At 34.9% G+C, this 119,955-nt stretch overlaps 11 protein-coding genes, 1 long non-coding RNA gene, 1 other non-coding gene and 1 pseudogene across 18 annotated transcripts; 8 read left to right on the forward strand and 6 right to left on the reverse strand.

Annotated features, from left to right (window-relative positions):
• Positions 1-7,533: 7,533 nt before the first annotated feature.
• On the forward strand, positions 7,534-17,174 carry LOC18050818 (zinc finger protein BRUTUS). Of its 2 annotated transcripts, none has more exons than XM_006448372.2 (13): positions 7,534-8,103; positions 9,690-9,899; positions 10,799-11,319; positions 11,787-12,012; positions 12,199-12,367; positions 12,488-13,735; positions 13,894-14,065; positions 14,165-14,386; positions 14,464-14,601; positions 15,138-15,372; positions 15,487-15,546; positions 16,667-16,738; positions 16,818-17,174. In XM_006448372.2, the coding sequence occupies exons 1-13, from the start codon at positions 7,801-7,803 to the stop codon at positions 16,959-16,961; spliced, it is 3,720 nt and encodes a 1,239-aa protein (XP_006448435.1). In that variant the 5' UTR covers positions 7,534-7,800; the 3' UTR covers positions 16,962-17,174. The 2 variants fall into 2 exon arrangements, with proteins under 2 accessions (XP_006448435.1, XP_024046802.1); XM_024191034.1 differs by having other exon boundaries at positions 16,636-16,738; positions 16,818-16,908.
• A 567-nt stretch (positions 17,175-17,741) lies between these two features.
• On the reverse strand, positions 17,742-20,588 carry LOC18050819 (LEAF RUST 10 DISEASE-RESISTANCE LOCUS RECEPTOR-LIKE PROTEIN KINASE-like 2.1). The gene is made up of 3 exons (XM_024191035.1): positions 19,599-20,588; positions 19,115-19,146; positions 17,742-18,971 (listed from the first exon to the last, which is right to left on the reverse strand). Exons 1-3 carry the CDS (start codon positions 20,411-20,413, stop codon positions 17,806-17,808), a joined length of 2,013 nt encoding a protein of 670 aa, XP_024046803.1. The 5' UTR covers positions 20,414-20,588; the 3' UTR covers positions 17,742-17,805.
• Positions 20,589-21,173: 585 nt separating this feature from the next.
• LOC18050820 (chaperone protein dnaJ 15) lies at positions 21,174-28,297 on the forward strand. The gene is made up of 12 exons (XM_006448374.2): positions 21,174-21,399; positions 21,640-21,881; positions 23,021-23,144; positions 24,294-24,376; positions 24,453-24,564; positions 24,642-24,746; positions 24,884-24,934; positions 26,264-26,353; positions 26,474-26,582; positions 26,678-26,826; positions 26,915-26,968; positions 27,669-28,297. Exons 2-12 carry the CDS (start codon positions 21,754-21,756, stop codon positions 27,906-27,908), a joined length of 1,245 nt encoding a protein of 414 aa, XP_006448437.1. The 5' UTR covers positions 21,174-21,399; positions 21,640-21,753; the 3' UTR covers positions 27,909-28,297.
• A 6,840-nt stretch (positions 28,298-35,137) lies between these two features.
• Positions 35,138-36,169, forward strand: LOC18050821 (zinc finger protein GIS3). The gene has a single exon (XM_006448375.2). The coding sequence runs from the start codon at positions 35,286-35,288 to the stop codon at positions 36,024-36,026; it is 741 nt and encodes a 246-aa protein (XP_006448438.1). The 5' UTR covers positions 35,138-35,285; the 3' UTR covers positions 36,027-36,169.
• A 7,383-nt stretch (positions 36,170-43,552) lies between these two features.
• Positions 43,553-48,794, reverse strand: LOC18050822 (cysteine--tRNA ligase 2, cytoplasmic). Of its 2 annotated transcripts, XM_006448376.2 has the most exons (10): positions 48,515-48,794; positions 47,896-48,133; positions 47,029-47,092; positions 46,376-46,537; positions 45,805-45,975; positions 45,443-45,724; positions 45,222-45,347; positions 44,521-44,727; positions 44,282-44,398; positions 43,553-44,189 (listed from the first exon to the last, which is right to left on the reverse strand). In XM_006448376.2, exons 2-10 carry the CDS (start codon positions 48,099-48,101, stop codon positions 43,911-43,913), a joined length of 1,614 nt encoding a protein of 537 aa, XP_006448439.1. In that variant the 5' UTR covers positions 48,102-48,133; positions 48,515-48,794; the 3' UTR covers positions 43,553-43,910. The 2 variants fall into 2 exon arrangements, with proteins under 2 accessions (XP_006448439.1, XP_024047022.1); XM_024191254.1 differs by lacking the exon at positions 48,515-48,794 and having other exon boundaries at positions 47,896-48,310.
• Positions 48,795-51,219: 2,425 nt separating this feature from the next.
• LOC18050823 lies at positions 51,220-53,223 on the forward strand. Of its 2 annotated transcripts, none has more exons than XR_002907188.1 (3): positions 51,220-51,480; positions 52,076-52,476; positions 52,720-53,223. It is a non-coding gene; the product is annotated as an uncharacterized LOC18050823 (long non-coding RNA). The 2 variants fall into 2 exon arrangements; XR_002907189.1 differs by having other exon boundaries at positions 52,076-52,329; positions 52,425-53,223.
• A 1,550-nt stretch (positions 53,224-54,773) lies between these two features.
• LOC18050824 lies at positions 54,774-55,566 on the reverse strand. The gene has a single exon (XM_006448379.2). It carries the CDS (start codon positions 55,321-55,323, stop codon positions 54,808-54,810), a length of 516 nt encoding a protein of 171 aa, XP_006448442.1. The 5' UTR covers positions 55,324-55,566; the 3' UTR covers positions 54,774-54,807.
• A 10,567-nt stretch (positions 55,567-66,133) lies between these two features.
• On the forward strand, positions 66,134-68,250 carry LOC18050825. The gene is made up of 3 exons (XM_006448380.2): positions 66,134-67,017; positions 67,130-67,207; positions 67,507-68,250. The coding sequence occupies exons 1-3, from the start codon at positions 66,322-66,324 to the stop codon at positions 67,510-67,512; spliced, it is 780 nt and encodes a 259-aa protein (XP_006448443.1). The 5' UTR covers positions 66,134-66,321; the 3' UTR covers positions 67,513-68,250.
• Positions 68,251-69,894: 1,644 nt separating this feature from the next.
• Positions 69,895-69,980, reverse strand: TRNAY-GUA. Its single transcript is given in 2 exon segments — positions 69,895-69,930; positions 69,944-69,980. It is a non-coding gene; the product is annotated as a tRNA-Tyr (tRNA).
• Positions 69,981-76,159: 6,179 nt separating this feature from the next.
• LOC112101050 lies at positions 76,160-77,293 on the forward strand. The gene is made up of 2 exons (XM_024190945.1): positions 76,160-76,466; positions 76,869-77,293. The coding sequence occupies exons 1-2, from the start codon at positions 76,160-76,162 to the stop codon at positions 77,291-77,293; spliced, it is 732 nt and encodes a 243-aa protein (XP_024046713.1).
• Positions 77,294-84,345: 7,052 nt separating this feature from the next.
• Positions 84,346-85,128, reverse strand: LOC18050826. The gene has a single exon (XM_006448381.1). The coding sequence runs from the start codon at positions 85,126-85,128 to the stop codon at positions 84,346-84,348; it is 783 nt and encodes a 260-aa protein (XP_006448444.1).
• Positions 85,129-89,389: 4,261 nt separating this feature from the next.
• Positions 89,390-92,629, forward strand: LOC18050827 (annotated as a pseudogene).
• Positions 92,630-97,343: 4,714 nt separating this feature from the next.
• LOC18050828 (glutamine--tRNA ligase) lies at positions 97,344-105,646 on the forward strand. Of its 3 annotated transcripts, none has more exons than XM_006448383.2 (23): positions 97,344-97,656; positions 97,790-97,840; positions 98,066-98,137; positions 98,294-98,393; positions 98,645-98,740; positions 99,384-99,445; positions 99,562-99,678; positions 99,782-99,871; positions 100,356-100,511; positions 100,633-100,688; positions 102,013-102,103; positions 102,189-102,275; positions 102,543-102,740; positions 102,827-102,925; positions 103,327-103,458; positions 103,560-103,696; positions 103,796-103,892; positions 103,968-104,063; positions 104,439-104,539; positions 104,626-104,731; positions 104,868-104,957; positions 105,054-105,183; positions 105,366-105,646. In XM_006448383.2, the coding sequence occupies exons 1-23, from the start codon at positions 97,522-97,524 to the stop codon at positions 105,458-105,460; spliced, it is 2,394 nt and encodes a 797-aa protein (XP_006448446.1). In that variant the 5' UTR covers positions 97,344-97,521; the 3' UTR covers positions 105,461-105,646. The 3 variants fall into 3 exon arrangements, with proteins under 3 accessions (XP_006448446.1, XP_006448447.1, XP_024046795.1); XM_006448384.2 differs by having other exon boundaries at positions 100,359-100,511; XM_024191027.1 differs by having other exon boundaries at positions 97,565-97,656; positions 98,066-98,162.
• Positions 105,647-111,171: 5,525 nt separating this feature from the next.
• Positions 111,172-112,684, reverse strand: LOC18050908 (transcription factor MYB62). Its single transcript, XM_006448387.2, has 3 exons — positions 112,333-112,684; positions 112,116-112,245; positions 111,172-112,003 (listed from the first exon to the last, which is right to left on the reverse strand). The coding sequence occupies exons 1-3, from the start codon at positions 112,505-112,507 to the stop codon at positions 111,358-111,360; spliced, it is 951 nt and encodes a 316-aa protein (XP_006448450.1). The 5' UTR covers positions 112,508-112,684; the 3' UTR covers positions 111,172-111,357.
• Positions 112,685-119,955: the final 7,271 nt, after the last annotated feature.

The following is a 119,955-nucleotide window of genomic DNA, read 5'->3' on the forward strand; positions in this document are numbered from 1 at the left end:
GTAGAAAAATGAAAAAAAATGTAACTTTAGGAGGATTCCAGCCAAAAAATGAAGGAATTGTGTATTTTTAAAAATGATGTAAAAAACGGGTGGACGGTGGATATTTTCCCTTTAATTAAAGCATTCCGAATCTAAAGAAATCTGCGTGCTTAATATGCTCCACAACTTATCAACTATACGCACCATACCTTATTGATGGATTCGAATTACCTAGTAGTAATATATTACATGGGTAAAGTGACCAATGATTCTTAAGTTTCGATGGTGGTCCAAAATATGACGTATTTGTTAAGACTGAACAAGATATCTAACCAATATGTATTTAGATCCAAAGTTTTATATCGTGAGAGAAACTTACATAATTTGGATCGGCTAATCAAAATTTGTCATCAGTCCTTAACTGTATTTCTTTTCTCCAATCATATGATTTGTTAATTTCATATATCACACATATATTTATCAAAATTTTAATATACAAACCTATATTATCATCCATATATTGTATTACTGTATTTTTTCTCTAATCATATGATTTGTTAATTTTATATATCACACATATATTTATCAAAATTTTAATATACATACCTATATTATCATCCGTATATTGTATTACTGTATTTCTTTTCTTCAATCATATGATTTGTTAATTTCATATATCACACGTATATTTATTAAAATTTTAATGTACAGACCTATATTATCATCTGTATATTGTATGCAGTATGCGTACCTACCTGTATAAACATTATCAATAAATTTCTTCGATGGTTTGGTTTGGTTTATAATGCCATTAAATTTGTTAATTATATAAACATGAACTAACATTAAACTTTTACAAATATGGAAACCTTTCGAGTTGATCAAGTGTATGGTATTAATTACGATACGATAATGTTTTAGTTCAACGCAATCGTGGAAATGAAGAAGGTGCAGGGTGCACCCAAAGAACCTAAAAGCTAGCCATGAAAATGACACGAGCTAATGTAAAGTTAGTGCTAATAACTTTCACCAATGTGGTGGATTATCCATAAAGAGACGGATTAAATGAGTTTTTAAATTGGATGATGCGTGCCAAACATACGGATAACACACTTACCTAATTTATTTAATGCCAAAACATACTCTCTCTCCCACTTACAAAGTGTCCCTTTTGATGGTAGTGGTGATTACTAATTAATTTAGTCCATGTTTCCGATGTGTATTCAAGCAAATAGTTGCACGAAAGTTTTTTTAAACTCCTTCTCTTCTTGGTGGGCAAGTTTAAAAACGATTTACAGATTCTTCTTCACCATTAATTAAGAGAGAAGTTATCCTCGACTCAAATCAGGTACACACACAGCCAGACCATAAAAAATATATATATAAGAAAAGAAGATACTTTGTTTTCTTTTATGCCAAGCGCATGCATGTTAAGTCACTAATAATAATTTAATTAGTATCCATTAAGATGAAGATTTTACTTTTACGAAAGGATTAAGGATCAGATAACGGATCACACCGCAAACGAAAAAGAATGCTCGTTTGGTTTCTTACAGTGAAATGAATATCCATGACGCAAATGAAGACGTATGATTCCTTAATAATTCCCAGTACCATGGCTGTTCATTCAATTCACTCACCGAACGTCATTGAATATTCGTCGTGTCAAATGACCTTTTGCTACGGGCGCGATGCGTGTGTGACGTGTAGTTTTGTTTTCAATGGAAAATTAATAACAGTCAGTCGAATATGAAGCAATTAATTTTAAAACTTTTTTCACGTATACAGTGGTATGGCCAGGATAAATTTAATTTTTTTAAGAAATTGATTTTCCTCAAGTGTTAATATATAATTTTAGATTTTACATACTCACTTAAAGTGCTTTAACGATCATAATTTAATTTTTTAAGTCTATATTTTTGTATACTATTCAAAATTGATGGGAACAAATTAAAAATTTTATTGGGAGTAAATAAAACTTTTAGTTGGGTTTCTGCAAAAAAATTAACCTCAAGTTTCCATGTGGCTACGCTACTACAGGTATATATGGCTTGATCCAATGCATGGATTACCATCGACATAAATTATTACAAAATAAATTAATTAGATTCTTAAAACATTTGTCAAATACTTAGAACTTTTAAATATCCTAAACATTATTAAAAAAAAAATTTAAGTCGTTAATCAACATAGACGGCCCACCGTCTTGTTTCCGAACAACCCGCACTTTTGTTAATATAAACTATTTTTCTGTAATTAAAATATTGAAAATAAAGAAGAAGAAAAAGAGTAGTTGATGAAGAATTAATTCGAAGAGCAGAAGTATTTCAAACATGATGAATGTTCCACGGTTTAAAAACGAAACGAGAAAATTGTCGCACCCTTTACTAGGTCATCAATGACGCATGAGTAATACCGTGATCTGTCCGTGGGACCCCCTTGCCTAATACTCATCGTTTTACATTGATTAGAAAAGTTGCATGTGTTACGGTGCAATAATTAAAGCGGATGGATACCTAGAATTGAACCACCCGTCGAGATCACGAGAACTCAAAGAGTTCAATGGTCCCCCCGCCCATGAATGTAAATGTCAATGTTGATTTCCAAAAGCTGTGGGAAATAATGAATTTGATGACTTGCGAATTATGAACTTGTGATGCCGCGGGTCTGTCGCGTGCCAACCGACGACTGGCACACACTCGACCTTCCTCTCCTGCGCTCTCTCCGTGCCCTTTTGCAATTTCCTCTTGCGTTGATTTTTATGGGGGCTTACCGCGTACGCTAATTATATAACGACTACTTTAAGTTTTTTGCTTTTTATTTATTATTATTTATATATATATATATATTTTTTAGGTGGAGGTAGTCTCAAGCTTTTTATCAAATTCACTTTTCAACTTTTTACTTTTTACCGATTTACCAGGTAGATTGCTAATAGGATCAAAGACTTGTTTCCTAAGATCGTTAGCCGGGGCAACTTTAGAGTTGATGCTACCATTATATTTGAAACTAAATAATGATCTTTCAATTCTGCCTTCATAGTCTTTGCAAATTCACCCTATTCAATCCTCTTAGGAGGTGTTTGGTTTTAAGAAAAGGGAGGAGATGAAAGAAGAAAAAAGGAGATGAGTGGAGAGGTGATGAGAGAAGAAAAGTGTTAAAATTAATTATTATTATTTGGTTTCACATTAAATTTGAAAGAAAAAAATTACATGTTTTTTATTTGAACAAATATACCCACTATCTTTAATGTTAATATTGTTAATAAATAGAAAAAAATTAAACTATGAATTAATTTAATCTAGAAATTACCTAGTTAAATAGAGAATTTTATTTTTTAAAATTACAGCATCGGGTCATGAATGTTGACCGCCGTTGACCAACGTTGTTGGCCACCATTTTTCATTGCGTTAAATGCATAATAATGATTAGAAATGGACTATTTACTCATTGGAAATGTTAATTTTGCAGAAAACACACTATATAGTCAGAAATATGAGAGTTAAAATTTTTCCAAGCATTTAAACAAGACTTGAGGTAAATAACAACGTATATTAGCATTTCTAACACCATAGAGTTGTAGATCGGCTCATAAGGATTTCATTGGTACCGATTTTGATGGTAAAGTGCGTCTCCGATAACTGTCCGGCGATTCACTTTACTGCTTTTTCTTTTTTCAAATAAGTTTATCCTATTAATTTAAGAAAATAAATATAAATTATTTGCACTTTAATTTATTTAAAATTAATTTTATTTAGAGGATAATATTGGAGTTTTTGTGTTCTAATATATAAGGAATTTGAAATCCTTAACCATTGATAAGGAATACAAATTCTTCAATTTGATGGAAATTGAATTTCAATGAAAATTTAATTCCATTAAATTTGGTTTTACCAAACAGTGAAAAGTAAAAAGAAATCAAATACTTTTCCTCTCCCTACTTTTCTACCCCCAAGCAAACATGGCCTTAGTGAAAATTAGAACAATTTCTTTCTTTTTTTAAGTTTCACTGCATCCCACCCTTTCCCACTCCAAATTGTGGGAGTGGAACTCTCATTTAAAAAAAATGGGATTATATCAATTATCAATAAATCATAAGTTTATACGAAGACGGGGTGATTAATTCAAGAGTTTGGAGGTGAAGACATCAATCATTAAAAAATAATTTCCAACCCTAAATTTGGAGTATCACGTTCATAATTTAGTTTTTTAACTAAAGAGCATTAATGTTAATCTTCACCATATAATATTAACAACTTTTTTTTTCTTGGACTTTCAGTCAAAATTACCATAAACCATAAATTAAATTGGATAATCAATTTTATTTACACTAAGGAAAAGCAGCAACAAAGCCAGTTTCTTGCAACACATGGATCACAGATATAATGTAATATTGTACTATCATATTTAAATAAGGGTTAGTTTGGTATTGCTGTAACTAATAAAATGCACTATTGATTAACAAAACAACTTGATGTTTGGTAAATTGTGTTATTGCAATTGTTGTTTCTTCAAAAAGTAGAGTACATGTATTTAGTAAATTTTAATTATTACGAAAGTGCTGTTTTATAATATATATTGACTAAAATATACGTACGTTTAAATTGTCTTTTATTTTTTTTGGATCAAGTATTATAAACTTATGTAGACATGCCATTTTCTTTTGTTTAAAATACGTAAAATTTATGAGGTAAAAATTTTTAATCAAATGAAATCTAGTGAACTTTATAATATGTTCCATACAATATGATGAAAATTCATAGTATTACGTACATTCAAATAAAATAAAAAGTAATATGTATTACATTCATATTAAGCTTATTGTAATGATATTCCTTAAATTGTTTGTTTCTTGTGATCCAAAGGTATTAGTATTGTGAAAACACTTTTTGAATGTCATTATTTTTTTCTATTTCTTCATCAAAAATTGAACTAGGATGTTGTCAAAATGGAGACCATGTTGTGCATGGCTCTGTGTATATTGTGCAATGCTATGGTTGCATTAAAAATTTATATACAATCATAGCAACTCTTGTTGATTCTTATGCTATAAACTAAACATAAAGTATAGAAAATATAAATTTACTGGATCAAAACTTTGATACTATAAAAAATGTATAGTACCTGTGCCAGTAATATAACATATAATAATTTATATATTAGAGTTTAGTAAAAAAAAGGCATAATTATCTTTTTGTTAAAATAATAAGATTATTAAAAAGTGTGGTGACTTATTTAATAAGTTGTTTATAAAAAACAATCTCATACCTACTTATAAAACTATTATTAACATGAAGAAAATAATTAAATAAATAATTTTTAAAAAACTTACCAAACATTCTTTTCATTAAAAATTATAACATAATTACTTTATAAAATTTCAACCGGAGCTTAAATCAAAATTGACGGATTTAGAACAATGAATTTAAAAGTACTATGAAACTTATTTTTAATGAACTCGTCCTTAAAGGGAAGTTTGGCAAATAAATATGAGACTGGTGACGCTTGTCATAATTAGTAATCTTAGGTGGCGTTTGTTTTTTAACTTAATGACTTAAAGTGACTTAACTTAATTAATTAAGTTAATTAGAGGTGGTTGTTTTTATAACTTAGAGCATCTCCAAAAGCCTCTATAAATTTTACTTTTCAAATACCTATTTACTTATCTATGTGGTAAATAGAAGGGTGAAAAAATATGATATTCTCCAAAAAACTCTTCAAATAGAAATAAGTTAATATTATTTTAATCATATAATTAGTTTTTTAAAGGAAAAGTCAATAGCAATTAAATCACATCTCTCTCTTTCTTCAATGAAAAGTAATAAAATATAAATTGAAGAGGGGGAAATTAATTCTCCAAATTTGAAGAGAGAAAATCAATTCTTATTTGAATAATCTTAATTGGAGTGTCTTTTGAAGTTTTAAATATTGACGTGGCTCTTCAAATAAGTAATAAAATCTTATTTGAAGAGTCTTTTGGTGATGCTCTTAATGAGACTTTTTAGATAATTTTGACTTAATAAAATAAGCAAATTTTTTTAGCTTTTTACTTAATGGAGAAATTTGAATTAAGTTAATTACTTACTAATGTAAAAAGTATCCATGTTTTATAATTTATTTTTCATATCTATCCCAAAACTCACCTATAGACATTTACCCCACACAAAAATATCCATAGTTTTTCTTTCTTATATTATATATGACAAAATTTGAAATTTATGGTATTTTATATATTAAAATTCTAAAATAATTATGTATTTACTTGAATATAGTTTTACTTATAAATGTTAAAATATTGTGGTATTTAATATATTATTTATTTGACATTCAAATTTAATAAGGATACAAATATAAAAGTACATATTTTCAGCTTTTTCAGTTGAAAAAATCAAACAACTTAATACTTATTTTTTGAGATTCATACAAAAAAATAAATATATTATTCAAATTTAGACATTTAAATCTATTTAAAATTCAGATTAATTTATGTCTATTTAAATTTCATATAAAAAAACAAACGACACCTTACAAAAGAAACATTATCTTGCCGGTGGAAATGGGATACTACTATATTGTTCCGTCATTTTGGAAAGGTTTGACTACTTTGAATGACCAACGCCAATTATATAAACTTTTCATGTATATCCAAATGCTACTTCTTTGAATTTTGTATCATCTGGAAATCACTTTCTGCTACTCGTCTTATTGACTACCGGACTAGAATTACTAACATGCCCTTTTCAGTACTTGTAGCTGTCGCTTTGCTTTGTTTGCTTTGCCTTTGTAGGTACACGTCACCACCCTGAATCTATAAAAATCTATCCATTATCGGTGGAAGCTGACGTGGCACGCGACACGTGTAGTGGAACAGCCAGATGCTCCTGTCCAAGCTTGTCCGAGGCCAAGCCTTAACTCTCACGTGTCAGCCACACATGTCACATATTTTTGAAGACTCTCCGCCATCGTTCCGCTTTACCTGGCACTCCAGCTCTTTCTCTCATTTTACCTCCGAATTTGTGCAAAGTGGAAATTGATTTACATTAATATTAATAGCATAATATTTGAGCAAGCTGCAACATTACGATACTGTAATCTGTAAATAACATGCTTAAATTACATTATTTCTTTTCGCATTCCAAACTTGTAAATCAAATCAAATTGCTCGTATAGTTTCACTCTTATTACTAAAAAAAAAAAAAAACCATTGGATGAGCTAATTTGCACCGACAAAAAATTATTAATAATTAAAATTATTGTTTAAGTATACATTCACCTGATATTGAAATTTTTAATTAAAATATTAAAAACGGAAAATTCTTATGAAATCAGTTAGAAACAAAAATTGAATTGTATTTTCATGATGGTTAATTAAATTAATATTTATTGCATACATTTTCTCATGTGATAGAACTATAAGGATGAGCCAAATTTCGATGAATTCGAAAAATGTTGACAATAATTTGTTTTTTTTTTTTTTAAAAAAAAAAGAGCGTTTGGGAACCCTGTGTGCAATGGCTGCCACGTGGACCACCTATAAAACTGAATCCTTTCATTGTTTATCTATTCTACCGTATTCAGTGAGTCTTCTTTGTACTTTTTGGTTGCTCTACCTCCTCGTTTCTCCTTTACTAACCGAGGACGAGAAAGACAAATAGAAGAGAGGATTTTCACACACGTACGTACATCCAAATTAGTTGAAATTAAATTGAAACTAAATTTCACGTTATTCAGATAATGGAAATGAAATAAACTATTTATTTCAATCTAAGACCTAAACCTCTGAATCACAATCAACAGATCTTCACTATTTATCTCATAAAAATGGCGGCGCCATTTGCGGAGGGAGGCGGAGGCGGAGGCGGTGTGGCGGTAATGCCAGGTCCGGTGAATCCAATCGATGCTTCTACGCAATCGAAAACTTGTTTGAAACACTCGGCGTTGAAATCGCCTATTCTCATCTTCTTGTTCTTCCACAAAGCGATTAAGTCGGAGCTCGATGGCCTTCATCGCGCTGCCGTGGCATTTGCGACGAATTTAGGCGGCGGCGGCGATATTAATAAGTTGCTGGAGCGGTATCACTTCTTTCGCGCTATTTATAAGCACCACTGCAATGCTGAGGACGAGGTAAGTCGTTTAATTTGAATTTGTGGGTCAACAGTTTAGGAATTAATTAAGATTTTTCTTTTTATTTTTTTATTTGTAGGTTTCCTTTGTGTTGAATAATTTCCATTTTTCATTTCTTTCGTTTTCGTCTTGCTAACTTGGGAGGAATTTTTTCATCATTTAAAACATTGATTTATGAATTGCAAGCTGCTTGTTGATTGCATGAAATGAGACTATATAATGTTCATCACTGGGGCTGGTGTGTAAAGTTTCTTGGTCGAGTTTGCTCAATAAAAAGTAGGAAATTGGAAACTACCAGTTAGAATTAGAAGCTAAGGATATACTTGGGATTGAGGTGCTGCAGATTTTAATCAAGAGCTGTTGTGGATTGGAATCACAAGCTGTTAATGGGTTGCTGGTTGGCAAATAATATCCCTCAAGTTAAAATGGGTTTTTACCAAACACATTAGCTGATACGCTTTCATAATTTTGCAGTGGCACAGACTGACCAATTTCATTTGTACGGATTTGTGTTGATGGGATTGGTTATAACTTAATAATTCGGTAGCATCCATTTGTTATACTCTAGAAGTAGAAGCAGGTAGAATATTCATATATGGTATAACGGCTTCCTTACGGTTTACTTTACAACATTGAACCTTCACATAACGCTTTTGTAAGTTTTGCATTTGCTGCCAACTTGAGAGAGCATGAACTAACACTAGCCAAGCACCACAGACAATATGATTCATCCTAAAGTGCTTGTTTTTTGAGATGTCATTTAGGACTTCCAGATATAATCTGACCAGTGTGGCAAATATAATCTCACCACAATTTTACAAATTTATGGTTTTCTGGGCTTACTTTGTATATTTATCTTGGCTGAAAATCTTGCCGAACCTGTTTCTTGTTATCAGCTACAAGATACTTCTGATTAAATAAAACTGAAGGAATTTTAATAGAGAAAATTGAACAAAGAAAGAAAAAATTGTAACTAATATACGTGGTTTTTTCCTTTAAATTTCTACAATATGTTATCTTTGTACTTTCAAAACCTAAATCAGGAAATTAATGCTTTAAGTTTCTCCTAGTTATATTCATTTAATTCTCAAAATCTAGTTGATCTCGCCTTAAATGATCTCATTCTTATTCATAATTTATTTAGAATCTCTTTCCGTAAACGTTTGCCATAAAGAGATTCTACAGGTGGTGGTTCTTGCTACATGATTCAACTAATTACACCAAGATCAAATTTCCGCAATGTTGTAAATATGCCATATATGTTTTTTATTCATTTTTCCTTATAATCTCGTGTCCTTGTTTGATTTGAGCTCACCTCCTTATTTTCATGCGCTATAAAGATAATAGTGGCTGAATGTAATGTGCAAAACATTAACTCTGTCTTAAGCATATTCCTCAAGGTATTTGGCAAAAGACCTGGGTCTTTACCACTATCAGTATCAGATCAGATCATTTGAAGCAAATGATTGTTATGATGTTCCAATCCCGAAATTAGATAACAGAAGATGTATTATTTTCACTTGTTTATTTCAAAATTAATATGCAAATGATAGAATCAGTCACAATGTGTTATTGAAAAATTGCAGGTGATCTTTCCAGCTCTTGACATACGTGTGAAGAACATTGCACGGACTTATTCCCTTGAACATGAGGGAGAGAGTGTTCTTTTTGATCAATTGTTTGAGTTGCTGAATTCCAGCATGCGAAATGAAGAAAGTTATCGGAGGGAGTTAGCCTCTTGTACAGGGGCCCTTCAGACATCAATCAGCCAACATATGTCCAAGGAAGAAGAACAGGTACTTATTTAAGTTTTCCACGTGGTGGTAGCTTAGAATCTGCTGAATATAAACGTAATTACAAGGTTGAGGAACTTGCATGGCAGTGGTAATGTTGGTGCATAGCTAATAACCTATCCTGAGGTTATGGATACGAATTCCACAGTATAATCCATCTCGATGCTACTATTTCCACTTTAGTCTTCTCTTTTTTGGATGAATTGCTAATAAAATGATATCTTTTGTTGAGTTGAAAGAAGCTCCCTTTACTACGCTCCACTACCATGGGATAGCAAGGTAGCAATATTTGAGGCTAGGCATCCTCTGTAACGAATGATTTTTGGATAAAGTCATACCTGTGATCTGTTTGGCCAATTTTTTTACCTGATTTCTGGAGTATCTGGATATACTTCATATCTTCAAGATGAAAACCTGCTTGCTTTTAGAAAATTTAAATTAAATAGTATATTCTGACCGACATAGCTCTAAATTAAATAGCAAGGGAGGATAATTTTTTTTTTTTGATGAGTAATACCATGAGTTGAAGCATTAGGAGTAGTCCATAAAAGTGTGAAAGCTAAAATCTTTACTTTATAAATTGTACATGACTCTGACATTATTTACAAGTTGTTTGGTAGGTTAGTCTTTCAAGGTATTGCTCTGTGACACCACGGTGCAAATAGAGAACCTTAGATTTACTTACTCACGTGTGTGTGTGTATTAAATATTCTTTTTGGTGAGAAATGATACTACTCAGTGGAGTCAGCAATCGATGATATGCTATCTGCCATTAGTGGACAATATTTTTCTTTGTTATTTCAGTTTCTTGAATTTTCCTGACTCATGTTGTATATTCAGTTCTATAAAGCTTAGTTGAGAATGTATTTGAGTCTCACCAGCTTTTTGATTGGATTTTGCAGGTATTTCCCTTGTTGATTGAGAAGTTTTCATTTGAAGAGCAGGCATCATTGGTGTGGCAGTTTCTTTGCAGCATTCCTGTTAACATGATGGCAGAGTTTCTTCCATGGCTTTCCTCCTCTATATCATCCGATGAACATCAGGACATGCGCAAGTGCTTGTGCAAGATAATTCCAAAAGAGAAACTTCTGCAGCAGGTTATCTTTGCCTGGATGGAAGGAGTCAAAGTGTCTGATAAAAGTTGTGAAGATAATCTGGAGCACAGATGTCAGAGATGGTTCTCCTGTGCTTGTGAATCTTCCAGAAGTAGTAAAAGAAAATATGTGGAGCTAAGTTATGATCTTACCGATTCTTCTATGTCTTGTCCTATAGATGAAATTATGCTTTGGCATAATGCCATAAAAAGAGAGTTGAATGATATAGCTGAGGCAGCTAGAAAGATACAACTTTCTGGAGATTTTTCTGACTTGTCGGCATTCAACAAGAGGCTGCAGTTCATTGCGGAAGTCTGTATATTTCATAGGTATGTGTGTTTCCTTCTTGATTCTTGTATTTTGATCTTCACGTTCACAAGTTGCTGCAAGTTCTATGCTTCAAAGCAGTGTATGAAACTAATTTTCCTGTAATCAAGGACAATTGGTTGTAGAATAATTCTATATCTAACTTAGCTAGGAATGAGAAGAGTGCCTATCAACTCTGCAAAGTATATAAAGCTTTGCGTAAAAATCCTTTTGGTTACTAAATCCTTCTATATCTCATTGGATCTTCATCTTCTCTTGTTTTCCCCCTCCTTTTATTAAAAGGTTTTATTTATTTATTTATTTATTATTATTATTATTATTATTTGTGTGTGTGTGTGTTTGTAAATATAAATATATTGTGATGAGGAAGGATAATAAGTGGTAGAAGAGAAGCGTATGATAATTATACTTCTAACCTATGACTGCTTACGTATTATGAAGTAAATTTCTTCTTTTTCTCTGATTGCAGTATTGCTGAGGACAAAGTTATATTCCCTGCTGTAGATGTAGAACTCTCTTTTGCTCAGGAACATGCAGAAGAAGAAATTCAATTTGACAAGCTGAGATGCTTAATCGAAAGTATTCAAAGTGCCGGAGCCAACTCATCTACTGCTGAATTCTATACAAAATTGTGTTCACAGGCTGATCTAATAATGGCCAGCATACAGAAGCACTTTCGCAATGAGGAAGTTCAGGTGAGCATTTTGCTCTATAACTAGTACCTCAGCCTTCCTATAAGTGGTGGTGCTTGATAAAATTTTTCTTAATTTCTTAAGTTATATGAATGGAATGCCTCTGTAATGTCTCCTACACTTTGATCACATATATTACTTTTAAAATTACAATTTAAGCAGTCTAATTAGTTTACTGTGTTTTGGCAGGTTCTTCCACTTGCTCGAAGGCATTTTAGCCCCAAAAGACAGAGAGAACTTCTGTACCAAAGTCTATGTGTTATGCCTTTGAAATTGATTGAGTGTGTCTTACCATGGTTGGTAGGATCCCTTAGTGAAGAAGAAGCAAGGTCTTTTCTTCAAAATATTTATATGGCAGGTTCTGTTCTGATTGTTTCTCTTGATTTTCTATTACTTTTTTTATCTCAAATTCCTTTTTGCTGGGTTCTTCTTGTTTCATATTGTGTCAGTTTCTAACTTCCAGAGTTATTTGATGCAGCTCCAGCATCAGATTCTGCCTTGATTACACTTTTTACTGGTTGGGCATGCAAAGGTCATTCTAGGAATGTCTGTTTGTCTTCAAGTGCTATTGGATGTTGTCCTGCAAAAACCCTGGCCGCAAGCAAAGAACTGAAAGAAGATATTAAACAACCATTCTGTGCTTGCACTTGCAAGTCCTCTGCTGATGAAAAGCTTATGCTGGTTCAAGAAGATGAAGCAGATGATGAGAGAAGGCCAGTCAAACGTGGAAACTCAATGCTATTGGAAGATTGTGATGCTTGTTCTGGTGCAAAATCGGTAAATACTCCTAGTTTATCTCGCAGCAATCAATCTTGCTGTGTCCCTGGCTTAGGAGTGAGTAGCAGTAATCTTGGAAGTTCCCTTGCTGCTGCAAAATCTCTGCGATCCTTGTCTTTCAGTCCTTCTGCTCCTTCCCTCAACTCCAGTCTTTTTAATTGGGAAACAGATTTAAGTTCAGCTGACATTGGATGCGCATCTCGACCTATTGATAATATATTTAAGTTTCATAAAGCCATCCGTAAAGATTTGGAGTATTTGGATAGTGAATCTGGAAAACTTAATGATTGCAACGAGAATTTTCTTAGGCAGTTTACTGGTAGATTTCGGCTGTTGTGGGGTTTATATAGAGCTCACAGTAATGCAGAGGATGACATAGTATTTCCAGCATTAGAGTCCAAAGAGACTCTTTCTAATGTTAGTCACTCCTACACTCTGGACCATAAGCAGGAGGAGAAATTATTTGAAGATATTTCATCAGCTCTTTCTGAGCTTACTGAACTTCATGAATGCTTGAGTACCGATCTTACTGGTGATTTAACTAGAAATAGTTTAGAATCTTGTGACCAAAATGAAACTGTGAGAAAGTACAATGAGAAAGCCACGGAACTTCAGGGCATGTGTAAATCCATTAGAGTAACACTGGATCAACATGTCTTTCGGGAAGAACTTGAGCTCTGGCCTTTATTTGACAGACATTTTTCTGTGGAAGAACAGGACAAAATTGTTGGTCGTATTATAGGTACTACAGGTGCAGAAGTGCTTCAGTCAATGCTTCCATGGGTGACTTCTGCTCTTACCCAGGAGGAGCAGAATACAATGATGGACACGTGGAAGCAGGCAACTAAGAACACGATGTTCAGTGAGTGGCTTAATGAATGGTGGGAAGGACCTCCTGCACCTGCAGCAGCTGCCCATAAGGCAACATCAGAGAGTTGTATATCTCTAGGTTCGTGCAATTCTTTTTTGTGACTTCACTGCTTTATTCTATCTCAATTTTATGCAAAATTCAAATATATTTTGCATTGTTGCCTTGTGAGATGTTAAATTATGAAGATTACTTTTGTGAGGATCTCTTTCTAAGGTTAAGTTTATTGCATTCTTTAGGCTCTGATGTCCATGAAAGTCTGGATCATAGCGACCATACTTTTAAGCCAGGTTGGAATGATATTTTCCGCATGAATCAAAATGAACTAGAAGCAGAGATACGGAAAGTTTCTCGAGATTCTACTCTAGATCCCAGAAGAAAAGCTTATCTTATTCAAAATCTTATGACCAGGTTTTGTCCTGTTATTATTTTCTTGTGATCCCTTAGTATGCTTGCAGCATTAGTAATTATTCCATTCTCCTTACTCTGACATAATTAAAATTCTGTCAGCCGCTGGATTGCTTCTCAGCAGAAGTCGCTTCAAGCAAGAGATAGTGAAATTTTAAATGGTGAAGATTTATTTGGATGCTCCCCATCATTTCGAGATGCCGAGAAACAAGTTTTTGGATGCGAGCATTACAAGAGGAATTGCAAACTTCGTGCTGCTTGCTGTGGCAAGTTGTTTACATGCAGGTTTTGCCATGATAAAGTCAGTGACCACTCAATGGACAGGTAATTTTGTGCCATTTGCTGCATGCTTAGTTCTGGTTGGCTTCTATATACTTGATGGTATGTTTATTTAATTTCAGGAAGGCAACTACTGAAATGATGTGCATGCGTTGCCTGAAAGTTCAGCCTGTTGGGCCAGTTTGTACAACACCGTCCTGCAGTGAGCTCTCAATGGCAAAGTATTATTGTGGCATCTGCAAATTTTTTGACGATGAAAGGTAGAAGTCTTGTTCTTCTGTCACTGTAATTATTGGTGTTTGAAGGTTTAGGTAACTGAGAGTTTAATAGAGAGTGCAATATGATTTAGCTTTGGCAAAGTACTCTATTTCTTAGATGAAACCACTGTGGGCGGTGCGTTTAAGAGATGATAAGTATTTCAATATCTATTATTTGTTTGTTGCTCCAAAGTTTTTAAATGTGCTGTATCTCTTAATTGCTTGTTTAAGTTCCCTATAATTATTTCAAGAGGCTGCATAAAGAATCAATATTTTGCTGGAACTGCTTCAAACCATGTGAGAACTCTTGAAAGAAATAAAAGAATTCCAGTTCATGAAGGCATTTATGAAGTCATACTTGACTGTCTCAGCTCACAGGCCTTCTCTTTTGTTGTCTTTGGAAGAAACTGACAACCTAATCTTAATAGTTTAAAAATCCAGTTCCTTTTTATTGATAATTGTCTTGGAATGTATGCGGAAATTGCTATGAAAGTTTTTCCTCAAGTTGGAAGTATGCTAATTTCTCCCATCTATTTCAGGGTTGTTTATCATTGCCCTTTTTGCAACTTATGTCGTGTTGGGAGGGGCCTTGGTGTTGATTTTTTCCATTGCATGACATGCAATTGCTGCCTGGCAAAGAAGTTAGTGGACCACAAGTGCCGGGAGAAAGGTCTAGAAACAAACTGTCCCATTTGCTGTGATTTTTTATTCACATCAAGTGCAACTGTTAGGGCACTTCCCTGTGGCCACTTCATGCATTCAGATTGCTTTCAGGTCTGTTCGGTTCTATGTTTTGCTTTCTTTTTTGGATGTTTGTGGCCTTAATATACAGAGCATTCTTCAGAATGCTTTATTACTAAATTTATGCTTTCACTCTTATTCTTTTAGGCATACACCTGCAGTCACTACATCTGTCCAATTTGTAGCAAATCCTTGGGAGATATGGCAGTAAGTCCTCTCTTCAGAACAACTTCTGTAGTACTGTTGGGAATTCTTTAAATAAATTGTTATATATGGCAAATTGAGGCGGCAATTTTTTCACTTAAACTAGTGTATAACCTCTTTGTCTGAAATGAAATTGAAAAGTATCAACTTAAGGCATTTGATGACCAAAATGCAGTGAGCGCTTTTCTGGTTTTCCTTTTTTTTTTTTTTTTGCTTTATTGATTTTGTCGATCATCTATTTTTCTCTGGCTGTTGAATGACTTTCAGTGTGAGGTGTGTTTTAGCATTTGGTGGTAGAGAAACTGAAACCCCAAGAAATTAACCATTTAGATAACATTTATGCATAAGAGACCTTGATGTATTTTTCCTTGTTGCAACGAATCAGTCTGTACATATAGTTTTCCAAATTACATACTAGATGAAGGTTTTGAATCAGTTTTATATGCTAAAAAACATGTTGCATAAGATGATCAACTTACTATTTTTCTGGAATGTAGTAATGTTTGCTAACCTGTGGGTTGATATTAACATCATGTGAAAGCATCAATTGATAAATACTCATTTGATGGACTTTTTCATTGCCTTGCCATTCTATGCAGTGATCATAAACTAAATTTAGATCATCCAACCCCTAGTTCGATTTCACGATTAGGGTTCTTGAAGTACCAGATAGATGTATTAACTATTGTAAAATGAGGATTAGAATTTGGTCATAATACATATTTGAGCCGATCATTCAATGTTTCTAGAGTGCTGAACGAACGTAAGGTTTTCTTTTTTCAATTTCCTTCCTCCTGTTGTAGGTGTTCATAGCTATTAACTAGATTTGGTTGAACATAGGTATTACATTTACCCATCCCATTTGAGTAAAATGCTATCTGCTTAGAACAAGAATTTACCGCTTGGGTGGGGAATACTGAGACACTCCTTATGAATGAGAAAAATTGGATGAGCATAAAAAAGAAGAGGAATTGTTGTTTCCTAACAAAAAGAGAAAAAGAGGGGAGGAGGAAAGAAAAACCCTGCAAATTGGTGTTGACTATTCTTTTTTTTTTCTTTTTGGTCCTATTGGAAAAAAAAAACCTTCATTAGTTATATGAAGGTTTCTGTTCCTTATTTTCAGGTTTATTTTGGCATGCTGGACGCACTTTTGGCTTCTGAGCAACTTCCAGAAGAATATAGGGATCGCTGCCAGGTAAAGATGCTGCATATCTTTAAACTACTTGGTTCTTTTAAGCTTTTATAACAACCGCAACTTTGATTATGGCATCCAGGAAATACTTTGTAATGACTGTGATAAGAAAGGGAGCGCACCCTTTCACTGGCTGTACCATAAATGTGGGTTCTGTGGATCATATAATACCAGGGTAATTAAGGTCGAGTCGACAAACACCTACTGCTCAACCTCAAATCCGTGAGGATCCTTTTGGTTCATTTACGTGTGTAAATACGTCAGAGCAATAACGGCAATTTGTATGGCTTTGTAAATCGCATTCCATTACATTAGGCAATTCAATTTTCCCAATTATTTATATCTTTGTTCTTTCAGTATTGTATACCTTGGAACTTGTTATCTGTCCCCTCAGCTTCATATTATAATGAAAATTTCGGTATTCTTAGTTTCCTGGTAATGCTACCAAAAAAATAATTTCGTGAAAGAAATATATAGTGAAATTGAAATTTTCTAGCATCAGAGAAATGAAACTCTTCTTAATATTTAGACTTTGAATTCGCCATTTTTTTTTTAATCCTCAACTCTCAAGTTTGTTCTTGATCTGATTCTGCATACTTAAGTTATAGGATGGTAACATGCCCGTAACTTTCAGTAATCTACTTCCAACTTCGTTGTGCGATTGCTTCATATGTGTCAGTTTTTATGCTAGGTAGTATTCATGTATACACATATTGAGTTTTGAGTCAAATTGATGTGTAGCAAGCAGCAGAAAAACTCCCGATTACAGATGGATAATCCATTCACTTAAAAGTTGTTGATGATGTGATTTGATATTACGCTTTTAATTCCTATTCTCTTTCCTGTTTTATGCATTTGTAAAATCATCATTTGAAGTGGATGATTTAGGGCATGTGGCGGCGTAGTGTTGGCTAGCAGTTGCTTTGACGTTGTAAGTTATTACTTCTGTTTTGACGATTTAAGTTATTTGAATTGGAGCTATCCAGGGTAGCTTGCCTAGTCGTGATTGTGAATGCAGTCGCTGTCATCTTAGTTGAAGAAATAACAAGGGATAAGAGTTGGTGTTACAATTACAGTTCTTGACTATCATGTTGAAGAGGCAATTCACTAGTAATGCTGTCAAAGGAGATGATTTCGTTTTGCGTCTGTAACTGAGGAGGAGATGAGAACAAGGGCTTGGGGGGCATCTCAATGGCTTCCGCACTTGCTGATGATAGCATTTCAACTACTCTTGTCATTGAAGGACGATCTTTTGGATTTATCTGGATGCACCATAAACCAACTATAATCATCTTTCTGGCTATACAATCATCTTCTTCTTCCACAAAATCGTCCTTTTCTGGCTGAATGAGCTTGTCGTAAATCCAATCTGGAAAGTATGCTTCGGTGGTATTTGAACCGCTCGTTGTCTCCGTGGGTTTGAGATGTTTTTTCTCTCCAATCATCTCTAATAGTAACATTCCGTAGCTATAAACATCAGATTTATGAGACGGATTTCCAAGATTTCTCATGAAAATCTCAGGAGCAATGTAACCAATGGTTCCTCTGGGTCCAGTCATGGTGACGACGCTTCTGTTTCGAGAGTGTGCTTTCGCCAATCCAAAATCAGAAACCTTGGGATTGAAATCAGGATCCAGCAAGACATTTTGTGGCTTTATGTCGAGGTGCAGGATCCGTAGCTCACAGCCATTGTGCAAATACTCTATTGCATGAGCAACTCCGAGGGCAATTTCAAGCAGCCTTGCTGGTTTCAGAGAAAGATTTTCCTTCTCTCTGGACAACAAATCCCCCAGTGATCCATTGGGCATGTACTCATATATCAGAGCTCGCGTTGAACCATCGCAGCAGAAACCCAGTAAGTTAATGATGTTAATATGGTGAATCCTGCCAATGGTGGCAACTTCATTGATGAAGTTGTCACTAAAGTTGCTGGTTTTCTCCAGCACTTTAACAGCAACCAGACGACCGTCGGGGAACTTTCCCTTGTACACATTACCATACCCTCCTGTACCTAACTTTTCTTTGAAACCATTGGTCATCTTCTTTATATCATTGTATGAATAATTGGACAGCAAGGCTGATCTGTATGTTTTGATGAACTGCTTGACGTTTAGTCCATCTCCAATATTTTGACGCTCTTCAGAAAAGGGTTTCTTAAAGAATGAAGGGATTCTTTTTCTGAAAACGAGTAGTGCAACTGCAACGAGCACCATAGAACAGCTTCCAGCTGTAGCACCTTTAAACAAGTTGAAGATTGGTGATCAGAAGTTTCAACAAATACACCATAACGGAGAAGTTAAAATGAACAAATTCCAACTTATTATGAAACCAGATTACTTCTGCAGATTGCAAACCTTTTTTTTTTATTTTTAATTTTACCTATAATGAGCGGCAGTCTAGATTTCCTCCGCCTGCAATGTTGAAAATGAAAAAAAAAATAGTGAAATTTTCATCTAATCACAGGTATTTACAATCATCAAAGGTATCTCTGGACTCTGATGTAGTTGGAAGCAATTAATTAATGTTGGCAGCTACCATTCAACTTGCAACTATTCCAAACGAAGCAACATATTTTTATTAACATCAATTGAGGGCTTGTTTGCTCATGATTCGAGTTTACATAGCCCTAAACTTGCAATACAGTCATATCGAACGCAACTATATGCTAAAATTCTTTTGAAATAATCTCCGTATCTCTTTCGGATTAGGTGATGGGCATAGATGATTTTCATAGGTTGTCTAATCATTCTTTTGTCTTTGAAGTATTTCGCTGAAATAATTATAAAAATGTATAACGGTATAAGAAAAAAGAAATTAATATCATAACTAGATTTGGGGAAAAAAAAATGAAGAAGAAACTAACTTGACCGAGTCACAGAGGCCACCCTTGCAAAAGCAAGTAATTTTCTTCAAGCTTCCGTTGTATCCACAGCGGCCACTACGATTCTGACACTTCTCACAGTCATCGAGTTTAGGCCACTCCAATGGAAACCCTTGTCTCAAAGTGTCAAAAACATCAGTGCCCAGATACAAAGAGGTGACGCTAGACACAGGCACCACCACTGAGTCACATCCACTTGGTGCCGAAACAGGATCGAACGAAGGCCTGCCTGATTGAGTTCTATTTCTCCAGAGATACAGCACATGCCCATCGTTGCAACTGACATTGCTCACACCCTTATCAGTGAAATTTTGAGAAAGAGATAACCTACGGGGGCACTTGAAAAATGTTAAGTTAAGGTTCCCTGAAGGAAGGGTGAGAGAGCCTATAGAATAAGAATTAATGGCAACAGACAGATTGTAGAGAGATTCACATGAGCCAGAACTCAAGTCTTTGATGAGTTGAGTGTCAACGACGGTGATCAAACGATCGTCTTGAGATGAGAAAAAGTTTCTGACTTGGTAGAGTCTGCCGGAGAGCAAGAGCTTGGGAACAGAGGAAGAGTCACAGGTGATTTGGTAGTTAGGGAGGCCACAGTAACCAGAGGTTGAAGACGACGAGAATGGGAAGGAGAAGGTGAGGTTTCCGCATTTGAATGGAGAGCAATCTTCGTACGACGTGTCGTTCTGACTCTGAGAGTGGATAAAGTCCGGGAAGGTAGCCATGCCCATGGAGATGATCATAAGTGAGACTGATATTATGGAGGAAGGAGCAGGAATGTCAATGGCCACCACCATACCATTATCTCTTAATGATCTGCAAGCTCATCGTATCGTTTAAAAAAAGGTAATATTTCAGCTTTTGCGACGACTTGTAAACTGGAAAGTACCGTGTTTGACTCGGTCTCTTTGCCACCAAGTCGGAAGAGCAACTGCGTCTGTGTATTTTTCGTTTTGTTGTTAGAAACTCTGCAATGCCTTCTCGCCACAAAAAAAAAAAAAAAAAACCCTGTAATGCAACAAATTATCTTAACCAAAACATTTAAGAAAAAATCTTTCCGACAAAATGGATGTCCTGTAAAATAGAATAATATTGTCATTTAAAGTCACAAATGAAAGGAGGAGTACTATCATAAGTGGCCTTGTCTCAGTTACTTATATTTGTTTTATTGTTCCACTACTATTTTTGGGGCTGGCCAACCTAAGAGTCACCTAGGAATACGTATTTGTTTGTCTAATTAATTGAAGACACAGTTTGAAATCATTGTAGCTGGTAAAATCAAGGTGTTTACTAAAATATGTTACTATTTTTTTCTTTTTTAAAAAATATAAACATAAATTCAAATTATCTTATTTTATTTATCTGAAATAGATTTGGTACACATAAAAAAAATTGTAATTTTAGTGCATATTATCTATTTAACCAACTCATTGCTATTCGGACATGCAGGCAACTTATGAGTTTAACTGACGTGTACAGTTCACTTCAGGACACTTTGAGGTTCTGTTCGAAATTTTCTTTTATTTTAGAAACAGAATAGATAAATAAATAATATTCCTTTTTTAAAATAAAAGTGAACCAAAAGGTTCGTAAAATTTCAATTTGTAAACTGTAAAGCAGTATACATTAATATGATTGGCAAATAAAAATTCCACAATAATTACAATAAATAAAAATAAAAATAACGTAAACTGACGGGAGAGGAACAGAGCGTAAGACGTGAACAGGAATCAAAGGAACAGCCGCTTTTCGTCATCATTTTGTACATTCGCAAGAAATATCTGTAAGTTTCAAAAATATAAGCTTTGTTTTTTATTTATTTTTAAGTGAATGTAAAATGTATTTTAACGTTTTTTTTTTCAAGCTTCGTTAGATAGATCTTGGCTTTTGATGAAATGGGTTGGTTTTATTTTCATTTTTTATGTTAGATTTTTGTTTTTCCCAAGGTTAAAGGATTACGTTATGTAGAGGGATCCGATAAAATTTTGAATTGTGTGTAGTTTTGACTATTTTGATTGAATAGATTTCGAAAGGGAGGCTCTTTATGATTGCGGCCAGGTGGGTTCATTCATTGAGAGGTTGAAGATAAAAAGAAAGATCTTTGAGAAGTAGGGAGAGAAAATTTGGTTAAATTTTAATGGGTTCAAACAAGATGGAGGGCTCATCGGCTCCAACAATTCGAAGAGACCCTTATGAGGTTTTGTGCGTGTCAAGGGATTCTTCTGATCAGGAGATTAAAACGGCTTATCGAAAGCTTGCTCTCAAGTAAGTTTCTTTATCTTTAGATTAAATTTTTTTGTTTTTTTCCAATCGTTAGGGCTGGAAATGGTAGAATTTGGTGCTTGTTTGAGCTTCTTTCCGCTGTGCTGGTATTTTGGTGTAACTGGTGTTGCTGAATTTGCTTACTTGCTCTATGATTAGTAAATTTGAGATATTTAGTAGGGTTTTTAGCTGAATCATAGCTCATTAGGGTTGTTGGTGTTGAAAAGAGGATATGACTTGTGACTTGTCTGATGGCCGCTGTGTTTGAGCTTCTCTTTGTTGTGCAAGAATAATGGGTGTTATTAAATTTGTATACTTGTTCAAGGATTGCTAAATTTAGTTGGGATTCTAGCTGAATATATAGCTCCATTGAGGTTGTTGGTGTTAAAAAGAGAATATGCCTGTGAATTGTGAAATGGATTTCTTGGATCTGCAATGGGCTTGGTATGATATGGCATATTGAGCTGCAATTGTGGAGAGCTCACTTCAGTATGGGAAGTTCTGTTTCAAATGATTCATGTACTAGTATCGGTGGGGTTGAAAATCAATTAAAGGCAGATGCTTAGTTTAAGTTTGCTCCCACTGTTATATTCATTTGTTTGTTGGTTAAATTTGGATTTAATTTGCTGAGTCTGCTAGTATTGAAGTATTCTACTGCATACGACACCTGCTGTTTTGAATGTATGTTTCGTTGTCCCATTGGAATTGAATTGCTCAATTCTGTCTTACAAATAAGCTAAGTTTTGTGTTTAAATCCAACTTCTAAGCTAAGTTCACTGCAATACAAGCAGCCAAAATGGAAAAGTCTGTTTAGAATCAATACCATCACTTTTAGCAGTTGCACTGCCTGTTTCCTGTTGGACCAATCATGATTATAGGTTTAAAGCTACGAAAATTGAAATGGAATCATTTAATTTGTTATTTGACATGCAGATGTTTCCTTATCCTTGATTTGTACATGGATAAAGTTTTCTTTTGTTTCATTTGAAAAGGGGAAAAAGAAAATTCAATCTGAGCCATAAATCTTATATGTCTGATTCATCATTGTTTTTATGTCACTTTGTTCAGTTGCATTATTGCTTCCTTCTTTTACTGGGTTTGCTTAATCATTTGTGCACTGATGTATCCTTAATCTTGGACAGGTATCATCCTGACAAGAATGTCAACAATCCTGAAGCCGCTGAACTATTTAAGGAGGTCGCATATTCTTATAGCATCTTATCTGACCCTGAGAAGAGAAGGCACTATGACAATGCAGGGTTTGAGGTGCGTCTCCTCCTTCCCCGCCTCTCTCTTTCTGACATCATGTCTTTATGTGTTAGATCAAACTTATTGCTGTCTGTGTTGTAAAAGTCAAAGTTACAATCCAGAGTTTGTGGTGATTTGTTCGAACTTTTAATCTGTGTTTATATAAACTAAAATTTCATGCTGAAGACATTCAAACTATAATATAATTGTTTGATAAAAGATGTCAAAATCTCAATAATTGACCAATACATAGAGGTTAAAACCTGTCACAATAAATTGCACCCTAAACTTTTTAGGCTATTAATGTCAAAGGACCATGAAGTACAAGCTGGATTGAAATATCAGTGTTGCTATTAATGGTCCTGCCCTGTGTATTGGTAGGAACTTAGGGTTTGCATGTTTCCAAGTTTAAGTTCGTATTAGGTTGCTCCTTGGGAGAAACAGTTGGCAACTCTTTCCATTTTATCACTTTTCATAAGCTGCATTTCCTTGAGGTATTTTTAACTTTCAAGATAAAAGTCTTACACCATTGGATTAGTTTGTAAGGTCAGATGAGCTCTGAGGTTCACCAGGGCATTATTCTATTGTGGACTGGCATTTGTTGTCTATTTTCCGTGTCATGCTGGATTATCACAAAATTCCATCTATAGAAGATCAGGTTCTTTTTCGCATTTGGGTGTCCAAGAACTTGTGCTATGCGCCCTATTAAGGGTTTTCCATGTTGGATGTTGGTTTTCCAGGAACGGGCCTAACGTGAAAAAAGTGTCATGTGATTGGGTGGGGGAGAAACTCACCGTTCCACACGAGTTAGAAACTGAGTTGGTCTTTGGTGTATAAAGGAGGATGGGTAACATCACCTAATTGCTTGGTCTTGGGTTTTCCCCTTTCTCACGCATGAAAACACTTGCCCTCTCACAAGCATATGACTGAGATATTAAACTTTCATTTTATCCGTCCCCATTGTACTTGCCATGGCATGTGCTAATTCCATTCTTACAATCTGATTCTCACAAAATTTCTGCAATATTATCTTTATCATGCATACAAGTTGGGAGTTCTTTTTTGCCAATGATATTTTTTTTCTCTTTCTTGTTTCCATGTACATACTCTTTCCCTTTCATGTCGAGGCATCTTGATTTGTCGATATTCAATTATAAATCTTTTCAGGCAATTGATGCTGAAGGCATGGATATGGAGATAGACTTGTCAAATCTGGGAACAGTCAATACAATGTTTGCGGCATTATTCAGGTAAATATTGTAGTTGTTGTACATGGGCATTTAGTGCCATTAAGCTATTTTTAAATCTCCATTCTATTTTCCATAGCAAGTTGGGAGTACCTATCAAGACTACAATTTCTGCTAATGTTCTTGAAGAAGCTTTGAATGGAACTGTCACAGTCAGACCACTCCCTATTGGAACATCAGTTAGTGGAAAGGTGCCTACAAGGTTTCTACTTCATATAGCCACACTTTTGAGGTACATACCTAAAACTTGCTTTTTATTTCACTGCAGGTAGAGAAGCAATGTGCCCACTTCTTTGGCGTAACAATAAATGACCAACAAGCTGAGTCAGGGATTGTTGTGAGAGTGACTTCAACTGCACAAAGCAAATTTAAGGTAATATTGCATGTCAAAACCTTGTTCTGAAGATTTCAGCTATATTTTGTAATCAATATGAGGCTGTTATTTGCCCCCTCTTACTTTTCTTCTTCTGCTTTCTACTAAACAATATAAATCTTTCTGTGACTTTCCAGTTACTTTATTTTGAGCAAGATACCAATGGTGGCTATGGTCTGGCCTTACAGGTGATGTGCATTCTTCTGTGACAGTTCTCCTTATTACTTTCCTTATATGTAACTTCTTTTACTTGAAGTGGATGCTTTTACCTTTTTTTGTTTCATTGGTTCAAGAGATTGCTGGAAGCTAAATTTAGGTTTAATACTTCTTACCGATGTCCTTTATTTGCTGCTTTTCTTTTTTGTATTGGTTCGTTACCAGAATGAGATTCGGATGCTGAATCTATTGTCATATGACAAAGTCCTACAATTATAAGTGAACTGCATGAGTTAGCTATAACATTGTCACTCAATACGGCTGCACCTAGTATTTAGGTTCAATCCATCACTATCTACTGCTACCTTTTGTAAAATTTCATCTCCTGCGTTTTGATCCTTATTTTGCATCTTGGAGGCCAAACTAAATGAAATTCATTCGGGTACTTAGCAGATGTACTCTCAGGTCATTCAAGCAAAGTGTCTGCTTTTAGAGCCCCTGAAATGTTTTACTGCCTTGTGTATTGCATATAGCTGATAATCGTTGCACCTTGTGTATCTCATTCCATTCTATATACCACTATGATACACATTTTCACATTTTCAAGCAAAGTGTCTGCTTTTAGAGCCCCTGAAATGTTTTACTGCCTTGTGTATTGCATATAGCTGATAATCGTTGCACCTTGTGTATCTCATTCCATTCTATATACCACTATGGTACACATTTTCACATTTTCAAATCATTTCTCTAAAAGGATGTGCTAAATTGACCTGCACTTAATTCCCATATGCTAGAGTAAGTGACATGCACCATAGACCAAGGCAAGTCTGTTTTGTGACAATGGCTAATTGGAAACATGCATATAGCTTGAACCTTGCTAACACTCCCCAAAACTATAATGTTTGGGGCAAGTGCTTAGTTGGTCCGATAGAGAGATTCGAGCCCTTAACCTCTTGCTTCTACTCAAAAACAACAAAAAACTTAATAGAATAAAGGGTTTATTACAATTATGAACATATATTCTTCAAATACTATATCGAAAATTTGAGTTAATTTCTATTTCTGCTACAGTAAGCGTCAAAATGTGGAATCAGCTTTTTTATTAGCAATGATTTCAGGCATAAGTGAGATTGAAATAGTTAGTTACTTATTTTGGAGGGTTAAAAAAAAAAAAGGCCCTGTAAAATAACTGTAGGCCAACGCTGTTGCTTTCATTTTCTATTGAAGATGATGCAAGTAGGTATTGTTATTTTATCTTTCCTCTCAGCTGCGGGGGCATCTATCCAGTGTAACAACTCTGGAATATTCCAATCTGTATGAATGAATAAAGGCGATATATCTTTATGGATGTAACAATACAGGAGGACAGTGAGAAGACAGGCAAGGTGACATCAGCGGGGATGTATTTCTTACATTTTCAAGTTTACAGAATGGATTCAACACTGAATGCGGTAAGCCAGTTCCTTCACTTCTTTTTTTTTTTTGTTCTAGCTTCCTTTTTCCTTGGTTACATATTTTGCATTTTCTTATGACCCAAGAACTGGTGATTTATACACATGCCTGTGGTGCAGATTGCAATCGCTAAAGATCCTGAATCTGCTTTCTTTAAACGATTGGAAGGTCTACAACCTTGTGAGGTTTCAGAACTAAAAGCTGGCACTCATATATTCGCTGTTTATGGTCTGAACTGTAAATTTTATATTTTCACCTTTGAGAGCTATAACAGAAATGGTTAATGTAATTGCTTTTACTGACATCTGCCATAATTTTCTCAGGAGATAATTTTTTCAAGACTGCTACCTATACGATTGAGGCACTTTGTGCAAAGTCATATGAAGATAACTCACAAAAGCTCAAGGATATTGAGGCTCAGATTTTGAGAAAGAGAAAGGAGTTACGGGAATTTGAGATAGAATACAGAAAGGTATTGTTCCGTATTTTGCAGGTATCTGTAATTTTAGATTGTCAGTAATACGAAATTGCTCTTACAATTCTCTTCTGATGTTTTGTAGGCATTGGCACGTTTTCAAGAAGCGACCAATAGATATAGTCAGGAGAAGCAATCTGTATGTTCTGAAACTTTAATGTCTCTTTTCAACTGACTTACATTTTTCCTTCTTTAATAAGGTTAATACACACCCTGCCCACCCCTTGCACAAACATAAATTAAATAAATCCCCTTCAAGGTTGGTGTGAGGCGGATCAATTCTTTGACCTCCATTACAAGAGGCCAGACCAATTGGGCCATTCCCTTCACAATACCGACGGATTTGCATGCATACATAATAATGCACAAGTTCATTTTACCATGTTGTGAGGAAGCACATATGCGTCGAACATGAAAAAAATGCCTGGGCAATTTAGTGTCTGAGCTGGATTTATGTTGAGTATAATAAGGTCATCTTTCGGATGTGTGGTATTGTGATAATGAGATCATCAAGGAATGAGGATGTTGTTGATGTCCCAGACTTTACCTATTGAAAGAATAAATAAGTTTTCTTAGAGAGAAATACTCATATAATGAGTTTTAGTTTCACACTTTCATGGTTTATTCTATATATATTTCCTCAAATGTAAAAGCAAAACTGGAAAACATGACCCAAATCTACAAGGTTTGTTCTCCCAGCATCCTTCTCCAAGTGAAATCAGAAATGACAATTGCCTATCTGGTTCTCATGATCTTATTGTCAATTGTAAAAACAAACCATCTCTGAAATCATATATGTTAATTGTTTATTCGACTTAAGTTTTTCTTATGTAACTTAGGTGGATGAACTATTGAAACAACGTGACGCTATCCATTCTTCATTCACCGTAACCAAGACTCTCAGTACCAGTAGTGTGAGTGGTAACAATCTAAGTAATGGAAGTAGTAGCAAAGTTCCTGGTGAAGATTCAAAGGGTGAGAGTCCGGCTGAAGATGGAAGCTCGGATGGAAAGGATAAATCTGCTAAAAAGAAATGGTTCAACTTGAACCTTAAAGGATCTGATAAAAAGGCTGTCTGATTGAAAAGATTTTTGGATTAGTTTGTATTAGATTTGTACTAGGGTTACTTGCAGCCTGCAAAAAGCTTGCCTTGTATTATTTGCTTCTTCCTTTTTTTCTCCTTTTCTTTTATTTATTTCTTGGGTTGCCAAGGGTTTTCAGTGGTGACACTAGGTTCTTTTTAGAGACCATCCCCAGTTTGAAGGTATTTGTATGTATGTCTTCATATTCTTGTTTCCATTCAAGTGTGGTCATCTCCTAGGTCCATGTAGCAACATAAACATACTTGTATTTCTGTTAAGTGTAACAAAATTTATTGCTTAATTTATTTTGATAGGGAAAAAAAAAAATTGTCTTCTTAGTAACCCATGCTTCTAAACCCTGTATCTTTTTGCCAAATGTGGTTGATTTGAACATGCCAATTAAGAAAATGCAGAGGATGCATGTTTCAGTTTTGTAAAATTATTGTTGCATGATGTATTTTATTTGATTTACGACTATTCTATTATTAAGTGTAAAACAACTTGTCTTTTCTTTAAGGGCTTAAATATAATGATCAGTGACTAGATCTTCAACTACCTCAATGATGTTAATAAATTTGCAATTATTATATAAATCACAATTATTGTACTTCCTGCTGCATCTGTGATACAATGGAGATATGGCTTTAGACACTTGGGCCAATAATAAATCTCTTTTTTTTGAATTGTTACATTAATAGGTATATTTTGATTTGAAATTTACTAGGAGTTTAGTATAGTGCATCCAAAATATATTATGATTTGAAAATGTTATTTGGAGTTTAGTCACGTACATTTATAGTACATCTTAAAAAGATGTCAAAGTAATAGTGTTCATAAATCTACTCTCACGATTAGTTGGGAGATATTTTATCCTAAGACATATACGGAGAGCATGACCTCTCATTCAGTGATAAGCCAATAATAAATTAGAAAAAAGACAACGTAAAATAAACATACAAGAAACCCAAGCCTCATCATTATAAGATAGGGCCCTTACTAGGGTTGGTTTAAAAAATTAAATTAAATTAAAAAATGATCGATTTATATGAGAAAAACTGAAAAAATTAGAAAACACAAAAGAATTTTCGGTACAAAATCAAAAAAACCTAACCAAACAAAGAATCAAATTCGGTTCAGATTAATATATATATATATATATATATATATATATATATATATATATATATATAATTGATTGATTGAGTTCAATTCAGAATCGAACCAAATTGTACCCACCCCTTGTCCTGGCAAAGAGACTAAATAAGAATTTGAGACTCATGCCTATTATACAATCAACATTTAACTTATGCAGAACATTTAGAAATCAATCTTTTTCATTGTCCTCTATACTTAAAAAAAATTCATGAAAAAGGAAAAAAAAAAAAAACCCAAAAGCTAAATCCTGGTCCTGCTTATCCCAAAATAATAATAATAATAATAATTTGGAATCTTTGAACTTCATTTGAGGGTCTAATTTATCGTTTTGAAAGGGGCATTTCATGAGGTCAAGATTTATTGGATCACCTATTTTTCTTCTCTGAAGAGATATTAGCTCGACAATTAATTTCAAGAACAACTTATTCTGTGATGGCGAGAGAGGACTTAATGAGCATAGAATCACGTGCTATTATGATTCAAACAAACAAAGATAAGAGCAAATAATGCTTTGCTAGTATACTAGAAAAATAATTAATAGACCAGAAAACAGTCTTAGGTTATCTGTCTTTGGACTAGTTTAAGCTTAAACACCACGAATCAGGCAACTATTTATTAAAAAGGTACGGGATGACTTAATGCACACACACAACTCACTTCCTTGCGGAACTACATATCACTTTAAATCAAAACTAAACTTGTCTTGACCGAAGATGATGAATTGTTTAAGAACTATTTTAATTTATTATGACTTAAGAGAACTGACATCTGCTTGGATTTTTCCAAGAGACAAATTCCTCCAGAACTTAAGGCATGGTTTATCTAATGCTCTATTGTTAAAGTAAGCACATCATGTAGATTAAGCAATGTTTACACCCTTCTTGTAAGAATAAGTCCCACATGCATATGTTATTCTAGCTATGAAATTTTATTATATATAGTAGATTCCTCTCTTTGGTTAGATTAGGTTAAGTGAAATTATAGTCACATTGTCTTTACTTATGGCGGTCAAGTATGGGCAACCCCTCCCACACGATAAGTTCTTAGATCCATTAACTTGAAAAAAAAAAAATTATATCAAATGATCCTATTTAATATAAACAATCAATAGTGTTTCTTGATAAGTGTCAAATTTTAAGTAACAAAATAAATAAAATAAATAAAAGATTCATTTTTTTAAAAGAAAAAATTTTCTCCATTTGAGTTTTTATATAAGTAAACACAACTACATAAGAATATGATCAGCAATAAATGAATGAAAATTTGACCATATATAAAAAAAAATGTATATAATACAAAATCATTTTAAAACTAAGAGAATTTTGGTTTAGAGAGGATTTTTTTTTTAAAAAAACTAAAATTTAATTCAAATGGACAACATGCATAGGCTAACCACAAATGACTATGTTGTTAGAACACATGGTGCGTGATAAGAGGAGATTGATGATGAAATCCGAACCAAATACAAATTGTGATCTCAAAATAATTTGTTAGTCATATCATGTGCACATGTCCCGACTAATTAAATGTTTATTTGGGTAAGATGTTATGTGGGCATCTAAGTGTCTCGCTTTATCAGCAACCAATCCACATTTATTTTGTCTTATTGATTGACCAAACTCACCTCTCTCCAAATTAACCCAAATTCACGGGACTTTCTATTTTGCATTTTAAACTCATCAAAAGTTTGATGGAATTATCATATCAATGCATATGCTTTGCTAATTCTTAAATAATATATATGTAGATACACATTCTAAGCTATAATATTATAATAATATATTTTAGTCCCATATAGCTCCGTGTTATACATAATTAATACATATAATTAATCTAGAGAGAAGAAGGGAAAGTCACTTCACATGACTTAAAGCTAACTCCACCCAACTTATTTTATATTTTAATTAAAAGAAGTAGGAAGTGTCACTTGGAATGCATGGAGGGGCTGCCTACATTTATAGCTTAGTTATTAATTGAGGCATACACCCACATTGTTTGGGATTAATTGCTTATTAAATAATTTAATTAAAAAAAAGTGCTTTTGAACATATCCATAAAAGGGATTTCGACTCGAAAACTAAGTCACACTTTGGTTATATTCATCTTTTATATCCTTTTTGGATCCTTCCAAAGTAATGTGGTTCACAAAAGAAACAAAAGATGATTAGAAAGTTAATGGGGGAGTTTTAATATGCTAGTATCATGTCTCCGTAATAATCCTTTTGTTTAATATGTTATTAAGTTGCTTTCATTGGTTAAATTTCCTTGATAAGCACAACTTGGTGGGCCATTGTGTTGATTCGGGCGATCTTAAAACGATATTATCGGCATCACTTCAATCAACAATGAAAGAAAAAGCATGATTATGGCCCTTAATTATTTCAAAGTATTTTTTATTCTTTTCTAAGTATTAGATGGTGGAAACCATACAACACGAAAAAACACCACTCTTAAGAGGACAGTTGTTTACTCTAATCAACAAGTTTCGTCAAGTGTGATTGGACAATTAATCTTTCACCACCCTACTTACTTTGCTTATATAATAAATTTATTCTTCAAAGAGAGGTTGGTTGTTCATATGGAACAAAATTTGCCACAAAATATTGCACATGTGGTCCCTTAATATTGCCCCAAACGTGGGCGGGTCCTACCGAAGTTTGATCAAACACTTAAGAGACCAATTAGATGTATCATCATCATCATCTCACATGTTTAATTTGATCCTTCATCAGTGGAGCAAAACTTGTGCCTATGTCCACCCACCTTCTAGCAATTCATAGCTTTTTGATATATATAAGCCATTGCCCTATAGCTAGTCTCCTCTTCTTCTTTTTCCTATGATGTTTCAACTTTTTATCAACACTTAGGTTTGAATATAAACATTTGCCCCAACTTCGAAAAATAAATAAATAAATCCAGGAGTTTAAGATTAGGGTTTGATTGCTGCTTTAATATGCAAATAAAAACCCTACTGTGATTTCAAGTTTTGGTGGCCACCACTGGTCCCAACAAGCAGTCGTATGTGAACTCTTTGAACCTTTGTGAGTAAGACTACTCATGTTGAAACTGAGAAGGTGACTTCAGTACAGTTTTTCTTTTTGAGTGAAACAGACTCCTTTGAGCCCCATCGTGGGGCTGATGGTGGCCCCAATACTGCAGGTTTTTTCTAACCTTCCCGAAGACAAAAATCATTGGATCCACACATAATTATTAATAGAGTAAAAAGGTGTGGTTAGGTTTAGTAAAAACATTTTTTCTGAACTAATATTGGAGTTATTTATGGAGATCCGCTAATCCAAGTGCCCCAAAGTCTATGTGCACAATTATTTCAGGCTTCCTATAAGCTACAAGCTATACAACCCATGTTATCTAATAGCTAGAGGTATAATATGGGTCCCATATATACAAAATGATTCATGACTGGCTCAATACAAACATCTCATCGGTTACCCATCTTGTCTATAAGTTGATGACAAGAAAGAATAACAAAACTTTGTTTAAAAATGGAAAAAAGAATAGGGCCCATCATTTTTTTATCAAACTTTTGCTATGATCAACTAGCTATACCTTGACTTTTGATGTCTCCCATGTCGATCAGATACTTACATCTGCTTTTATATGGTTTAAAAATCGCCACATGTTTATCCTAATAATCATGATTAGCATAAAAACCGAATCTAACGGTCGAAAAAGAATATGAGCTTTGGAAGTAAAGATGTATATATGATCGATAAGATTAATTATACTTCTATGGAAAATTTTGACTAATAAAATGATAGAAACCCTTTGAATAGAACACACATGAGATTAGGAGAAAGAAGATACATGGTGGGTCATGTTTGGGGTTGTGATGAAGACTTTGTTTAAGAGCTTTTGAATAATATAATACATGCACACACTAATAATTATAATTAATTAATTTATTATAATTATAATATTGAGTAATTAGCACACATCGAGCTGTTTTTTTTTTTGCAGTGCGAAGATTACAATTTACAAAGCCAAACTCATTCTCTCTCTCTTGCTTTCTCTTTCTCTTGTAGTTAGTAAGATTCGGAGAGATCTCTCTAAAAAGAAAGAAACTATATAGTAATATAAATTTCAACGTCAATCACGCAAACATTTGAACAATTATTCATCATCAACACGTAATGGTGGGGACCTTATTCATAGTTGTAAGCACCTGAACATCCATTTCATTTTAATTTTTTTTTTAACTACCCTTCCAAGCAAGCTAACTTAATTAGCTTCCCATGTTGACTTGAAAATTCACTAAAACTGCTGGCTGCTGCTGCTGCTGCCGCCATAATTTCTGTGTGTGTGTGAGAGAGAGAGAGAGAGAGAGAGAAGGTTGTATAATATGAAACATACGTATCTAATGCCGGATTTGGAAGATAATTAAGACAGTGACACGTGGGCCATGAACAAGTTATGATGAGTGGGACTCACTCAACGGTGTTAGATCTTAAATGTATCTAGTTGTTGTAGTACTTGGTGGATATTATGGACCTGTTTCCATGCATGAGTTTAAAAGATCAAATGTGTGTTTTGACTTTTTAGAAGAGAGAGGGGAAAAAAAAAACAAACAAAATTAAGAAAGGTGGGTTATGGTGTCGGCTCCATAGATTGAGCTAAAGCAAATGTATACGTATGAAGTGTAAGAGAGAGAAATATATAGTAAGATAAGAGAGCCAAAAATAGGAAGAAATTATTAATTAAAATTATGTTGAGAGAATTTGGGCATTTACAATCTATAGCAGCTCGATCGGCCAGCTGGAAGCAAAGAGACATAAGCTTCAAAATTTATAATAAGGTGCTTGAATGGATCTTGATCAATTCAATTCATTGGGTCTCGTTCCACTTCCACTACATATAAATTTAGTTAAAAGAATATTTTGCCCCCCTTGAAACACGATCATCATTATGCGTAAATGAATATTAAATTTGTGGATCATGATTAATTTATAAACAATGTTGTTGAGTGCATGCCATAGATGGAGAAACCCAGGCGCTGGCAAAGAGCATTTTTCAGAAGGGCCAGCTACGTGTAGTTTATACAGTGGTTAGGACTTAAAGCTCTGCCATAATGGGAGTTGAGTTGAGGCAAATTGAAGATGGGTAGCTAGGTTTGTTTAATTTGGTACATTAAATTAATTAAAGAAAATCTTTGTTGAGACGTGATTGGTCGGTTGAAGTAGTACACCTCTCTCTAGCTTGTAGCTAGCTTAATTTATAATCAAAGTAGATCGAGTGGAAGGAAAGTGTCCGAGATCATGCATTAACCATTTTATTACCCATCGACAACATTAATTAGTTTTCGATTTCTAACCTAATTACATCAATTTGACAAGTTTGTACAAAAGATGCGCATTCTTTCATTGGATCATGATCAATGATCATCACCCATGAGTCAATCCCTGTCTGTCTATGTCCCTCAACTTGCTTGTAGCTGTATACAATAACAATGACAGTTATAGTTAGTCATCAACAAAATCAACGACTCATGAGAAATTTGGGGCACCAAAAACTCCAAAGTGTCAAATTCATGCACTATCTTATCGATAGTATGACAGAATAAAGAAAGCAACAAAGTGCGGGATCCCATGAAAACACTGTTTCCTACTCTCATCACATGCATCACATTTTCAATCTCCAATTTTTTAAGGAAAAAAGGCAAAATCAACTAATTAAAAAAAAAAAAACATAAAATCGTAATCATGAACTAATATAATTGAGTAATTGACCATTAGTCTAAACTAAAGGGCATTCTCGTAATTCAGCACACAGAAAAGCATGTACAAGATAATTAACCCGAGACAAGTGCAATCCTCAATTAGGGTCCCCATGTTGTATTGCATTCGTTCACTTCTTGGCTTGGGTTGGGTGGTCGATCATGTTCCCAAGATTTAAACTCTCAAGTTTCTTCTTCTTTGGATGTCCGCAACCGCAACCATCTCTCTCTCTCTCTCTCTCTGGCTCTTGCTTTCTCATCATCACAAGACACAATAATCACCCACTTTAATTAATTAGTTTTCTCTAATACAATTATTTATATACTAAGAATCTATCTATCTATCTATCTACTGTACACATTTTACAATCCCTTTTTATCTTGTATATATACCCCCCAATCATCCGACACTTCCTCTTGCAACATCCATTCCCCATTTTCATCTCTCTCTCTCTCTCTCTCTCTCTGTGAACAACACTACTTTTAACATGGCAGAGCTGCTTGACTACCAGAGCAAGCCAACAGCCACACGCTTAAAACTCTTTGGCTTCGACGTCTCCGAAGATAACGACGACGTTTCATCATCAGACCATAGATCATCATCAACTTCAAATAACAATAACAATAACCAGACTGCTCCATCGGGTTCTCCCGACGGGTTTCCGCCTTCTACCTCCTCCACTGACCGCAAGTACGAGTGCCAGTACTGCTGCCGGGAATTCGCCAACTCACAAGCTCTCGGCGGCCACCAAAACGCTCACAAGAAAGAACGCCAGCAGCTCAAACGAGCGCAGCTACAAGCCACCAGAAACGCTGCCATTTCCTTCGCCAGAAACCCTATCATCTCAGCTTTTGCACCCCCGCCGCACCTCCTCCCGCACTCCGGCCCCCTCGTGGTCCCCACCGGCGCTGCACCCTCGGGTCACTCTTGGGTCTACTTGCCACGCGCCGCTGCTCCTCCGTTTCACGTGTCGCATGGGTGTGTCATCGCTGGCGCTCCGCATGACAGAAGCGGAGGCGCGGGTGCAGCGGGGTTACCGTACGGTGCCAGGGCAGGGGATTTGAACAATGTGAACAACATTAATAATATGGGGGCACAAAGTAGGGCCCACGGGAGAGGGGTTGACGGGCCCTCGTTGAGTAGGTTTTCTAAAGGTGATGGTGGGCCCAGCTTTGACGATGGATTCGGCTTGGACTTGCATCTTAGTCTTGCTCCTGCTGGGTCTTGAGTTGGGCTCTTTGGTTTACCGTGAATGCCCCTTCGATCTGATCTTTGTACATTTCTATTTATTTTATTTATTTTTTTCCCAAAGGTAGAAATTTCACTCTTCACTGACACTGACATTAATTGATTACTTTCTGCTAAGTGCTAACCCTGATTAATTTTTTTTTTTTTTTAATTTCTTAATATAACTCTTTTATGAGACTTATTTACTCTTACGACTGTGTGTATGCGTTTGTGAAATTGAGTTAAAAATGTAAACTATATGACTTGCAAGTTGATTTTGAATCACGAAAGTGTTCTTCTTGTTTCAGTCGAAATGGGAAAATAAAACTATTACAAATGAATTATTTTTATTACGTAGGAGCCGTTAAACGTAAAACGTTTCGGCAAATGTTAATTCATAACTGAGTTGTTTGTTAATTCCTCCAGCCATGAATGGAAACGATCGTCTCTTAATTAATAGTTTCCTGAGCAACCCAACTAATAATTTTCTGACTGTCCCATATGTCGAGTCCCCATCTTGATTATAATTAATGTTATAGGTAGGTGGATTAAGACGTAGCATGATCAAATTTTAATGCATCGAGTACCATATTTAATTAAATAAGCCAATTAAGCTTACATTGAGCTTATCCTATTGCAAGCTCGCTTGAGTTCCTTTTTTTTTTTTTTTTCTTTTCTTTTCTTTTTTTCGTTCTTTAGGAGCAAACTTGCTCAAGTTAAATTATTAGGTGCGGATGTTCAAATTTTATTGGATGTCTCTGAAGAAACATGTCCAGATTTTGTAAAAACACAAATTCTAGATAACCAACTAAAACTAATTACAGTAAAAAGGATTAAAAACAATTTGAATTTTAAAGCAATGTTTGTGTTTTTATAGTGCTTTAAAAAATAATATATTCGGTCATGTTGTTTATGTTATCATGTATATATAAATGATTTTATCTATTTAATTTAAGACTTTACAAATTTATCGCATCAAAGTTCTGTAGAACTTTAAGAAGTGGGTTATGTTATGTCTGATGTCGTCTTTGCACTTTATTTATATAAAAGGCATTGATGGTTTCATATCAGTTTCTATGACAAAGGAATAATTAAATTTAACCTGTTAATTCAGTTTGTCAATGGTAAATAAAGTTCATGAAGAAGACAGATTGAGAAATATAGGGCATAATTTCTTAATTGAAGAAAGTTTGTGTATATGTATTTCATTATTTTGTTAATTTGGTTATATATATATATATATATATATAATTTTGCTTCTGGAAGGTGGGCCGGGATATCTTATAATTGAAGACTCGTTGTCCTCAAAACAACAACTAATCCCATGATGTTTGTTGGTGCTTCTTGTCATATTTGACTAAACGGCTTGTATCTGAGAGCATTTATGGAAAATATGGGGGCCAATCACATGCAGACCATTTTTCTTCACAGTTTGAAAGCAACAATTTGATTGGATGAATATATGCAAGTAGGACCCGAGTCTTCGAGTCAAATTTAGTGTCAATACACATGAAAGCTTTCATACTGTGATCGGATGGGTTGGTTGCTGTCAAAGCATTGATTAGCAGGAGAGAGAGAGAGAGAGAATTTTGTTGAGAAAAAAATGTGAACAAGCGATGGCTTCTTAGAAAAGTGATTCTTGCAGATCAGCGACAGCAACTGGCTAGCTGGACACTTGTGGGTTAAAAAGAAGCTTACGTGTAAGCACTTAAACAAGATAAGGCATAGAAAAGCAAGCGCCAATTGCCTATCATTTTAGGGTTTGCCACAAATTTAAAAAAAAAAAAACAGCTCAAAAATGGGTCAAAAGGGCAGGTGGCAACCCCAAAATTACACCTCTTTTCGGTGCAAAAGCGAATCTAATAAAAGCGTTAAAACATATATCATATATATTATAAAGGTCGGTGTGTCATCACCTCTTCTACATGTTATTGCTCGCTGACTGTTGAGGACACTTCGAAAATTCTATAACACAAAGAAGAATTATTATTAATATTGTATTGGGATGCTTTAGTTTCCATTTTTATGCTTAAAACAAATATGGGTGTTAATTGGTTTCATTAAGTGAGGGAGAAAGAAAATGATTAGTGTAAGGTGTGCAAAGCATAATCATGATCGTGTATACGATTTGAAAACTTGTGCTTGTTGAAAAGGGCTTCTTCTTCTTTTTAAAAACCCTTTTTCGACATATGAATCAGTACATGAACAACTGAACAAACTAAATCAGAAAGTATACAATTCTTAGTGGTTGATGAGGCAGAAACTAGAATTAAGAAATTAAAATCAAAGACTCATTCCCGCAACTTTGCCTCAAATCATAGGGGGGATTGGGTCCCAATCTTTAGCTTCTCACTGGTCACTGCCATTGAAACTGATGTTGACGTCCACTTCGTTGAGGCCATAGCCAATCAAATCAAATTCTTTCTAAATAACTTAGTGGGGAGTGGGAATGAATCCAATGATCAATGATCATTCTATATAAAGTTAAAGCCAAAGGATGGGGGTCTTAAGAGTCTTTTATTGCTTGTTCAGTCCTTGGTGATCACTGATCACCATGATCCAATCAAATATGAAGACATAGTTATCATTCATTAGTAGCACATTGATTTACAATCAACTTGCCATGAGACCATTTACGGACTTTTGCTGTCAATTTTGTTTTATCAGCCAAATGGCTAGAGCTTGATGGAGCAGATTAGAAGAGAAGCAATCACATTGCGTTGGTTCACTAGACTTCCAATTAAATTGCGCTAGCTTCAGACAGGGAAATGTGAGCACTGTGGGGGATACATCATAACCAATTGAAACTCTCATTTTTGCATATACAAGCTTTGTCCACTATTAATAATGTTCACTCCAACTTGTACACAGAATATATGATGATTTTTTTTTGTAATAACAATTCAAAGCCGCCTTTTTTTTCCCCCATTTGTTTTCCTTAGTTATCCCAAAACCACGGTTTAATTGGAGTTCCTCTGAGTTAGTCAGTCTATATATGCATATGCATGCATAATTCTCTTATAGCGATGCTAGTAGGCTAGCAATTTTTCGTACTTCATTGGAATAACTAAATTTTAGTAAAAGTTAAGACTTAAGCACCGTGAATAATGATATTGAAATTGATAAAAGTGTGTGGTTATAACAAAAAGAGAAGAACCAAAAAAAGGGGTCAAAAAGGTTTGAGCAATGTTTTATTATTATTATTATTATTACTTTTTTTTTTTAAAGCAAGAAACTCTTTGTTTCATTAAGCATATTATTCGAGCAATAATTTTTAAGTGGGCTTCCATTGCATGAAATTGGTTAATTTTAACTAGAACAAATATGTCGAAGACCAGAAAAGGAGTTGAAAATGTGAACTGATATTAGCAAAAGCATGTGAACGCACATTGAAATTGTTTTGCCTTTTGTTTATGAACGTGATTGAGTTCAAAATTATGTAACGGAATCACAATTTTCTTGATCTCAATCAAATCTTCTGCCTCGGCAAAACAGGCATAATATTCCATTAATCAAAGAAAAACAAAAAGATAAAGTGAGGCATGAGTTAAAGAGTTAAAAGCTCCGGGGCCAACCATAGAGATTATACAGATCTTTGCATTAAAAGATTAAAGATGCCTCTCCCCTTCTAGGAGGAACAAACACGGGGACCCCAGAACTTAGCTCTTTCCAAGTTCACATGTCCTATGAAAACTATCGCTTATGAGTGTTTAGGCCGCGTTTGGCACGCAGGATTATTGGACTAAATATTAAAATTGAACTAAATTATATTGGAGTAAATTAGTTTGAATTATATATATTATTGATTTATGTTTGGTACAATATTAGATTAGATTATATTAAATTAAATTTAAATGAAATTAAATAGTGTTTAAGTTAATATTTAAATTTAGATATTAACTATTTATGGATATTTAGTAAGAAATATTGTAATTAATTAAAAATAAAACTAATAAGAAAATATATTCAATTAGTTATAGGGTAGTCATTATTATAATAAAGAAATATAAATTATTTAAATTATAGGTTGTTTCATATGGTTATATCATTTCATTAAATAAAATAAATAAAACTATTCAAATAATAAATTAAATAATATTTTTAAGTAAATCATGAATAACAGAAAATAAATTACTTATTTAAAAATATTAAATAAATAAATAAATTATTTTTAAGTTATAAATAAAAATAGTGTAATAAATTATAGAAAATATCATAAATAGACAAACATTTTTCTTCTTATTGTCTAATCCTAACTAAACTCACATGAAAAATGGAATTACTAAAATCCTTTGAATTTATGATTAAAATTTGAATTTAGTCCATTAGTGCAATCAAAATAAGCATGCCAAACATGGAAAAAACATTTTGTCCCAAAAAATTAGTTCAATCCAACACTTAATCCTTACTTGCTAACATAGCCTTAAATTCTACAATAATATTAAGAATCCCAATATTTGAATTTTAACTTGAGTTCCAATGTTATCCACTATGGCTTGGCCCAATGGCTAGAGTCACTCCCTCATAAGTGTGAGGGAGTAGCTCTATAAGTGAGAATATTTGAGAGGGTTAAAGCATAGGTAGTGCTATATAAGATGTAATGTAAAATTGTCTCAGTAATTGTACAATTGTAAATATCATGAGCAATACTCTCATATTAAAAAAAAAAACAATTTTTCTTCTAGAAGTAGAGTTTGACATCCCTCGAATATTTGAGAGGGTTAAACTATGGACGGTGCAATATAAGATGTAATGTAAACTGATCTCAGTAATTATATAATTGTAAATATTATGAGCAATAATCTCATAAAAAAATTAAGTTCCAATGTTATGTGTCACTCATTTATTGGGATAATATATTTCATCTCTTGTAAACATTTCTAACATTGCTCTTAAAATTTATAATAAAGTATGCATCACTCACCCGTCAATTATTTAGTTTTCCACTCCTCATTCCTGTGTTTGATGTTTAATTTGCTTTAAAATCATCTGATTCTAATTTCATGTCCTATGAATTTTGTTGAGCCAAAATCAAGCGGTCTGGATGATCCATGTTATGCAGCTAAACAAATTAATTTCATTGATTTAATAGACTATTGTGTCATAAATAATTGTCTATAATACAAGATATCTTTACTTTCGCATTTTATAAACTAGATACTCAATTTTACTTTATTTTAGATACTCAATAATTGTCTATATATATATATATATATATAAGAATTTTTTTGATATTGCTTAGCTTTTATTTTTGGTAAAAATTAATTTATTGATATTCATTAACTTTTAATTTTTTTTTCTACTCTTCTTAATAGATCATTATCTAAATTTCATTTTTTTATATAAGATTTTTTTTTATATTCATTAGCTTTTATATTTGGTAAAAGTTAATTTATTGATATTTATTAACTTTCTTGGCTAATAAAGATTAGTTGATATTTACTTTTAAATGGTGGGTTTTGTTCTTCTAAGTTAGTGATATTAATTAGTTATAGTTAAAATAATACATTTAAATAAATTAATGAGAATTTGTGAAATGAAGAAGAGAAAGAGCAGACAAAATTATCAAGTAATTTTTGTAAAAATTATTTAGATAATAAAAATTTTAAATAGAAAGTGGGTGTAAAAAAAAAAAAATGGATTCAAATATCCCGTAACATTTGTAATTTTGTATGCATCCAATGAAAAGTCATTGTTTAAAGTAGTTGAAAACGAGTTACATTAATTGAATTGATTGTAGAAACAGCAACACAGACAGAAACAAGATTGTACCAGAGTAATACTATATTTTTTTGTCTGATAAGATCAGTCCAAAGGTGGGAGTTCACAGCCTGTAATCTGTAAGCAAGCAAGTTCCAGAGATCCTATATGCAAGAACAACCCGCATGCTTGTTCGTTTTCAAGCAACGTCAAGTCCCCACAATCAGGGCTTTTCATTCTTTTTTGCTCGTGCAGGTGCAGCCATGGCCGTAGCCATGTCCGTGTGCTACAAAAGCAATTAGCTAGCTAGCTAGCTAGCTAGGCTCTGCATCAGCCTCAACCAAAGGAGACAGAAAAGCCTAACATTAACTGGGCATCACTTTTTTTTTAAATGATAACCAGTGCGTGTGGTCCTTTGCCTCTCTGTTTATAACCATGATATATTACATCAATGTAGAAAAGTGCAATTCAAATTGGATTTGTAATGGATAGACTCATGCAGCGAACCAGTACCCTTTGCTGTGAGTCTTTGTCCATAACTGATTGATTGATGTGTTATGGTACAAGTTGATTGCAAGTCTAGGTAAAGGAGTATGGTTATGAGTTAGGGTTACAATAATTCAAGAATTGTACCAATCAAGTTAAATCGAGTTTAATTGTGAAAAGTCTGTGTTATTAAATACAATGCTTGAATTATTGTAAGAGTTGCAATATTACTTGGCAAGATTCCTAGATACGTTTGCAACAAGTACATAAAGATAGGTTAGGTTCTGGTCTATTAATGTGATGAGCGTGATATATTGCAGGCATGTGATACTACAGTAACTTGTACACGCATTTATTATTATTAAGTATAGCCACTACGATGATGTAGCTACAGTTTTGGCCGCATTCGGGGGAAGTTTATTGCTACAAGTAAAATTCGTCGTCCCCATGCAATAACAGTACAGCGGACATCCTATTTTCAAGGGCAATTGGGCCTGATATCATGAACCTTCCATATGGCGTTATTGAATTTCAGATGAATCTGAATGATTTGGTAATTGCACTGAAATTGATTGAATTTCAAATCCATGAAGATCAACCCAAATGGCCGCAACAAGAAATCCAACCGACACAGGTATTTTTCTAAACCGTGAACAGCATTTTACCTACACTTGAAGAGGCCTTTCCAGTCCTGGCAAACTTTCAATCAAAGAAACCCCAAATCCACCTTCTCAAGTAATCTCAACTGAGATTAGTAAGAACCATTAGGGTTTGGCCTAGTGGCTAAAGCCACTTCCTGCGAGGAAAGTAGTTCGAGCTTCCACAAATGTATTGTAGGGGTTTAATTTAAACTTCCTTCCTCAAATCTTGACTGAAGACAGTTTTTCTCTTAAGAGTGGAGTTTGACATTCCTCGAATATTTGATAGTTAAAAATTAGTCTTTCTTCCAGGAGTGGAGTTTGATGTCCCTCGAATATTTAAGATGATTAAAAATTTGAGGGGTCGTTAAAGTCATATAAAAAGAAGTGGAGTTTGACGTCTCTCGAATATTTAAAAGAATTAAAAATCTGAGCTATCGTTATATTTGAGAGAGTTAAAAATTTGAGTTATCGTTAAAGTTATATAATTGTAAATAATCTCAGTAAATGTATAATTGTAAATAACATGAGCAATAGTTTTCTTAAAAAAATAAAAAATAAAAAACTGAGATCTGAGATTAGTAAGATTAGAATTAAATCTTTGCTTGGTCACCACGATTACCAGATTGATTGATGTATTAGATGTCAACTAATAACCATCTGCCGAGAATATGCAATCGGTTTGAAAAAAATGCCGGTACAATTGGACTCAAGATTCATACATTTGCAAGAAGTTCATCTAGCAGCTATGACAGTAGTCAAAAGAACATAGAGATTTAACAGAATATCTGTATTTTACAATTAAAATCCTGTGCAATAAAATTTTTCGACATGCAAATTTTCTGGTACACTTACTGTCTGTGTTTGGAACCCAAAAATATGGCCACTAAATAATGTTGACCCCATACTTCCCAACAGCTTCAAAGGGTCAGAATCTGAGCAAATCTCATTTGTTACAACATTAGTAGATATATATGAACCAAAATTTGTGTATTCTTTTGACTGGTAGTAATTCAGACTGTAAATAACCGGGCCGGTAGAAAGGCTTCCAAGATCCAACATCAAGCCTTTTGTTCTTCCCCAGTTGCAGCTGGCTTTTGCTCTTTTTCAGCTGGAGGTGCTTCCTGTTCCTGTTCCACTGGAACGCATGGTCTCCAAATTGTTTCCTTGCCCATGTCCATAAGTGCAATGCCGTTTCTGGTTAGATCAGCCCTGATCTGATCACTCTTCGAGAAATCTTTGTTTTTTCTTGCTGTTGCTCTTTCCTCAATCAGACGCAACACATCCTCTTCCATCAGTTCTGCTCTCTTCAGTGCCTTGTCTTTTAACTGCTGCAAAACCTGTTTAAAACATTTTTGTTCTGCTTTTAAATTCAATCAAATGGAGAATCATCAAAGAAAACATGCAACAGGACCAGAAAGGCCGTCTTAACCTCGGAGTATGCCCCAGGTGGTAGCAATCCCAAAATACGCAGTACTTCTTTAACCTCGTTCTCTATTTTACGAAGAGACTCAATCAATGATAATTGTTGTTGTTTGGGTTGCTTCTTCTGCAATTATCAACCAAACGAATTTTTTTTAAATTATTAAAAAAAAAAATTACTCCACACATAAAAACAAAGATAGAGAGATGGGGTAGAGAGGCATGTCCAAGCAGGCATCAAACTAATACCTTGAGCATGTTCAAAGAACTGTTTATGAATTTCAAGGCATCTTGGAAGGCACCAGTTAATATATGTGATGTGTTCAAGTCATCTGACATTCTTGCATGGAATTCATCTCGTAGCTTGTTGATGCAGTCCTCTGCAGCAGAATTGATGCGGGCTGTTTTGCCATGTTCTTGGAATGGTGATAAAGCAACCTCACAATCTTGCAAAGTCTAACAAGTACAGCAAACTCAAATGTATAAATATAGACAGAAAATGCATACGAATATTTCAATTTTTGTTTACTCCCTCAGTTCTATGTAATAGGAAATTCAGAGACGGAAATGAGTTGTTCATGCAATCAAGTGGTAATTGATGAAAACAAAGCAAGAGATCCTATTAAAAATTTCTTATATTATAGCCATTGATAAATTGAACTGTAGAAGAAACAAAATCTGCTAGTAAGGAGAGTTTCGGTAAAATTCACCCAACAGATATTTACCACTTAAAAATTATAACCATCAAAATAACACACAGATACCTCAAAATAACACACAGATATCACTCTAAGTAACTAACTCATCATGCAGTTTGGTCTAAACTCGGTGAGAGGACTACTAAAAATTCCACAAGAGAAAATAGCAGAGGGTGCACAAAGATTAACATGCCAGAAGAGGTGGAAAAACCATCCAATGAAAAGTCTTCAGAATGAAAATAAGCTCCAAACCTGATATATGTAAAAAACAGCATCTGATGCACTATCCAGTTGCAAGACTGAGTAATTGAGGGGAGAACGATAGTGAGCACTTATTAAGAAGTGCCTCAAGGCCAGTGGATGGTATCGTTCAGTAATCTACAAGATATGAGATGCATCAAACACAAATACTGGCATGGTACTGTGGCTCGCTATAAAGAACAAACCAAGCAGACCCTTGGAATCCATCTCACCTGGCGAATTGTGAAAAAATTGCCCAATGATTTTGACATTTTCTCATTGTTGTTAGTAACATGCCCATTGTGCATCCAGTAGCTCACATTGCTATCTTGGCATGCAGCACAACTCTGGGCAATCTCATTTTCATGATGCGGAAAAATTAAATCAATTCCACCACCATGAATATCAAACTTGGAAGACAAATAATGAGCACTCATTGCACTGCATTCTATATGCCACCCTGGTCTTCCTGGACCCCAAGGGCTGTCCCAACTTGGCTCCCCAGCCTTCGCTGCCTGCAAAGTTAGAAAAATATCAGATTATGAGTGAGATGTCAAAAATGTCAGCATTCAGTAGCTTCAACAGGAATTCACACCTTCCACAGGGCAAAGTCAGCAGGATTACGCTTTCTAGAGTCAACAGCTACACGCTCACCAGCTCTATTGTTTTCCAGCCTCTGTCCCGATAATCGACCATAGTTTGGAGACTTTTCAACAGCAAAGAAAACATCTCCCTCAACCACATATGCACAATCGTTGTTGATAATCTGCATAATACAAAAGGTGATTAACATTTCATAGATTGAGATGCCATTAATTTTAGACTTACATACCCAAAATTGAAGGACTATTAAATTATTAGTCATTGTGATTCTTGATTCACGTAAAAATAGTTCAATACAGGAACAATTTACCTAAAATATCAGAATAAACAAACAGTAACAAACATATGAATAGACATCACTGCTATGCTGACCAAGTTGGTTCCACATACCGTGTTGTTTATGGGGAGGCAAAGTTTATATGCATTATACTTTACTACAATAAATAACAACTCAGTAATGTATTATTCTACACTTGTTGCCCGATTCCATCCCTACAAATTTTAGATTCCCGTTATCCAAATATTTCTCATGGACAAATAAAGCATAATAGCAAGAAGAAAACCTGGGTTATCATATCCTTGATTTGTCCCATGTGATCAGACACGCGAGGCTGATAGGTGGGAGGGAGGCACTGCAGATCAGCCATGTCAACCAGATATTCTTGGCAATATCGGTTACTTAAACTTAAAGGATTTTCCCCAAGGTCATTTGCCCTTCGAATTATCTGCATAGGTACAGATATTAGCAATCTGTACAAAAGAATCAAGAAAAGGATAGTGGAGGAGTGTCTCTCAGGAACAACAACCTAGCCAAAATGTAAAAGTGCCTATTAGCACAGCACCTATATGCATCACAAAAATGGATTCCGTGAATTGTTTAAATTGGAAAATGGTAATGCATGGTCAATGCATCGCAAGATCCAACTATTCAAGTGTCTCACAAATGCTTCTCAGTATATTCATGGTAATTAATGCATCAAATGCACATTATCTTCTTAGATTTCTAACATTTACAACATAATTGATATTTCACATGTAACATTGTATCCTTCTTCCATAACAATGCAAACAAATAAACAAAATATATTCAAGTCACAATCTATGTAAACCACCTACTGGAATCATTCTTTACAATTAACAAGGAACAAACTATGCAATTGCCACAAGTAAAATTTCACAATCATCCCAGCATATTCTATAGAATGGAGATTCTCACCTTGTCATCTACATCAGTGAAATTCCGAACATAAGTGACTTCATACTTGAGATGTTCTAAGTATCTGCAGAATTCAGTTCACATTAAGCAAGGATGAAGTTTCACGTATCAACACCAAACCCTTTGAAACTATTGCAAGTGCATGGAAAAGAAAAAAAAGAGTAAAATAAAACAATTGTGACCCAATGAACAAATCCACTAACAGATAATGACCCAAAAAAGGAATGAAACTAAATTCAGTATTGAATTGAACCAAAGCCTCAAGGTCCACATCTTTCCAACACGAAATCATCCAAAAAAGCTCTGCTTTCAACCGAAGTTAAGAACAATTTTAGGCTGACAAAAGTAGAGCATAAAAGTTGTCACCAAAGACCAAAATCACAGCAATCTACAACTCCAAAACAGTGCATACATTTCCATGCAGAAATAATCTACCAAAACCATACCACTTAACGTCCACTTACACACTATTCATAATTTGACACAACATAATCCTGATAGTTTCTAGCTTAACATTTATATCAATTGAAACATAAAAAGATGATTAACCGTTCAATAACATTGTATCAGCTCCCTATCTGAGTTTGCCTGATCTTGTTTCATGTGTCATTATAACATGGTAGGGTTAGAATTTAATTTCTTTTACATTCTTATCTAGTATATCAAGTTTCAATTTTTTATTTTGTTTTCGAATGGCTAAAGTACCATAAATTCAATAACAGAGTAGCATTAGCTTTTATTTAATAATTCACTATATGTGTTGAATCAACAAAAGAGTTAACATATAAATGAATATCATAATTCGATTAAAATTCAATTCAGCTGAAAAGAAAAAAAGTGCGCTTATTAATCTGAAAAGAAGAATACCTGTAAAGAAGGTCAAATGAAACGGCGGCGCGAGCGTGGCCGAGGTGGCTGAGATCGTAAGCTGTGACGCCACAGATATACATGCCAACTTTGCCGGGAACAATCGGCGTGAATAGCTCCTTCTGTTGCGTCATCGAATTGTAAATCTTCAATGTCAAGTCCATTTTCGGAGCGGCAACAGTCCCGGTTTCCTTCGATGTCTCCATTGTGAATTTAGAGAGACACTAACCCTAAAAACCTGATTACGCAGAAACGCACCGAAAAGACTCAACGTTACACTTGTGCTGAGAAGAGAGTATACAATCTACTGCTGCCGGGTCTAGGGTAGAAGCCTACTCTTTTCCCTGTTATTTCATATATTACCCATTTTACCCTCATATTTGAGGTGGGGAGGTGGGGAAGGCCGTGGACTCCCCCAACGTAAGTCCGTCCGTTATAACAGACTTTTGAAAGAAAAAAAAAAAAAAACCGATGTCGGAAAATAAATATTTTGAAATTTAATTCTTTGTCCAAGCCAAACCATAATTAAACAATTACCTCATTTATCCCGAAATTAAAATTTATCGCAAACAAAGAAAAAAATAAATAAACCAAATAAAGTAAAAATATCAGTTCTCACAAAGTTTATTTATCACAGTTTCTTCCGCTAGCGCGTTAGGAAGAATGCGCTGTCCAATGGAGGCGATCTTTAAGGAAATTTGAAGAGCGTTCGGAATGTGTCTTTCAGGCACGACGGTGGAATATGCGGCTGCGGCTGCGGCTGGCAGGACTTGAGAGAAAACTAGAAAGAAAATTTTCAGTAAGGGAAAAAGTTATTGCTGTTGGGTGTCTGTCAGTCTGTGGTTCTGAATTTGGCCAGATTTGGGGATTTGTAATTTCCAATCTTGAGTATAGGAACTTTTTCAAAGTGTACGCAGTACGCTAATTAGTTTTTTTTTTAATACTGATTAATTATTAGATTACTGTATTACACAAGTATTTACAATAATTACTTATTGTAGCAGAGATATTATAAGTATTTACAATAATTACTTATTGTAGCAGAGATATTATACTGATATTTATAATCAGATATACATAATTGAGACTTATATTATTATAATGAATTCTAAGAAGTACATACCCAGACAAATAACTTCTCACAGGAGAGGGATATCCATACTCCACTTGTATTTCGCAAGAGATAATAATTTTTTAAATATAAAGAACATTTAACTCCCACAATACTTTTGTGATGGCTAGAACCGCTGCTCTCACAATGCTTGTGAGGGCAGCAGCCCACCACTTCGGCAAGGCCGAAGTGGCCAGTACGCTAATTAGTTAAAATTCCGTCGTGGGGTTATCAAATATAATCAATGGATTTGGTATAATTTTTATCCAAACAAATTTAATATTAAAAAGTTGTTTCGTTTTGCTTTACATTTTTCTTAATATGTTCCAGAATTGTCTGATATTCGAAATATGATTAGATGAGCATAAAATTTATGCAATGCTATATAAAATCTAAGGTGAATTAAAAAACACTGGCGCGCAAGTGTTAAGGGTCACTCTTTAACCGGCTGAATCGGTTGGAAAATAATTGACGTCTAGTCGTCAGGGTTTAAAAAGCAGTAATTTTTTTTTTTTTTGGAAATTATCAGTGATACTCTAAGTTTATCCAATTACTACAAATATTATCAAAATTTTAAATTTATTCTATTTACACCCACTTTATATAAATAATATACATTAAAATAATAGGTAAAAAATCCGATAAATTCAAATTTTTGTAATTTTGTATAACTTATTTTTTTATGGGTAACTGAGAATTTTCCTTTTATTTATAAACAGGGAGAAATGAAAATTGACGTCCAGAGATAAAAAAGAAAAAAAGAAATTGATTATTTTTGCCGGCATTAATTTACAGATTGTTTATTTCTACAATAAAAACCCAGTCGGCAGCTAAAAACAACTTCCATTACCAACTTTTGAGCTTTGGATAAAGGTTGCAAATGTTCCTTTTCAACCTCTATGAGAGCAACATCCGAAAGAACATGACATGAAACCACAAATTATTCACTTAGGAACTTCCGTATATCCAATGCCAGTTGAATCATTTCATGGTGTGCTCAACAAAATATTTTCACAAAAACCACACCACCTTTCATTTAAAGCATTGCCATAGTCCCTATGTATGGAAATGATGTCATTTTACATTGGGAGTCCAAAATTAAGTAAGTGTTCAGGAGACATGGGATTCATAGCTTTCAATTATAGCAAAAATAGAAATTATACATGCCATGGATCCCACTCAGGAATGCCACTACTGCTTTCTTCTTATACATTCAACCTCTAATCGGTTACGGAGCCATTTCAATGGTGAAATTGCAAATGAAAACACAAGACATCTTCAATAACACAAACAACTTAAAATCTTCTACACGAACATCATCCAACACCTCTGCATTGTATTTGTGTAAAATTAGCCACATACGTTTGATAAGTACAACCGTAGCCACAAAAATTTGCGAAAAAATTTTCCTTTCTCTTTTTTTTTATTAATTTTATTAAAAATTTTGAAAATGTATTTGCAATTACAGAGCTAAATTGACACAGAAATCACATAATAGCCACTAATTTCTACATGCAATAACTTATTTAGCTCTTACTGTGTACACAAGTTCGAATCACACTAAACACACATGCACCAAGTCCTTCAAAACAACTTCAAATCCATTTAATTTTTAATGAAAAATCAACCAAAAATTACATGCTATGAGTTGAATCGAAGACTCACCTTTTATATGTGGTTCGATGACAGTCGCGGGTAGGAAGTCCACAGTTGCCGACGATTGTCACCCGACGGCATTATTTTCCCACCACCGGCACTTTTGTCGTCCATCTCTCTGCTTTGAAGATGCGGGTTCGTCGATTTGTGTGTGTTTTTGGGAAAACAATGGATCCCATTTTTGGCTTGTCCGGATGAAAGGGAAGATACATAGGAACTGGTTAGTTGCTTGTTTCAGTAAAATTTCAAATGAACCGGTTGCTTTTTTTTTTGATTGGCTGTTTTACGAATTTACTCTAAACCTCTCCCAAGCTACAAAATGAAATGGTAAATACATTCATACTTTCTCTCCAATGTTAATACGAAGAACCTCAGAGGAGGTCCCTGAAAATTAACCGGCCGAAGCTATCGAACGGAATCTCCGCTGTTGGACTACCTGCTATCTAGTTTCGCAGCTATCCTCTATTTCTGTCAACGACACGTGGTGTAATATCACTGCAAAGCTGGCCATTTCACAGTCCATTACGTACATTACGCTCATCTCTTTGCTTCGGATATTACACCAAACACTATTAACACAATAAGAAATGCTCATCTCTTTACTCCACAAATCCGAAGCAACCTTGCTCAAAATCCGTTGTAGTTTCCCTCTAATGCTTTGATCAAGTACTTTGGCCACAGATTAAAGACCATGACGAAGCTGAGGACTCTAATATCGGCTACGAACAATTCACGACCGCGAGGTAAGAGAGAGTACTGGCCGGTGACTTTCGTCTGCGACCGGCCAATCATCCCACTGTTTTCAAGCCGCGAATGAGGTATGATCAATGCATGTTAGGTTTATTCGCTGAAATTGGTAGTCTTGGTGAAAAATTTGAAGAATGGATCTTGAAAATGGTTTAAGATTGTTGATGTTGCTTCAATTTTTTTTTTCCCATTGTTTAACGTTAGTTGTAGTTAAACGAGTATTGCAAAAGCATGTTGAAGATAAAGCTAGGTGTATCTGCTGCCTTGTGATTGATTGATTGAAAATGGGTCTTGAAAATTGTTTGAGATTTTTAGTTGGTTCTTCTGAATATTTTTTTTTCCACAGATTCATGATAGTTATAGTTAAATTAAACATGAGAATGCATGTTGAAGATAGCTTGAAGTGCATATAGGCGCTATTCTTGAAGGATACACGGCTTTATTGGGGCATGCGCTGAAATTATGAAGTAGTGGTTATTGAATGTGGAAAACTAGAATAGATTTGTGATAGGATAATTATATTGACCTGAAGCATATTACTATTAAACATGGACTCTTGCATTAAAATCCTGCAAATTGTTGTCTTTCAATTCATACTGTTTAGTATCATTTACTTCACTGTTGTTTCTTCAACTTAACTGTTTTGACATTTTGTTTATAATGCAGTTTCAGATCATGGCCCCGCTCAGGTTCAATAAGGTTACACACTCGTCACTTAAGTTCGAAATTGGATTGGTCAAGCATGACAAGTGAAGCATACTAGGAGGCTGAATTGCATGCCAAGGAGCATATCCTTGCTGGTGACATTTTCCAGATCGTATTAAGTCAGCTTTATAAAAGGCAAACTCTTGCAGACTCCATTTGAAATATATGAAGCATGGAGGATTGTTAATCCAAGTCCATACATGACTTAGTTACAAGTTTGCCTACTTTTCCTTAATACTATTTGTTTGGAGAAACAATATTTAGTTTCCAAGCTTTTTTGGTTATTTATTTATGTCTCTAATCATACTAGATGCTGTATACTGGTTGCTTCTAGCCCAGAAATTCTTACCTGTGTGAAGAAGGTTAGTAATACTGGAAGGAATTTGGGATGATTGATTTCACATTTTTTTCTTCTTTCCCCTTAAGTTTTGATTTTAGGAATACATAATGACCATACAAGATTTGTTTCCCACTCTGTGCTTCTACAAGTTGACCCTGGATTTATAATTTTCTACTACTAGAATTTTTATTTGCATTGCTTTGATGATTGCGGATGTTCACCTTTTATAGAGAAAGATTATTAATCAACTCCTTGGCACTATTAGAAGAGGCAAGACTGCTAAAGAAGATCTAGTGTTTGAAAAGGAGATTTTGAATGATGAAAAGAAATGTGCAGAGCATATTATCCTTGTTGACATGCAGAGGAATAATGTCAAAAAGGTTTATTCTTAATATGGTTTGTCTCAGTTTTTTTTTTTTTTTTTTTGGTTGGTTTCATGAACTTGTCCATCTTCGTTTTGCGGTGATACGGACATTGCCGTTACTCTTAGAACTATAAACTTCCCAACTGCAACATGCAATGACATTAACTATTCATACAAAGATGTGGATAAGCTAAGGAAATGGATCGCTGTGGCTGAAATGACAAGCGAAAAGAGTGCGAGGACAAAGCCACTGCTCTTTAGCGTGCAATTGATGTTGCAGATTTATTGATAAATGTTCAAAATTTATGCCTTATGGTCTCTTCATTTTTATTGAAAGAGTTTGTAACTAGTTGATACCGATGAATGATGAAGGAAGATGAATGCTTTATTTTGTATCTTGAGTTTGAGAAGAAAGTTGTAGTTAAATTTCAACATTTTTTCTGTTTAAAAAATTTAAAAAAAAAAATCAGGCTTCAACTGTTTTCCAAAAAAACAAAAAATTCAAATATTTTATCTCATTCAGCTTAATCGTTTGGGAAGGGTGATTTGGTATTTTCATTGTGTTAATATGTTTTGGCGCCAAAACTAATATAATGCTGTTAACCAATTGTACATTAATCTGAATATAAAAGATGTTTTGTTTTTAATTTTAAGTCAAGGGGTATTTTGGTCATTTCGTTAGTCAACAGACGGTTTATGAGAATACTAAGGGTCAGGGGAGGTCACTGCAAATATGGTGAGAATCAGGGGAGGCTCAGAAAATTACCCTTTTTTATTTTTAATTTGCAAAGAAAAATAGCATTCGATCGGATTTCGGAATCAATTGAGATTGGGTTTTGGTAGTTGGGTTATACATCATCTGTGGGTTGGGCACTCAATGAAAACGATAAAGATCAATGCTTTCACCCCTCTAATAATTTTATAAAACTCCATCTTTTTGACCCTGGTTCTGCTGCTAGAAGAAATTACATAAAAGGATTATTTTGAATTTAACTAGACTAAAATGTCTTCAAATAATGAACCTTAATTATCTTTAAATCCTAATATATGATATAATTATGTTGTAATAAAATAAAATAAAATTGAACCAATGAAGAAATAAATTACCTAATACTAAAATTTTTATAATAAAAAATGTTTATAATTTAGTTAAATTATTCTAGATGATAGTAAAATATGATTGCGTAATTTTCTTGTCATTTTTTTTTTGTAATTTTATGAAAGAAGGGCTATAAAGATAAAAGAGTTTGATTGCATAACAATTTTAAGAGTGTTAGAAGCTCAACTTAATTACGAATTCACTTAATAAGAATTTTACAACCAAGTGTTATTGTTTATGGAGAATTTAATCAATAATCCTCCAACACACGGGAGATCTTTTCAAAATTACACGATGCAAAAAGTACAGGAAAATCACGTTAGATTTGAATTAGGATATGAAAATGTAAACTTTTAGTTTACTTTTACCCAAAAAAAAAAAAAAAAACCATTTTTAGTTTGAGTTAATTTAATGTAGTAACGCCTAAACAATCTTCAACACAAGCTAGTGTAGGATACATAAACATGATTGGGGAAAAAAAAAAAAGATAAATAAGATCTAATAATGATTGCAGTGTTGGATAAATAGCCTTCAAACACATGGGAGTAAGCAAACATTGGATCTCTAATATTTATTGGATTTCTCGTAACATATTGGAATTGAAAAAAAAAATAAAAAGAAAAAGAAAAAAAATTGATTTCATTTATTTCAATTAAATAATAAACTTTTTTTCCTCAAATTAAAGAATACATATTAAGTTATTAACTTTCGACACATAATCGCACCAGACAATGAATAAAAATTAACAAAAAATTTAATAAAAAAAAATGCATCTCCATGCATGATCTGTAAAAGTCATGCGGAGAAAATATAACAAATAACAAAAAGCTAACAAAAATTAATTCGTGTAAGAAAATAATAAATGAATCCGTCATTGAAGTGAGTGGCTCCTAAATTGAATCCTGCCTCTGCAGTCTCATTTCTTGATAGAACCATTCAATGAACTTCTCAGCCCTCTGATCAACCGAATCATCTTCATCGTCCACCAAATCCAACGGCTCCTCACAAACTTCACCAGTAACAGCAGCAGGCAGAGTTTCCAGCGCCAACGAACATGGTGGAGAGTTATTATGAACTGCGGCAGCTTCTGCTTCTTGAACTTTAAAACCACCAAAGCATGTACAAAGAAAGAACATGGAACAGATGTCCTGAAAACATCTGTTCTTGTTTAGCTTTCTCCGGCGGTAATGAATAAGTGGAGTGCTTGAAGCTGAGAACTGGTACTCGTCCAGAAACCTATAGTTATAACGCTTAATAAGCTTAAACCTCTTAAGCTTTCTTGAATATTTGTTGTGCAAAATGAGCTTGGCAATAATGGGTTTCCTCATTTTGCTGGCTATGAAAATAGATGTTTTTAGAATATTATTTGAGACCTTCTGCAAAATGGGTAGTCTTTTTTGGTGCATTGTTTTTGCTTTGGTTGAGGAACAGAGAAGTGGGTTTCTACCAACCACTTTTCCTTACTTTCGATCACTTTCTGGCACTAAAATGAGTTGAGAATTGGCTGCTGGCTAGGGGGCTATATTTCAAGACTTGTGGTTGTCGGTGAATTTCAAGATTGGGTCATGGTGGGTAAGAGTGACTAAGGGAAGCATACTTAAAGGTCAGAAAAAGGTCAATGAAAGGTTGATTGGTGGTGGAGAGCCACAAAGCCAAGCTGGAAAAAGGGTGTGGTCGGTTGCCTTTTGTACCAACCACAGTACTGTACATAACTTTTCAAGGAATCGACAATAAGTAGCCGTTAAAGTTTGAACCTCCCCAAGTGGGTTCCCCTTGCTTCCCTCTTAAGTTTGAACATTCAACTTGAGCCCATTTGAAATTCTCAAGGGTAACAAATATGGAAAATGCTAAGTAGCGTGAGGGACGAGAGAAGGACGACAGAAACGGCAATCTTTCCTGTCGTTTCTCCTCTCGTTTCCTCTCACTCTTTAAATATAAAAAAATAAAAAAAAAATGATCAAATGAATAAATAAATGACGTTGGAATGCTTTGCTCCCTCTTTCACTTTTTCACTTTCCCCACGATTTCACTTTCCTCTCTCCTTGACTTTTTCACTTTCCCCCACATGAAACTCTCCTCCCTCCTTCACTTTCATTTTCCTCCATTTTCGTCAGTTCTCACGCAGCTTCACTTTCAGGCTTCTTCTCACGTAGCTTCACGACCTCCTCCCTCTTCCCCTCTCTCGGCTCTCTCGGCAAAGATTAAGTGAGCAATGACTTTTTTCAGCTTGTTCTTTTTGTTTTAATTTTTTGTTATGTGAAAGATCTGGCGTGGAATTTAAGTGTATTGTGGAAGTTAAGTTTGTTTTTTTTTTTTTGGTGTTGTTGCTGGATCTTGTTGTAATCTAAGCTTCTAGCATTTAAACAATGTAAATTTTATTGCGGGTTATGAAGACAACAATCGCCGCAATTGATGTTTGATTTATATTTGTTTCGATTATTTTCATTATTATTTCAGTTAGATTTATCTTTGAATTGTCAGAATTGAGATTTAAGTTAGAAAAAGTGGCAAATTAAAAAAATCATTTCAAATGTTCGGTTATTGTGTTGTTTTTGTTTGTTGGAATTAAGATTTTGGTAAATATTACAATTATACAAATTATCCACAAACGAGAGGAGATAAAGAATATAAAACTAAAGAGACTCCATTTAGCAACGCCACTTGCGAACAAATGAAGTCTTGCCATGAAATAAGAATTAGTAGCCAAAAGAAAGATGATCAAGACTCTACATCCTGTTCCACATACATAATTGCAAGCTACCATTAACGAGAAATATTTTTTATGTGTGTGTATACTCTATATACTATGAACTGAATGCAAGCACGGAACAAACTCGAAAGAAAAATGTTCAATCAAAACAGAGGGCTGCTTGACTGCAAATTTGAAATTATATCCAAGAAGAACGTATGCAGAAAAAAAATAAAACGTATGGCCAAGTCAAAGAGTGCCTGCTTAGATGAAAGATATTTCAAATTTTCTGTCGATAATGATTTAAATGGTGAGCTCTTCCCATAGTAATGATGTTCAAGTGAAACCACAGCTGCTCCAAACTTCTTTGCCAGAACCTGCCCAATGATACATGTGTCCAAATATTCCTCAAACTATCCCAGCCACTCAACAATAACCATGAATGTTCTTTTTTTTTTTTTAATTATATTAGTAAAGGATACAATTAAAACTTACACCAAGATAATCATTTGGTATGCCATCGCAAGTATATTCACCACAAATCCTCAAAAAAATAGGTCCATCCGGAGATCGAAAGTGGTCAAGTAATTCATAATATCCAGTAATTCAGCATATTCAGAGATACATACATAGAAAAAAAATGAGGAAGAAAAGAGAAAAATGGAATTTAGGAAATATGAATAACTTTAGAGGAATAGGGAGAGAGAGGGGCCGGTTACATAAGGTGAGAAATGATCGAGAGAATGTCTTTGCTAGTGCAAAGCCGAGAAAAAAAACTACTAGTGCAAAGCCTTCCCCTTCGTTAAAGAACTTTAGCCGAGAAAAAAAAAATTACTAGTGCAAAGCCTTCCCTTTTTGTACGAAGCAAAGGTAATCAAGAACTTTAGCCGTGAGGGATCTGGAAGCGTGAGGCACACCGGAAGCCATGAGGGAGCTTCTGGAAGCGTGAGGCACGCCGGAAGGAAGCCGTGAGGGATCTGGAAGCGTGAGTCACGCCGGAAGGAAGCTGTGAGGGATCTGGAAGCGTGAGGCACGCCGGAAGGAAGCCGTGAGGGATCTGGAAGCGTGAGGCACGCCGGAAGGAAGCCGTGAGGGATCTGGAAGCGTGAGGCACGCCGGAAGGAATCCGTGACGGAGCTTCTGGAAGCGTGAGGGAGAGAAGCTGGTGAGGGAGAGAGGAAAGTGAGGGCTGGAGACAAAATGTTAAAATTTTCCTCTGTACGAAGTGATAAAAGCAGTCTTTCTTTATTATTATTTATTCATTCTTTAGCGAGAGGAACGAGAAGCGAAACGACAAGAGAGAATGTCGTTTCTCTCGTCATTCTCTCGTTCCTCTCGCTACCTAGCAGCACTCAACAAATATATGGAACCCTTGGAAGTTGGAAGAATTGTTCTGGTATGATATGATATTATATCTAATTTAATTTAATATACATGTATTTATAGGCTAAATATGAAAGTCTACGTTACCCCCAAAGCAGCTGTTGGATTGGAGGTGGACAGATCTAAAGGCCATAGAGTAAACTCGTCGGCTAATATGTGGACCAACTAAGCCGGTAAAAAGCACGTGAAGATCTTTGAAAAAACAAAATAATGAGAGAGTGAAAAGCAATTCACTTTTCACCGTCGTCTTTGATGCTCAAAATGATATATAAGATCAAGATAAGAACAAGTTGAAGCAGGCTTTCACCAGCCAATTGATAAAAACAATATTTTCCAGTTAAACTTGTTCGGTCTAAATATGCTGTTATTGGTAGATCAATGGTTCTGGAATCTTAGGTCGTGTTTGCCGTCCTTGATCCTCAGGAGTGAAGCACTGATTTGATACTTGTAGAATGTAGATAATCTAGTCATAATCCCAAAGTCGGCGTAGCAGATAGCTTACTTCCAATTCTTTTTCCAGTTTCATTTCCTGCCGTTAGATTACAATCAATCAAATCTAACGGTTGTGGTGAAAAACGACAAAATTAGCGGTACGTAACCCGGCCGTAATGTAGCTGGATCCTCACTGTGTATAATGCAGTTCAAACAGTGTAATTTTTTACACAATTTTTAAACCACTACATTAAAAAAAAAAAAAGGGTCAATATTCAATGACATATATAGTTAATTTCATTAATATATCTCTCTCCTCTCTTTCTTCTTTTATTCTATTTTTCTCTCTTCTCTTATATCTCTCCCCTCTTTTTAATTAATACATGTAAGTTAAGTTCCATTTTAATCAATGTATTACTAAATGTTTGGATCGAAAACAAAAGTCTCCACTTTGACATTTTCTTCTCCATCATTTAGTACTTTCAATTGACCTTGATTTTAGCATTGTTCTATTATCATTTGTTTCCAATTACAATAAAATTTTAGATGATCTAATAAATACCTAGTCCATTAAATGACTAAAATCTCTAAGTAAATGTCTAGAAGATTAGGACAATATTATATGATATGGTTGTTCTGATTACTAAGTTGTTAAGTACCAATGTTTACATTTTACTATAATATTTACTTTAATGTTTATTAGATTTAACTATTAATTTTAACTTCTAAAATATATATAAAAAAAAAATCGTCAATAGTCAAAGGGGTTTAGTGAGGTGGTACATGCATTAGTGTTTATACCCATACCCGACTTGTCCAATCAACATATATAAAATGTTATACCCATACTCGATCCGTCCAATCAACGAGCATAAAATGTTATATTCATACTTGATCTTTTTTTTATAAAACAAGAATATAAAATGTAATATTCCTAATATTGCGACCTTTGCTATCCATGAAATTTTTTGTCTTCCCTAAATTGTTTCCATTAAAATTTCTTTCAAAGATATTCTTTAAAAACTATATTATTATGCGATTAATAATGACGCGGTTGCTTAAAGTAGAAATAATTACAAAAAGTATTTTGTTCGATAACTCGTAGGAAGTTAGTTTACTGTAATGTACGGAGTCATTTTGAGGTAACGAGCTACTTGACATTTTTGCTTTCTTTGGGAAGACTGGACTTGTATTCTTTGAGTCATTGTGGGATTTTATTTGAGGATCCTAATCCTCAAGGTAAATGGGGTTATGTAAATAATGTTTACAAGGCAATAGGTTCGTTTGGAATTTCTTTATAATCTCACAAGAGCATTTTTTATTATCTAATAGTATAGGGGTTTTATTTTTGAGTTATGATATTGTAATCTCAATTTTAACCCGAAACTAAAGCTGAGTAAAACAAAGAAGAAAAATATTAAAAATAAAAAATAAAAATCGAAGGAAAAGGAGATAAAAGAATGACGCGATTAACAATAGGCTATGACTATCTTGGAGCTACTTTACAGTGAATCACATCCACACACGCAAAGTGATAAATAGTAAAAAATTTATTATAACTTTGATTGTATGGTTATGAAATAGTATTTTACCTTAGAGCGGTTCCAATATAATCTGATCCTTAACAATAAGTGGTGGGGCCCACAAACATAATTACGGATTAGAAAGGCCATGTCATCGAACATAATTAACTCACTAAATATAATCCAAGGGTAGAGATTGTGGAGTGTCTTTCCAATTACGGATTTACAACCTTATTAAAAGTATTTTTAAGTTAAAAGATAAATAAAATATAAATTATACACTATATAACAAGATATATTATATTAGAGTATGTATTTTTTTTTATCCTTTAGCTTATCTGTAACTTTAATATGATTAGAAATTCATGACTGAAAATTTATTTTGAGATTACATGTGTAAAATTATATCTAAGTTTGTGTCTTTTGAACAATCAATTTGAACAAACCTTTCTATTTATAATTTGTAATAAATATTGTGACAACTTTTTATAAATCTCATTTAGTATTGAGGTGTTGTAGCTTAAAGTGGAAAAAAATTATAACTTTAAATAAAAATTAATAGTATATAGTAAATATAATATTTGAATTATAATTTTGATAAAAATAGTAAAGATATTATAAAATTTTCATCATAAAATTGATAAATCAAATTAATTTAGCTTTTAAACTATAATAACCTAAATATTTTAGCACTATAACTTTAAATTATAATTGTAGAGTTTTAATGGGAAAAAGTCCTTCTCACTCTTAAGATTTCATGCAATAATCCATTTCATCACTACTTTTTAAACAATAGCCTAAAATATCATTCCGTTAACTCAACGTTAGTTAAATGCCGTTTGTTAGTAATTCGTTGAGGGTAAAAAAGGATTTTTCATTAAAGAGAAAATTAGAAAAAAATAAATAAAAGTTGACATATAACTAAAAATAATTTTTATATAATCTCACTAAGCAGAAAATATTGAAAAAGATGAAAACTTCTATTTCAAGTAATTGTTTTGCAGTTCTCTTTATTTCGACAGAATGAAAACCCTAAAAACCATAGATCTAAGTGTAAAAAATAATCACAATTTTCATGTATAACTATACTCTCTAATTGCATTATGAGCCGACTTGAGGCGATAGTGTTAAAGACTTGGGGAGACAATAATAGTAAAAAAAAAGTGGTGGTAAAGTTCAAAATAAAAATTGATTGAAGATTAAAAAGATATTTAGTACTTGCAAGTAAATAAATTTTGGCTATATTTTTTAGTTTTTCTTCCAATGATTTAAAGATGTTGTGTTAATTATAGTTTGTTGTTTATAGCGATTATTCAATGACTATATTAAACTATTTCATGGTTGATTTCATTTAAAATAAATTAATGAATTTTGTATATTTTGTAGTGTTATTTAATTGTGTAAAAAATTTATTTTAATATAATTTTTATCACTTTAATAAAAAATCATATTTTACCCCTAGTGAATTATTAGTTAACGACATTAAACTAATGATGAGTTAGCGGAAGGATATTTTGAGTTTTTATTTAAAGAGTAGGGATGAAATAAATTATTGCATGAAATTTTAGGGATGAAAATAATTTTTTCCCACTTTTAATTGTTAATGAGTGATTGTAGCGGAAAAGCAGCTTAGGGTATAAAGTGCGCACTAATTGGCCTTTACATGTTTTTTTAACCATGGTTAAAGAGAGGTGTCATTTGAGTCATTGACAAAGTCAAAATCTCCGAATAGTGATTAGTGCAACAGAGATATGGTGCAAAAGTTCACAACTTTTTGCCGTGTAAAAAGGCAATTAAGCTAACGCGTTTTCATTTTCATATCCATGCAGATTTTTTTCTTAAAAAATGTTTGAGAGATCGACTTTGTTTAAGATCATGTTTGATATTAAACTGCTGTAATTTTTAAATTATAGTTATTGTGAAAAATTTTATACTTATAATATAATTTTTATAGTGTGTATAGACATAAATTTTAGATAATAATATTGATAAATATAAAAAGGTATTATATGTTTTTTTATCATAAAACTAGTGGATTAAATTAACTCAACCTTCAAATCACAGTCGTTAGTATTTACCAAACATTTTAACATTATAACTTTAATTACAGTTATCTAACTTCAATACTAAAAAGAGCTTAAATGCTTAAAATTTTCAAAAATTTGTTAGAAGCCATGAAAATAAGTGTTGAATTATTTCTTTGTCGATAAAATTAGAATAAAAGCATCTTCAATGAAACACATACAGCCCTATAAAGGCTGGGATTCTTGCCGATTAAATACTACTTTTACAAAGAATCTGTGTGACAATATAAAAAAGCTTATATGATGAGCATGCATACCTGCAGGACGGTTGATGCTCTAGTTAGATTCTTGTTTGGGGGAAGGGTTTCTACAAAATGGAGCATGACAAATACCTTATTAGTTAACAATGATTAGGAATTTTGTAGAGGATTAACATCCTCTCATGGTTTGAACTCTCTTGAACTCCCTCGTAGGACCATAATGGATCATAATAGGTGGATATTAAGATAACTATTAGCTGTCAACTAAGGATGATTTAAGTTAATGTGGTCAGATAATATCCTTATCGAATTGTGTATTTGATTCTTCTCTTTTCAGTTGAAATTTAAAAAAAAAAAAGAACTTGAATTTTAGAATTGTATCAAATAAAAATGCTAAAATAATTAACTTTTAACCATTCACCACAATAAATTTGCAACTCACAAAATAAATTTTATTTATTTATTAATAATATGCTTATCCAAATATACATTCCATTACATTCTTTTATCAATTAATACTTGACGCATAAAGTACCAAATGAATTTAAATTTTATTGTAGGACCCATTTGGAATTATTTTTAAAAGCTCATAAGTAATTCAAAAAAGTTAAAAGTTAATTTTAGTAGGTAAATTTTTTTTTAAAAAATCACCCCATCCTACATCAAATTTTTAAAAGTAGGGGGAGGAGTAGTTTTTAAAAGTCCAAAATTGTCTTTATTCATTTTAGAAATTAAAATTATTAAAATTAAAGAGATTATTATTATTACCAAATATATTGAGATAACAAAATAAAAAAATAAATTAATAAAATAAAAAATTTTATTTTAGTTATCAGTTATTATATGAAAATATTATATATATACATGTTTATTAATGCGTAAATAATTTTTATTCAATATTATATCTATTTTAATCATTTGCATTCTTTTAGCAATTTAACAATAAGATTTACCACTTTTAAAACTCATAATGTTTTTTATAAATAAATTTTCTTAAGCATTTAACTAATTCTCTTCATAACTGATTATTTATGTAACAATGGTTAACGTCAACTATTTTAAAAGTTATAGTATTACCAAATTGGTCCTAATAGACTTTTTTATTGAACGATATTGTTATTAGATAAAAATGTAAAGAAATAATAATAATTAAAACCATAAACATATATGTGGTCATTGGAAATGCTTAACAAAGTTGGTACCACGATTTTAAAAACTTAACACAACTTAAATTACCATGTGATTATAAATAAAATGAAAAAAGTTGTCTTAATTATCAACATTAAAATTTAAAACTCAATCTTAAATTCCTTATTTAACCGAGAGAACAAAAATCCATAAAATTTGGCCACAATCCACGAAAGGGTTTTCTTTCTCTATACGCATTCTTTATGTGGGGGACTCCTTCTCAAATTAATTGGCCTTTACAAAATGCGTTAACGGCTTGTTGAAGAAACCGCTAATGCATTAATTTTCAACTAATTAACAATCCACTAACGAATCTTATTTTACACTAACTATAGAATTTCTCCACAGCACACCAAGACACACATTCTATGACCCTATGCCTTTTTATGTACTCTTTGATTCATGTGATCGTTGGAAATGCTTTCACACAATTGCCAATTGCTATAGCATTTTGCATATATTCTAACTTAATTAATTGTCCAAATATTTTAAAATTTTGTCACAATTTTATGTTGTCAAGGAAATTCTCAAGTTGTATCTTATTCGTTGGTATGTGCTTGTGAGATCGATCTTGGTTTATTATTTTAATTTCATAATAAATATGAACAAAAGCTATTTGAAAATAAGAATAAAATCATAAAACTAAGGTATAGGGAATTATTAAGTCAAGAGTCAACTTGCTTTTGGGAAACAGCATACTTATCCCATCTTAGCAATTTCCGCTCCTTCCAGATGACATGGCTTTGTAAAGCTTTGTTATTGGCTAGCGTTTACACTGAAAAAGAAAAATAATAAGGTGAGGCAAGGCTTACGGAAACCACTGTGGATGCAGCTGCTTTCCTCGACTATTTCAAAATTCCAAACGCGTTTGTTTTTTCCCCTCCTTATTTTAATATCTGAAGAGGATCCATTTGCAGTCTCATGCCCAAAACTTTAGAACATAATAAAATTTACTATGAAGTGTATTTAGGGAACCACATATCTTTTATTTCAGAAAGATTAAGTTGCAAGTTTACATCCTCTAATAATTGATAATTTTTTTTAAAAAAAGAGGGAGAGTGTGGTCATAGCCCAATTCCACCGTCAATTTCCGTTAAATTTTCAACATAAATAATCAGATAAATAAATATGCTTAAAAATTATTTAATTAAGAGTGTGTTTGGGACAACTACACAGTGACATGATTGGTTCTAACAAATGGAAGAAGAAGAGAGGAAAGGAATGAATGAAGAGGGCGAAAGAATTAAGGGGGTAAGAGTTAATTTTGTCCTGTTTGTTATTGAAGTATTGTAAGTTTCAAACTACAGTTGTCATAAAAAAAAAATTATAAGTATGAAATAAAGTTAATAGCATGTAATAAATATAATTTATAAATAATAATTTTAACAAAATTAATAAAGATATAATAGACTTTTCACTATGCAAATATAAAATTAAATCAATTTATTTTTTAAATTACAACAGTTGGTGTTTACTAAATACATTAGTATCGTAACTTTTAAACTATGACTTCTTAACATAACAGGACCTTCATGTCAAATGAAACAAGAAAATTGATATTGATTTTTTTTTTTCATTTTCTCCCCTCTCTCCTTTTCATTCCTCTCCTCCCTCTCATTTATTCGTGTCAAACATAGGCTTAAACTATTGATAAATTATTGATAACTTAAACTATTTAAACTTTACCAAAATTAATAAAATAATAATCACACAAGAAAACAAAAAATAACGCATTCAATTAACTCTTAAATCTAAAATTAATATATATCATTTAATTTCAACAAACTCTCCGACCAAACTTTTCAAAGGCTTTATAATAAAAAATTTGATTTAAACTTTTAATTAAATCTTTAATTTAAGTCAATCATTGATCTAATATGACATACAAGTAATCCAAATCAACTCATGTTGGAATCGATGAAACAATCGTCCTATTATTAAAATTTAAACACTATTCTTTGGAATCTGCCTTCCAAATTTTTTGAAGTATGAGATATTAAATCAACAGCTTAACATTATTACGCGGTACATGTCCATGAGTTCATAGAGATTGGTGTTTCTATTTAAAACTTTTTTTAATAATTAAAAAATAATCTTGATTCTTGTTTCAGTTATAAAATTTAATTCTTGTCCACATTTTTTACACACTTGAATTTTCTCATTTCAAATAACTTTTAGATCCTGTTTGGAATTGAAGTGCTGTAATTTTTAAGTTACAGTTGTTGTGAAAAAAAATTGTAACTATAAAATAAAAATTAATAATTTATAGTAAATATAAATTTTAAATAATAATTTTGACAATATTATTAAAAATATAATAGATTTTCCATATAATACAAGTGAAAAAATATATTAACATAATTTTTAAATTCTAGCAGTTAGTGTTTACTGACCACTTCAATGATGTAATTTTTAAATTATAATTGTCAAACCTCAATACCAAATTCACCCTCAAATTGACAAATACAATGATGAAGTCGATTTAAAAAGAATTAGAAGAAAAGGAAGGAAAAGAGGTTCTAATATAATCAATGGCTAAATGAAGAGATCACAGCCCTCCCCTCCTCCCATCTTGATCCAACGGCAGTTACGACGAAGTCAATTGAAAACGACATATCACCCGGGAAAACCCATTTCCTCTGCTTCCACGGATACAATGCCACACCTAGGCGCACATTAGTGCCAAACCCCCTAACAAATCAAATTACCAAAACGCCCTCTCTCATCTCCCCGAACGTTAAAACCGCTCTCTCTCTCTCTCTCACAAACACACTTATATAAACCTTCTCTTCCCGGCGATTCTAAAAAACAAAACAAATAAAAATTTGAAAGCGAAAAAGAAAATTAGTTGCAAGAGAGGAGAAAAGGAAAAAAATTTAATTACTGAATACTCATTAGACATTTAATGGTGTTTAGCGAGGAGTTGATGGCGATGGGAACCGCGAGATCATCATCGAAGCCGCTTCACAACTTCACGCTGCCGTATCTTAAGTGGGGCCATCAGCGGCATCTCCGTTGCATGAAAGTTGAAGACTCTTCGCCGTCTTCGCCGTCTGTCGATCACCGTCCCCGACGCCGATCGAGGGAATTTGAATTTGATGACTCGGGACGTCATAAAGGAAAGGTTTTGTTGAAATCGAATGGCGTTGACGGTGGTGCAGAAGAAGAAGAAGGGATTGACGCTGTGAGAGAGAAGATTATGAATGATCTCAAAACGGCGGCTGATAAGATGAAAGATCAAATTTTGAGGGAGGAAGTGTATGAAGAAGAGATAATGGAAGATACTCACGTAGCGGCTGCTGCTGTGGAGGCGGCGGAGGTCAGGCCGTGGAATCTTCGAACTCGGCGGGCGGCGTGTAAGGCTCCCAATAAGGGATTTAGAATCGAGGAGAAGAAACCCAATTCATCGCCGGTTAATACTGAAATTGGCGCCAAATCGCCGAAGCTGCAACGAGGAGAGAAGGAGATTAAGAAGGAGAGACCGAAATTTGCTGTGAGTTTGATGAGGAAAGAGATCGAGGAAGATTTTATGGAGATGGTAGGCCATAGGCCGCCGAGGAGGCCGAAGAAGAGACCCAGAATTGTACAGAAGCAAATGGATGTAAGGGTTTTGTTTTTTGTTTATTGAAAACATGTGATCCTTTTTCTTCTTTTCTTTTTTTAGCTTTATTTCGCAATAAAAATGTTCAGTTGTTTGATCGGTTCTTTTGCAGTCTTTATTTCCCGGATTGTGGTTGACGGAGGTGACTGTTGATTCCTATAAAGTGCCGGAGTTAGCCGATAACGGCAAGGTAATTGCTTGATTGGTTGTTGAGAAAATGTGGGAAAATCAAAGAGAACGACAGTTTGAATTTTGTGTCACTGAGAATGAAGATCTTAGTACTGTTAATCAGATGTTTTCTTAGACTTCATTGGTCTGAATCTTGAAATATGAAGTTTCAGTTTTGTTTTCTATTTTCACTTCTTACTTTCCCACTTGCTTCTTGGTTAATAACATTTGAGCCTGAATGTTTGATTTGGTACAGTTCTTTCAACATTTACTGAATGTCTTGAACTTAAAGCTAAAAGTAATTTTCTTTTTTCTTCGCAGAGGTAGTGATGAGGAGTTTCAGGGCTTCTGTTCGCTGACTACTGGTAACTTGTGACCCCAATTCGTGGTATACAACAACCGTACCACACCATCTTTGTGAATTGGAAATTTTATATTAGTGTTGAATTTCCCAGTAACTTTGTGGTGCAGGTTCAGTTGCTTTGAAATGCTAATTTTGTTTATTAATTGTCATTCATTTTTTCTTTCTTTTAGAGGAATAATTGTGTATAAAGGAAGGGGATGGTTGGATGTTGTTAATTGGGGAGAGAATGCAATGTATGAGCTTCATTTTCTAAATACTCTTGCTTCCTTGAGTGCAATCAATGAATCAAGTCTTCATTTTAACTTTGTAGTGTTATTTGTTTGTGTTTAAATTAGTGAATGATCATCTATCTTAGAGCACATTCTTTTTTTCTCCAAATAATATTATGCTAAGCAAGTAAAGTGTGATGCTTACGAGTACTACCTGTTCTTATGGAATCAGCTTTCTGCGTCCTTTCATATTCAGCTGATAAACTGTGGTCTCAAAGTGTATTTTAAACTACTAGACTAACAATTAATCTTACTTCTTTTGGTTGACGGCTTCTACCCACATTTCATTTTTCTTCCTGGTTTGATTATTAGTATTGCTTTGCAAACTACGGAGACACATTAATATTGGTAGCATGGTTGACTTACTAGTTGCTTACCCTGCATACCTGTCTGTTTGCCCAGACTTTTTAAGCACAATATTTTTGCAGTCTTGTTGTTTCATTGACTGCTGAACTGCAGGCTGCTCTGCAATTAGTGCTGCTACTTCTAAAGTTCTTTTATCAGTATTACTGGAAGCATCAAAATTGTCTGGTAAGTATTCATTGAACTCTATGGAAAATAGGATACTAGGTTAATCTTTGTTTTCCATCTTTGAGTCGATAGTGAAACGCTGCCAACTTTATGAAAGTTTTACTTTCATTTCCATAGTTCTATACTTTCTTAAATATCACAGAACGAGTTATTCGCTGGCACTGGTGGTTTGTTGATTCAATGGTGATATTGTTTTGTCTTCAATCTCTTCTGGAAGAAAAGAAATTATTGAGCCTCAATTGAGAGTGACTTGTTACCGAGACCAAGATTATGTCTGTAGGAGTATTGATTTGTAAACTACTTATCTTTCCTTGAGCAATTTTGGTCTGAAGTAGAGTTTTGTGCTGGATATAAATCATGCAAGCCAGGTCCCACCCCTCATTTGTCAGCCTGGCTGAGCAGCATGAGCTACCTTCAGGTTTCTGATTTCTTTTTTTCTTTTTTCGTCATTAATAAAGCTGTAGGAATTTTAATGTCTCTCTGTTTTCCTCTGACCACTGATGAAATTGAAAAGTAACGGTTACAGTTTATAGATGGTTGTCTGATCTGTTGTCATGAGTTTCCCAGTTGTAGTTTTCTTTCTCAGGCAATCAAATGCTAGGTGATGGAAAACTGTCTTAGTGGCAATCAAATGCTTTCTAATTTAGTGTTTCGTTAATCGAAGTGAAATCTTGCCCTAATGAGTTTTACTCTCCATCCAAACGGGGTATTTGAACCATCCTCTTACTTCTCATTATCGGATGTTTATTTTGAAAATATTATTGCCATGACTGCTGGCAACTTACAACTGGAGTCAAAGGAGCACCAAGTTTGAGATCGATACAATGGTTTTGGTTGTTGCGGGAAAACGGGTTGTTTCCTAATATGCAGGTTTTGCCTGTGAAATACTGGAAACTTCACAGGAACCTGTTATTCACTTCTTTGGCAAATGATTGAAACCGTTGCTCTTCACTGACGAAAATGAGAGTTCAAATTCAAGTCACCCCTGGAGGACTTGGTATTAAAGCAAGGCACTCAAATATTGACTTTGAAACAGAATGCTCGGGAATAACCCGCCAAGGCTGCTGTTTGACTTTTCAATCCTTTTTTTTTTTTATAATTTTTTTTTATTCTTTATTGTCTATCATTTAATTTTAAAATGAAACCATTTTGGGTTCCCATGCATTTGATTCAAGAAGAAACCAGCTTGTGCACAGTCATAATTTCTCCTTGACACTGGGACCAAATGTTTGAGGGATAATCCGTTGTTAAAATATCCAAATTTTACTAATTTGCGAGACTTATCTAGTTATCAAATCTGCTTTATTTGGCATTGGAATCAGGGCTACTGAAATGGGAATTATTTTTATTCTTAACAAGGAAAAACGAAAAGAATTTTTATCATCTCGGATTAAGCTTCCATGATTACATATTGGACTAATTGCAAAAAATGATATGGAAAAGTAGAAGTTTAGGTCATAGTACGAGGAAAATAGGCTCGTGGGCTTACGATCCAATTTGGCCCAATATTAAATATTTTGAAAAAAATGGAGGGAAGGAAAAATTTCCGACCTGCCGGATTCGAACCAGCGACCTAAGGATGACAGCTGTTCCACTACAGTCCTCCGCTCTGCCAACTGAGCTAAGGTCGGGTGGTGTTAGCTTCACCCAGAATCTGTTTGTTGTATAGATTCGATTAAATGATATTGTACTTGTTAATGCCTTTGATTTATTTATTTATTTTTAAAAAAAATCCCAAGCATGATTTAATGAATTTCTTAAACTAACTACTTTTGCATCGTACTTTCGTTCAAAACTAATGTTTGAAAACTAAAATGAGAAGTGATTTATACTATAAAAGTTTGTTATAATTAGCCAACTCAATAATATTAAGCTTAAAACATCCTCATGAGCTAACTGAGTAGTTTTCAAACAGTTTTATTCAACAATTAATTATTTGAGTTTAAATCTTAAGATGTAAGGAACTAAAAATTTAATTTGGCTTGTTCAATCCCCTATTATTATTATTATTATTATTATTATTATTTTAATATATAGGCAGAGAGGCTTAAGGTATAAAAGAGATAATGAAACAATTTATTTATCATAGTTTTTAATTTACCCAATTATCCCATCCATAACACGTATAACATATTTGTTTTTAAGTTTCAGTTTTCTTAATTTATCCATACGGGACTAAAGAATAACAGTTGTCAAGTAAATAATAATAATAATTCAACTAGCTCAACATTCGTTCTAACTTGTCTGGTTATATTACTTTATTATGGTATGGTTGGATGATTGCATTTCAGCCAGAGATGGAATCTAAATCAATCAAGAATATTAGTCACGTGATCTAATTAATTCGTTCAGTTAGATCTTGAAATCATGATACAATCGCATTCCATAAAACGTAAAAGCATCCCAATTAGAAATATATTGAATTTCGCTCGGCGAAATTTTTTTTTTTTTCTCTAATGTTTCATGCAATAATTTATTTTATTATTGTTTTTTAAACTATAGTGTTAAGCAAATAAAAGCACCAGGTCGGCCATGCTACTACTTCCACCCCGGCATGAATCACCTCAGCCAAATGGTACGAGCAGAACAGGGGGTAACATGAGCTGATCAGAGACGAATACCGACAAGAGTCATATACCGAGCCGGTACCCGTCCCCCAAAAAGCGGAAACACGATCCCACAGAATCGTGGTAGTTGCGCTTTTCCCAAAACCGTTGTGGGAGATGCGAGATCCCACGTTTGCCCACAATGTAGCAGTTAAAATCCCATGAGGGGCTGCCACTACTCGAAAAAAGGTGGGATGAATGGCAAACGGAAACGTGGGGACAGCGGCTATAAAAGAAGAAGAAATTGGTGAAAAAAGGAGGATAGAAAAAAGAGAGAGGGAAAACGTTGCCAAATTGCAACTAGGCCATTTCCTTACAAATTTTTAATAAACTCCTGGAATCCAAATTACATTATTTTCCCGTAAACACCTTGTGCTAACTTAGGCATCGGAGGGTTTACGCCGGCAAAACCACCGGCGTCTCTGATCCATTTTTAGTGAGTGCAGGTCTATTGAGAGAAAGGAGGACGATTCCAATCCCAGTGAACGAGCAACAGTAGATAACACAAACGTTGGTGAAAGAATCTGGTCGGTCAAGAGGCGAGCAGATTTCAGCATCAACATTTTAGCGCCGTCTGTGGGGAGCTGGAAAAAAAGCTACCACCGAATTAGTAGTTACCGAAAAAACAGCGAACGGTTAGGCATGGATGTGACAAGGAAGGACGCTTTGAGGGAGGATAACGAAGCTGGGGAGACAGTCACTCTCCGGGAAATTGCAAATGAAGCCCGAGAGAAGATGATGCAAGATAGACTGAAGCGGATGGAGAAACAAATGGAGACTCTCGCAACCATATTGTTCGAGCTGAGGGATGAGAGGAGAAGGGATTGTGAAACCCCCGTGGGAAGAGATGAAGTTGGAGCAGAATCTAGCCTCCGGAGGCGTAGAGTCGAGGAAATTCCTCCGCCCGCAGACCAACCTAATGGGGTGCATCCCCACAGAAGTATTGGTCGGGTCCCGGGAGAACGCGTGGATGAAGGGAGGGACCAACCTCCCTCCGGACGGGTCTTGGAAGTCAATGGCCGAGGTGCCAGTGTTGACGAAGGAGAGCTCAGACAGCGGTTACACAATGCCGAGCTGGAACGAGACCATATAGCTGCACATGATCCTGACCGTGCCTTAGAATTGGAGGGGGAGGTGCGCAGATTGGCGCAGGTGATAGAGGAGATACAGGGCAAGAGAAAGCCCCCGAGCTGGAGGATAATGCTAGATGAAGAATCTCTATTATCAACTGAGATCATGAGTACCATAATCCCAAGGGATTTTCGCTTCCCCGACCTCAAATACTCTGGGCGAAATGACCCGCTGGTGCACATTGAGCGTTTCAACGACATGACGGGTGTGCAGGGGCTGACACCAACTCAGAGGTGCAGGGTGTTCCCATTAACATTAGAGGGACGAGCCCGAGAATGGTACCGCAAGCTGCCCCGAGGAAGTATAAAAGGGTATGAGCAGATGTGCCAGGAGTTGGCCGAGCAGTTCCGAGGGGCAATGGCCCCAGAGGACGATATGATGGAACTGATGGGGATGAAACAGGAGGAGTATGAATCCCTTCGAGATTTTGTAAAAAGATATCACCGAGCCGTGCTGGATCTGGGAGCTTTTAATCACCCGCAGGCGTTGAGGGGATTAAAAGAAGGTGTAAGAATCGGCCGGCTGTGGTATAACTTAAGAAGCCTCCTTGTACAGAATTACTCTTCGGGGTATGAGCAGGCGAGGCGAGATATAGAAATCAAAGAGGAGAAATCGGTAAGAATAAAAAGTGAACAGCTGGACGAGCTGAGGCGAAAGGAATGGAGAGCCCCGACAGGGAGCGGGTCGGGAAAACGAGCTGGAGAATCTTCAGTGATGGGCGGAATATCGGCTCGGTCCCGCCCTTACCCCATGGCTCCGAGATCACAGCAGTTCCAGCACAACCGGGCTCAACCTCCGCGTCCCCCATTCCTGGATCGGCAACGAGAATTCCGGCAGATGGCTGCCCACCCCTATCACAACACTCCCAAAGCATCACATGCAACCAATTCCAGGGCTAGTTGACCAGATCAGTTAGCGACTGTGCCAGCCCGAGGTGACATTCATTATAACCGAGCAGTTCAGCTAATAGACCAGAGCTTGGCGTATAGACAGTACACTTCGTTAAAGATCTCCATGGAGGAATTGTATGAGAGGATCGAGGGACGAGGCTTGCTGCACCCTCTAGCCCCAATAACAAAACCGACTCACCGACGGGATAAGAGCAGATTCTGCAAGTTCCACGACACTCACGGTCACACTATCAGCCAATGTCGGGACCTGAAGATTCAGGTGGAGGATTTGGTGAGGAACCGATACTTGGACAAGTATGTAGATGGAATGTCCCATGTCATGGAATCACAATATACACGGGATGAAGGGGTTGAGAGGGATTTGGAACGTGAACAGCCGACCATCCGTGTAATAACAGGAGGGCCAACATTGGCCGGGGATTCGAACAGGGCACGGAAGAACTATGGGAGATATGCCCTGACTAGCAAAGAAGTGCTTCTCAATTTGCCGGCAACCAAGAAGGTAAAAGTGCGGCAAGTTCCCATTATGTGGACAGATGACGATGAAGAGGGTATCTTATATCCGCATGAGGATGCATTGGTGATCAAGGCAATGGTGGCCGGTACAGAATTGCGACGAATACTAGTAGACATAGGCAGCTCGGTTGACATCCTGTTTAAGTCGGCTCTAGATGATATGGGGATCGCAGACTTGAAATTGGAGCGGACAAATACATCCTTAAAGGGATTTGGAGGGGGACGGTTAACTCCCATGGGGATCATCGAACTCCCAATTACTATGGGGGCAAAGCCATTTGAAAGAACAATGATGCTGGATTTTGTCGTGGTAGAGGAAAGAAGCCCTCACCAGATGATACTGGGGAGACCATTCATGAGGATAAGCCAATGCGTTGTATCCACGCATTACTTGGCATTGAAATACAAAGTAAATGGGGTGGTTGGCGTAGTAAAAGGCGACCAGAGGATGGCAAGGAGTTGTTATACTACAACGGCCAAGGAGACACTGCAGGTTATCTCTCTAGATAATCGAGGAGACTCTAAAAAGGGCCGCCAAGAGCCTATTGAGAAACTGGAGGAAGTTGCGGTAAGCAAAAGCAACCCGAGCAGAGTAGTGAAGATCAGGTCAGGATTGGTTGGGGCAGTAAAAGGCGAATTGATAAATTGCCTACAGTCTCATGCGGATATATTCGCCTGGTCTCATGAAGATATGCCCGGAATTGATCGCGGGGTAGCTTGCCACAAGTTGGCAATCAAGAATGGGGCAAGGCCGGTGAGACAGAAGAGGAGATGCTTCAACCAGGAAAGGTACGAGGCAATAAACGCCGAGGTGGAGAAGCTGTTGAAAGCAGGATTTATAAGGGAAGCCAAGTACCCAGAATGGATTTCAAATGTAGTCCTGGTAAAAAAGGCCAACGGGAAGTGGAGAATGTGTGTGGACTTCACGGACTTCAATAAGGCATGCCTAAAGGATAGCTTTCCCCTACCTAAAATAGATCAGTTGGTGGACTCAACAGCAGATCACAGTCTGCTGAGTTTCATGGATGCCTTTTCTGGATACAACCAGATACTCATGGACGAGCAAGATGAGGAAAGCACTGTCTTTATAACTAACATGGGTTTGTTTTGCTATAGGGTAATGCCTTTCGGCCTAAAAAATGCAGGAGCCACCTATCAAAGGTTGGTAAACAAGATCTTCAAGTCGTTGATTGGGCACACTATGGAGGTATATGTGGATGATATGATTACAAAGTCCAAAGAGCCGAGGGATCATGTGAAGCATCTAGAAGAGACCTTTGAATTACTGAGGAAGTATGAGATGAAACTAAACCCGGAGAAATGTGCATTTGGGGTTAGCTCGGGTAAATTTCTGGGATTCCTGGTAAGCCACCGCAGGATTGAGGCCAACCCCGAAAAAATACGAGCGGTTACAGATATGAGATCTCCGCGGACAGTTAAAGAGGTGCAGAGCCTTACAGGGAAGTTGGCAGCATTAAACCGATTCATCTCGCGGGCCACAGATAAATGCCACCCTTTCTTCTAAGTCATAAAGAAAGGAAGAAAGATGGAATGGACATCAGAGTGCGAGGAAGCATTTGGGCAGCTGAAGGAATATCTGGCCCGTGCACCGTTACTGTCAACTCCGAGAGAGGGTGACCAGCTGCTTTTGTACTTGGCAATCTCCAAGCGGGCTACCAGCTCGGTCTTAGTCAGGGAAGAAGAAGGGAAGCAACACCCGGTATACTACACGAGCAAGGCCCTGGTGGACGCAGAAACCAGATATCCACTAATGGAGAAGTGGGCGCTGGCTCTGATAACGGCAGCACGCAAACTCCGACCCTATTTCCAAGCCCACCAGATCGTTGTGATAACTGACCAGCCCCTTCGGCAAGTGCTTCAAAAACCAGATGCGTCTGGTCGGTTGGTAAAATGGTCAGTGGAGCTGAGTGAATTTCACCTGATCTACAGGCCCCGATGAGCAATCAAGGCCCAAGCCTTGGTAGAATTTATGGTAGACCGAGCTGAGCCAGGGGGAAGAGATCGGGAGGAGCAACCGTTAGAGCAGGAGAAAACAGAAGGGGTATGGTTAGTAATGGTTGACGGATCATGTAGTGAGCAAGGATCAGGAGCAGGAGTTGTAATACGGAGCCTAGAAGGATCCGAAATAACGTATGTAGTGAAGTTCGAATTTCAGCTCACAAACAACCAAGCTGAATATGAAGCCTTTATCACCGGGCTCAGACTCACACACGCCTTAAAAGCAGAGAGGGTAGAAATTCGAGCAGATTCTTAATTGATATGTAATCAGCTCAATGATCAATTCCAGGCAAGGGGAGAGAAGATGGGTCTTTATTTGAAGAAGGCGAAGCAAATGGTCGGGCTTTTTCAAGAGGTGGAGGTAAAGCAAATATCCTGGAATGAAAATTACCGAGCGGACATGTTGGCTAGGATGGCTGCAATTGCAGACCCGAAATTACCTAAGTCGGTTCCCCTAGAGGTAAGGACCTCGCCGAGCATAGGGGAGGAAGTAGAGGTGATGAGAGTAAGCACTGGAGAATCCTGGATGGACCCGATTCGCGCGTATGTCTGTGACGGAGTTTTACCTGAGGATAAAAGGCAAGCAAGAAAGTTAAAATGCCGAGCAGCGAGGTACACGCTAATAGAATGAAGTGTTGTACCGCCGAGGGTTCACCTTGCCCCTTTTTGCGATGTGTGGATGATGAGGAGGCAGATTATGTACTAAGGGAAATTCATGAAGGAATTTGCGGCAATCACTCGGGAGCAAGAACTTTAGCCTTCAAGGCACTCCGGCAAGGATACTTCTGGCCGACCATGCACCAGGATGCAAAAAAGATGGCAAAAAACTATAAAACATGCCAAAGCTTCTCTGAGGTTCCTGTACAACCCCCAGAAAAGCTGACCACAATGACATCCCCATGGCCTTTTGCCCAATGGGGAATCGACTTGATTGGTCCGTTACCAAAAGGCCGAGGAGCGGCGACACATGCAATTGTAGCAATAGATTACTTCACCAAGTGGGTAGAAGTGGGAGTCCTCAGCCAAATCACGGAGAGAAAGACAACATATTTTATTTGGAAGAACATCATCTGCCGATATGGGATCCCCTATGCCATCATTACAGACAATGGGAGACAGTTTGACAACAGCAACTTCAAAGAGTTTTGCCGAAATTTGGGGGTGGACTTGAAGTTCTGCACCCCCGCACACCCCCAGGCAAACGGACAAGTGGAAGTAGCCAACAAAGTGATAAAGAAGCTCTTGAAAACCAGATTGGGAGAGAAGTAAGGAGCTTGGGTTGACGAGCTACCAGGGGTATTGTGGGCTTACCGGACAACTCACAAAACTGCTATAGGGGAAACCCCGTTCGCTTTAGCTTTTGGTCATGAGGCAGTAGTCCCAGCAGAGATTGGAGTAGGGACACATCGAACGAAATATTTCGCTGAGGAAGAAAATGACGAGCAAATCTGCCTAAGCCTGGACCTACTTGAGGAGAAAAGGGAAGGGGTCTCACAGAAAACGGCCCAGTGTCAGCAAAGGGTCACGCATTATTACAATAAGAATGTACGCGTGAGGCAGTTCCGAGCAGGAGATTGGGTACTTAGGAAGGTGAATCAAAATACTAGGGATCTCAACTATGGTGCTCTTGACCCAAAATGGGAAGGCCCGTATAGAGTAATACGAGCCACGGGACCAGGAGCTTATGAGTTAGCATACCCAGATGGGCGAGACGTGAAGAGGTCGTTGAACGCCGAGCACTTAAAGAAGTATTTCCAGTAAGCAAAATACTCTACTAAATCTTTAATTTGATAAGTTATATTTGTCAAATGCATGGTGGCTTGGTGCACATGCATATATTTTGTATTTTTGTAACGCATTCAAATTTCAATAAAGATGAATTCAGTATGAAATCCCCCGGCTAATAAGCCCACAAAAATCTTACTAAGGCAAGTAAGTGCCTACTTCTGCTTGGTCAACGAAAGACCAACAGCTAAATTTACGAAGATTCTACTAAGGCAAGTAAGTGCCTACTTCTGCTCGGTCAACGAAAGACCAGCAGCTAAATTTACGAAGATTCTACTAAGGCAAGTAAGTGCCTACTTCTTCTCGGTCAACGAAAGACCAGCAGCTAAATTTACCAAGATTCTACTAAGGCAAGTAAGTGACTACTTCTGCTCGGTCAACGAAAGATCAGCAGCTAATTCTACAAAAAATCTTACTAAGGCAAGTAAGTGCCTACTTCTGCTCGGTCAACGAAAGACCAGCAGCTAAATTTACCAAGATTCTACTAAGGCAAGTAAGTGACTACTTCTGCTCGGTCAACGAAAGATCAGCAGCTAATTCTACAAAAAATCTTACTAAGGCAAGTAAGTGCCTACTTCTGCTCGGTCAACGAAAGACCAGCAGCTAATTCTACAAAAAATCTTACTAAGGCAAGTAAGTGCCTACTTCTGCTCGGTCAACGAAAGACCAGCAGCTAATTTTACAAAAAATCTTACTAAGGCAAGTAAGTGCCTACTTCTGCTCGGTCAACGAAAGATCAGCAGCTAAATTTACGAAGATTCTACCAAGGCAAGTAAGTGCCTACTTCTGCACGGTCAACAAAAGACCAACAGCTAATTCTACAAAAAATCCTATTAAGGCAAGTAAGTACCTAGTTCGGCTCGGTCAATGAAGACAAGCAACTAGTTTTATGGAAATTTTACTAAGGCAAGTAAATGCCTACTCCTGCTCAGTCCGCTAAGGAACCAACAGGCAAAATCAGATAAGTTGTCCAATTATTTTTCAGAAACAATCTATGAGCAAAAACCGGACAAGAAAGCAAATAAAGAGCATCTAAAAATTTATAAATGTTCAATTGTTTACAAAACAAATGCAAATCTAGAGTTTATACAAAAATAGGCTCAAAGCTTAGCAGAGTCGACGGCTCCAGCAGCTGAAGGATCAGCGAGCTCGGAAAGCAAGGGATCAGCAACATCAGGAGATGGGAGATCAGCAATGCCGGGAGGAGGAGGCATGGACCCTTGGCCCACTTCGAAAGGACGTCCCCCATCTTCCCCCTCTTGCACCACATCCAAAGGAGTCTCCACCTGATCCTGCTCACCCTGCTCCTTGTCCGCCTGGCCGACCTCTGCCATATACCGCTGCACTCCAGCCTCCAACTTGCTCATGTCCAGCTCGGAATATTCTCCCTGAAGCACAGACATGATGCACTTATAGGAGAAAGCAACCCCCGAGTCATACTCGGCATTCAACCGATCGTCCACATCAGCGGATTTGCCTTTCTCCTCAGCCAGCTGCTCATTCAGGGATTTGATTTCTCCCTCAAGAGCGGTCCTCAAAGTATCTCTTTCACTTTGAGTTACCTGAAGGTCCGACTTCAGGCCATCCAACTCACCCTCAAACCTGGAGGCAGTAGACTCAGCAACTGCAACTTTCTCCTCCAGCTCTGTAATCTGCTTGTTCAGCTCGACTAGTTTCTCCTTGGAGCGGTCAGCAGATTCAGCTTTCTTTTTCAACTCCTGATTGTCAGCTTGAAGCTTCTTCTCATGACGCGTGGACCCGGTCTTGTAGCACGAGGCCATTGTGGACAACCTGAATGAGACTCTCTGAACAGAAGCAGCTAACTCGGAGAGGCTCATGCTCTCGATGTCCTTCATCATCTTGGGCCCAACCGATTTTTTATAATCCTTCTGATATGGGCTCAAGTAGTCACCTTGATCCCGAGATGGAAGATGAGAAGATCGGTCCCCAGACTGCAAGCTGACCTCAGGACTCTTGTCGTAGGTTTTCTCCCCACCACTCTTACGAGGTGGAGGAGGGGGCAGAGCAGGAACAGGCGCCTTGGAAGGACCGACGCTGGGTTTCTTTGGAGGAAGAGGAAGGTTGCTGGAGCTACTCGGAGCCCGACCACGCTTTCTGCTCATCGCGCTGAGGATCTTGTTATCCATTCCAGCGGCTATGTCTACTAGGCCCGAACCGACCAGGTTTGTTGGCGACAGGAGGTCTTGGCAGGTAAACGCGTTCAACAGAGCAGTTTCCACCTGAAGCAAAGGTCGATCTTCAAGCCCCTCGATCAAACCCCACGACTCTGAAATAGCAAAAGAGGTTAAAGAACTCGATAAGTGACAGTTTGAGAAAGAATATAGGCAAAAAATGAACGACCTGGGGTGACAAACTGCGTTGGAAGGTAAATATCACCACCCAACGAACGGAGTACTGAACACCACTTTCCCCCAGCAAAGAAGAATTTGTTCTTCCAATTTTTGCACGAGGAGGGGAAACCAGTGATTAGCTTTCTCTTTGCGGAACTCGACATGAAGTAATACCAGCCCGCCTCCCTTGGGCTGCTCCGCAGCTGATACAGATGTTTCACTTCAACAAGGGAAGGCTCCTCCAACCCGCACCTCTCCCATAACACAAACATTGCCGAGAGAACCCTCCACCCGTTCGGGTGTAGCTGACCTGGGGCCAGGTGCATACCCCCCAATATTTTGGCAAAATAACGCTGAAGGGACAGCCGAGCTCCTAGTTTGAAACTCTCTAGGTGCATTGTCACATACCCCCGTGGAGGCCGACTAGGAACGTCACCCTTCCCAGGAACTACAAGGAGAACCTCCTCAGGAATGTAGTAGAGGTTCCTAAGCTTGAATAAGTCAGTTTGGGTGATGGCATATGCTATGTAATCAATAGGGTAGGAATCAGCCTCCACCCTATAGCCAAGATTCCTTTTCTTAGCAGGACCGCTCGGTCCGGAACTGCTCCCCTCACCATCGCCAACTCCTTCAGGGATCCCAACCCCACCAGAGTTGTGGTTCTCACCAGATCCCGACGCAGGTCCACCTCTATTCCCTACAAGCTCTAGTTCGGGAGAGGAAGAGACAACCAATGGGCGTGGGTACTCAAGGGTATCCTTGCCATGGGAAGGACCTACATTACTGGAGGGACCTAAGAAATCGGTGGGTATTGACACGTTGAGGCCTGAATCCCCTGATTCTTCATCATCCTCATCAACAATTAATTTTCTTTTTCGGTTTGACATATCGAAACCTCAAAAGAAAACAAAGAAAACTCGAGTATATGGATACAAAAAGGGCAACACAGAATCCAATCAACAACAACCAGAGGAGAAGTTAAAGGCAATACCTGGATTGAACTGGCACTGATAGTGCGACCGTGATAGAGAAAAAATCCAGCGAGTGGATCCTCCAGACACGAGAAGTGTAAGCAAAGTTCAAAGAGGGAGTTAGTTAACGACGAAGAGATGAATAACAAAGCGATGAAGATATAAGTCTAGGGATTTGAAACGAAAAGGGGGAAATGAAAGCATTTAAGTGATAGAGACGCCAGCTCACTCACCGTACATCAAGGATAGATAGCCCGTCGTTTTAAATTTCAAATACGAAGAGTCGGGAGATGCCACGTCACCAATCGTTATAAGAGGCCAGGCTAGATGCAAGCCCAGATACGCAATGGACATACTCATTTAGGCCCATGCTCAGGTCAAAATCTCCCCTGAAGAAAAATGATACCTCAGGTCCATCCCGGTAGACGGAAGACTAGAGGAGAAGCCCCCGGATTGGTAAGATTTGACTATCAGTTTCTACTCTTGACTCATTTCACTCACAAGACCAGAAACTGGGGGACTGGTGTTAAGCAAATAAAAGCACCAGGTCGGCCATGCTACTATTTCCACCCCGGCATGAATCACCTCAGCCAAATGGTACGAGCAGAACAGGGGGTAACATGAGCTGATCAGAGACGAATACCGACCAGAGTCATATACCGAGCCGGTACCCGTCCCCCAAAAAGCGGAAACACGATCCCACAGAATCGCGGTAGTTGCGCTTTTCCTAGAACCGTTGTGGGAGATGCGAGATCCCACGTTTGCCCACAATGTAGCAGTTAAAATCCCATGAGGAGCTACCACTACCCGAAAAAGGTGGGATGAATGGCAAATGGAAACGTGGGGACAACGGCTATAAAAGAAGAAGAAATCGGTGAAAAAAGGAGGATAGAAAAAAGAGAGAGGGAAAACGCTGCCAAATTGCAACTAGGCCATTTCCTTACAAATTTTTAATAAACTCCTAGAATTCAAATTACACTGTTTTCCCGTAAACACCTTGTGCTAACTTAGGCATCGGAGGGTTTACGCCGGCACAACTACCGGCGTCTCTGATCCATTTTGAGTGAGTGCAGGTCTATTGAGAGAAAGGAGGACGATTTCAATCCCAGTGAACGAGCAACAGTAGATAACACAAACGTTGGTGAAAGAATCTGGTCGGTCAAGAGGCGAGCAGATTTCAGCATCAACATATAGTTCAAAACATCTTTATGTTAATTTAATATTAATTTAATGCTGTTTGTTAATAATATATTGTGGATAAAATAGAATTTTCAATTAAAATGATACAAACTATTTTAAAATAAACTTTTTATACAGTTTAATAACACTACAAAATATGTAAAATTCATAATTTTTTTTTCTTTTAATGAAGTCAATGATTGATATAGTTTGATATGGCCACTAAATAATTGCCACAAGAAACAAACTATAATTAAAACAATATTTTTTAAATTATTGGAAGAAAAACTCAAAATTATTGCCAATTTTTTTTGTACTTACATTGTGCTGAATATCTTCTTAATCTTCCAATTCAATTCAAATTGTTTCGACTTTTGAATATTGAATACACCTCTCATGCCACATGACTTATATACACTGGACAACACAAAACGTTTCAATATAGTATAGAATAGAAACACAAAAAAGTAATCTACGACGTGGATTGTTGTTGTATAATCTGCACTAGCAATTTATTTCCATGTCACAAGAACTCATCCTTTATTACAGCTGCCTCGTGCATCCTTACTGCCATAGTAAATACAAGCATAACTCAATCTTATTTATTTATTTATTTGTATAAGTGAATGTTTGTTGTCGAAATTATACCTTTTCTATCACTATAATTAGTCTAATTTTATAGGCAAATTTCAACGTCAACAAACACAATTACCATCCCATTATCATTACTCAATATGAAAAAAGAAATGCTACTCCATATAACAGCACAAACAATTAATTCAGCCCATGTTACAACAACTCGTGAAAACACCATCAAAATTTCTTTGAAATTTCGTTTTTTTTATAATTGTAGAGTTTTAATGGGATTAGATAAAAATTATTTTTAGTTATGTGTTAGTTTTTATTTATTTTTTTAATTGCTCTTTAATTGAAAATCTTATTTTGCTCTCAATGAATAACTAGCAAACAATATTAAACTAACGATAAATTAACATAAAGATGTTTTGCATTATTATTTAAAAAATAGAGATAAAATAAATTACTGCAGGAAACCCTAGTTGTTTTCACTTTTATTTTTTTTAATAAAGATATGAGAATATATTTTTTATATTAGCATTTTTTTAATAAAGATATGAGAATATATTTTTTATATTAGCATTTTTTTAATAAAACAAAAGTCTAAATTCTAAAACCACTTTCAAATTTTATTATTATTATTATTATTATTGTTGTTGTTGTTGTTGTTGTATTGATCTTTTATGTTATTAACATCAAACTTTTATTAATAGAGCATTTTCTTATGCTTTTTTTTGAATAGAAGCTCGAAAACTGTTTTTCCTAACTAATTTTCTTGAAGTGGCTGCATTCTACTTTCAATTGACCAATTTTTGTTGATTATGACAATTTTTTAATGGCTTAGATTGAGTCGATATATGCAAAAAGAAAAGATCAACCATTCATTCACTCGAAATTACATCAGATCGATTATAGTAAAAGTACTGAATTATATCCGGATTAGATAGCAAACAAGTCTGCTTGATTAAGTTTAATAATAATTATTATTTTAAGTAACATTAAGGATAATTCTTCATTCACAATCGCTAATTTTATGTTTCTTTAATGTAATTCTGTTCCTTGCAGATCTATGAGATGGGTAATGTTAGGATGATTGTGAAAACTAAGCCCATTAAAAAAAGGAAAGAAAAAGAAAGAAATAATTAATAAACCAGTTAGATTATCAAACTAAAAGTTAATCATTGAATTTTCTTTTTCTAAACCCAATGTTAAGTTTGCCTTGGTCAAGATAGCACAAAAGACCAAATCAATGGTGTTCCCAAATGCCCAATTCAAAGCACATTCATGCAATACAATAATACAAGGAAAACAGCAAAATCAGCCTCAATCACAGTTCAAAAGAAGTAAAGAACAAAGGACAACCACATTCCGCATTTCCACATTTCATAATTCAAAGAACTAATTTTTAAAAGCAGAAAAAATTGAAAAAAAATTCTAAAAAGAAAGCAAGCATGGGATGGCGATGGATGAAGGATAACTTGTTTACTTGTCTCCTATGTCCATAACATGCTGATATACATGAAATGATGACCATTCATTCATTCATTCATTTATGCAATTAACTACAGTCTTCACTTCAATAAAAATCAGAACACCTCCTTTATTATTTTTAAAACCCTAATATCTGATCTAAAACTCACCCATTAGTTCTCATCCATTTCTTCAAATTATCTCCTTGTACGGGTGCAAATATCCAAACAATGCTATAATAGGTCTTGATTTGGCTAAGAATATTAATATTTAAAAAGAACAAAAAATTTAAGATCTAATCTCTTTCTTCTATAAATATATGAATTAAATTTCTTTGAATTTACAGACACTTATCACATGCTACTTCATGTACCAATATGGAAGACAGCTAAATCCATCTGTAATTAAACCCATAATTTAACAATGAGAACTTGAAGAGGGGGGAGGGGCGTGGGTTGGTGAAATTTGATCAAAGTAAAATCTATCTCTTCTTCTTTTTAACCTTGCCGTTACAGAAAAGAGAACCAAAACCAAAGAGACTCACAGTTGCATTGGAAATGAATGGAGGAGGGATGTTCAAAACCGGACTGATTCGAACTCCATTATGGCCATTGTAAGATCCACACTTCTTTAAAGGAGGCTTTTGCGTTGATGAAGAATAATAATATGTGCCGGAATAACTTGATGACGACGACATTGTTGATTTTCTTGAAACTGATGGCTGTCTTTTCAAATTCTGCTTCTGGGATTCTTTTGAAATCACTGTTGATGTTGTTGGTTTTGGATTTGGTGCTGAACCGGTTGAGTTGCTTCTTGAGAGAAACTGTAATGACCGGATTAGGCTCTTGCTTCTGGTGCTTTCACAATTGAGGCTGCTGCTTCTTTTGAATTGCCAGAAAGATTTTGATGAGGGCTTGGCTAATACTTCATCATCAAGATCACTCATTGATAAGAGCTCTTTCAGTCTCTTCTTCTCTGTACCAGGCTCAGGTTGATGATGAGGGTGATGGGTTTGCTTTTTTGTGGTGATTTGTTGTTTCTTGATTTGCATTGGAAGAATCCTGCCATTTGAGAAAAGCTCATCAGCTGAAGATAATTCCTGGAGAAAGCTATTATTGCCAATGCAGAAATCAAAATCAGAAGTCGATGAATCATGTTGACGGGCTTCAATAATAATGGATGGAGCATCTGTCTTGTTGTTGAGATCATGTGAGAATGAAATACGAGGGCTTGAAATCTCAGAGAAAATTACATCAATTGCCATAGCTAATTGTTGAATGATGACGAGGATTCACCTCCCACCAGGGCCCTGGTGAGCTTCTAGTTTCTCACTGGAGAGAAATTAAAGCGGGGGAAAAGTTTCAAATGGGGCATTCATTAAATGCTGCTGCAAGATTATTTTGGAGGAGTCAAAGTTAAGCAAAGTCAGAAATAGCTGCTTTAAAAGTATAAAACTTTTGCTTTATTGTCTAATAAGGCTCTAAAGAGCATAGGCTGCCAACATTAGAAGAACAATTGATCAGCTTGATGCAGTGAGCTGAAGAAACACAACAGATTCCATTGTTGCAGGTAAATAGGAAAAGAAGGGATAAAGAGAATGAAAGTGGTTGAATTTAAGCACCGAAAGGCTATAAATGGATCATCAGCTTAGGTGGGTTTCCGAGGAAACTTTTTTTAACTTTAACTTTAGAAATGGAACCAAAAACACACAATTGTGATTGAGATTGACAAACTGACAGAGACCTTAACCTTACTGGATTTATGGTCCATACCGAATAAAAATTTCTTTATATTTATTTTGTATCACGTTGTAGAGAAAAAAAAAATGACAAATGGCACGGATCACATCATTATTCGGTATTATTATTGAGGAAAATTAGAAGGTTTGGATCTGGTCAGCGGGAAACTTCTGTTTGATCTGTAGAATCCGAAATGGGATTTTTTCTTTCATTATTTGTTTCAATATTGTTAATTTAGTTTTGGATTGGTCATTATTGTGTAATTGGTTGAGACTTGAGAGGCTTAATTATTGATGATAGGCTTAAATAATTACGCAGCACGAGAAGTGAGGTAGGGCCCATTGAGAATAATGAACTTAGCCAAGAATCATAATTTCCTATAGAGGGCATTATTGTTGCTGCTTTGCTAGAAGAATTGATACCCGGGTTAATCATGCGCCTCGTTTTGTGAATTTACTTTTCAAAATTAACAATTGCCTAGGTCAATTATTTGAGTTACTCAACAATCAAGCATGAAAATCAATTATAAGAATAAGGGTATTTTAACTGTATTTGTATATATATAGTAATCCATTTTATAGGGTATTTATTAATGTATTTGTCATACATACATTCTACGATTCTAATGTAACATCAATGTAATTCTTAGACTCGGGGAACACAAGTAAGATGACAAAGCATAGGAAGCATGTGCCCTTGGGATTCAAGATCCTAGAATCCTTTTCAAGAACTCATGTCCTACATCAGTAAATTAATTATCTTTTCCCCGTGAACAATTGAGCTTGACTAGTTATGTAGTCTCCAAGAAAATTGTTCGTTAAAAGAGATCAATTTTACACACACCCGAGAAAGGAGCTTGAATGTTACAGGATCTTCGCTGAAGTCTATGCTATTATTTTTATTGATTAATGTATATTACCAGATGGGCAACATCTCAAGAAGGGGAAAAAAATAGTAATAATAACGAGGGATCACGGATTCTTCCGAGTACTAAGCTTTGTTATGGGAGGGATACGACACAACACAACACAAGACCTGTCAGTGTGTGTGGGTGCCTTTCATTCCTTTGTCACATGTTATATGTCTTGTCTTCTTTCATTCATTTCATTTGGCATTCTCCTCAGATAATTTTTACTGCAGTTTTAAGTTCTCATATGCATAATCTTCTGTTCTGTTAATGCTCTAATGATAAATGATCATCATGGATCCAACATGTGGACCTCCCTTATCTCTACCATCTGGCCAGGACCATCTTCATCTAATAATAATAAGTTAATGTATTTTTTTAATGTAAAAAATTTGATGAAAGCATATTAATTGTTGAGTTAACATAATTATTTAAAATATATTTGGAGGAGTTGGATCACATTGATCAATTTGTAAACTTGTAATCTATTTTCACTTTGAACGCAATCATGGTCGATTTGAAAGAGAGGTGGCATATCGTATCAGACATCGTTTACAGCTCAAATTTGGCTTGACTTACCTAAGCTGTAAGGTGTATGCATGGCCACCTTTGCTTTTCACCCAATCTTTGTTTCTTTATATAAATTAATGTTCGAGGTATCTTCCAGAGGCAGCCCATGTGACCCCCAATGTGGTCAAGATTTCAAGCTCATGCACATCAATATGAATATGACTCAAGATCAATTCTTGCTCGTGTAAATAGTGGTTCATGGACTAGTCATTTGATGGAAAAAATAGTGTCAGATTAATGTTGATAGTGCATTTTTAAGTGTTCATGAAATTCTTAAAACATCTTAACCAAAAATCTTGTTACTTAAATTAGTTTTCAACTCAAGAAAAAGTCATTTTCATCCTTAAGATTTAATGTAATAGATCATTTCGTAATTATATTTTAAACAACATCCTATTTCATCCATATTTTTCAAGCAATAACTTAAAATACTCTTCCGTGAATTTATGATTAGTAAACTGTATAATTCATTGAGGGCAAAATAAGATTTTCAATTAAATAGATACAGACTAGTTAAAATAAAAATCTTAAGCACAATGTAAATAACATTTGACTTTTTACATAAATTTAAAATAAAATTTAAAATTTAAAACAAGAATAATAACAAAGAATATGCAATATATGCTTGTCTGTTCATTATCTTATTTTTTTTAATGAAGTCAACTAATTTTTTAAATAAATTTATATAATACTAACAACAACAACTACTACTACTACTTTTCAATTAGGGACCACTTATGATAATAAAGTTAGCAATCAAGTAAAAGATTGAAAAAATACACTCTAATGGTATGTATTTTATCCTACAGTATATTAAATTTTTGTTTTTATGTCTTTGGAGTGGTTTTTTTTTTTTTTAAGTAAATGAAGGAGTATGTGTATACTTTTATATAAGTAAAATAACAGTACTGATTGATTGTTTATTTATTTATTTATTTATCTCTATCATATTAAAATTAAAGATAAGTTAAAAAACCCAAAAAAAGACACTTGTCTATGAAATCTATTTTTTAATTTTTCCTAAATATATATTTTACATATTACTTAGTGTTATTATTGTTTATTTATTAAGTTATCCTTAAAATTTAAATTTATCTAGAAAATCATATGAAATTTAATTGTATTTGAGAGTTTTATTTTAAAAAGATCTATATCTCTTTAATCAAAAATCATTTTTGTCCTTAATGAATTATACAACAAACTAACAATAAATTAACGGAAGAGTATTTTGGACTATTATTTAAAAAATAGGGGATAAAATATGTCTATTTTGTATAAATTGATGTGACATTAATTTATTAGTTGAATGAAAATAAATCATGTGGGCCAAGAGATATTTAATTCAACCAATTTTATCATGCCACATTAGTTTGTACAAAATAAGTTTGTATAAGAGTTTGTGACTATATCATTACTCATTGTTTAAATAATAAAGATGAATGAAATATTGTATTAAATCTTATGGGTGAAAAAGACTTTTTTCCTTTCCTTACAAATCTAGTCCTCCATGAAAAGAAAAAGTAATTTTCAGGAGTTTGACTAACCCAAAATTTAATTTTAAAGCAAAAAAGTACAATTTCGCAAAAATAGGGATAAAATTGATTCAAAAGATTTCAGATTAAGAAGAGATTCATGAGAGAGTGGATCTCTCCAGGATTTGCTCCTAAAAATCCCCAACGAAACACCCTCACTATTCCTTATTTTATGCACATTAATCATAACTACTAGCCTACTACCTACATTTCGTGTAATTTTGCACCATTAGTTGATACCTTCTATTTTTTTTTATTTACAATATTAAGCTTTTCAAAGGATAAATAATTCATATCAAAATTTATTATATATCGTTATTAATTTGTGTGGTTAGGGATGCAAATAACTCCATGTACACTTAACAATTTATAAACAAACAATAAGAGAGAATAATTGGTGGCATTTAGTGGTTGGTACCATACAAGACTAGAAAAATTAAAGAACAAAAAAGGAAAAGGAGAATCAAATAAGAATAAATTAATCAAATAAATAAAATGACTGAATAAACTAAAAAAAGAGGGGAGAGAGGGAGAGAAAGAAAGGAAAAGTGGGCACCCTTTACTCATGGTACAACCATATAGGAATATAAGCTAAATGTGCATGAAACACTTGTACTTAACCAGAAAAAACGGATTCGCAGCACATCTTTCCAAAACCCCCTTAAGAAGCTTTTTCTCAACTTCTTGTGCACGTAACAAACCCCGAACCCATTACAAAACCTTTGGTTTCTCTGCTTTTACATTTGTCATTTGTCTTCTGGCAACAAGTATGTAGACATGGAAGAAAACAATAACACGGAGATCAAAAAGAGAAAGAGAATGATCAACAAGCCGTTGAGACTGCAATGTGCTGTCAAGAATTACAACTGGGGCATTGTTGGCAACAAGTCACACGTGTCTCGTCTGTTTTGTCTAAATTCAGGAACCCACATTAACCCAAATGAGCCTTATGCTGAGTTCTGGATCGGGACTCATGAATCTGGGGCCTCCTTTTTGGATCATGGAGGTCTTAGTCTCAAGGAATGGATCTCTAAGAACCCTGATGTCTTGGGGGATCGAGTCTTGAACAAATGGGGCGGTGATCTTCCTTTTTTGTTCAAGGTTAGTCCGTGGCTTTTGAGTTTTTGAGTTCAAGTGAAAACGGATTTTGTTTCTGCTTTTGTTTTTGTTCTGAAAGTGTTTTATTTTGATGATTTGTTTTGTTTTGGTTGTGGGTTTAAGGTGCTTTCCGTTGAGAAGGCATTGTCGATACAGGCCCATCCGGACAAGGAATTGGCAAGGACACTTCATAAGTCACAGCCGAGTTTGTATAGTGATGAAAATCACAAGCCTGAAATGGCATTGGCATTGACTGAGTTTGAGGCTTTGTGTGGCTTTATTAGCCTCAAGGTGACACACAGTTTCATATCTGACATTAGTATTAGGTTGATTGTTCTTTCTGATTGTATGGATTTGTTACTGGCTTTGCAGCATTCGATTACTGGTAAAATTGAAATATAAAATGAAGTTGCCTATGAATGTGTCTTAAAAGAAATCAAACCTTTGATGATTTAGATCTTCGATGGAAATTCTGAATCTGCATCTCATTAGAGTGTGTTTGATTATGAAGTTGACGGTAAAAAGTATCATTGGGAAAAAAGATTGAAATTTTCTAGTTGATATATGCTGATAGCTTTACAATAACTATGTAATTAGGAGACAGACATGGAAGATACAGTGGTAAACTGATCTATTTGAAGATAGAAATATGGCAAGGAAATTAAAAAATTATATGTTCTTATAGAATTCAGCACTTTCAATGTTCAGATTGGTTAGGTTTTACTTATGGTATGGTTATTCTGCAGGAGCTTAGGAATGTGTTATGCACTGTTCCTGAGATTGTAGATTTGGTTGGAGGTGCTGATGCAGAGCAGTGTTTTCCTGTCAGTGAATTTGGCAGGAGCCAGGAAGTGAAAGCTATTGTAGAGTCTATCTTCAGTCAAATTCTGTTGTCAAGTAGAGACGAAATTTGTGAGATCGTATCTAGACTGAAATGGCGTCTGAATCTGGAGAAAAAGGTGAATTCAAATTACATTTCTGCTATTTGAATTTCGAAGCATTGGTTGCAAGCACAATTTCATGGTTGAGGAGCATTCCTGCACCAAAGTTGGTGTATTGTATCAGTTCTGTACTTATGAAATAAAACTCAAGTGTATAATTGTAGATGACTCATGGTAGATATGGAATTAAATAGGTTTAAGTTCAGATCTTGGAGATCTTTAAGAAGACAGAAGTGAAAAGAAAGTAAAGTATGCAACTCCAAGTCCGGTGGACAAAGGAGGAAACACAAGAGGCAGTCCATCAACTAGATGATAAAAACAAGAGGGAGACTTTGTAGAATCGTTGACATGATTGACATGTAAAATCATTTCATATCAGTTGACATGATTATTTCTCCCCATTTTGGCTTATTCATTTGTGAAATGATGGCAAATGGCATGGTTAAACTGTTTTATTCTTTATTTTCATGTTGTAGCACATCATTCACGCATGTTAAAGTTCATTGCAGTACTAAGTGTTCTTTTCTTACCATGTTATGTGCTTTATTGAATCAGAAAAGACAGTTGACAGATAAGGAAATGTTGGTTCTGAGACTAGAAGGTCAATATCCTGATGATGCAGGTGTCCTAGCAACATTTTTACTCAACTACGTTAAGCTGAATCGTGGTGAAGCATTGTGCATAGGGGCAAATGAGCCTCATGCCTATATCCGTGGTGAATGCATAGAGTGTATGGCAACCTCCGACAATGTTGTTCGAGCTGGCCTTACATCTAAACACAGGGATATTGATGCAGCGGAAGTTTAATGTTCAAAATATTCCGTTAATTCTAAAGAATACCGGAATAAAAGAACAACTAAATTCACGTTGATTCAAAAGAATACCGCGAATTTAGGGATTAAGACTCGTTGATTCCGCAGAATACCGAGAATTAACTATTCAAATACTCACAAAGAGATTTGAAAATTGAAATATTATTGAACTCAAAATTCTCTACTTGTAAAAGCTACAAAAGACACTTATTTATACTAAGTAAGACTTATCCTAATATGATTAGAAAACCTATTTTAATAAGACTTATGCCTAAATTAGAAATATTACCCAAATAAGCAATACCTAAACAATAAGACTCTAAATAGGAAACCAAATTAAACTAGAATATAAATTAATTAAAATATTCCTAAATATTATACATTTAAATAGAATTAGGATTTCTTCAATTTCTTGCTCTGCATCAGATATCCAAACCCTGCTTTCAATGCTAAACCGTCGACAGGTAATGGGCCCCTTGTGTGAAAAATCTCCCTGAACATATACATATAATATAGGCCAAGGGGTCAGTGGGGGCCTGCAGGCATATGCATGCCCATACCAGTCCAAATTTAAGGAAGAAAACATTTGCATGCATATTTATATTTAAGCCAAATACTTGCTAGATTGGTATTCATTCCTTTGGGATCTGCATTTGCTGTTGATAGCCTACCTAATAATTTACAAGTATATACATTTGCAGGCTACTATTTCATTTCCCTTTGACATGTGAACTTTATGTCCTGAATTTTGCATAGACAAACCATTGAAATTCCTTTTGATTAGAACGATTTATAATTTGGCTCCCCATGGTACAATCTGAAGAGTTGTTTGTATCTTATTGCAGGGTTTTCCGCAAATCTTGAAAGGAATCTCCTTGAATCCACACACAACAAGGTATCTACCACCATTTGAAGAATTTGAAGTGGATTTCTGCATTATACCTCAGGCTGCATCAGTGGTCTTTCCCTCAGTGGCCGGACCATCTCTTTTTCTCTTCATTTCTAGGAATGGTACACTATCTGCAGGGTTTTCTAAAGAACAGATAGTTGAAGAGGGTGAGGTTTTGTTTGTGCCTGCCTACATGGAGTTTACCATAACTTCTCAATCAAAAGAGTTGCACTTGTACAGGGCTGGAGTTAACAGCAGTTTCTTTCAGGCTTTTTGATTATATTTTAGTATGAATAATTGGAAATGCATAGAAGAATAGAAGCGAAGAGAGTTTCAGCCTTTCGGATGTCATCCAGTAGTTGTTAATAATCCCAACTTAGTATTTCACAATTTTTACGGTTTTTATTCTTTTGTTTAATTTGAGCTATTTTTAAGTGAATATGAATTTCCCCCAAAAGAGTAGTGTGATTTTCAAAGAATTGAAATTGGAGAAAGAGGCCATCCAAATACATTTTTAACTCCAAGCCGACACTAATGAGATGATGATTATTCTTGCTCATCCTCATTCCCCATCAAGTAATCAGAATCTTTAAACATGAAGATTTGCATCTAGTAAAACTAAACATTAAGCCCGGCAAAGCATTTTCTCCTAAATCATAATAAATAGAAGGAGCCAATATGACAAAATTCACTTATATAAAATCCGCTCAATTTTATTGTCATGAACAGAATCATTACAATACACTCAATACTTATATAAAGACAAAATATCAGTCTTCCTTGTTTTTATCATCACCAATGCAATGGGATCCCTTCTTAAGAATCTGTACATCGCGTTTCCTTTAATTATTAAAAAGGAAAATGTAAATTCATTTTGATCTTCATTGATTCAGTGTCAGTCATCTTTAGAAGCAATATTAACAATATCATTCACCTCATAATTTTCTTGTTTTAGTTCCTCCTCCATCATCGTGATTGCCTTCTTTGTCTTCATTACTGCCATGAGAACAGCAACCCCCAGAATATCTTGTTGAGCATGAATCTGAAAAGGAAAAAAATAAAAAAAAGTTGATAATGTAAAACTAAGCACCAAATATTAAATCCATAACATGGTTATGCTCACATACATTCCTTATCAGCCCCATAGCCAATCTTGAGCATCCCCTATGGCCTAATATATCTTCAGCGGTGCACTTTGACTTTCATGCAAAAATTTACCATCAACACAGAAAGCAAACTCAGAGATCATTGTAGACTCAGGGATGGCCAAAATATCTCTAGCACTATTACATAACTTAGGATACTTAATCCCATTTATCTTCCACCAAGTCAATATATTGAAATCATGAGTCCTGGTTAGGAGTTTTTCCTTCAAATAGTTGTCTAGCTCTGACTTGGGATTCTCAATATCAGTGAAGGTAGTAGTTGCGGTACTAGACACAAACAAATCAAATTTTAATGAAGGGTCTAGCTCATTTCCAGAATGAACCAACCCTGACAGGGGAAAAGAATTTGAGAAGTCATCGACATAACGAGTTTCTTCATGCGATCTATAGATTTCAATTGGCACTCTTTCATCAATTTGTAACAAAATCCATGAACTCTCTCAATCTCAAGTGAAGAATCATCTCCATGAATTTCAGGAAATATATACTCTAAAATTTTCATAATAAATCTTGGGTCCAAAACAGTTGATATGACCATTACTTCATAAGTATCATTCCAATACTTCTCAAACTCTGTTTTCATATTTGCTGCTACCTTCTGGATCTCATCATACCTAGATGTGACCACTTAGACATTGGTAATCTAATACCACAAAGTGTGGGTAAAAAATGGCTGGTTTAGCATACTTAGTTCTATAAAACATCTCAGTAGCTGCAACAAAAAATTTTAATTTGTCACACATTTCTTCTACCGACTTTTTATTATATGAAATGCATAATTGATGAGCATTATCCTCATTTTTTTTTCTTTCTTCTGTTGATGTCCAATAGTAAATGCTATTATGAATCTTGTCGATACTTTATCCAAGCACTTCCAACCACTCTTTCACTATCAAATTGACAGTACATGTAAAGCAATGCATATGTTTTCTACCCAACAGAAGTGAAGTATGAAAAAGCTTATGTAGAAGAATTTGGATCTTCAGATCATCAGTGGTGTAACTATCTACAGTCAAAGTAAACAACTTACTGTCAACATTCCAAGACCTAAAGCACCCCATCAATGCATCAGCACATGTCTTCTAACATTCTGGGATTTCCAAAGACATAAACCTAGCATGTAGAATTAAGATAAAATTTACAATCAAATTAGATCACGGCATTATCCAAAATGTAACAGAAGATAATGGAATAGCATAATGAACTGTAACTACTAACTAGAACAATGAAAACTATAAACATTGTACCTCAGAATCCAGCTTTGCAAAATCCAAGAGTTCTCTATAAAATATGCTGTAATTGCCATAAATTTGTAATATTGGTTATCACAGATCCACACACCAGTTGTAATTGCAATTCTACTCTGAATTTTCTTCAACAAAAGCAGCATAGACTTTCAAAATTTCATCTCTCATTGTCTGCACTGACAGTGGCTGCCACAATGGGTTTAGAGTAGTCAAATAGCTTCCATAAAGTTCTGCATTAACAATAGAAATAGGCAATTGATGTAAGATTATGGCCTCGGCCTTCAATTTCCTCAACACATTTGGATCAAAAACATGTTGGGCTGTCATATCATTTATCCAGGGGGCTAGCATATCATTCATCATATTCAAAGCAGTATCATTATCTTCTTATTCAGAATCATACCATTCACGACATTCGTTAGTTATTTACAGAATTATCATTCTCATTGCTGTCAACTGGCATTGGATGGTCACAATCATCTTCCATCAAATGGTCATGTTTCGACTGCGGGGCAGCCGTGTTTCACCTACAAATCACAAAAAATCCTACAGATCAGAAAAGGTATCTAAGTATCATAATAAACAGCGAGGAGTTAGTAATGCAATAAAATCTTGAACTTTTGTCAAATTTTATACAATTACCTAGAGTCAAAGTAGACAACTTACAGTCAACATTCCAGTCCCGAAATTAAAGTACTCCGTCAGTGCATCAGCATGTGTCTCCTCATATTCTGGGTGTGCCTCCGAGTGCATAAACCTAGCATTTTTAAAGACAATGAATTCAGTCGAATAAAATCATAGCATTATAAAAAATGTAACTAAAGATTATACGAAGAATATATCAACTTCTTACATACTCACTAATTGGCTGAATATTATAAACATTGTACCTCTTTTTTCGGCTCTGCCGTAACCTCAATGAATTTGTCATATTGGTTTTTCTCAAATCCACAGATCAGTTGTAATCGCAATTCTACTTGGTATATTCTTCAATGATTTCACCATTTTCGGCCACTCAACATCATAGATTCTCAAAACTTAGTCTCTAAATTGTCTTCAAAAGCACTGGCTGGAAAACTGGGTTGAGAGTATTCAAATAAGCAACAAGAAGATACAATGAGACAACAAAAAGATTAAGGTCCCAAAAAATAGTTCCCTTTCCCATAATCGTTATTGCATCATACTGATCAATAATATGAGGGAGCAGCACTGGCAAATCTGCCTCATCTCCATCTTTTTCTTCCTCATCACAATTGCAGTTATATTTTCTCAAAATTGTCAATCTCATTAATTACTATCAGCATAAGTTGGATAGTCACCAACATCTGGCATTGGACGGTCGTTATATGAATGTGGGGCTGACATTCCCCCCACCCCACCAATAAAAGAAAAGGGAATGGTTTAAGACATTACAAAGTTATAAGGAGTTTATATTATTATTGAAAATGTCCAATGACCGGCCTGTGTATTATATTGAAGCAAGCTCCGTTTAATAGTATGATCCACAAACTATGATTTAAACTTAGGCTGGTGACCAATGTGAGTCTATCGCTAACTATGAAACTTTTGATGGGATAGCGTTGAGCGAGAAGATATCAAGAGAGGATCATATGATGAAACAACAAAATTAAATTAAAATTATTTTATAGTTAAAGAAGGAATAATTTTTCAAAATCTTATTTTGAGAATGAGTTTTATACTCAAATACAATATCATATATTTTCTTATATATTATAAAAGTCTAAAATCCTTATTAATTAGGAAATAAAATCATTAAGAGATTACTAATGTTATCAATTATATTGAGATAACAAAATGAAAATGATAAAATTAATTATACAAAATATTTATTTTCATTATCAATTATTTTATATACCTAATAAAAAGTATTATATATATGTTTATAAATATATAAATAATTTTTATTTAACACTATGTCTTATTATGTCATTTACATTCTTACAACCAGTGGCAAATCGAACTAGTTCCATTTGGGTGGGGGGGGGGGGGGGGGAGGGGGGGGGGGCGGGTGGGTGAAAGAAGCCTTGGTTTAAAAAATTTATTGTAAATTTAGGGAACAAATAAATTATGTGGTTATTGAGATTTGAACCTAGGTCTTCAAAACCATAAAAATAGAACTCTTATCATTAATTTATAAACATTGTATTAAATTTAAATGTGGTCAAATTCTTTTCATAGTCTTTTCCAAAAGGGGCTTGGAATATATTTAAAAACAAAAATAATGGCTCATAAAAGAATAATAAAATTATCAAAACACATATGATTAACTTCACAATAATTATTTTAAAAACTGCAACGTGAAGTATGTTATTTTATTTTAAATGAAAATAGAGAACGAGAACGTGATGACTGATGAGTGATGGGAGGTGGAAATATCACCGGGCATAAATTCCTAATATTTTAATGTTAAAAGAAGTACGAAAAAATAAAAATTCCCAAGATGCTTCCTTTTCCTTGAAGGCCAAGTTACCAAGCAATGGGCCAACAGCTGACCCAATCACAACAATACAAGTTATAATATAAATAAATTCAATAATAATCAATAGATTCCCTCACGCAGATTCTGTTAATCACTCGGCAAGAAAAACGCACGCACCCTGATTCGTGATTCCTTATTAACAATCCTCTTCTACAATTACTTTACTAGGGTTTTAAAGCCCACGCATTCTTCAGGCACCTCCTCACTCTCCTCCCCCCACGCCCTAAAACGATACCGTAGAGCCGCTGAAACAACAATGGTTGGGGTTTCTAAGGGCGACAAATCGGAAATCCTGGAGCTGTTCTTAAAAATCGGCCTCGACGATCGAACGGCCAAAAACACAATTGCTAATAACAAAGTTACCGCCAATCTGACTGCCGTCATTCATGAGGTATTTTTGCATGTTCTTTGGTCAAGTCACTTTTGAATTTTGATGGATATTTCTTATTCATAGTCAGTTTCGTTTTTGTTAGTTTTTGATAACCATGCAATTTTTCTTTTAATTTTCTTATTGTTAATTCCAGGCCGCTGTCACCGACGGATGTGAACGAAGGATTGGGAATTTGCTTTACACGGTATGTTATTTATTACGTGATTCACCTTAGCCAAGCATTGTCTTTTATTTTTCTTCGAATTAAAAGTTGCTGGAATATAAACATCTTATCTAGTCTAAATGAGAGAAATTTTTGTGCCTTTGAATTTGCTTTAACCTCTGGATTTTGTCCCCACCCTGTTGTGAGATAAAACTACTCATTGATTTATTTTATTTTATTATTTTTGCGTGTGCGCTTGCTTGAAAGGTTGCTACGAAGTACCCGACAAACGCACTTGTACATCGTCCAACTTTGCTGCGGTACATTGTCTCCTCAAAGGTTTGCTACAAAATCGCATCTTAGAGTAATTGGTTTCTTATATGTGTTAGTTTTCTTTTTCCATTGTGAATTAAAGTTTGAATAAAAATGAGGTGATTTTTCTTTGAGAAAAAGGTTTTGGATGTTATCGTTTGGCTTACAATTTATTGTTTGCAGATTAAAACCCCAGCCCAGTTAGAAGCAGCATTCTCATTTTTTGCGAGTACTGGTTCAGAAAATTTTGAAGTGGATGAATTTGAAGAAGCCTGCGGTGTTGGTATGATGAAATGAGCCCTTATTCTGACACACTATGTTTAATGGACTAGGATTGCATCGTAATTTACTGTTTTGCGATTTCTGCATCTGCATTCTTTTATGGAATGATGTGCCTATAGTCTCTTAGAATTGTAACTCTGTTTTTTCTATTTAATCTAATTTTACTGTCACTTTAAATGTTTGTTTCATTTACCTTATTTCCAACATTTCTTATAATCATTGATTACTTCATTGTAATTTTGAACTCAACAGGGGTTGAAGTTTCCTCGGAAGATATCGAACTGACTGTTAATGAAGTATTTGAAGAGAACAAGAACACGATTTTAGAGCTACGTTATCGAACTAATGGTCAGTGTTTGATTCTAAATTATTTTGGGAATAACTTCACTTTAATTATGGCATGCTTGATCATGATCTTGGTGCATGTTTTCTAGCATCATTTTTAGGTCTGATAATGTTGTTTGGTAGCGTAACAATTAATCTTTCTACAAGCAAGATGCAAATAGGGATGCATTTTTTTTATAGGGTCAATTTTAGACAAGTTATAGTTCTTCCAGTCACAAACACACCAGAGGAGGTTCGGGGGTAGGTGGAGGGCTGGAGTTGTGGGTGTTACTTTTTAAATAGTAAACCTCCTTCTCCAGCTTACATGTGTGTGGACAGGCATGGTCACATGCACACAAGCAGACTGTAGTTTATATTCGCACAAACAGACAGCCATGCGTCGCACATGTTTGTGCTCAGCAAGCAGGGTCCTTTGCTTATCTTGTTCTTTTTCTAGTTTTCAGTTGAATGTGTGCCATAGTGAATCACTTCAATAATACTTTTTTGTACTTAACAAGCTAAAACTTGTTTCATTTTCATCCATTCCTGTGACTGTATGCTTTTGTGATTTTATATTATTCTTTTCCCTCTGAGCTCACTCATCTACTCTACTGACTTCTCTACCATTCTGATGAACATTTTTCCATCAAATTCAATCATTTTCTAGTGGGTGATTTGTTTGCACATGTCCGGAAGAGGCTTCCATGGGCTGAGCCCAAGATTGTCAAGGTGAACTGTTTTTTGCTGTGAAAGTTAGTAGTTAGAATCAGAATGATTGATTTTCAAGTGAATATAGATATTTCCTTCTAATGTTTCTTTGATTTTTTTGTCTTCTTCCTTGACAGCAACTCATAGATGCTAGAATGTATGAATTACTTGGTGAAAGGACAGCAGCAGATATTGAGAAGCTTTCTAAAAAGAAGGAGAAGAAGGAGAAGAAGGAAAAGCCTGAAAAAGATGAGGTGAGGATTTGTACATTCTTTACGTATTTTGGATACAGACTGTTTCTTCTTGTAAATAGAGTTGTAACCTTTCTCCATTTTTCTACTCACTGCGTTCTTGTAGGATAAAAAATTTGCAAATGATGCTCCTGTGCAGCTGCCTGAAGATCTTTTTCCAAATTCGAATTTCCCTCCACCAGAAGAGAACTACAAGGTGAATTTCGTTTTGTGCCTTCACATAGATTGTTCATGTATTTTTGTGCACCATTTATTTATTTATTTTTTATTGTTTACAATTAATATTATGAAGATGGTGACGATGATGATGATGCCAGAGTTTCTGTCTTGTCTTTTGTTGCCAGGGTAATGAAAAAAACTACATATGGAGATATTTCATAGTTACCATTGTTTATTGTTTGAAATTGATAATTGTTGAACTACCAGAAAAGGAATAAAAAGGAAAAAAAACAGAAAAAGAAACCAATAGAAGCCGGAAAAGGAAAAAGAAACAAGAAGATTAAGAATGGTGAAAAAGCTAATTGCATGATATTACTTAGGCTATTGCTTGCAAAATTGAAACTGAGTTCAGCATTTTGGGTTATGATTGATTTCATTTGCTCAAGCACTGGTTTATGATCCTGCAAATTTGCTGTATGTGTGCATAATATAAGTTTTTAGATATCTCCTTTGTGGTTTAGCAGGTACATACTGAGATACGCTTCAGTGATGGCTCTGTGTTGATATGCTGCAATACGAAAGAGGTGCTTGACAAGCACTTGGAAGTGACTGGGGGGAATGTCTTAACTCGCTTTCCACCTGAACCAAATGGTTATCTACATATTGGTCATGCAAAGGTAATTGCTTTTTTTTCATACTAGGTTTGAGATGACCAGTAAAAGAAATAATAGAGAATAAGATTTGTGATTGCTACTGGCTTGAAACATGGTTATTCCTCATATTTTACTGCTTTTCCAGGCAATGTTTGTTGACTTTGGTTTGGCAAAAGAGAGAGGTGGATATTGCTACCTAAGGTGAGATTTCCTCTTTGGTGTTTCTTTGACTATATGATGGAGCTTTATATAATTTTATATTCAATGTTATTTTTTTCAATCAATTGCTTTTTTCTTGATTTTCTAAATATACTTATTTGCATAATATTTCCCTATGCAGTAATTGTAATGTTTAGGTTGTTTCATCTTTTGCCATCCCACAGTTTCTAAGATTGGATTTTTCATCTTTTTTTTTTTGGTCAACACAGAATTTATCAAGGTTAAAAAAAAAAGAAAAAGAAAAAAGAAGTGGATCAGTTTTCCAGATAATAATTAAAACAATTATTTCCTCATTGTTATCAGTGGTTGAATAAGATGTCTGCACACAAACTTGCTCCTTCCATCTTTTTATGTTCTTGGTTTCTATTGATATTTATCAATATGTTCAAAATGTTGATTTGTCTTATAATTTGGTCTTGTTACATGATAATTGCTGGTTGTAGATGTTCTTGTCCATTTTTATGAATGCTCCATATTTGTATGTGTGTGTAAGAGTGAAAAGGGATGTAAACTTTTCTTATCTTGAGCTCTTAACCCCTAAAATTTGGGTGTCTTGTTTGTACTAATTACTGCTACTAGTCTTGCTTCAACACAGACTTTTAGATTGACACTGGCAAGGCCCCACCTCAGACATTTTCAACTTCAGCTGTTAACATATTAGAATTATATAACAAGTTGTGTTCAACTGGAAAAATCTCTTGGGGTGATATAAGATGTCTGCAGCGGAGAAGGGTTTGGTTCCATTCATGCAATATTTAAAGTAGACATAATAATAATTTTATGTGTGCTACAGGACGTGGATCTCACTTCAGAAATTTTTTATGCCAAAAAGCTTCATCCTTCCTTTTATTAAAGTTATTGGTTTTTGGAAGGAAACATAATCAAATGGAGTATGTCTTGTTTAGGAAGTATGTAGACCATAAAGCATTTGTAATTGAAAAATGGAGTTGAAGTGCCAAAGCTTGGTAAACTTAGATACAATATTTTTTTTCTTATCTTGTATGTTTGCTTTAAATTTCCTTTTCTATTTATTTATTGTGTCATCAGAAATTTCTTTGGTTGCTCTTGTATTTGACCATGGTCGGATCAATTTACTATCATCTTAGTGATTTCTAGTTGGTATATATCATTTTCTATTTCTTTGGCTCATTCTTTAGGAAGTCAGATAGAGTTGGTTTAAAGCTTTGGTATTGCATCTGCATGATCAAAACTTGTGTCCATAAATAGTTCATTGAAATCAGAAATTTGGACTGCTCTTCATCATTGAAAAGCGATGAGTTTTGTTTATTGATCTCTTGCTCTTCAGATATGATGATACAAACCCCGAAGCTGAGAAGAAAGAATATATTGACCATATTGAAGAAATAGTTCAGTGGATGGGTTGGGAGCCATTCAAGGTATCATTGTTAATGGCAACGGCATATTCATGCTGCATATGTGCTTAGATTTCATAACACCATATATCTGCTGAATTTATGCCAGATCACTTATACCAGTGACTATTTCCAAGAACTGTATGAATTAGCCGTGGAGCTGATAAGGAGAGGTCACGCCTATGTTGATCATCAGGTATATACAAATATACTCATAGCTTCTTTGCTTAATGACATTTTAAAGAGTAAATTCTTCCTCTTCCGTTCAATTCACTTCTAAAGCACTATCTTTTACCCTCCACTTTTTGTTGAGTCAGTTAAATTTGGATATAATCAAATTGTGATGATGTGATTTCTGAATTCTTATACCGATAAGAAAATTGTCAAGGAAGTGGTCATCTTTATTTGGCTTTTTATTCACATTGGTATTGTAACTGATTGGACATTGTATTACTTTTTCTAGACTCCGGAAGAGATCAAGGAGTACAGGGAAAAGAAAATGAACAGCCCATGGAGGGATAGACCAATTGCAGAATCATTGAAACTATTTGAAGACATGAAAAATGGCCGGATCGAGGAAGGTAAAGCAACACTTAGGATGAAACAGGACATGCAAAATGACAATTTTAACATGTATGACCTCATTGCTTATCGAATCAAGGTATGCACTATAATGTGATTATCTTTAGTTATCTTTAACATTTGCAGATCCTCATATTTTAGTGTCCTGATGTTCTCTTGTTGCAGTTTACTCCTCATCCACATGCAGGTGACAAGTGGTGTATCTATCCAAGTTATGATTATGCTCACTGCATTGTGGATTCTATTGAGAATATTACGCATTCGGTGTGTTATACTTTTCTTTGCTATTTTCTTTATTGTTGCATGTTTTTAAAACAATATTCTTGGTGTCAGTTTATCAGTATTTACATATTTTGAGGTCCATACCTATCTTTTTAGTGACATTTAAAATATTCCAATCATCCCTTCGATTGTTGTGTACAAAATGAAAATATTCTACATGTTTTCCCTCCTATCCAGTCAGCACCTGAGCCCGGTTTATTATTACTGTGCTAAACCCACTAGAGTAGAAATATAGGGTGTCAAATTCCAGAATGCTGTGAATACCTTGTCGGAGAAAAAAAAAATGAAAAAAGAGTGGTTCTACTTTTTGGTGACTTCTTTACCTTCTTTTAATTTTTTGAAGGCTTATTTTCATTTTTGTTCAATCTTTATGCTCAATGCAGCTCTGTACACTGGAATTTGAGACACGACGTGCTTCTTATTTTTGGTTATTACATGCATTGGGCCTTTATCAACCTTATGTGTGGGAATACTCACGGTTGAATGTTTCAAACACTGTGATGTCCAAGCGCAAGGTGAGCAACCATGACATTTTTATGCAGAAGCTTCAGAATGTATTTGATTGTGTAATTTTACAAGAAATCTGACATTAATTGATTGTTTTATGCTGTTGCAGTTAAACTTTTTGGTAACAAACAAATATGTTGATGGTTGGGATGATCCTTGTCTTATGACACTAGCTGGTCTAAGACGTAGAGGTGTGACTTCAACTTCTATTAATGCTTTTGTTGAAGGGATTGGAATCTCACGAAGGTTGAATTTTACATACTCTGTTCTAATATTGAGATATCATAGGTTATAATATTTATTATGCTTTGATTTCCTAACTATTTGCCATGCCATGTGGTGCAGTGATAGTCTAATTCGTTTGGATCGCCTGGAGTATCATATAAGAGAGGAACTAAACAAAACAGCACCTCGCACAATGGTTGTGTTGAATCCTCTCAAGGTCTGCATCTTTTCTCTATTGTTTCCTTGGAAGCATCTAGTTCCAGTCTTCAAATGGTATTCTCTGTGCTTTCAGGTGGTTATTACTAACATGGAATCTGGCACAATTATGCATCTTGACGCCAAAAGATGGCCTGATGCTCAAGCAGATGATGCATCAGCTTTCTACAAGGTGATTTTTGAATAAAAAGCTAAATTCCAATCTTATATTTCAAGAGGGGAAAATGATTTTTAAAATTTATCTAAGTCTGCATGATTTGGCTGCTGCATTTAAGAATTTGAGCTCAAATTTTCTTTTGGTGACATGTGAAAAGAAGTTTCTGGTTCATGCTAACCGGTCAGCAGTTTGGTTGAATTTTGTATTGATTAGAATATTTATCTACGGTTGTATTTCACTCTTCAGTTCTGTTAGAGATTTATGAATATCATTAACAAGACTTGCTTCAAGCTTGTTGTGAGCATCTTATCTTCATTTGAATTGGCTGCACATTTGATATTTCAATCATAACTGATCTTTCACTGCTACGGCATTCTCTGCTCACTTTAGGTTCCCTTTTCAAACGTTGTGTACATTGAGCATTCTGATTTTCGAATGAAAGATTCAAAAGATTATTATGGCCTTGCTCCTGGTAAATCTGTCCTACTCAGGTATGTATTTTGTATTGTAAATTCAAGTTTTCAAATACATTTAAGCAGAATTTGGTTCTGTATAGTGAAACATTTTATACCTGCAGATATGCATTCCCTATAAAGTGCACGGAAGTGATTTTATCTGATGATAAAGAAACCATTCTTCAGATCCAGGCTGAATATGATCCTTCCAAAAAGACAAAACCAAAGGTCTTCTTATCTTTTATTTCTTGTCACGCTGGAATTTGTTGTTTAAATGTGGCTGCGGGTAGTGTGTTGGAAAATCATGTAAGTATTTTGCACATTTTTGGTTTATTCAATTTTAAAATTGAACTTTGTTGCACAGGGAGTTCTTCACTGGGTTGCTGAGCCTTCCCCTGGTGTCAATCCACTAAGGGTGGAAGTCAGATTGTTTGACAAATTGTTCAACTCTGAGGTTGTCTATTGCGAATTTCCTGTACTTTCCTTATTGTATTTTATTTCCTCTAGAAATTGCTATGAGCTTTAATGAGTTATCCGATTGTTGCTTCAGAATCCTGCAGAACTTGATGATTGGCTTTCTGATTTGAATCCGGATTCCAAAGTGGTGATTCCTGAAGCATATGCAGAACCATCACTTCACAGTGCTGCTGTTGGGGACAGATTCCAATTCGAAAGGCTAGGTAAATCTCAGAAAACCACATGTGTTGTTGATGATGTTATTGGGTACTGAATGAGTAGCAACCATGAGATGGATTGATATTGGAGGATCATGTGGCATAACTGCAGTTTCATAACAGTGTTTTTGCATTTTGTTATTGTATGCAAATCTAACATTTTGTACCCATTTCAATCTGCAATTCAGGGTACTTTGCAGTTGATAATGATTCCACTCCAGAGAAGCTTGTTTTCAACCGGACAGTCACACTAAGAGATAGCTTTCCCAAAGGTGGGAAGTAGGACCCTTGCAAATGGAAAACAGATGGAGCATTAGATGGGCTATTACTATGAGCTTGCTTCTTACTTGTTATGAAATTTTTATACCTGTGTAAAAATATCAGTGTAAAAATATCATTCACTAAATCTTGCAAGATATTTTAGGTTATAATTGAAGTTTTGCTTGATACTAGTTCTTTTTGAAAGCTAGCCCTTCTGTTGAAAGATAGAGTTGCTTGGATGATTTGACTATACCAACAAAAATCATTTCTGCTTTGTTTTTTTTTTTTTTGTGGGGGGAGGAAAGGAGGAGGGGGGGTGGGTGGGGGCGGGCTGGGGGGATTGGGTGTTGTAGGGGCGCATTCCTAATGCAAGCCATGTGTCTAGGATTTTCATGGCTCATAATTCCTTCGGGCGCGGGCGCGCCCCCCCGCCGGGGGGGGGGGTTGTGGTTGGGTGTGTGGGGTGGTGGTGGTGGTGTTTGGGTGTTGTGGGGGGCGCATTCTTAATGCAACACCAAATGCAAGCCATGTGTCCAGGATTCTAATGGCTTCATAATTCCTTTTAAGAGAAGGTGGCCTTTCATGTCAATTGGACGTACCACCATCGAAAATTGAAATGACTTGTCACCATTATTCTCGATTGTCTCTTTCTTTATCTTTATTTTGGGTCGTGGGAAAAAAGGGGAAGAAAAAAGTGGACATGCAACCGACGTCTTGAATTTTGCTCTGTTTTTGTGCACAAAATTAGCAAGAGTGACCGTCTTGAGTTTAAAAAGTCTTTCTCTGAAGACAAATCTTTGGGATTAGTGAAAATGTTTGAATGAACAGCGAAAAGCTTCATCGTTTAAATTGATCTTCTTCTTTTTTTTTCTCTTTTAAACTTACACGACAGTTGCAGAACAATGAAATTGAGGGTGTATCACCAAATTCACTTTAGAAGTGCTGTAACTTGATAGCTTCTAGCAATATGAGAATCCATCATTTTTCAGAGAAGCATCTACACTATTACATAATTTGCTCTACGTAAGATTAAACAGCACTTTTTAAAGAAGCATTTGTGCCTTTACTTTGCGAAGGTTCTCCTCGTGATAGCATTTGGCAATTGGCATGGCTTCTTAAGGTAATATTTATCTTGTACTTCTTCACGAAGAACTCCACTTGTTTCTTTAATCATTTTCAATAAAGAGCTTAAATAAAAGTGCTTTTAAGTAGATGACAACCAAAGCACTGTCTGTAATGAGAGGGTAGAATAGCATCACTCCAACAAAATTCAAAAAAGAGGGGAAAAAAAAAAGGTCAAGGACACTCGCTCCATTAAGTAGAATATGGCAAGAATTTAGTCTCTGCACGTTTTTGGTGAAAATGAAATGTCGATTAGATAGCCAAAAATTTGACACAACGAATGAACGGAGGTCTATCAGTCTATGCTTTCAAGATTCCTACCTCACGTGAAAATTTTGCCTTTTGAGCAAAAATTTCTTTCCCCCCCCCCCCCCCCCCCTGAGGATGTGTATAACTTGCTGATTTTGACTGAGGAGCTTTATCAAATTCTTTAGTAACTCAGAATGAGATACTTGGATGGTGGATTAATTAGACAATGAGTTGATGACCAATAATTGGCCTTTTTTTTTAACTTGATATTTATCAGAAGATTCTTGTATAGGATCATATGATTAAATTGGTTGTAACCCTTCGTTCTCTCCGCTTTTTCTTCCTATAATCCTTCGCTTCTGGGTGTGCCGTTGCACACAAATGCATAAATGAATCTTTCCAAACTTCGTTTTTATTGTTTAATCCTCAATCTTCTGTGTTGGAAGTTGGATGATTTATAAACTAACACAAGGATTAAGACATTAAAACTTTACTTGGTCCTGATTAAATCAAACTGATGTCCAAAAACGTCGTTGTTGCTTTATCTCTTTAACATGGCTAGCTAGAAAGAATGCTCAGTCTAGGCTAGGCTTGTCAAAAGCTTATTTGACCGGGCTTCTTTTCCACTTATAAGACAAAACAGTCAAAATCTTAAAACTACCTTTGAATAATTGGTTCAATTTTCTAATCATATAGGGGATATGCTCTCATCCACCTAGACAGATTTATAAAACAAAACCGTTTTACAAGCCTCGATACCCTTTGGTTTTTATTTATAAGTTTATCACGACTCCGAATGGATGAATATGGAAATCTCCATATGTGCTTGATCTCAGTTACCTCCCCGTGCAACTAATACGACGGGTATCCCGTTTAGTTTTAAGGTGTTTTTTTTGGATTCACAACTATAAGTCGAAGGTTCAGATTAGATTCATTAAATTTGGCCCAACTAAGACAGAGAGTAAAATATAATTAGATTTAGCCGCGAGGTAAAGGTGAACTAATTATATGGAGGTGGTAAAATGGATGGAGCATCTGGGCATCTACGAGGCTGCTAAACCAGGATAATTTTATTATTCAGCTCTAAAAATTCTCTGGCAGTTCTGTTGCTTAATTAGTCTACTTTTTTTTTTTCTGATTCATTTAGCTCAAGCATGTACCATATTGTAAATGCAGATTTCTTTTCCAAATTTAGCTGTATCTTGTTATGTAGTCAATATATTGAGTAAGTCAAGATTTGATTCATTTGAACGTTGAACACAGTATCTTACCTAACGCAGAATTAAATCCCATCCACCTGCACTGTATTTGCGCAAGCATCTAATTCTCAGATTTTTTTTAATCGAATAAATTAGTTTTTTTATTTTTTATTTACAAAACCCATCATATGGACTTGGTGTTTGAGCGAATGTAATGTACCGTAGTAAAAATTTTCGTTAATGGAGAAATTTTAAAGGCTTTTCCCAACATGAAAATGTGTCATTGTTAATAATGGGGTTTCATCACTTTTTAAGTATTTCAACTTGAGATAGAGCAAACTAAATGAATGATGTCGAATTCCACTTGTGTGTCTATCAACTTTGCACCATGATAAAACCAAGAAGTCACGAACTTCGATTTAGTTCATATACCAATGACATAAAGTGTATCTACGCTAAAGCTTAGGATTTTTTGATTTAGCTTTCGTGGTTCACAGTGCATGATTTGATATCCTCGGTGGCATTTCATAGGGCCTATTACTCAAAAAGCTAGGCCTCTAGGGTCCAAAAAGTCTAACAAGACATTGGTCTCCTTTTAGACTTTCGAACTTCAATTTAGCATATGACTTGCACTCAAAAGTTTCTAATGGTTGCGGGTTCCCAAAATTCTTGACTCTTAAGACAGATGGAATGATTTGGGGCGTTAAAAATTGTATTGAATGAGGCTAGCAATATGCAAAATTCATCAGGCATTTACTTTGAAGGTGGTATATGGAACCCTGTATATCTTGGCATCTCAGCATGTAATTCCCCCCTTTTTTGTTCCTTTCCTTAATCCCAACTGCCCCAAAGAAGTGTCCCATAAATGTAATGGAAATTTTACCAAACTAATTATTTTCATCAATTTATTATTAAAACTAGCTATGTAACATAATTTGGATCAAATTACCCTTAAAACAAACTAACTAAATCTATTTGATAAAACTCTACTCCATAAAACTTCCTCCAACAATTAAACGCAAACTCCACAAAACTCTTTCCATTTCACTTATTATCTCACATGCATCAAAAGACAATTATTACATATCATTGAAAACAAAATCAATCAACCAAAAAAAAAAAAGGATTAAGAAGGAATTAAGTTAGTATTTTTAAAATTTAGATTATAAGATTAAGTGAGTTTTATGTATGATTTTTTATAGAAACGAATGTCCTTGTTAATTTCTATTACAATGTGGGTAGACATTTATTTGTGTAAATCCATGACTTAGGTAAAATCTAACGAATTTTTGTTTCAAAATATAATAGAGGAAACTTAGATTGCAGGTGATAGAAGCCATCGCCTAGAATGTGAAAAATCTCTCACGGGCAATGGTCTCCATTACTTGGGCGACAGCAGCCATTGCTCGCACTTCACACAGGCAATTGTCTCCATCAACTACAAGAGTTGGGCAAGAGTTGTTTCGCTCTTGCGGATGATGGTCACATTCACTTCACATAATTGTATTTTTAATGTTAATTATTTGTAGTCAATTGTATTTTTAAAGAAATACAATTGTTGTTTTAATAAAGTAATTATATTTATTTTATTTTTGCTTCAGGTTTAATGGAATTAACAATTGTGCTTAAAATGTGTGTATAACAAATCATGTGAAACTTACGTTAATGGTTGTATGAAGAACAAGAATGGAAAAGTTAAAGTTTTTTTTTTAATTTGGAATGAAACAACTTTCAAATAGTTTATTGCTATGGTATATTAAGTGTTGAAGTTAAGTTCAAATAAATATTCCATGACAATAAAAACAGTTTGGGGCACAAATTATCCTATGCAACCCATTGGTTCTTTACCTATGGACATATTAGATGATGAAATAGTGAATGTTATTATATGTATGAACTCTGATTGGATAAACTATGGAAAAACTCTTGTATTGTAATTACCTCAACTAAGGTTACAATCTAAGCCCCTTTGATGCCGTCTCGACAAGCTTAAGCTCCTTTGATATGACAAATATTAGAATAATATTTAAACAAATAAAAAATATATACATTTGAGACATCAGGGCGATAGATTCTATTGCCCATGTCAAAGTAGGCAATGGAGCATTGGCAATAGTAGTCATCGCTCTCATTTCACCCAAAACCAGTGCTAAGATGTGAAAAAAAAAATGAAATAAGTTTAAAATTCATCTTAGTAAGCTTTTTTGGTATTAAAGGGGTAATAATTAGGGAATAACTCTGCAAAATTATTGAGATAATTAAAAAATTATTAGAGGCATTTTAACAAACACCTAATGTGTCATATTTTACAAGTATTAATATTTAAAAAAAACTTTGAATTGTTCGTGCCAATACATATCCTAGTGCTGCTATTCTATCAATAATAATCCATGAATCAATTCAGACTTGTGATAGTGTGAGAGAGCCATACCTTTGAGTTGAAGCTAATCTTTACGCGATTGTTATTGCAAGCTTTGTTGCTGACAATGGGGGTTGTGGTGGGCAATGTAGGAGATTTGGGCGATTCAAGTGATTTGGGCTATGGTCTTGGGCAATGCACTATTTATTTGGATATGGTTACTGGTTAGTTTATTTTAAGGTAATTTGATTCAAATTGAGTGTACGTGGTTATTATAGTAAGAAATTCTATTATATAAATAATAGTACTGATTTAGTTCAAAATCCTAAACTTTATTTATTAAAGTTTAGTAAAGTTATTAAATTATGTGATTTAATAACTTTCACAGTTATTACACTGTTAAATCACATGTCTTAATAGTTTTCTTGGACTTTAATAAGTCCAGAAGCATGAATTGAACATTGTCATATAATTAGTTTTGATAATGAATTTATGAAAATGGGTAAATAGGTAAATTTTCCAAATATAATATCTTAATAAGTTGTCAATACCCTCTCTCCATTTCATTTACGTGACTGCCCCCACTAGAACTCTTCTCGCTTTTAGTTAGTAATTGGAGGGTTCAAGAAGCAAATTATTCGATTTCCTTGTGAACACTTGCATCGATTACGACCAAATAAAATGATAGACAGTCTTCATCAATCTATGTACTACTTTCAATTCTACTAAATACACATCTCTTCAAAATAATAATCACGTAGGTTTCACAACAATAAATCAAATTCATATATAGATGATTGGTTATACATATAACACAGCCTTAGCCGAAGCAAACCCAGAAATATATATTTAAATAAGAAAAGAAAGAAAGTCTTTCAACTATAATGCTTGAGTTATCGGATAACTATTGAATAACAAATGATAAATATGTGAGTGGGCCATCCTATTCTAACAATGCCACCCTATCTTTGTGCTCATCTCTGCTTATGCTTACTCCCTAAGCTGCCATATGTCATCCATGTTCCACAAAGCATCTGACATGTCATTGGACATCCAATCAGCTTCCGCCATCTGGCATTCGGACGAGGATATGTCATAAGAGCTCATTTCTGCTATTGGATCAGTTAGACTGTAACCTTCCATGTCAAAGCCACAACAGTCCACATAGTAACTGTCGTTTGGGACTATTTGGTTGCTGCAGACATTGTTGCCATACGCATGTGGACTTGTTGGCTGTTGAGTAATTCCAGGCTGCTGCAGCTGTGAGATTTTTGAAAAATCTCCAGGGAAAAAGTTAGGGCTAGTCTCTGAACTTGAGTTTTCATTAATGGTTTGATTTGAGTTGTAAAGTATTGTGCTTGGCAGAGGGGATAATGTTGATGACGAAACAGAAGGGATAATAGAAAAGTTGGATGATTGAGCACTAGAATTTGTCAAAAGAGTATTAGGAGAAGCAGAATTCTGCTCCATCTTTTGCAGCAATCTTGGCATCCAATAACATCGAACAGCTTCGAAAAATGTCTCACTGTTAGACTCAATATTAAGCTGGCGAGCTTGTTTCTGCACCCTTGTTCTCCAATAATTCTTGATTTCATTGTCTGTTCTTCCAGGCAGACATTGTGCAATTTTTGACCACCTAAAGTTGCCAATTAACATCGCATAATTAAATTCGATTAGAACTTCATCAAAAGAAAAGAAAAAAAATTCCGACTCTAGTGTTGTACTGTATAATAGGGATATTAATTTACCTGTTACCCCACTTAGAATGGAGTTCAAGAATCAAGAACTGCTCCTGCGGAGTTAGGTTCCCGCGTTTAATATCGGGTTTCAAATAATTTAGCCATCTCAATCTGCAACTCTTTCCAGTTCTTTTGAGTCCTGAAATTATAAGTCAGGCCAATTTAGTAACTAACATATATAACAGACATCATGATGTAAAAAACTTTTATGCATGTATTTAGTTACCTGCACATTTAGCTACCATATTCCAACGACCTTCGCCGTGTTGATGTATGTAATGAGTAAGAAGTGTGTCTTCTTCAAGAGTCCATGGCCCTCTTCTCAGCTCTTGTTGATCTTCTTCACTGGAATTGCACTCTCTCTTTGTACCAGCAGCCCTTGCTGCTCTCATTGTGTGCATTTTTGTGTCCCTACGAGGTTTTTGTTGGTCAAGGCTAGAAGCAAGCGAGAGAGTAGAAACGGGCAAAATGAGAGCGAATGTGAAACCGGTAGCTAGTAATAATAAACAATCATTTAGGATAGCTACCTAGTTCAAACAAACACTACAGAAAACCGGAAAAAGAAAATACATAAATAACCCAAGTTGGCGTTTCTCCACAAACTCTTCCTGCCTTTATATACAAAATAAGATGGAATTTTAACACATGCAGTTAGATAGTTTAGGTGGCAAAAGCTAAGCTAGAGCAGTCACGTTATTAGGACCAATCTACAGTCATATAATGACACTGTAATAGTAAAAGACATCAAATAGGAAACATTCAAAGTATTTCCTTTCATCATTAATAAAAAAGAAGGAAATTTATCCAAAGATTGTCGTATATCATTGGCATAAGTTTTTTTTTTTTTTTTTTCCCAAAAAGAGTGGGCCCTTTTCCTTTATATAAATCCCACCATCTGTACATACGATACCAATTCCGATATATTAAACTATACAAAGACAGTGAGTGTAGTATTCTTGGAAAATAATTCACCAAACAGACTCGTTCTTGTTTATTGAACTTAGCCCTTTTTACTTATGCGAATGATATACAATTGTCATAAAATTTTTAGTGAAAGGTTCTTTCCCTTTAATGTGAAATAACGGCTAAGTTCTGGTTTGTTGTAAATATCTGAATAGTTGAAAAAATTTGAACAATTTAAAATTAAAAAAAAAAACTAAAATTTGTACCATTGGGTCCGTGGCCGAATAACAATAACTCATGTCTTTCAACATATTCAAGCTCCCATAAGAGTTTACTTTCTCAAAATTTATAATAGACATATTTCCTTACATATTTATGGGAGTAGAATTTTGAGCTAATGCTCAATAGACATTTAGAATGTAATATATATTACCAAGTGTATGTATCTAGATTCCCAATAAATTCTAAATTATAAGGTGTAGGCATATTGTAAAAATTTTAATAAAAAATAAAATAAAATGATTCTTGCTACTTTATCCTTTCTAAATTAACTTTTATTTTTCTTTCAAGAGAATCATAATCCATATTATTTAAGGACGGCTTTCGTAAAAACAACTGCTGAACAGTGAATACTTCTAGATGCTTATTTTAGCTTGTGAAATGGAAACTACTGTGTGCTTTAATATAATATTAATTATCAAACAGTACAAAGTTTGAAATTTTAAGTTCCCTTTAGATTTATGTGCAATCAACTCATCGTCAACACGTGTATAATGGATCTTGAGGTTGATGTATAAATAATCAAATGATTTAAACTGTTTAAAGCCATAGGAAGAGGAAGAAAGATGCATACTTTGACGCTGAAATAATAATAATTTAATGAATTGGCTAATGGGGGAATGATTCTTTCAAATTCCATTTCCTTGTTTTTCTAGATTCACTTTAAAGAAACGTGATTGACTGAACAAAATATATTATAAGCTAAACTACACAACTAAACGTGGAATTATAGGGTTCACACAAAGTAGGGCGGCATTGAAACATGTTAGAAAATCTTGCAACAGTGAGGGCATACATTTTGCATATAATCAAGATCCAACAGTGTTATTTCCTATGTAGTTCTTTGTTTCTTCAAACTCATGAAAGTATATAAAAGCTTTTAGCCAAAATTGGGAGGATTAGAAGATCACAACATCTATTAAAATGTTGATTGCACAATCATAATTCAATGTTTATGCTAATAGTGCAGCAAAGTTTGACTGTCTACTGTCTACATTGATTGTTTTCTTCATATTCAGACTAATCGTTTATTGAAGGCATGATTTAGACTAACTAAAGATAGGGCTAGCTAACCAAAATTTTATGTGGTCTTTAGAGGAGCTATCAGATCATCATAATGTCGTGTTTAGGAGCAGGACCAGAACATGAAATCACGAGGTGCCAAAAGTAATATAGCTAAACTTTTGGAGTCAAAGTGCAAAAATGCATATTGTTTGAGGAAAAATTTACAATTTCTAAAGTAGTAGGGTCAATTGTAAATATCCTTCCTTTTTTTTTTTTTGCGTTGAGTTGAGTTGTGCTGTGTGGGGGGAGGGGGGGGGGGGGGGGGAGAGGCCCTGGGGGCCGGATTGTAATGGATGCAGAGGAGATATAAGAACTGTAGTCATTACCATAGCTTCATCCCTGGTTTTGTTCATGATTTTTTCAGACCACTTTAATAGATGTTTTTGTATACAATCATATAACAAATAATTAACATAGATTGAGTTGTTCTGATGTAGTCAATAAATGGGAAGATCGATTCATGTTTATGTTCAAGCTAATTTAATTCAGTTTACACGTTTATTCTAATGTTAGTTATAGTTAAAACACAAGAGTTGATATAAAAAGTCGATTTTTTTTTAATTTGAATTATACAGAACAAAAGATAGAAATCCTTGCTTTAGATGAAGTTTCCAATTAGCAAACGAATTTAACCAATTATGTTATAACTTACTTTATGGAGAAAGATAAAATAAATATGCATGGAAGCTTCAAGTATAAGGAAAGTTTGGAGGGGGGGGGGGGGGGGGGGGGGGGGGGGGTTGTTAATCGGAGTCTTAAAAGGCGACGATAAGATGAAAAAGGTGAAAGTATAAGCATCAATTGTTGAAGGGACTTGTTTAAAGAGAGTTCACGCACAAAGGATAAGAAATTTCCATATTAAGTATGAAATGGCTTTGTAAGTGGTTGAGATGCCTTTGTCACTTGACCATTTTTAGATGTAAATGCCAAGAACTCCTCATGTGGTGGCTCTTGGTACATGTTCAACTTGCCTTTGTGCTCACTTATTGTTCGCACGAGGAAGTGGTTGAAATTAAGGCAATTACATTTAAAGTGTTATCCTAAATGCAAGAAGCACAAGTGCTGGGTAGTGGTGGGTAAATTACCCGACCCGACCTAAAAAATTTCGGGTTCGGATCGGATCGAGTGGTAAAAACAACACGATCGAGTGTAAACGGTGAAACCTGATCAGGTTGTGTACCCGATCCGATCCGAAAACACAATCGAGTTTCTTGAAAAAAAAAACCTAAACACATACACGCACGCCACACATAGTCACACAAACACACACAACACAAATCACAGATTCATTTATAGCGCACACACACAAACACAAGGCTGCTGCTGCGCATAAAACACATCCATGGACCACGGTCAATCACACCCAATGGCCAACAGCAAGTCGCCAACGGAGTCCACACCTCAAGAAGCGTCCGATCTATTGTGAATCCGCCTATGTGCTCACTGCTGCTCAGTGTTGTTGCGAGTTCGTTGGTCCGCGATTGCTGCTGCGCACTCGATCGATTCCAGATCTACTGCTGTGCGTCAGTGGCCACCAATTTGTAGCCAAGTGCCAAGTGCCACCGATTTGCATTTTGCTGCTCCAAGGCCAAGCTAATGACTAGCATATGCCTATAGATAAATCAATGGAAGACTCTCTTTATCTTATAGAATTTGACTTTGAAAGTAGAGTGTAAAACATCCTCTGCATTAGGCATAAAGAAGTCAATCATTTAGCTTTCTTTTTCCGTCTGTCTTTTTCTTCTTCGTGCTGCTGGTAGTTTTGAAGGGCTTTGTCTTTCAATGTAGTTCCTTTGCTTGGGCTTCTTCACGTGATAGAAGAAAGCATGTTCATAATGAGAAAGGGATTTGCTCAGGCATTTTGCTGCTCCAAGACCCGACCCGATTTGCATTTTGTTGCTCCATGACCCGAACTGCATTCTGCTGCTCCATGACCGGAACTGCATTTTGCTACTGCAAGACTCGAACTCAACCCGATTTTTTGACTCGATCCGAACATATATCGGATCGGGTTGGGTTGGGTTGTAAGTTAGGATTGTATTCGGATCAATGTTTGTCCAACCCAAATAACCCGAAATATGATTGGGTTGACCCAAACCCAACCCGAACCCGATTTTGGCCACCCCTAGTGTTGGGTGCATTAATTTGTTGTTTGTTGACAAATTTGATCTCAAGGGAGAAGGCTATTTCCCTATCCATGATGAAACTTATCCCCCATCTTCTCACTGGCCAATCTTGACCCCTATTATTTTGAGATCATATTTAGCATTGAGAATTTTCCTCGATTTTCTTTTTGAGATAAAATTAGGTTTAAAAGGTGTAAAAGATTATTTTGTTTTTGATAGTTATGTCTTCAATTTTGATATATGTTTGAGCATCTATAAATAACATTATATTATAACACAAAAAGTTATAAGATTCATACAATATGTAATACAAAATGAAAATTTTGCATAATAAAAAAATAAAGAGTACATTTATTTGCACTCTAAAATTTACTGTGAACACTGAAATTTTAATACATCTTTTATTATAAAGATATCCTTCATGTAATTTACTAATAAGGACAATTAAATTTAAGTATAAAATGTTATTAATCTTCACACCATTTAACACACTCATCCAATCAAAAACCCTAATACTGTCCTCAACTTTAAATTTAATTCATCATTGAATTAAAAAAAATGAAATTACTTAAGATTTAACAAATACTCAACCTGCCATCTAGAAGAATTGAAAAAGAAAATTGTGTATGCCAAAATTGCAGTTCCCTAAATAATACAATCAAAGATTGACATTCTCTTCTTTTCATTATTCTCTTCATCTTTACAATTCAATAAATATTCAATCTGGGTGAGGATTGTTTGCATGATTGTACAAAAAAAAATAAAGATAATGAATTAGATTCTCTGAAGACTACTATGGTATTTGAAAGAGTGTGTGGAGTAAAATTTAATTTTTAAAATTTATTGAATGAGTGTGTAAAATAAAAGAGCATATTCAAAGTATATTTTTAGAGTGTAATTAACAACCCCACCCAAATATAACAAATCCTAAATCTAAGGCAGATGTTTGCATATTAACTGTAAAATACGCATATTCGCACTGGAAAATTTCTAATTTTGTACAACATAAAATTATAACATCTTATAAGTTAAATTATAAGTCATGTGTATGTCGTCCCTACAGGTGAATAATACATCACTAAAGCTGCAGTGAGCGTGCATGGTTTAATTGGTTTGCATATTTGACAAGTTCATTTCAATTCTGTCACTTCATTTTGGTATTGACATCAGTGGTGTGAAACCTTGGTCAAAAATCTTTGTAGCTGTGAAGCACTCACCATCATTGCTGCTGTTTTGATCTCAACTTAAAAACATTAAACAATCATTTAATAGGTGAAATCTGAGTAGTATTTTTCATCACACTTGCTTGTCCACGATGAACACCGATAAGAGTCAATGAAACGAGCTCTTTTTTTCATAGAATTACTGTGGCATGTCTTCGTCGCTCCGTGGCAATAATGATGTTAAGGCATTGGGACAATTTTCTTGGTGAATTATTAAATCTAATTTGAAAGTTGCAAGTGAGCATAAAGACTTAGTTCCAGCAAATTAAGGAGCTACACATATTTCGGTGTTTTCATAGACTTTTGGGCAAAGTTTGGTAACTATAGAAAGACCAGAGATGAAATTTAGAATGTGATGGGCTGGCATTCACACTCCTCAAGATTGAGAGTCCAAAGTAGCGTTTCAGCCCAAAGTACATATAGCCAGACTGCTGCTGTAACACCAAGAGAGCAAGAACAAACCTTTTTGTTTTTCCTTTTTCGTTCCAAATTTTCTATTTGGTTGCTGTAAAATGATTTATTTTTCTTTTTTTTTTAAAAGAATAATGATATAGCCACAAACTCTTGTATAAACTTATCTTATACAAACTGATGTGGCATGATAAAATTGGTTGAATTAAATATCTCTTGACCCACATGATTTATTTTTATTATTTTGTATTTTCATTCAATCAATGAATTAATGCCACATCATTTTATACAAGAGATTGTGGCTCTATCATCACTCTTTCTGAAAATGTTGGATGCATGTTAGCGTCAGAGGCTAATGAAAAAAACAAAGGAGTAGTACCAGGAATTTCAATTATAATCCCTATATTTAAGACTTAATTATGCACGATGTAATCGTCACATTAGTCAATTATTAAAAAAAGTTAACATGATATGATAATTAGAAATAAGTTTCCTTCAAGGTTCAAATGTTGAAAATACGTGGCCACAAACCACAATACTTTTTTTGGTTCAAATTCTTGCTTGCCCGGCCCAAATTCACGCACAGTTGGTGGGAAGGAAGCTGGGATGCATGTACCAAAACCCAAGTCCTAACATTCTTTTTATTTATTTTTTAACATTTTGTTTTATTTGCACCCACTCTTTCACATATTTAATTTGTTGTTGCCATCCCTTTTCTGGTAGTAATTAAAAAATATAGCTTTTTTTTTTTAATTTGAAAATGTTTGCAAGTGGATATCTCTTTTGCATTAGCCGGCCCTTCATAAAATGCTTTGGCTAGTTAGAATTCAATCATGTAATTTATTTAAAATTAATAATAAATCATTGGACACACCGATAATAATTAAGCTATAATTGCAAGCCACGGATTTCTTAGAGAAGGAAGAAGTTTGATTTCATTTTTTATCATTAGTTTATTAAGGGACTTAGGCTCTATTTGAGATTGATGTGTTGTAACTTTTAAGTTACAGTTGCTGTGAGAAAAAAAATGTAATTATGAAATATAAATTAATAATATATAACAAATATAAATTTTAAATATTAATATGATAAAATTATTAAATATATAATAAATTGTTCATCATACAAGTGAAAAATTCATATTAACATAAGTAAAAAATTCATATCAACATAACTTCCAAACTACGACAGCTGGTGTTCACCAAATACTTTAATATTATAACTTTTAGGGAAATTATCATTGCACCAGCTCTGTTTTCTCTTATGTTCATATAACCACCACAAAATTCTAACATGTTCTCTGCCCACCTTTCTTTTTAAATTTGTATCAATTAGCCACTTTTGTACTAACACCGTTAAATAATTTAAATAAAATGATAATTTTACCTCTAAATAAATTAAAAGACCATTTTATTTTATAAAAAATTTGAAAAATAAAAAAATTATAATTATAATTATAAAAATACCCTTAAATTTAATAAAAAAATAAATTCCAAAAATAAATTTTTATTTTTTAATAAAAATTATTTTAATAAAAAATATAATTATAAAAATAATTACAAAATTTTTGGATATAATAAAAATCTCCTAAATTATTAAAATTTTGAGATTTATTTTTAATAAATAATTCAGTTATTTAATAAAAATTTGTGAAATTATATTTTTTAATAAATTAATTCAGTTATTTTTTAATTAAAATTTTCCAAAATTATAAATTTTTAATAAAAATAATTATTAAAACGTTACAAAATCTAAATTTAATAAAAATAAGTTGAGCACCTCTACTTGGGATTTATTTATTTTTATTAAAATTAAGGGTATTTTATAGTTACAATTTTTTTT

Source organism: Citrus clementina, unplaced genomic scaffold (genome assembly GCF_000493195.1).
Source record: "Citrus clementina cultivar Clemenules unplaced genomic scaffold, Citrus_clementina_v1.0 scaffold_2, whole genome shotgun sequence".
In the NCBI taxonomy this organism is placed as follows: Eukaryota; Viridiplantae; Streptophyta; class Magnoliopsida; order Sapindales; family Rutaceae; genus Citrus; species Citrus x clementina.

Excerpts from the sequence above, each read along its gene's own strand:
- LOC18050818 (XM_006448372.2), top strand. The coding sequence starts at position 7,801 with ATGGCGGCGCCATTTGCGGAGGGAGGCGGAGGCGGAGGCGGTGTGGCG. Across the intron at positions 11,320-11,786 it reads GAAGTCTGTATATTTCATAG|TATTGCTGAGGACAAAGTTA; the intron begins GTATGTGTGTTT and ends CTCTGATTGCAG. Across the intron at positions 15,547-16,666 it reads AATCCTTGGGAGATATGGCA|GTTTATTTTGGCATGCTGGA; the intron begins GTAAGTCCTCTC and ends CCTTATTTTCAG.
- LOC18050819 (XM_024191035.1), bottom strand. The coding sequence starts at position 20,413 with ATGGTGGTGGCCATTGACATTCCTGCTCCTTCCTCCATAATATCAGTC. Across the intron at positions 19,147-19,598 it reads GGCCTCTGTGACTCGGTCAA|GCGGAGGAAATCTAGACTGC; the intron begins GTTAGTTTCTTC and ends TCAACATTGCAG. Across the intron at positions 18,972-19,114 it reads TAGACTGCCGCTCATTATAG|GTGCTACAGCTGGAAGCTGT; the intron begins GTAAAATTAAAA and ends ACTTGTTTAAAG.
- LOC18050820 (XM_006448374.2), top strand. The coding sequence starts at position 21,754 with ATGGGTTCAAACAAGATGGAGGGCTCATCGGCTCCAACAATTCGAAGA. Across the intron at positions 24,565-24,641 it reads GAACATCAGTTAGTGGAAAG|GTAGAGAAGCAATGTGCCCA; the intron begins GTGCCTACAAGG and ends ATTTCACTGCAG. Across the intron at positions 24,747-24,883 it reads CTGCACAAAGCAAATTTAAG|TTACTTTATTTTGAGCAAGA; the intron begins GTAATATTGCAT and ends GTGACTTTCCAG.
- LOC18050821 (XM_006448375.2), top strand. The coding sequence starts at position 35,286 with ATGGCAGAGCTGCTTGACTACCAGAGCAAGCCAACAGCCACACGCTTA.
- LOC18050822 (XM_006448376.2), bottom strand. The coding sequence starts at position 48,101 with ATGGAGACATCGAAGGAAACCGGGACTGTTGCCGCTCCGAAAATGGAC. Across the intron at positions 47,093-47,895 it reads TCATTTGACCTTCTTTACAG|ATACTTAGAACATCTCAAGT; the intron begins GTATTCTTCTTT and ends TGAATTCTGCAG. Across the intron at positions 45,725-45,804 it reads CTGACTTTGCCCTGTGGAAG|GCAGCGAAGGCTGGGGAGCC; the intron begins GTGTGAATTCCT and ends CTAACTTTGCAG.
- LOC18050824 (XM_006448379.2), bottom strand. The coding sequence starts at position 55,323 with ATGCACCAAAAAAGACTACCCATTTTGCAGAAGGTCTCAAATAATATT.
- LOC18050825 (XM_006448380.2), top strand. The coding sequence starts at position 66,322 with ATGGTGTTTAGCGAGGAGTTGATGGCGATGGGAACCGCGAGATCATCA. Across the intron at positions 67,018-67,129 it reads TTGTACAGAAGCAAATGGAT|TCTTTATTTCCCGGATTGTG; the intron begins GTAAGGGTTTTG and ends GTTCTTTTGCAG.
- LOC112101050 (XM_024190945.1), top strand. The coding sequence starts at position 76,160 with ATGAAGTGTTGTACCGCCGAGGGTTCACCTTGCCCCTTTTTGCGATGT. Across the intron at positions 76,467-76,868 it reads ATGGGGAATCGACTTGATTG|GGGAAACCCCGTTCGCTTTA; the intron begins GTCCGTTACCAA and ends AAACTGCTATAG.
- LOC18050826 (XM_006448381.1), bottom strand. The coding sequence starts at position 85,128 with ATGGCAATTGATGTAATTTTCTCTGAGATTTCAAGCCCTCGTATTTCA.
- LOC18050828 (XM_006448383.2), top strand. The coding sequence starts at position 97,522 with ATGGTTGGGGTTTCTAAGGGCGACAAATCGGAAATCCTGGAGCTGTTC. Across the intron at positions 97,657-97,789 it reads TGACTGCCGTCATTCATGAG|GCCGCTGTCACCGACGGATG; the intron begins GTATTTTTGCAT and ends TGTTAATTCCAG. Across the intron at positions 103,459-103,559 it reads CTGTGATGTCCAAGCGCAAG|TTAAACTTTTTGGTAACAAA; the intron begins GTGAGCAACCAT and ends ATGCTGTTGCAG.
- LOC18050908 (XM_006448387.2), bottom strand. The coding sequence starts at position 112,507 with ATGCACACAATGAGAGCAGCAAGGGCTGCTGGTACAAAGAGAGAGTGC. Across the intron at positions 112,246-112,332 it reads TATGGTAGCTAAATGTGCAG|GACTCAAAAGAACTGGAAAG; the intron begins GTAACTAAATAC and ends TTATAATTTCAG. Across the intron at positions 112,004-112,115 it reads CATTCTAAGTGGGGTAACAG|GTGGTCAAAAATTGCACAAT; the intron begins GTAAATTAATAT and ends TGGCAACTTTAG.